Raw genomic sequence first — 144,179 nt, forward strand, 5'->3', positions numbered from 1 at the left:
CGAGAGGCGTTCAATAAGTTTTGCAACTTCAATATAAGACCAAGTCGTAGAATATCTTTTGCCCTTTTATTTTTCAATATAATCTCCATTCACCTCTATACACTTATTCCATTTGTCCCTCAAACTTTTAATACCACTTTTATAGAAATCCGCAGATTGGCCCTCTAACCACGCCTCTGTGACAGCCGTTATGTCCTCGTCATCCTGGAAGCGTCTTCCACCTAAGGCAGATTTCATTTGCCGGGACAGGAAATAGTTACTTGGGGCTAAGTCTGGGCTGTAGGGTGGGTGATTTAACTGTACAGCCCAGACTTAGCCTGATCACCTGATGAATGATGAAGAGTAAGCATATACTCCGAAACGTTGTTTTCCTAATAATAAAGAAGATGGCATCCATCAATTCTCTTCCTTATGTGTATCACTTCTAAATGCCTTTCAAAGACCTCATCTGGAAAGTATATATGTAGATACAGAAAGGTTTTGACAAACAGTGCGAAAGGGCTAAACGTGTTTATTTGAAGGCGCCTCATCGGTAGGTAAAAAACGAAACAAAAATGACATTTTTATTTGACGGTGATGCGGGTATCGCATGCAGCATTCCATGCATCATATCAATGAGTATCTATCAACCAGTTTTAAGTAAGTATTTCTTTTATCAAATCCAATTTCCAAGTGAATACTTTCTTTTGCTCAACAGCTAACGGACGTGCTTGCGTGCGTGCGTGCGTGCGTGCGTGCGTGCGTGCGTGCGTGCGTGCGTCTCCACCCTGGACTCACAGCCAGCTGTCTATTCTTTCCAACTAAATCAACACGGCTGATCACATATTATTTCAATGGATAATCGTTATGACAGCAAATGTTCAAGAGTGAGCGAGTATGGTTTTACGCCGCTTTTAGCAATATCACAGCAATATAACGGCGGGGAACACCAGAAATGGGCTTCACCCATGTACCCATGTCTGGACTCGAACCCGGGTCTTCGGCGTGACGAGCGAACGCTTTAACCACTAGGCTACCCGACCGCCCCCTAAAACACAACTGTGATACCCGTATCAAATACATCACCATCGAATAACCATTTCTTGTTTGTCTCATTCGTAGCCACCGTCAAACATGTGTCTACTTTCTTTTGTCCGGCAGTGTACTTCATATGCATGTAACTTTTATAAATGTATATGCACTTTTGCACATCTCGGTGAGGGGTGCCTTGTTACTATGTATACCAGTAAATTGAATTTAGTTTACTTTGTATGTGTTGTTTATCATTTATTATGTTACGAGGTGAGACTGTCATAACATAACAGGATGCGTTAGCATAAGATTTCAACCATAATGCCAGCTCCTAAATTTAGTACTATCGTTCTAGGTCGTGGGCCAAAGTTTTTCCAAAGGCCGCGATAACCCGGTTTTTTCTATTGTATTTAAGGTGGGCAAATTTAAATGTCTGACACTGTGATAAGCTTATGACATGGTGACATTGGTATCTTTGAAAGTACCATGTAATCTTGATAAACTGATCGGACTGAGAGAGATTTACATTAAGGTCAATCTGATGGATTGTATCAAAACAAAAAGAAACTTCAACCGCGATTCGCTTTCCTGCGAATAACTCAAACTAAAAGATTCCTTCGTTATCTGATATGTGCTGATGCGGCATAAAGCACTATTCAGGTGCTCGTGAAAATGTAATCTATCGGTGGCAGCCTTCACAAACACATGCAAAGGCAAGGCAATTGGTAACCCAAAGAACATGGGTGCATACGGTACAAGCAGCCTTCACAAACACATGCAAAGGCAAGGCAATTGGTAACCCAAAGAACACGGGTACATACGGTACAAGTCAAAATAGGGAATTGTATCAGACATAATTGATGTGTCAAATTTGGAAATGTCCTCCACATGTCTACCATAAATCGTTTAAAAAGCTAAGTCATTGAATATTGTAACCCTGATGAAACACCTTTTAATCGAGTCATTGACGCTCTTTGAAATCTTCGTGTAAAGAGCCTGTACGTCAAAAGTTGTGAAATGGCGACACCAAAGGCTGCTGTAAAATTGCTCGACATAAAGGTAAAGTTGACTATTAGAGAATTATCCTTCTTGTCACCAAGTCTTGTGGATAGTTTTTGTCACGGAGTCTCACTGGTCTCCTTTATTTCTTGTTCGGGTGGGTAATAACTCAGTGGAAGGGAATTGGCTATTTGATGTTCATATATAAAAGCACAGTATAAAGTTCTAACTCTTCGGTACAATATAGTTATAATTAAATAAGTGGAGTAAGATTGAACACAGTTTTAATTGTCTAGCGCTTTCAACTCGTACCACATACGAGTCTCATCAGGCAATAACTGAATAACGGACATGTCCGCTAGCCAATTAAAACTGTGTTCAATCTTACTCCACTAATTTAATTATTACTATATACCAAAATATATTTGATATCAAAAGACACTCGGGTGAGATTTCTCTCTCTCTCTCTCTCACACACACACATGCACACACACGCACACACACACACGCACACGCACGCACACACACACACACACACACACACACACACACACACACACGCACGCACGCACGCACGCACACACACACACACACACACACACACACACACACACACACACGCACGCACACACACACACACACACACACACACACACACACACACACACACACACACATATATCTTCCTGGCCGAAATTGCTTTGTTTTGATTTTGCCAATCCCAATGAATGTCGGAAAGAAAAGTCGTCTACCATGTTACCGAGTTTCCTAATGTTATATATGTTACTGTGACAAGATACCGCTGGCAATTCAGATAAGCGCAATCTACAACCACATGTTTAAAAGCTTGTCAAGGTAAGGCTTTAGGTACATGTTTATAAATAAGGTGTGTTTTTTCCTTGTGAAATATAGCTTGATTCATGGTCACCATGTCAGATTGCTGGTCGTGATTGTGAACGCGTCAGTTTGAGGTGTGGTCTCTCAAACGTGTCACACTATCTAAATCCTTTCAACCAACGCATTGTCAGACATGATTCCGTTTCGTTTGTTTAATAATCTGTCCACTATGTAATAATCTATTGGACTTGCCCCCCCCCCCCCCCCCCAACACGTGTAGCTGCACGTGCCTTTATACCCTACCTGATATACCGTTCCTATATCCATGGGGGCGGTCGGGTAGCCTCGTGGTAAAAGCGTTTGCTAGTCATGCCGAAGACCCGGGTTTGATTCCCGACATGGGTACAATGTGTGAGGCCCATTTCTGGTGTCCCCCGCCGTGATATTGCTGGAATATTGCTAAAAGCGGGGTAAAACCATACTCATTCAGTCAGTCATATATCCATGGATGTACAATGCATTTGTTACAACCGGGATCGGGTGGTCAGACTCATTGACTTGGTTGATGCATGTCATCGTATCCAAATTGCGAAGATCAATGCTCATGCTGTCAATCACCGGATTGTCTGGTCCAGACTCGATCATTTACAGATGGCCGAAAAATGGCTGGAATTTTGCTGAGTGCGTCGTTAAACAACAAACAAACAACTTTTGACGTCAGATGTCCGGATGCCTTTGTTGTTTATAGCGTTGCACTAGAAGTATTTCCATGGAATCAGCGTGGAGACATATACTACTCATTATACATGATAACCTTCATATATCAAAACATACCCACTAATAATCATTCGCCATTCATCAAAACACTCGGTTGACCAACTCACCATAACGTAATGGTCGTTTTTTGAATGTAAATATAATACGTCAGTGCCAGAGAGTAACCAGTCTCAATTATCCACCGAAACAAATTCCACTGAGCGTAAAAGACAAAGTCGTGTGAACATTATATAGTTGATTCCTGAAAATATGTGATAAAGGTAAGGATGCCCTGCCCTGCTGGTACCCCTCGTCACTCAGACAATACATTATTTGCAAAAATATGTACCGTATTTCCTCTATTAGACGCCCGGGCTTCTATTTATTTAGGACAAGCCTTTGACCCGGCGTCAATTAGAGGCCCGGCTTCTATTAATACCCCCATTTCACTATGACCACGAATGTCCCGAATCGTCACGAAATGGAAATATTTTGAGTCCTCATTGTGTAATTTAGGTCCCAAAAAGGGATCATTAATTGTATCAATTGATCGACCCGGCATCTATTAGAGGCACGGCTTCTATTTTTTGCACTGAACAATTGACCCGGCTTCTATTAGAGGCCGGCGTCTATTAGAGGTCCGGCGTCTAATTGAGGAAATACGGTATGTGTATGTTGCCTAAAGCCTAAAGCAGTATAGTACAGAAATAAGAAAAGCACACATGGTACTGAACCTATATTTTATTTCAACTTTCTTTATGAAATACTGAGGCATGAATAATGAAACTGTTGTCCACACCGGAAGTGACGTCACAGGACGCTCAGGCAGTGTTTTGATGTGAGAATGGCACACAGTCTTGATACAGCTGAAACAACATGGCGACAATACACATCCTGCACATTATCTACCAAATGTATTGCGTCCTGGGTTACGCCGACTGTAACAATCTTCCCTGAGTACGCATCCTCTGTATCTCCAGGGTTCGCATTTCGGTAAACCTATACTAACTCCTGGATCCAAATTCTCGCGATCTCAAATTACCTGTCCTTGATTTTCATAAGCCAATCTGATTTGTTACGCTACTCAGTCCAACGGACCAATCAAAATGCGAGTTAGAAAACAGCTGCAATGTTGGGTTGGCGATAGCATCGACATGGCTGCCAGTCCCATTGATTACGAAAGAATTGGCGAGAAATTCAACATTGAAATGCTACTGACTCGCAAAAGAAAGCCCTCGCAATTTTTTTAATGGAAACAGAGACCATATACCGGTATATGGTCTCTGATGGAAAGGACGTCTCCCTGCCCAACTGGCGGTCACTTTGGTTTCTAGGCAATACGAGTTACCTGCCTTGCCCATTTCCTTTTGCCTTGATTGGTCGGTAAAAAGGTAATGGAACTCAAGGGCAGGTAATTTGAGATTGCGAGAACCATGGGATTTGGATCCAAAGCTGTACTGGAGCATCACTTCTGGGGCGTGATTCCCAAAAGATGACAAAGTAGTGAAAATTATATGAATAGATCACCGAAAATCAGTGATGACACTAGGCTCTGGCCAAGGGTTAGGCATACCCTGCCCTACCGGTAGCACCCGCCACTCACGCAGTTAACATAAGAAACTAAGTGTTTTGTTGCCTGACTCCCCACAGCCATACGATCCAGTCTTATTTGGGGATTAAGCAGTCCTTGGAATGAACGCCCATTGATTACATTTAATGATCCAATTTTCTGCATCACAACTTTCTTCCATAAACCGTGAATTATGAGATAATCATGATGTATTTCCTGATTTGCGGGTGTTTTTTTTACCCTTTCTTCGCCAACTGGACTTGACACGCTTATACCCAAGCACGGGTATGGTGGTGACAGACCTAGAAGCGTAATCTTGGCGACCCGGGATTCGAACCCACAAGTATAGATTTCTGGCGTCCCCAAAGGATGCGCAGCAAATTGCGTCGCCTTAGAGGACTGGGCGACCCGTCTCCCAAATTACACTGAAGAATTCAGGCTGTGTGTTGATACTCACGTGAGTCAAATATATAGTGAACTCAACGTCCGACACTTTGCCGTCATCTGGAAAGAAACAACAGGCAAATCACGAATAAGCACCAAACTTAAGTAGAGTGGATACCATGACATAGATAGACCCAGGTAGTAGATGGTAGTAATAAACACACGACAAAGATAACACCTTGATGTAGACGGTAGTCATAGAAACGGAGGATAACACCTTGATGTAGACGGTAGTCATAGAAACGGAGGATAGCACGACATAGATAACATCTTGATGTAGAAGGTAGGGTAGTCATAGAAACGGAGGATAGCACGACATAGATAACACTTTGATGTGAACGGTGGTCATAGAAACGGAGGATAACACCTTGCTGTAGGCAGTAGTCATAGAAACGGAGGATAGCACGACATAGATAACACCTTAAGGTAGACGGTAGTCATAGAAACGGGGGATAACACGTCCTTGATAACACATGGATGAATATGTAGTCATAGAAGTTATATCTACTGGAAGGAGCTATTTTAATTCACTTTTGAAGGACTACCAGCGTCTCCAGTGAACAATATTAATTTTGTGTAAAACCTGACATTAAATATTATTTTCATTTATTTACTGGAAGACTACTCACGGTCCAGGTCCATAATGGCCTGGAGAGGAACGAAGTCAAACAGTCCGAGGAAATCATCGTTCGTTTGGTCCAGATGCTGGAAGATGTAGTCGGCAAAGTCCGGAACGTCACGGTATAACGCGTGCCATTTTGCAACAAACTCTCTCCTTGTGATCATACTGTCCCCTGGGGGTAGAAAGTAAATTCATGAATATATATGGTTCCATGTCATATCCTGTTTGTTAACCAGGACAGGGCGGTCGGGTAGCCTAGTGGTTAAAGCGTTCGCTCGTCACGCCGAAGACCCGGGTTCGAATCCCGACATGGGTACAATGTGTGAAGGCCATTTCTGGTGTCCCCCGCCGTGATATTGCTGTAATATTGCTAAAAAGCGGCGTAAAACCATACTCACTCACTCAACCAGGACAATTGTTTGTTTGTTGTTAATCGCCGCACTAAGCAATATTCCAGCTATATGACGGCGGTCTGGACCGGACAATCCACTGCTTGACACCATGAGCATCGATCCACGCAATTGGGATTCGATGCAAGCATCAACCAAGTCAGCGCGCCTGATCACCCGATCCCGTTAGTCGCCTCTAACGACAAGCATAGTCGCCTCTTACGGATAGCATGGGTTGCTGAAGACCAAATCACGGTGTGTCAACTTGAGGTGTTATGAAAGCCTTGGCCAACTGGGACACACTTGCCCCTCTATTGACTATGGCATTGACTTCAGACGAGTACATATCAGTAAAGATCGGCTGGAAAACAAATAATGATTAGGACATATCATCTTTTATATCTCAAAAAGATACCAGTTTAGTGTTATTATACACTACAGTATCAGTTGCAAAGCCGTTCAGTATCCACAAGCAACAGCAATATAGGTTGTTTTTTGTCTTAATTTCTGTTGAAGAAAGACAAGTTCTATGGATGAACAACTTCTTTATTACAATTAGTGCGACATTTCGGTGTAGATCCTAACACCTTTATCAAGCAAGTGATGTTCATCCATAGAACTTGTCTTTCTTCATCACACCAACTTCTAAATGCCACTGAAAGAACTGTTATCACTGAATGTTGGCGACCACATTTGATACCACAGGAATTCAAAATTCTGATTAAAACAATTGTGTCTTAAACTATCTACACCCTCCTTATGTTTTGTTCAGAGTGGGCTGTGTGATGGTAAAAGGCACACGAGTACAATATTTTAAGCAAAACTTCTGAATCGTGTAGTCAATAAAGATATCCATATATTTACCATTTGTATCAAACTTGCCAATAAACTCAATAATGACCTCAAGGGGTGAGAGTTCATGGTCGCCGTTAATGTCGGCGTCAGCAACGACCTTCTCGATGACGTTGTCAGCTGCCAGACTGTCCACGTTGCTGTGGATGCAGTGTTGTGGCCCCTGACTGTGGAGAGGAGATATGTACAGACATGTAGACCTGGACATACTTCAAAATATGGCATCATGTTGCAATCTCAGTAAGATCAGATCTAAGTTAAAGATCCGCTCAACAAAGATCTGAGGACACCCCATTACGGGTTACGCCAGAACGACCTTCCATCCGGCCAATCAGAGCCTCGCTCACCAGATCATGACAGTGACAGTCGGAATGCGTTTTCTAATCATGCAGCCTCGAAACGGTCAACACGGGGTATTCCGAACTACAGCTACGGGCTTTAACGAATCCGTCAAAATCATCTCTCGCGTTAATGGAATTAATATTTAAACGGAAAGGAGGTACTGCCATACAATCTAGGCCATCTAATGGACATTTCAGAAGGTTCTTTTGTTCAGTTTTCGAATTTCGAATCGAGAACTTTGTCAAAATACTTTTCAAAGCCTTGTCGCCAGTTTGAAACTAGTGTTGTATTAGTTGCTTTCTAATTGGCTAATGTCGATTTCATGTTAGACATTTCATTGGTCGGTTAAAGTTCGCGAATGGTCGTTCTGACGCGATCTGTAATGGGATGTCAAAAGATCTTTGTTTTGCGGTAGTGCATTAAGTGCAGTATATGACATCATGCATGATGCATTATATTAGTAGTGTATGTAGTGCAGTATGTAAAAACATGCATGACGCTTTATATTAGGCTTGGATGTAGGACAGTGTATGAAAGCATGCATGACGCATTATCATATACTGATTCTGCTTATCTTACACTTGTTATATACTTGATTTCATTCATTGTTTGTGTATGGGGCTGTAATTTCCAGGCTCGACCCTAGCGCCACCAGTGGCTGTTACGAGTTATGTCCCTTCAATGTCCCTCCTACTGACCAATCTGATTCCATCTCTCATATCACTTGCATTTACTTTAAACAAAATGGCGGCGCCCAGTCAAGACGATCTGATTTGTTTGTTTGTTGTTTAACGCCGCACAATATTCCAGCTATATGACGGTGGTCTGTAAATAATCGAGTCTGGACCAGACAATCCAGTGATTGACATCATGAGCATTGATCCACGCAATTGGGATCAATAACATGCATCAGCCAAGTCAGCGAGCCTAACCACCCGATCCCGTTAGCTGCCTCTTAGTATAGTCGCCTTTTACGACAAGCATTGCTGCAGACCCATTCTACCCCGGATCTTCACGGGTCCAGGACGATCTGATTGATAATCAAGATCTATATTGTAATAAAACGGGTCTTACCCCGCGAAGTGCACCTTGATTAAAAGCTTGAAAAGTTTGCAAAATACCCGTCGACCGAAATCAGCACGTTGAAATCCATGTCGCTTACGAACCGGATGTGTAGTTCGATTTTGATTGGACTATGCATAGACTGGTTAGTCCAGCCGAAAAGTAACTCCATAATTACAGCCTAGTTCCGCAAAGGTGGAAACTTCCTTGCCTCGGGAAGATGGCAACGCGCGGAGAGCCAGTGGTCTGCTGACATGCTGGAAACTGGCATCAGTCAGCGTGCAGTCGCCAAAAAGTTCAATGTTTCTCAGTCTGTGATTAGTAGACTATAGAACGGGTACCAACAAATCCAAAATGTTGACGATGGACCCCGTTTAGGGCGTCCAAGGTCAACAACAGGAGCACAAGATCGATTGATCCAAAAGCAGGCTGTACGAAATCGAGCTCAATCAACAGCAAATCAAATTGCTGCAAACTTTTATTAGGCTACTGGAGTATGAATTACAGGTCAGACGATTAGACATCGTCTCCATACAGTTCATGTCCATGCTGGACGGCCACGTGTTGTGCCGCCCCCTACAAATCGCCATATTGCCAACACACGGCAATGGTGTACACAACGTCGAAACTTGGGTAATCGTCGCTGGTTCCGATTCAGTCTGCACTTCCTTTGAAGGCGCGGTCGTATCAAGCGACATCGAAGTGAACGTCAAGCCAATATCAACCTGAAGGTGGCCAGGCCCTATAAGAGGAGTGGTAGCGACTCCCTCAAATCGCCATCAAAAGATTTCACTATTTCGCAATTCCTTATGTGAGACTTAGAACGTGCGAATCAACCATTTAACCTACTAATTCACACCTGTCGTTAAATGCTTCATACACACGTCCCCCGTGAGAATTCCGGACAAGAATATTGCAGGCTCGGGGACTTGGTTGAGAGCGTGTCATCGAACCCAAACGGTGTGCGGATCGTTCTTCATAATATCGATCACTTGGGTGTCTGGTTCAGACTCAATTATTTACAGGCCGTCAAATAGCTGGAATATTGCAAACAACAAACACACAAAAAACACATTTACATAATATGCTCATTATAAACCTAATTAACCACTCACCCGTACACGCCAACAGCGAGGAGAAGCGTTATAGCGAGGAACATTGTCAGGGAGTACCGGTACTACACTGCTGAGTTGTCTGTAAATGATGAAGTCAAGAAATCAAAGCACCCGCAGTCACATCTCAAAGCATCTAGAATTACGTTTAAAGGTCTTTATCATATTTACCACACTTTGAGCGAAGACCACAATTGTTCGGATGGTGTAACGGCAGTTTGCAGTGAAGGAATTTACAGCTTTTATAATTATTTATCGCAAAAAAGTACAAAACCTGATCACCAAGCTTGAAAAATGTTCTCAGTGTAGTTGAATATGTGGCACAGATTGTCACGCACATGGTTACTTCCCATGGTCGGATGATTGATCCAGCTGATGTTCTCTTATCGTCCTATCTTCAACCAAGGGACGCAACAACCCTGCCGTGTTGGCCTTGAGACGTGGAGTGAAATACGAGATGGGCCATAAGAAATGGATAATACAGAGACTACTTATTGATATTTTTTGCGTTTAAATAAGTTTATTTGTGTAAATTTAATTGAGCCTTGATTGTTCTGCAATGTATGCATTCCGTGACTGGAAGAGGGACAGACCGCACTTCCAAATTTATATACTATAGTTTACTGACGGAAAATAACTGTGCTTCATAAGTGGTGTGAATATTATGTTATTGAAACTAATATTTGGTTATTCGTCTGATCAATGTTTTATCATATTAATAAATGACATTGACAAAACCCATACATGACACGTCCTAAAACGGGGGTGGTGGAACAACATGCCTACAGGCGAGGCAGTGACTGCAGATTATTGAAAACAGCCTAGGAGATGTTGTTTCAAATGTAAATCAAAGACTGCCCCAACTGAGCTTGTTTTATTCCCCGGATTCTCATCCTGTCGAAGGCCTCCTCCCATCCTATCCTATCCTATCCTATTCTGGGGAAGAGGCCAGGAGACACAGCCGGCCATGGCAGTACAGCAATGTTATGCAAGGGTGGGCGGGTTTCAGGTGCGACAAGCGCGTGATTTACCTACTTGATTATTTCATCGCCCCAAATGAAAAACGACACTTTTGTTCAGAGAGCTATTATCATTCCCTTTACAAGATAAAACTATTATGGTCAGCTAATTATAGCGCATGTTTCATAACCTTGGCTGATTTTGGCACAGACAAACATAAACTTTACATTCAGTCCATTATGTTATTGTGGGAAGTCATTGCTGTGAATTTAAAAGGACGCCTAACCACCACAATATGTTAATTATAAGTTGTCCATCGGCCTCGAGGGGGACATGGGTTGATTAACTCTATGTTAGTTATTGTTAAACCCACGGACAACGATTTTATCTTACCGCACACCTAATTACATTGTAGGTATGTCTTATGCCTTTGAATCGGTAAGAGTACCACAGTTAGGCATTTATCCACTTCTAAACAAACTTGGATTTATTCCCTTAGATCTAGTTCATTCGGAAAATATCATACTTATCCAGAATGCCGTCTAACATATTTAATTCGTGATACAAAATTAAGGTTGTTATGTTGCAAATGTAATGTCAACAGTTCGGCAATTCGAGCGGGGAACATAAAAAATGTAACTTACATGTCAGCTGGGTACACTGAAAATAATAAAATGGGTCTCAGCCAGTCAGAATTCGACATGCATGTGGAATGTAAGATAATAAGCATTACGTCGTCAAATTCACGCACCTGTCAGACGCTCTTGATAAAATCTCTTATTTCCACACAAGAATGCAGATATTCCAGTTATATCACGGCGTGTCAGCTTAATGTGGGAGGAAAGCCCGAAGTGATGCAGGTCTAAGACGTTTACCACTTCGGTGAAACCCACAAGCACGGGTATGGTGCTGAAAAAACCTAGAAACATAATCGGGGCGAACCGGGATTCAAACCCACAATCATAGGTTTCTGGAGTGCCCAAGGGACGCAACTCTGCACAGCGAATCGCGGCGCCTTAGACGACTGGGCCACCCGTGCGCCCTGTGAATAGAGTGGAATGCTGGGAGAGGTTAAAAGACGTAAGCTCTGCAAGAGCCTCCGTGGTCTAAAGGTAGAGCGTACGCCAGGAGAGCGGATGGTCCGGGGTTCGATCCCCGACCGCCTCATACCAAAAGACGTTAAAAGATGGTACTTGTTACCCTGTCTGGCGCACGGCATTGAGGGGCTAAAACAAGGACTGGTCGGTTCGGAGTCAATATACTGTGTCTGAGTGGGGTATTCATGTTAAACTGCGGCATGGTATCTCAGTGGGCTAGCACTATAAATCGGCATCAGTCCGGACTAGTACAAGCAGCCACATACATACATACACGTGCATGCACGTCGCTATATAAGTGCAATAATCTTGGACGCGACGTTAAACCCCATTTCTCCTCACCTCACCTCCCGAGGCAAGGGAGTAACCTGATCATAAAAGTCTGGTGGTTGCGGTGTGGTGACATCATGGTTAAAGTGCGAATTGGGCCAGCTTTGGCCAAAATGATCGACGATCTCATTCCCATGTATTTTGTGACAAGTTCAAATTCTTCTGCAAGAGCATTTGCTTTCTGACTTTTTGTAATTCCCCAGAGTCTCCAATTACAGGTGGCACGGGTGGCCCAGTCGTCTAAGGCGCCGCGATTCGCTGTGCAGAGTTGCGTCCCTTGGGCACTCCAGAAACCTATGATTGTGGGTTCGAATCCCGGTTCGCCCCGATTATGTTTCTAAGTTTGTCAGCACCATACCCGTGGGTTTCACCGAAGTGGTAAACGTCTTAGACCTGCATCACTTCGGGCTTTCCTCCCACATTAAGCTGACACACCGTGATATAACTGGAATAATGTTAAAATCGGCGTTAAACCCAACTCACTCACACTCACCAATTACCGGTAAAGACGATCAAATATTAGTTCCAATGATTGTTTTCACCCTGGACCAGATATTGGTTAATGGTGTTAATCAATTGATATTAAAAACATATCCTCGCCAGCCTATCAACAATACGCTGGAACATGGCTTGTTTTTTAGGAAAGTCAGCTAAATCACATGGTAGTGAAGAGTGACATTGTATGTTTTTGTTCTTACGATGTTGGCCTTTTCACATTTGTCATTCCACCAAGGCGTTGGAGAGAATGTCGATTTCTTTCACAGATTCTATTCCAGTGGTCACTTCCGCAATTTTAATTATTTGAGTTGTGACATTTCCATTTGACATATCAACATCACCGTTTATAAGATCAGATGTGATGTGTTCAGAGCACCATACAAGAAAAAGTGCCCATTTAGCTTTCTTGAACTTCCACCAAGGGGCATTATCACAAGAAACACGAAGGTGTCAGGACCCAAATTTCAGCAAAAAGGGGAAATGGTCACTACTTAACGCATCTTCTTGAAATACATCGCAGTTGTATTTCCTGGCTATTTACGAGGATATCATCGACAGATCTAAAGGTGAAAAGGTCCATTTGCCGAGTTCCATGTAGGTCGTTTTGTCATCATTTTTTTGGGACAAGGCCTATTTCATCCAAAATGTGTTCAACGGTTTGACCATTGTAATCCGTTTTGTTACTTCCTAAAGCACACTGTGGCGGTTAAAATCCCCACATATAAAATAAGGGCCTTCGTTGGGATCAACTTATTTCAGATATTCATCTAGGTTTGGTTTACCTGTATTATGAATATACTCACCGACAAAAGAAACGCAAAAAACCCCACATCTGCTGGTTAATATATGAAGACTAACTCACATTCAAGACATATTAGATTGGTTCGATGCGCAAACGAACATACTGTTACGTTGTGGGAACCGATGATCATGAACGCATCACATGTGACGTCATAGATCCGTGACTCGAGTAGGGTTGCGACGGGTACTCGAGTACCCGATAACGGGTCAGGTAGCTTAGGACTCGAGTCCAATTTTCAGGACTCGAGTTTCCGTTCAGGGAAGATAACTCTAATCGCCTTTCGTAACTAGTAAGTCACTTCAAAATGGACGACAAAGCGGACAAACGTTCAAATGTTTTAGGTAAGCCATGCAGGCATTTAATAAAAAACATAATACCTTAGAACAGATCAATAGATGTTTGATGACCTTTTATTCGCAAAAGCATTACAAACAAGTGGGACAACATTGAACTACGGGTACTCGAGTCCGGTTCGGGTATTGTCTGCCGGGTACTCGAGTTCAGTTTGCGTACCCGGTCGCAACCCTAGACTCGAGATGCACCCTTTGTCTCGTGCAAGATTAGCGTGTAAAGTTTGGAAAGAATAAAGACACTCTGACACACTTGACCGATGGTTAGTTTTGTCATTAATCGGTACTCATCGGAGAAGATCTCTCTTAACGTGCATACTTCTCTATATGTTTCTATGTTCGCGTGTCTTTTGGTGGTGAGTATGTGAACAATAGAAATAGTTTGACTTAAGGAATTTTTACTGCATTAGCCTCACACACTGTTTTTGGTAATTTGTGAACCTTATACGACAGATCAGATTAAATAAATATAGCACACCCGCCTTTTTGGTATTCCGATTGGTTGTTATAATGCCCCCATAGTCAATCCTGTCGAACACCAAGATAATCATTAATTCTGAAATGACTCCCTGGCCAAAGAAAAGTTTCCTGTACACAAATAACATTTTGCCGCTGAAACAAGGCGATTGGACTGATCTTCCTTGGTAGTTGCATTAAGCATCCGGCAATCACCTTCAACAAGATCACTAGAAAGGTTTCAGGGGAAGTACCATGGATGGGACTGGCTACCTATGGAGTGTTGACTTGAGCTGTCACAGGAGGATTTGATTCTGACACTTGTAGCTTACATTTACAAACTCAGGTAGGGCTGGACCAAGATCTAGAGGTGACAAGAACAGGGCGGGATTCAACTGTTGTTTTAGTGGCTTGTAAAGAATTGGATTTTGAATTCTGAGCAGCAGCAGCAGCAGCAGCAGCAGCAACAGCAGCAGCAGCAGTATAGGATAGGGTAGGAGTAGACTTAACCATACGAGTTGCTTCAGCAAAAGAGATTGTATTCTCTACTCGTACCTTTTTCACAGACACTGCCTCCTTGTATTCTTGAATACGCATCACTGTAGTTACCTCCACAATTACAACATCTGGAAATATTTTCCGAAAATAGTTTTCTTTTTTGTCCTCACCACTGCACCTAGGACATTTGATTTTTGTATGCATCGAGTTGCCACATGTCCAATTTCTGGCAGCTGTAACATCTGAAAGCTGGTGGGATGTAGAGGTGAAAGGACCGATGGTACATCCTGACACGGTCAGGCAAGTGTGGGTTGAAAATGTAAGAAGGATTGACGTAGTTATCTCCCTTTCTTTTCCATTCCATGCATAAGTCGTTGAGCATGTTTGACCTTTTGACCCTTCAATTGCTCAACTATCTCATCCACATTCAACATTGTAAAAAACTCCCTGAGATTCACCAAGACTCTTTGAGATCGAACTCTTGACACGAAAGTCACAGATGCATGGATGCTACATTCAGAGCAAGGTTAAGTTGATCCGCCATCTTGCAGTGTGTCACCAAATCTCCCTTTTGCATATTTTCATGTGCTCCTCATCGCCAATGATTTTGAATATCTCGAGCCAAAGCAATTGGACTCGAGTTTGTCAAACGTAATCTCGGGTCAACAGAAGTACATGTGACAACAAAATTGATTGGGAAGGCAAAAGTCACGCCATTCATAACACTGTCATCCTTGTGTTTGGGCTTCCAAAGTTTCAGATATCATAGACTCGTATCTCTCGGCAGATTCAGGATCCTCAAATGAGGTTGAATAAATATAATCATCCCCGCCCCCATCAGCGTCGCTTTCAATACCCAAATATATCTATCAGAGGCCACGTGGTGCAAGAAGTCCGTGCGTAAGAATGAAATACACAAATATGACACAATAAACCAGTATTTGACACAAGTATTCCACAAGCACATATCTTAATGGCAATACAGCCAGTATAAACCAAAATAATTGATATATATACAAGCAGCCGTTCACACGTCATCATATTATTGCAGTACTCGTAAACGCGGACCTGTGAAGATCCGGGGTAGACTAGGTCTTCAGAAATCCATGATTGCCGTAAACGACTATGCTTTTCGTAAGACACGACTAACGGGATCGGGTGGTCAGGCTCGCTGACTTGGTTGATGCATGTGATCGTATCCACATTGCGTAGATCCATACTCATGATGTCAATCACTGGATTGTCCGGTCCAGACTCGGTTAATTACAGACCGCGGTCATATAGCTGGAATATTGCTGATTGCGGCGTTTAACAACAAACAAACAAAACTCTTAAACGCGAAGTTAAACCGCTTCAATCTTAATGTAGATAGACGTATGAGCCAATGTTACTTAAGTTCCTTTGTAACATAACGTGGTAAGGCCTGAAGTGCTTTGCCTGTTATGTTTAAACGTTTTGAGCATGAACGAGAACTGTGCACTGAGTACAGAAAGATGTGACCAGTCTGTGTGACGTAGCGAAATAGCAAAATAAGGAATATTTTGCACTTTCGTGTGCATGTTAGAGTAGAAAGAAACAGAATGTATTGTCTATGTTGATTACAAAATCAAGGAAACCCCTAGCATTTCCGTTGTTCAATATTTAATGAAGAAGGAAGAATGTTTGTCCCATGCTGATTACATAATAAAGTTCAAAAGGTTGATAGATAGACGGATAGATAGATAGGTAGACAGACAGACAGATGGATAGATAGATAGAAAGATAGATAGATAGATAGATAGATAGATAGATAGATAGATAGACAGACATACAGGCAGATAGGTAGATAGACAGACAGGCAGACAGACAGAGAGACAGACATACAGATAGATAGATAGATAAATAGATAGATAGGTAGACAGACAGACAGATGGATAGATAGATAGAAAGATAGGAAGATAGATAGGCAGATAGATCTATATATAGATCTATAGATAGATCTATAGATAGATAGATAGATAGACATACAGGCAGATAGGTAGATAGACAGACAGGCAGACAGACAGAGAGACAGACATACAGATAGATAGATAGATAGATAAATAGATAGATAGATAGATCTATAGATAGATAGATAGATAGATAGATAGATAGATAGACAGACAAATTTACTTGTTAAAAGTCTTTCATTCAGGCCTCCCTCATTCAGTATTTCAAATACACCATGGTGGGTCAGCCCACCTGTCGCTTGATGCATAGCCATTTCCAACAGTGTACTGTACTTTTTACGAAAGATAATTATCATGCAATGATTTTATAAATAATTACAAGGTGTTGAATTCATACTAGTACTTGTAGGGAAAGTGTAAGAAACATGTTGACAAGTTGGTTTGAAACATTTATTTGTCAGAAGGCTACATGACGATCTTCTCAGACGGGAGCCTGGTGGGTCTGGACACACTCGTTGTAAGCCTGGAACAAGACCGGAAGTGAGTGAGTGTGTTAAAACTTAACGTCGCATCGGCATTATGTCAGCCATATGGCGACGAGAACAAATAAATATCTACCCAGTGAGTCATGAATACAAAGTTATATTGGAAACCAAATCTGTCAAACGTATTTGGGCACAAAAATATTATTCATACAGTATAAAATACGGGCTACATGCAAGACCGGAAGTGTTGGGCTTAAGACCCACCGATTTCGGCAGCTGTATATCATCATCGTCGTCGTCGTCGTCCTCGTTTATTATTATTATTATTATTATTATTACGTACGTTTTCCAGGAAAATGGTGAACTCCACGTCAGTGATCTTGCCGTCATCTGTAAAGGGAGACAACTATGTCATTCCTATTAATGCATAACATATTCATGACACCGTGGACCCTTGGACAGTTTGGGGCAGTCAGGTAGCCTCGTGGTTAAAGCCACGAGCACGGGTATTGTGCTGACAAACCTAGAAACATAATTGGGGCGAACCGGGATTCGAACCCACAATCATAGGTTTCTGGCGTGCCCAAGGGACACAACTCTGCACAGCGAATTGCGGCGCCTTAGACGAATGGGCCACCCGTGCCCCCTGTAGCTGAGACACACTGTATGTGGTCCTGGGTTTGGTGTCCATTCTTCGTCTGAAGATAAAATGTCCTTTGTGCACTTAAGGACATGTTTCTACGTATTTTTGTTATTAGGGTATTTGAAGTTTCATATTTTGAAGTACACTCTTTAAAAAAAGAAACTCACAGGTAGTATGTAGTTCACTGAACCTGACTACAAAAACAATCCGGTATATAGATTATATATTATGTTATTGGAAAATGTTGGTAGCCTGATATTCGACAAACGGTGCGTCAAAACGTAGCCATTGTCGATTTGCAATCATGTCTTTCACACTTGTTAAGAAAATGTCATGGAGGAAAACAAAAGCAAAATGCACGTGCCGAGGAGATGCAGAGCCGTGCTGCTGCCCGGGGCGGTCACACGAGATACTGAGTTCAGCGCAACCTTGTGGCTTTATGTGACATGACAATGAACAGTTTTCAATGCCTTTGTACAACGACAACATGTGACTATAGAGCTCCAAAATTTAATATTTGTATCTATGATATTAAATTAAATATATCGACTTTATTAGGTACAATAAATTTACAAAAAATCTACCTGTGTGTTGTTGTTTTTTTTAACAGTGTACATCATGAAACTTTAGGTGGTTTATATGAATTTAAAGGTTCCTAATTATTGCGTAATTTTATTGAATCAAAACACAATGGCGTCCGTGAAGGGGAGATAACTAATGAAAACTGTAAAACTGTACCGTTAAAACTGGGATAAAAAAACTAATTATCAAAGCCCTAATATATCACATCAAAATGCCCAGGACTCACGGTTGATGTCGACCTTGCCCTTCAGTCCCATCACGTCAAACAGGCCAAGGCTGTCGTCGCCGTTGGTGTCGAACTTGGTGAAGATGAAGGCGGCGAAATCGGGAGCGTCGTGGTAGGTGGCGTGCCATTGTGTAACAAACTCAGACTTGGAGATGGACAGACTACCTGTGAGAGAGAATCGGACGACTGTTAGTGAGAGAGTTGAAGGCCACTTTGAAGAGTATGTCGGTTGTATCATGTTTGTTTGTTTTTTTGTTTTTTAACGCCGCAATATTCCAGCTATATGACGGCGGTCTGTAAATAATCGAGTCAGGATCGGACAATCCAGTGATTGACATCATGAGCATCGATCCACGCAATTGGGATACGATGACATGCATCAACCAAGTCAGCGAGCCTGACCAACCGATCCTGTCAGTCGCCTCTTACGACAAGCATAGTCGTCTAACTACTATGTTAACTACTGTGGTGAACTCCACGAGCACTGGTATGGAGTTGACAACTCCATCAACACAGGGATGGTGCTAACACACCCAGGAACACGAGTATGGTGTTGACAAACCCATCAACACGGATATGGTGAAACGTTGAAAAACATGTCATGCGATTAAAATAGGTTCAACAAAGAATTTTCAATGTGTATTGAACATAACCTACCGTCGTGATCGAAGTTTGTAACGAACTCGTTGAGGATTTCCATGTCTTCGACGATGCCGTCATTGTTGGAGTCCATGTCTTTGAGTGCCTGTTGGACGACGACGTCGGCGGTGTGTTTCATGGTGTTGCTGTGGATGCACTTTGGGTTGCTCAGCTGGCTGCAAGAGTTTCATGGTGTTATACTTTAGCTTTACCAAGCCGGCTGGAAGAGTTACATGGTGTTATACTTTGGCTGTATCAAGCTCGCTGGAAGAGTTACACGATGTCATACTTTAGCTTTACCAAGCCGGCTGGAAGAGTTACATGGTGTTATACTTTGGTTGTATCAAGCTGGCTGGAAGAGTTACATGGTGTTATACTTTGGCTGTATCAAGCTCGCTGGAAGAGTTACATGGTGTTATACTTTAGCTTTACCAAGCCGGCTGGAAGAGTTAAATGGTGTTATACTTTGGTTGTATCAAGCTGGCTGGAAGAGTTACATGGTGTTATACTTTGGCTGTATCAAGCTGACTGGAAGAGTTACATGGTGTTATACTTTGGCTGTATCAAGCTGGCTGGAAGAGTTAAATGGTGTTATACTTTGGTTGTATCAAGCTGGCTGGAAGAGTTACAAAATGTTTTCCTTTGCTTGTATTAAGCTGTCTGGATGAATTTCACAATGATTTACTTTGGTTGTATTAAGCTGTCTGGAAGAGTTACATATCGTTTTACTTTAGTTGTATTATGCTGGCCGGAAGAGTTGAAATATGTTTTACTTTAGTTGTATTAAGCTGTCTGGAAGAGTTACACCATGTTTTAGTTTGGTTGTATCAAGCCTGCTGGAAGAGTGACAAAATGTTTTCCTTTGCTTGTAATAAGCTGGCTGGAGGAGTTACATAATGCTTTACTTTGGTTGTATTAATCTGAACGGAAGGTTTTGTTTGTGAGGGGCATAATGTTCAGCCGGTTGGGAGATGGCAGGATGGGCTACACTGCATGCATCAGCTGACTGGAAGAGGGACAGAACGTACCTCAACATACACAGTAATATGATATAAAGTTTCATAACCTACCCATAAGCCGCCGCGGCGAGAAGAAGGACTGCCAGTGATCGCATGATTCTGTAACACAAAAGAGAATACTGTATTTGATTCATATACAAAAGTCAATGATTAATAATGCTTCGTTATATGATATGGTGATGTTTAAAATCTGCCTGTACCATCTGAAAACCAAATAGTTACATTATTTGTACTTGTGCACCTATATCACATTGCTAATATAAAATTGACCTCTTGAAAAATTGAAATAGTACATGATACGTTATATATAGGGTATAGGACATTATGTTTTCGATTGGCATTGAAAAATTGGTAATGACGTTATCAATGACAACTTCTTGTCGTGACGTTACAAGGCCACGTCTTTTGGGCTTAACGTGGGTAGAAGGCCAAGACTGATGCAGATCTGAGACGTTTTCCTCTTATGATTAACATGTTGAGAGACTAAAGATCGTGACCGACCATTTGATAATATGTTGGGGTGGGGACTTTATTCGAAAAAATATATTGTCCCCGAAAACTCTTGAAAAAAACTGTGTTAGATTCAGACCGTTGAAAAAGAAGGAATTTCCTGCCACGAAAATTTAAGTTTTAAATAAGAAACATATCTGTTTTTGGCCCAATGGAAACCTAAAACACATTCTGGAAAATATCAGACATGTTCAAAGGACCCACATCTGGTCCAGCCTAGTTCTCTGGGTATGCTGCGTTGGCGCTAGACTAACCCAGGCAATGGCTGCACAATGGCGGCCTCCACTAGACAAACAAACATGGCGGTCATGTTATGACACATTGTACGGGGGATCCGGGCCACTGCTGTCACAAGTAGGCCATTCTAATCCCACAATGTCCTTGACCTCGCCACAGAAAACACAAACCCATCCCGGTTTTGCTAGACTGCAGATAGCTGGCTTATCAACCGTGTTTAGTGACTTCAATGTCACTAAGTCTTCCAGTGCAGCAAAGCAAGGACGTGATGTGAACAGTAGCAATTTTAGGTGGACATTAGTCTTCTTCTTTCATACACATGCAAATTTGGGGCTTTGACACGATAAAATACATGTTAGCTTTTTGGGGCGAAAGAGGCCGATAATTCATCCTTTTGTTTGGTTCGTTTATTTGAATATTTTTATGATTTTATAATGTACCAATTTCTTTGTAAGTCCCGATGATATATGTGTTATGCAGGCAACTGTGAATCTTATTTTCACATCTATTTTCAATAAATATTATACATCTCATCCATATTTGACTTGTAGCCTGATCATATGTACTTTATTAAACATGTTTAAATTCTAAACATGCTTAAAGGTGATAACAATCTAAATATGTTTATTTCGAATTCTAAACATATTTATACTGAACCTCAAAAGAAACGTCACCATGGATAGATATGTGAGAAACCTTTTTGTCCAAACACTGAAAACATACTTTGAGACATATCTAAAGGATGAAACTTGGCAAAACTGATCATAAAGGTTGAAATTAAAGTGTCAAATGTTCTTAAAGTGAAGCACAACACTAGTCTCTGAGAAAAGGGCATCACATGTCAGTATCTCGTGTGTCTGCCATGTGCATTGATGACTGCCGTGCAACGTCGATACATGGAATGGATGAGGCGGTTGATGAAGGCCATAGGCACTTGAGCCCACACTCTGAGGAACGCCTGACGCAGTTCAGCTGCAGTTGTCGGCCTTGGTCGGACGTTTTTCAGCCGTTTTTGAATCTCGTCCCACAGGTGCTCGCTCAATGGGATTTAAATCGGGACTGAGGGCAGGCCACTGCCTGGTTCTGATGCCATTCTGCTGGAGGAAGTCTCTTGCTGCTCTCGCAGTGTGGGCACGGGCGTTATCATGCTGAAACTCGTGGTTGCGGCGACGTGCCAAATGAGGTATGGCGTGTGGTCTCAAGACTTGATCAATGTACCGAGCTACTGTGAAACCATTTCCTCTCCCTGGGCCGATGTTCTGGAAGACTACAGGGCCTACCCTCTGTGTAAGACCAATTTCACACCACACCATGATGCTCGGACCACCCCACGAGTCCCTCTCAACAACACAAGCATCCGAATTACGTTCCCCAAGGCGTCGCCAGACTCTCTCTCCCTCCTTGCTATCTGCTGTTTAGATACAGTAACGGCTCTCGTCTGAGAAGATATTTACTAATCTTAAGCATCTTCTGGGAATCTGCCAGTCAGGATGGTTAATTCACTGTTTGCTGACCTAATGAAATTTGTAGAATTCACTAAACATTTTTCTGAGGGTGTGGAGAGGTAAGAGGGGTTCTATATATATGTTCAGTTTCTTATTACAATTTACAGGCGAGGAAAACAAGTTTATTGGCCGGATTTAAGTGTATCTTGAGAATATGTAAGTTTATTGTTTACCGACCTGGAGTACAGACACTGAGGTCACAAATACATAATTGAGTGTTTTATTACTGTTACCGACCTGGAGTATAGGTATTGGGGGTCATAAATAAATAATTGAGAGACTTATTAGCGACCTGGCGAACATGCACTGGGGTCGGAAATGCATAATTGAGTGTTTTGTTACTGTTTACCAACCTGGATTATAGCCATTGGGGTTATAAATAAATAATTGAGAGCCTTATTAGCGACCTGGCGAACAGGCACTGGGGTCGGAAATGCATAATTGAGTGTTTTATTACTGTTTACCGACCTGGAGTATAGCCATTGGGGGTAATAAACAAATGTAGGAGTGTCTTATTAGCGACCTGGCGAACAGGCACTGGGGTCGGAAATGCATAATTTAGTGTTTTGTTACAGGTTACCGACCTGGAGTATAGCCATTGGGGTTATAAATACATAATTGAGTGTCTTATTAGCAGCCTGGAGTACAGGCACTGAGGTCGGAAATGCATAACTACTCAAACCTTCCCTGGAACTAAACTTGGCTAAAGCAATCTTCAACAACCACCCAGAACACTAAGCAATCTACCCTAAATTCATGAGAGGGCAGGGGTGACCTAGTTATCTAAGGCGACATAATTTGCATTGCATAGTTGCATCCCTTAGTGGTGTCTGGATCCTATGACCATGTGTTAGAATCTCACAAAATGTTTTAACGTCTGGTATGACTCGGCCGTGTCACCAATGAAATAAACGTTTACGACATGCATCACGTTAGCCCCTCCTACCGTTAACGGACACACCCTTAAAGGATTTAAATATTACCCAAAACTGCGTAAAACTCGCTTCAAATCACGCCGCATGTTTACTAAACTACAGTGCAAAAACAACTTGCGACATTTTAACCTGTCACCTACCTGTTTCTGACAAGGTCTGTCTATCTCACTCTGGCCTGACCCCCAGGTTTATATACGGGGTCCCAGGTGACGCCTCCCACGGGGAAAGGTAGGCCTGAGACTTAACACAAGGCCGAGTTTCATTAATGATATCACCTGGTTCTTGTACAGTGTGATTGGGAATCTATAATTCGTTGATGTCCGACACGTAACGCAGGGTGAAGCAGATAGATATGTTTGATATGACCTGTATTCTAAAAGCGCTCACAACGTATGCTGCAATGTATGTTGTGATAATGTAATATTGCATTGTATACAACTATTGGTATATGTGATTGTTGTACTTTTAATTTAATCGGTTATCGAAATCAGTGGACATCATTTGAAATATGTATGTCAGCCAATCAGTGTTAGTCAGGATATACTAGTATATCATATTGCATTGTTTTCTGTAATGAAAGAAACTGATAAGCGATAATCAATATTTAATACTATTATACTAATTACGGTATTAATTTGCATAATATTACCAGCTGATTACGATCAAAATACACTGTATAAAGAAACTGAGTGAGTGAGTTTAACGCCGCTTTTAAAGTATTCCAGTTATATCACGGCGTGTCAGCTTAATGTGTGAGGAAAGCCCGAAGTGATGCAGGTCTCGGACGTTTACTACTTCGGTGAAACCCACGAGCACGGGTATGGTGCTGACAAACCTAGAAACATAATCGGGGCGAACCAGGATTCGAACCCACAATCATAGGTTTCTGGGGTGTCCAAGGGACGCAACTCTGCACAGCGAATCGCGGTGCCTTAGACGACTGGACCACCCATGCCCCGTATAAAGATAGTAATGAGGGGTCGGTTCTTTTAATCAATCCGTCAGAGAGTATGCATCCTTAACACGTGGATATATACTTCACGTTCAAAATTGGCGAAATGCGTTTTTTTTTAGTTACCGTAGAAATTCAGCGTGTGATCCTTGTAATCTTTTTTTTCTTCCGACTCCGAAATAATTCTCAAACTCTTTTTTTCACACCCATCATATGCATAGCATAAGAAACATTTTGGAGCCAAATAAAAGTGAGTTTTTGAATGATGGAGACGTTAAACTGATAGGAGGGACAATTTAAAAAGTAAACCAAGTGCAGTTCCGTTCAGGAAGAAAACGTGTTTCATGGAATGGAACAAAGAATACAGCTCTTGAAATATCTTCTAACCTTATTTTAGAACCTTATCCTACCTATTTGTTATTTAGTGAAGAATCCATGCCATGGTACATGGCAATCTACCTTACACTGTGACACGCACTTCTATCGTGTGAACCCCACTCAACAGGTGAGAGAGTTAGTATGGTTTTGCGCCACGTTCAGCAATATTCCAGCTAACGGCGGGGGGCATCAGAAATGGGTTTCACACATTGTACCCATGTCGGGAATCGAACCCAGGTCTTCGGCGTGACGAGCAAATGCTTTAACCACGAGGCTACCCGATCTCCCCAGCCATACAGGGGCTGCTTGTGTTGCGACGTCAGTCACGGCATCCAGCAGCATCGGCAACACTTGGCAACACTTTTTAGAAATGGGCGTTATAGATCTCCCCCGCCACCCACCACCGCACCACCGGTTTGATGCTACGCAAAAAAAATAAAACTAAGCGGTCATCTAATTAACACCGGGTGTCCAGAAAGTGCCGTGTACGTTAGTTCAATTCACATGCAACTTTTATAACATACCCGGGTCTCTGTGATTTGATATGAGCACCCGTGGGTATTACGGATAAGAATATATGCTCCATGCTTGTCATAAGAGGGACTAAATGCGTGGGTTGGTCAGGCTCGCTGACTTGATTGAATACATGCCATTGCATCCCATTGTGTGGATCGATGTTCATGTTGTCAATCACTGGTTTGTCTAGACGATATGTTTTATTATAAACAGGCTGCTGTCATACAGCTAGAATATTCCTGGTGTTAAACAACAAACACACTCAACAGCCTATTACAGGGAATGTGTCATTACACTAGAGTCAACGCGACGTAAATGACAACAATGTAATGACAATTAGCCATTAGCGGGACGGACAGCTTTATTCTACGATCGTCTTCCTAGCACTCCATCCGGAAGTGGTTACTCGGGACGGTGGTGCGTGACCTCACACTCGTTGTACGCCTGAAACGGAAGTAGTTGGGTAACCATGGTAACCACATGGGATACTATTTTCCACAAGAACCAATGACCACACAAGACTAGGGACTGTGCAGTCTTAGCATTTCCTTTCAACGAATAACACGAATACGGAATCACGAAATATGTGTTTATTTTGTAAGTCACAACATCATATGATTAGAACTGAACCGGATGTTCTGCCAGATTAGCCGTGCGTCTGCACACACTCGTTGTAGGCCTGCAAATGAAAAGAAAGTGTAGCCATGACAACCTCGCACACTGCCTATCCAACCGAATATGATAAAACATGGCCCCTGAATATATCTAATTAATTCAAAGGGGTGACTATTGCGTGGATCGATGCTCATGATGTCAATCACTGGATTTTCTGAACCAGACTCGATTATTTACAGACGGCCCTTATATAGCCTGAATATTGCTGAGTGCAGCGTTAAACAAGAACCAACCAACCACCCAACCAACCAACCAACCAACCAAACAACCAAACAAACAAACAAACAAACAAACACATATTACGAATATCACAGCCACTGCTATAAACTGCCGGGAACAGAAAATATGCACCCATGTGTGATGGTGTCTAAAATGAAACGAACACGAAATTATTGTTCGATGCTGATGTATTTTATGTGTGTATCATAGTTGTTTTTTGGACCCTAGGTTTGCAGTGTTTCGGAGACTTTTTTCAGCATAGTATTTGTTTGCCAATTTTTCATACTTTTTTTTTCACACCTATTAATAAAGAAGTCTGCCATTTCTTATGCCGAGGGTTGAGAGTTCAGGTTGTGGGATACAGGGCATCGCATATCTCCACGTCTAATCGAGCAACGTGTTACTCGCATGTCAGTATTGCTTCCTTGCATCACTATACTGTCCATTTTCATACTTATAATCAATATATTGCTATCAGGCCGTTACGGGGATCTCTTCCTTGTAGTGTATTGGATCTCTTTATTGTAAATGCAAGGATCTCTATGTTGGAGTGGAGCTGATCTCTACGTTGTGGTTTAGTTTATCTGTACGTAGGGTTGAAGGGATCTCTACGTTGATGCGGAGGGGATCACTATGTTGAAGTTTCGTGGATCTCTACGCTGGAGTTGTGGGGATCTCTACGTTAGAGTTAAGTGGAACTCTACGCTGGAGTTAAGATATCTCTATGCTGGAGTTTCAGGGATCTCTACGTTGGAACGGAGGGGATCTCTACGTTGGAGTTGCGGGGATCTCTACGTTGGCGTTAAGTGGATCTCTACGTTGGGGCTTTGTGGATCTCTACGTTGGAGTTAAGTTGATCTACTTTGGAGTTTAGTGGATCTCTACGTTGGAGTTGTGGGGATCTCTACTTTGGAGTTGCGGGGATCTCTACGTTGGTGTTAAGTGGATCTCAACGTTGGGGCTTTGTGGATCTCTACGTTGGAGTTAAGTTGATCTACTTTGGAGCTTAGTGGATCTCTACGCTGGAGTTGTGGGGATCTCTACGTTTGAATTGTGGGGATCTCTATGTTTGAGTGGAGGAGATCTCTTCGTTGGAGTGGAGTGGATCTCTGTGATTGACAAGGCTCTCTAAGTTTGACAGCCCTGAGAGGGACAGGGATGAAAGTTCGCATAAGGTAACTGCAGCTTACATGTGTCAGGAAGATGGTGAACTCCACATCCGTGATCTTGCCGTCATCTGTAGACAGATAAGTGGATATAATTACCAAACACGTTCAGATTGAGACACAACTAACTAACACGTGCAGATTGAGATTCAACTAACTAACACGTGCAGGTTGAGACACAACTAACAACCACGTGTAGACTGAGATTCAACTTACTAACACGTGTAAATTGAGATACAACTGACAAACACGTGTACATTGACACACATTCAACGAACAAACACGTGTAGATTGAGATACAACTAAATAACATGTGTAAATTGAGACACAACTAACAACCACGTGTACATTGACATTCAACGAACAAACACGTGTAGATTGAGATACAACTAAATAACATGTGTAAATTGAGACACAACTAACAACCACGTGTAGACTGAGATTCAACTAACTAACACGTGTAGATTGAGATATAGCTGACAAACACGTGTAAATTGATATTTAACTAACAAACACCTGTAGATTGAGATACAACTAATAAACACGTGTAGAATGAGATACAACTTACAAACACGTGTAGATTGAGACACAACTAACACCATCTTGAATAGTAATCACTGTTATTTTAATAAAGAACAAACTAAATACGTATAAAATGTAAATCCTAAAGAGAATTTTTCCTGAATTCCCATCCCTGGACACGGCCAACAACACTTACGGTTAGTGTCAACCTTGCTCTTCAGCCCTGATACGTCAAAGAGGCCAAGACTTCCGTCGCCGTTGGTGTCAAACTTGGTGAAGATGAAGGCGGCGAAGTCAGGGCTGTCGTGGTAGGTGGCGCTCCACTGTTTAACAAACTCAGCTCTCGAGATGGACAGACTACCTGTGTCACAGAATCAGACGATTTTAAAGTTCTGTACAGAAAAACGACAACAAATCGTTGATGTTACCCTGGCTGCGGCAAGAAGGTTTGAACCCTTGAATCCTTCAAATAATCGACAGCCTGTGTCCTATAAACAACATTATTCGGGTTGTCTCGGCTTATTCCGTCATCTATATTGTAACTCGGGACGCAGCGAGTAGGGGGATATTGCATAACATCAATGAAGTTCGTGCTAAACAATATAAACATCCACTGTCAATTCAAGGACATAACCAGTCTAGATTATCCACCGAAACAGATTCCATTTGGCGTCAAGGGCAGAACAGCTGTGAACAACTTGGGAACAACCTTAATGTGAAAGTCAAGCCTGACGCCATACTTTTTTGTGAAAATACTTTTTTGTTTGGTTTTACGCCGCTTTTAGCAATATTCCAGCAATATCACGGCGGGGGACACCAGAAATGGGCTTCACACATTGTACCCATGTGTCGGTATTCGAACCCGGATCTTCGGCGTGACGAGCGAACGCTTTACCCACTAGGCTACCCGACCGCCCCTTTCGTGACAGTGATAGTCACACGAACTAGTGAAACTGGTGAACCCAAACATGCAGGCCATGATGACCTAGGGCATTAGGAAAGATGATAAGGATGATGTTATTGGATCTACACACTACACTACAAGCTGTGATGTTATTGGAACTACACACAACACTACAATCAGCTGTGATTGGATTGGATCTACACACTACACTACAAGCTGTGATGTTATTGGATCTACACACTACACTACAAGCTGTGATGTTATTGGAACTACACACTACACTACAAGCTGTGATGTTATTTAAACTACACACTACACTACAAGCTGTGATGTTATTGGAACTGCACACTACACTACAAGCTGTGATGTTATTTAAACTACACACTACACTACAAGCTGTGATGTTATTGAAACTACACACTACACTACAATATGTGATGTTATTGGAACTGCACACTACACTACAAGCTGTGATGTTATTTAAACTACACACTACACTACAAGCTGTGATGTTATTGGATCTACACACTACACTACAAGATGTGATGTTATTGAAACTACACACTACACTACAAGCTGTGATGTTATTGAAACTACACACTACACTACAATATGTGATGTTATTGGAACTACACACTACACTACAAGCTGTGATGTTATTGGAACTGCACACTACACTACAAGCTGTGATGTTATTTAAACTACACACTACACTACAAGCTGTGATGTTATTGGATCTACACACTACACTACCATCAGCTGTGATGTTATTGGAACTACACACTACACTACAATATGTGATGTTAATGGAACTACACTCTAACATACAAGCTGTGATGTTATTGGATCTACACATTACACTACAAGCTGTGGATGATGTATGTGAACGCCGATCTATATAATGCTACAGGAATATCATAGGGTTTTAAAGAATTCACCAGGAAACTGAGGTGGAACGAATACATAGTGTCTGATTTCTAAAATAATCTGGGGCGGTCGGGTAGCCTAGTGGTTAAAGCGTTCGCTCGTCACGCCGAAGACCCGGGTTCGATTCCCGACATGGGTACAATGTGTGAAGCCCATTTCTGGTATCCCCCGCCGTGATATTGCTGGAATATTGCTAAAAGCGGCGGAAACACATAGTCACTCACTCACTCACTCACTCTAAAATAACCTCACCGTCGTGATCGAAATTGGAGACAAACTCGTTGAGGATTTCCATGTCGGTAACAATGCCGTCGCCGTTCTGGTCCATGTCGTTGAGGGCCCTGAGAATGACCATGTCGGCGGTGTGCGACATAGCGTTGGAGTGTATACACTTTTCCTGGCTGAATGACAAGGACAGTGGATATCCCGGTAGCCAGTAAACACAAGGAATAAACAGTGGACACCCGTTTCTCTACCTGGTAGTCAGTAAACACAGGAATGGACAGTGGACACCCGTTTCTCTACCTGGTAGTCAGTATACACAGGAATGGACAGTGGACACCCGTTTCTCTACCTGGTAGTCAGTAAACACAGGAATGGACAGTGGACACCCGTTTCTCTACCTGGTAGACAGTAAACACAAGAATGGACAGTGGACACCCATTTCTCTACCTGGTAGACAGTAAACACAGGAATGGACAGTGGACACCCGTTTCTCTACCTGGTAGACAGTAAACATAAGAATGGACAGTGGACACCCATTTCTCTACCTGGTAGACAGTAAACAAAGGAATGGACAGTGGACACCCGTTTCTCTACCTGGTAGACAGTAAACACAAGAATGGACAGTGGACACCCCTCCACACACACACACGCACGCACGCACGCACGCACGCACGCACGCACGCACGCACGCACGCACGCACGCACACACACACACACACACACCACCACCCTACCCCAACACACCCCACATACTCTATTATAAATGACCCTCCCCTTACCTATGAGCCCAAACGGCAAGGAAAAAGACTTCGACTTACCCATAAGCCACTGCGGCAAGAAGAAGGACTGCGAGTGCTAACATGCTGCTGTCGAAAGCGAAATACAAACGTTGCTTTCAAATCCGAAACATCTTGATTTCACAATAATCATAACACGAATCATTTCAGCACATTGCTCCTCATATATTAATAACAGAATGAAAGGTTCTCGTCCCCTCGCGAATGAATAATATAAATCCTGCACGACGATTTGTCAATTTACAAAAATCTAAAAAAGCTATTTGTTTGTTGTTTAACGCCACACTCAGCTATATTCCCACTATATGACGGCGGACTGTAATTAATCAAGTCTGGACCAGACAATCCAGTGATTGACATCACGAGGATCGATCCACGCAATTGAGATGTGATGACTTGCATCAAACCAAGTCAGCGACCACTCGATCGGATCTCGATAAGAGTAAGCATGAAGGTTACAATTAATAAGTAACCCTGGTGATTTTGACTACCGTTTACTTAAAATATTTTCTTTGTCTGATATAAGTATAATATAAAAGTGTAAGAACCTTCGACACACACAATGGTCAGGCCGCGGGAGCTTCAGTTCAATAAAATAAACGCGTATCGCTATTTTCTCGCGTTGTAAAGCATCATAATAATTACAATAAACTCCAAATTGAGCTTCCCATTAAACAAAAAGTTTTATATAAAGGATATTAAATGATACATGTCACTTTCATGTCTCATTGTGCAAAAAATACCCTTCGATGAAAGTACAGTCTGAGTTTTACTTAATTAGTCAACTCGCGCCGGTGATATGTTCTATGTAAACATATTAAAGATACTAAAGATACCACCTTTCTGGGGACACCTGGTATCATCACTATTTGCTAGTGATTCATAAACACATGCTCATGATATAATCGACTCTACTTTTAGCAGATATTTCTTATAAACCTGAAAAGTGTTTTGTCACTTTTATTTAAAAATTATTACAATTGGTAAAAAATAAAGAGCTTTTAGAAAACTGTATGTAACATTTCCAAAAGAAATAATTATTTTCTTTACAAAAAGTAATAAAAATTAAAACAAAATACTTGAATGAGACCTATTGTTCAGATGATGAAACGAGAGCAGTGATGGCGATCGTAAAATGTATAATACTCAACAGAAGTTAAAAAAACATCATGTCATTATGGGGTGACAGAATAACTGCAGTCACATGAAACATCTTGTAATGGCATGACAGATAAACTGCAGTCACATGAAACATCTTGTAATGGCATGACAGATAAACTGCAGTCACATGAAACATCCTGTAATGGCATGAAAGATTAACTGCAGTCACATGAAACATCTTGTAATGGCATGACAGATTAACTGCCGTCACATGAAACATCTTGTAATGCGTGACAGATAAACTGCAGTCATATGAAACATCTTGTAATGGCATGACAGATAAACTGCAGTCATATGACACATCTTGTAATGGCATGACAGATAAACTGCAGTCACATGAAACATCTTGTAATGGCATGACAGATAAACTGCAGTCACATGAAACATCCTGTGATGGCATGAAAGATTAACTGCAGTCACATGAAACATCTTGTAATGGCATGACAGATTAACTGCCGTCACATGAAACATCTTGTAATGCGTGACAGATAAACTGCAGTCACATGAAACATCTTGTAATGGCATGACAGATAAACTGCAGTCATATGAAACATCTTGTAATGGCATGACAGATAAACTGCAGTCACATGAAACATCTTGTAATGGCATGACAGATAAACTGCAGTCATATGAAACATCTTGTAATGGCATGACAGATAAACTGCAGTCATATGAAACATCTTGTAATGGCATGACAGATAAACTGCGGTCACATGAAACATCTTGTAATGGCATGACAGATAAACTGCAGTCACATGAAACATCTTGTAATGGCATGAAAGATTAACTGCAGTCACATGAAACATCTTGTAATGGCATGAAAGATTAACTGCAGTCACATGAAACATCTTGTAATGGCATGACAGATAAACTGCAGTCACATGAAACATCTTGTAATGGCATGACAGATAAACTGCAGTCACATGAAACATCTTGTAATGGCATGACAGATAAACTGCAGTCATATGAAACATCTTGTAATGCGTGACAGATAAACTGCAGTCACATGAAATATCTTGTAATGGCATGACAGATTAACTGCAGTCATATGAAGCATCTTGTAATGGCATGACAGATTTACTTTAGTCATATGAAATCTTATGTTCTGTAACTTCTTTTGAGTAGTATACTTGGTGAAACCTCTTCATTGAACATATTGTAGTTCTAGCAGACAACTGAGTTCCTTATAAGTCGAATTGATATGTTATACTTTTCTGTACTTAAGCACCAAGAATTGGTTGTGTATGTCACACACAAACGGCAGAGCCACCCATCAACATAGCCGGATGAAAAATATCGATGACAAGTTATGACTACACTAGTGGAAGCATTGGTTTAAGTAATCAAATGCACGAATACAGTTATCTATTAACGTTTAAGTAGTTCCTTCTGAAATACATATGTTTGACATGTGTGTTATCTAAAAATATGAATATCAGACTGTAAACACTGGCTAAAAACATTTGCCGAACCATGTAGATGGCGAAACGATTAGGTTTTGACATTCAGAGACTGAATAAAACAATAAAATTGCATTAGGTTTTACTTTAAAAAGTGTTTGCTGGTTATGCTGCATATTTGAAAAAAGTATGCGACAAAAATGTTTCTAAATAAAACCCCAGACCTCTCTACCCAGAATAATAATTCATTACATCTAAATCCGTTACTACGTCGGCGTTAATTGCCGAAAATGATCCCAGGTTATCGTTTCATTGATGACCCATGGTCGCTGCTGTCTCTGTATCACCTCATCCATGTCGAACCTTGCCAACTGTTGAATCACCCTGTTTGATCTAACAACTGAACTATGTTCTACCTGATAAACACAACGCTGACTTACCTGTGTGTGTGTGTGTGTGCAAGAATGGAGTGTGCATGCTCCGCAGTATTGGCAGGGTGTTTTATAGACTCGATCAGCTGTTTGGTCACACACGCAAGGAGGTATGGGAGCGACTGGGAGACAACAATCTGATGTACACAATCTGACGCGCTTTCACCTATATTTTAAAATTTGAAAGTGATTATTTTACCTGACATGTTAGAAACTGGAATTTTCTCCTCAGAATAACAGTGTGTAATGTTAAAAGGTGTATTGGGTGTTCATGTTTGCATCTGAATTTATTCTGGGCATCTGTTGACCTGAATACATTTTTTATGGACGTTTCAAAAACTACTTCTTGCTCCTTCACCAGCATTCGCCTGATGAAGAAACAAGAAGTAGCTCTGGACCTCGTGACAAGGAATGAAAGAAGTTGCTATCCATAAAATAGTTTTAAAATAATCATGTTCTGAATGCTTATCAAAGACCTCATCTCATGACCTGCTCACCGACTTCTTTTAACAATCAAGGACGCTTCAGCGGGGCCCCTCGGCTGCTCTTGGACAGTTTGCTGAGCATGCGCCCGCGACCCTGTTTTCGTTGGTCAAGTGCAAACCCCTACGGGTACCTAAGAAACTTCAAACTCTAATTCAGTGGTCATATTTTTGATCTTAAAGGCTGCTAAGCAACATTTCTAGCCCTACGTCAGTGGTCATGTGTCAGACCCTTCAGGTTTCCAAAGGATGCTTCAGGTTTCTAAGCAACTTTCCATGCTCTGCTTCACTGGTCATGTTAACAACACAAAAGGTTGCCAGGGGACACCAATAGGTTGCTAAAGACCACTCCGAGATTTGCTTCAATAGGTCATGTCCATGGGTAATGGTTATGAGTACTTTAAGCATCAGAATCGCTGTGCAGAGTTGCGTCCCTTGGGCACGCCCGAAACCTATGATTGTGGGTTCGAATCCCGGTTCGCCCCGATTATGTTTCGAGGTTTGTCAGCACCATACTCGTGCTCGTGGGTTTCACCTGCATCACCTGCATCACTTCGGCTTTCCTCCCACATTAAGCTGACACGCCGTGATATAACTGGAATACTGTTAAAAGCGGCGTTAAACCCAACTCACTCACTCACTCACTCTTTAAGCATCAGCACGAGGTCCAGGTCTGTTACAGACATAATGTTCATATATTCGCTAGAGAATCACCAAGAGGGCCGTTTCAGTGGTAATTTTGAGATATTAGCTAAACATCACCACGAAATTTGTTTTAGCGGTAATGTGTATATATTTGCTAAGCACCACCACGAGGTCTTTTGACAAAGCAAGATTCAAAAACTTCAGCTGGCATTAGATGTGTTACCCTAAGGGTCGCAATGATATAGAATTCTGCTTCTTTGTGAGAAGAAGGACGTGGGTGGACCAATCGCCGCGATGCGCAGAGTTGCGTCCCTTAGCCGCGCCAGAAACCTATGATCTAAACTGGCTTCACTCTTTGTTCGCGCAACAAACGTAGCGCTTTTGTGGTATAACTCTTCTCCATATGCGGCTATAGTTTGGATGCGTAGCGTAGTTTCGTCCAATCGCAGCCTACCAGAAATCGACCAACGCCTGCCCTTCGTTTAGGTTGACGGAGCCCAGTCAATGATCGAATCCTGGTAATACTTCTTCATTTGTCAGTACCATACACTTTGGATGCGCGGGGAGGGGGTGGTGTGATGTGCGTGTCAAGTGTGAGGGCATTGGTTTGTTAGATTCTGACTCAGTATCTTAGTATCATCATCAGAGGTTGAGTGCTGTCGATTTATAATAATTTCTTTGGAGATAATATTCGGAAACATTGTGCCTCTAGTTTGAAAAAAACTTTCTGAGCGATGGAGATGTTAGAAATGTTCTGACGATTATGTGTTGGGCAAAAACTTGTATTTCAATAAACATTGTATGTCTTTAAGAAATGACCGAAAAAACATTCTGTTCCAGTGCTCCTCACCTAAATTTAAGTGACATGAATTATCTTACAGCACACATGCTGTTAGGCGTCAGATTGCTGACCTAATTTAAATATTTTCTCTAAGAGCTAGCACACTTTTGATTATGTGTAAGAGGCCACAGTGTTTGAAGGGTGTTTCTGAACCAAGATATACTATTTGCAAGACAAAAATGTCTCAATCAAATAATGGACCGCCTACGTGACCTAGTGGCAGTGCGTCCGCCCGGAGAGCGGAAAGTCCGGGGTTCGATCCCCCGTCATACCAAAAGACGTTAAAGGATGGTGCTTGTTGTTGGATGGTGGAAATGAAAAACCCCCTGTTTTGCTGGATTTAATAATCGACACAAAGCATTACGTAGATGTAAATACGAAATAACAAAACAACTGGAAAAGTACTAGTCTGGATTTGCTAGTTTTATCTCAGTGCTCAATACAAAATGTACTTTACAGGAGGTAATTTGTAGGCACTTTCAACATTCAAAAATAAACCTAAGTCTAAATTGACATGGCAGAAACAGGCTATAGGCATTATGCAAATTAGCCTGGAAAAAAGGTATCAAAACAACAACAAAAATAACAGCTATGTTTACCTACATAATAATGATGACATGTAAGTTGTTGTTTGAGAAGGGAATATGTTACGTTTACGTTCTGATATTTTGACGATGATTCACTATCCCACAATGCCACTCACAAATCACTAACCACTGACAAATCACATGCACGTGGATTTCAAGCACCTGTTTTCACCTGTCGTCAAGGTGTCATAGGTCATGGACATTCACCTTGATCTAACACCTGGTTATGCTCAGTTTCACAATAGTCTGTTTTGTTCATATTTTTACACACTTTTACCTGTAAAAAGAAATAAAAACATTTGATACGCTGTATTTGTGCAATGCCCAATTAGTACTAATTGAGTTGTTTGAATATTTATATATTTTGTATATTAACTGCATTTATTTAAACTCTGAGATCGAAAAAACATTTTTTTTTTCATTCCCGTGAGTACTTAAATACAAGCAGCCACACACACGTTCATGCTATATAAGTGCAATAATCTTGGACGCGACGTTAAACCCCATTTCACCTCACATCTGTCAAATATTGAGATAAATGTAGAAATGTAGAAAACGTCAACGCCAGAGAAAAATCGGCCTCGATTATCGAAACAGTTTCCATTCAGCGTAAAAGGCAAACTAGCGGTGAAAATCATATGAATGGATCACTGAAAATCAGTGATGACACCAGGTGTTCGCAAAAAAGGGTAAGCACCTACCGGTCGCTCTCGCCACGCAAACAATTTGAATTAAAAGTGAGTGTGTGTTTGTTGTTGACGCCGCACGGCAGTAGTTCTGTCATATAGGACGGCGACCTGGAAACAATCGAGTCTCGACCAGACAATCAAGTGACACGATAGTGCATTACTGACTTTGTTGAAAATATAACGCTATATTAATTTTGAACGTCTAATGCGTACACCTGCAGAAAAGGAATCACTCCACTGAAAAACCAAGGCTCCTCCATATTCTAGTGTCCATTAAACGTGGGTTTAGGAGGATTTTAGTGTTGAATCACCCGAGAATTGCATCTCGCAACTCAAACTTAAAATACATTTTGTTGTTAAAGATTTGTTAGGGAAATATGATATTAGTATTAGTATTTCCCGAACACCTGGTATCATCACCATTTGATAATAGCTCATAAACATATGTTCATGCCATAGTATGAATTGTACAATTGATTCTGTTCACAGTAGAATTTTCTTAGGATTATAAAAATGTATTTTGTCGTTTTCATTTGCATTTTTCAGTAAAATGACTGTTGTGATTCTGCTGTGACTTTAGCTTTATATCGATATTGTTTTGTGAGGAGATGTTCCTCTCCAAAGTTGGTTGTTTTCACAACACGATTACCTTTCTTGAATTCCTCTTCCATTGCGGGATGGTTGGGAAGATTCAAAATCAGTGGCCATGGTTAGCCAAGGGCCTTGTCAATGATCTGAATCCATGTTCAGATGAAGAAGCTGACACAAGACTCTTTTTTGCACATGTCTCCTGCTGCCAGGTATGGGTCATGATAGGATTTTGATTCCTGCAGTAGATACTGATGTCACTGTCCTGTCCATTGCATTGTTTGACAGAATAGATGTGTCTCACGCTTTTTGAACTGGCACACAATTCACATGTCCTTGTCGGATTCCACGGACCAGAGAAACCCTGTCACTTCCAGCTTTACTGGCTGTGGGCAGACATCTTTCTTTGTGGGAAAAGGCTAACATAAAAACAGCTCAGGAACCATCGAATGTGTATGACGAAGCAACCAAGGCTTTGGTGATGTACCAACCAAACAGGATGGGAAGAACATGATGTCAGTCATTCAGCGTTTTGTGTGTGGTATTAATGAATGATTGGGTCAGTATAAAAGTCGATGAGGCACGCAAAGACTTACTTAGTAAGAAAGGTAGAGCAATTGATTCCATCCCTCCCACATCAGCTGCTATGGACCAACGTGTAAAAAAAGCTGCATTTCATGCTGGCCACTGTTGGAGCCGAAGTCTGGAGGCCGAAACAGACCTATTTACACCTACTGAGTGGAGATCAGTAGCACACGGCTATGAGTCTTTGTGGGCTACACTACCACAAGCTTCTAAGTCATGCCAAGAGCTTCTGAATATAGTTGTAAGTGTGAGAGGGGTTGCAGAGCTAGGTGTGACTGTTATGGCACATGTAATTGGTACAATACTTTGCACATGTGGTGGCAACTGTGGTCACATTTAATTGTCCCTAACCAACCAAAATTATTAGCCATTTATGGTATATTTAAAAAAAATACAAATTTATTTTTTTAAATATCATGTTGTTGTCGTAGTATTCACCATATGAGTACACAATATTGATATAGTTAATTAGCCTTCATGAAGTAGGAAATGCATATTTTTATATTTTGTTCACATTTCAGTTAACCTAAATCAAGATAGATTATCAATTATGATAAAATATTTACATTACACATGTCATGGTTGGTAAATACATTCCAAAATATTCATTTTTCTTTATATATATCGACTCACCACCAAAAGAAACCCTAGGAATATATAGAGAAGTAAGTACGGTAAGAGGAGATATTTCCAGTGTGTATCAATTAATGACACAACTAAAAATCTATCAAGCGGAACCACAGAGTGTCTTTATTCTTATCAGGATAAATTATAAGGTTGCACACGATTTCCAAACTTGACGCCCTTATCAGGCACAAGACAAATGATGTGACGAGTCATGGATCTATGACGTCACATTTGATGCTTTCATGCCCGTCGGTTCACATAACATACCAGTATGTTCGTTTGTGCATCAAACCAATCTAATATCTCTTGAATAAACGTAAATCTTCATATATTAACCTCCATATATGGTTTTCGCGTTTCTATTGTCGGAGAGTATATTTAGGTTGTGGGTCATGTTCACAAAGAGCTTCATTCCGCCATTTCGGCCTTATTGGCTTTGACAGTCATATTGGATTTGTTTGGGTGGCCCCATATCTGGAAATGTTTGGAATGTCATTACCTACAACTGTGCCAAGTTTCATGCTTTTATCACAAAGTGATCCTATATCTGTCACGAAACGGCGCCACAATATCGGGATCGGGTGGTCTGGCTCGCTGACTTGGTTGATGCATGTCATCGTATCCCAATTGCGTAGACCGATGCTCATGATGTCAATCACTGGGATGTCTGGTCCAGACATAATTTTGAACAGACCGCCGTCATATAGCTGAAATATTGCTGATTGCGGCGTTAAACAACAAAACCCCCCAAAACAAACAAGCAAATAAACAAACAAACAAACAAAACAGATTCCCAAACGCGTGTATTGTCACCCGATATTACAAAAAAACCAGGTTAGTTAGATTTAGTTAGTTAATGAATGAATGTATGTTTCTTTCAACATGAGTCGAAATTGTGTTATAATCTATGCGATTTATACTGTAATATACATCGCTTCGTTGGTAATGTTATCTAGACACGGCGTTGTTTAAAAATAATTTTATTGTCTTTTCTAACTTCCAGGAACACAATTCTTGTAGATCTGAAACCAGGAACACATATATGAAGATAAATTCTAGGTTAATTAAATATTTTTAATTGTATGTGTGTTTATTTATGGTAAAGTATATGAAGAAATGCGGGAGTCTGTCTATACAGAAAGCCCTACAAACCCAATCTCATTAAAATCAGATCTTAGTTCTCGCTATCGCTAAACAAAGATCTGAGGACATCCCATTAAGGGTCACGTCAGAATGACCTTTCATCCAACCAATCAGAGCCTCGCTTACCAGATCATGAAAGTGACAGTCGGAATGTGTTTTCTAATCATGCAACCACGAAATATTTAACACAGGGTATTCCGAACGACAGTTACGGGTTTTATGATTATACACATACAATCTATAAGTTTCCAGAATGTTCTTCTCATCAGTTTTAATTTTTTGTAATCGAGAATACGTCAAAATATGTTTCGAAGCGTAGTCGCCAGTTTGAAACTAGTGTCGTAAAGCTCGAGGAATCTGCCTTCTGATTGGCTAATGTCGATTTCTTGTCAGTCATTTCATTGGTCGGTCAAAATTCGCGAAAGGTCGTTCTGACGTGACCCGTAATGGGATGTCCTCAGATCTTTGTTTAGCGGTAGCGAGAACTAAGATCTGATTTTAATGAGATTGCCACAAACCAGTCCACATGATAACATCATTTAAGAAGATATTTCTGTTGTTGATGAAGCCGAATATGTCATCAAAAGTAATTTGCTCTGAACCAGACAAACCAGTGATCGATATTGTGAGCGATGTTCATAAACTATTTGTGACTAATCTATGACGTCATTGACGTCCTTATGACGTTATTTTGTACTGAGAGCATGTTGTTACTCACGTCGAGCATAAATGTTTGGAACTCGGCGTTAGACAATTTACCGTCACCTGAAACATAAGGGTGTACTTTGAACTTGGGGTGAGATCGGGTGATCGAGTGGGTGAGGGAGTGTTTGTCGATGGCGCACTCAACAGTAGTCCAGCCATATCACGGCTTTATTAAAAGCTCGTGCTCGTGGGTTTCAAGTTGTAAAGTCTGAGACCTTCATCACTTCGGGTTTTTCCTCCCACGTTAAACACTGGGTGAAAAGCTAGATATATTTTCTTATCGGCGTAAAAAGATTAATATGGATGTTAAGTTACTATTTCATCGCTCAGCATATAATCCGACTTACCTTTCATTGCTAAAAGAATCATGTCGGTTATCACAAGCTTCACTTTTGCCTGCACATCCGAACACGTCATATTCCACTTGATAGTGGTGGCTATACTTACAGACGTAGACAAGAAACCAAGTACGATTCACGTTTGTTTGCTTGTTTAACGTCGCACTCGGCAATACTCCAGCTATATGACGGCCTGTAATTAGTCCAGTTTAGGCAGACAATCCAGTGATCGATATTGTGAGCTACGAACCTCGCCGTCAGGGTATGCTGACACGCAGTCAACCAAGCCACGGAACCTGACAACCCGATCCAATACGTCGGCATCGGTGGCTGATATTCAGTTGTAACCCGGAATCCCCACGGGGTCAGTGCGATTCAACCTGGTGGTGATTTTGTTTGTTTGTTGTTTAACGCCGCACTCAGCAATATTCCAGCTATATGACGGCGATCTGTAAATAATCGAGTGTTGACCTGACAATCCAGTAATTGACATCATGAGCATCTATCAACGCATTGGTGATACGATGACATGTATCAACCAAGTCAGCGAGCCTGACCACCCGATCCCGTTGGTCGCCTCTTACGGCAAGCATGGGTTGCTGAAGACCTATTCTAACCCGGATATTCACGGGTCGTATCTGTGGTGAGGATCTTTGGCTGCAATAGTTTCTAACAGTGGATGAAGTGGCCACAACTCTCACCGTTGCTGTCAATCTCTGCTTGAAGACCGAGGAAGTCGGCAGATGTTAGTTTCAGGTCATCGTTCTTGTCGAAGTGGTGGAAGAGATAGATGGCGAAGTCGCGCCCGTCATGGTACCGCAAGATCCACTGAATCACAAATTCCGCCTCCGAGATCTCACTGTTGTCTGTGAATTTGTGTCATCATTATAGAGATTGCTGCACTAGTACCCGTTAGATACCGTTTATATCACAACCAGTGTGTTTCAAGACGTATCTAACCACCCAAACGTTTTATTTGTCTGTTTTTCGTCACTGATCTGAATCATACAATTATCTTCTCAGTGGCGAGGAGCCAACAGTACGTACATTGTACATGGTGCCACATTGCATTTGCTCCGGGCATCCATTAAACAATAAATAAAAAAATATATTTCAGTACGTTCTGGATCAAATTGTTATTCCAAGATGACCCCATTGGTCTTATCTCAGAAGAAGGTGGGGACACTGAAATTATATTTGTTTGATAGTTGTTCAACTCCGCACGTATGACGGCTGCCTATAAATATTAAAATTTTAAAAGACAAAATGAATAATGCATTTCCCCTGCATCCCCGATCCGCCAGCACGTGCTATACATTCACACACCACATGCTTACACAACAATCACCTCCGGGATGTTACATTGACACTCTAACAAGCACAACAAAGAACTACACAACCATCAACTCAAAGAGATTACATTGCCATTCTAAAATGCACAACAAAGAACTACACAACCATCAACTCAAAGAGATTACATTGCCATTCTAAAATGCACAACAAAGAACTACACAACCATCAACTCAAAGAGATTACATTGCCATTCTAAAATGCACAACAAAGAACAACACAACCATAAACTCAAAGAGATTACATTGCCATTCTAAAATGCACAACAAAGAACTACACAACCATCAACTCAAAGAGATTACAATGCCATTCTAAAATGCACAACAAAGAACATCACAACCATCAACTCAAAGAGATTACATTGCCATTCTAAAATGCACAACGAAGAACTACACAACCATCAACTCAAAGAGATTACATTGCCATTCTAAAATGCACAACAAAGAACAACACAACCATCAACTCAAAGAGATTACATTGCCATTCTAAAATGCACAACAAAGAACTACACAACCATCAACTCAAAGAGATTACATTGCCATTCTAAAATGCACAACAAAGAACTACACAACCATCAACTCAAAGAGATTACATTGCCATTCTAAAATGCACAACAAAGAACAACACAACCATCAACTCAAAGAGATTACATTGCCATTCTAAAATGCACAACAAAGAACAACACAACCATCAACTCAAAGAGATTACATTGCCATTCTAAAATGCACAACAAAGAACTACACAACCATCAACTCAAAGAGATTACATTGCCATTCTAAAATGCACAACAAAGAACAACACAACCATCAACTCAAAGAGATTACATTGCCATTCTAAAATGCACAACAAAGAACTACACAACCATCAACTCGAAGACTTTACGTTGACATTGTGAAGTGCACAACAGGAAACAACACAACCATCAACTCATAGATTTTACGTTGACATTGTGAAGTGCACAACAGGAAACTACACGACCATCAACTCGAAGAGTTTACGTTGCCATCCTAATATGCACAATGCACGTTACATATCAACAAACGTGTTTGCACACTAACATTCTACACAACCGTCAACCCGAAGATTTTACGTTTGCATTCTTAAGTTCACATCACAGAACTACACCACCGTCAACCCGAAGATTTTACGTTTGCATTCTTAAGTTCACATCACAGAACTACACAGCCGTCAACCCGAAGATTTTATGTTTGCATACCTAACTTCACGTAGGAGAAAAACACAATCATCAACTCGAAAATATTTACATTCTCAAATTAAAATCAAAGAACTACATGACTATCAACTCAAAGATTTTACGTTTACTTCTTGAATTCACATCAACGAACTACGCAACCGTCAACCCGAAGATTTTACGTCTACATTAGTAAATCACACCCCAGAACTATGCAACCACTAACCCGAAGATTTTAGGCTTACATTTGCAATGCACAAAATAGCCACTCAACCATCAACACGAAAGCTTTAGGTTTAAATTCTTAAATGTAAACTACACAGATGTTTGCACAGGAAAGATTAACACAACTACCAACTAGCAGATTTACGTTCCCATTAACAAACACATCAATGAACGACACAGCTGTCACATGGAAGATGTTACGTTTACGTTCACACGTGCAGATGGGCATCAGTGTGTAGCATCTTTACGGGTGTTGGGAAGATTGCAGTATGTTATATGTGTTCAGATGATAAACAATGCGTACTGTCACTGTCGTATCTTGTGACGAACTCGGAAACGACTTCACTCTGCTCCAATGTGCCGTCGCCATTTTTGTCCATGTCATTGATGATGTTGCGGACGGCGAGGTAAGGGGAGAAATTAAGGCTGGTTTGGATACAACCCTGCTGGCGGAGATTGTGAGCAAGGCTGGCGAAGAATCATATAAACCTTTTAGACAAAAGACACAGATTTATAATGACGGAATATTGAAGACTTAATCAGAGAGAAATGTCTTTTGTGAAACTGACTCAACATCATCCAATTTCCGAAACACCACCATGTGTCACTCAACCACACAGTGTGACAGATCCGAGTCTCCATCACGTGTCACACAACCATACTGTGCTACAGATCCGAGTCTCCACCACGTGTCACTCAACCACACAGTGCAAGAGATCCGAGTCTCCATCACGTGTCACTCAAACAAACAGTGCTACAGATCCCAGTCTATATCACGTGTAACACAACCATACTGTGCTACAGATCCAAGTCTATATCACGTGTCACACAACCACACAGTACTACAGATCCGAGTCTATATCACGTGTCACACAACCACACAGTACTACAGATCTGAGTCTATATCACGTGTCACACAACCATACTGTGCTACAGATCCGAGTCTTCATCACGTGTCACTTAACCACACAGTGCAAGAGATCCGAGTCTCCATCACGTGTCACTCAAACACACAGTGCTACAGATCCCAGTCTATATCACGTGTCACACAACCATACTGTGCTACAGATCCAAGTCTATATCACGTGTCACACAACCACACAGTACTACAGATCCGAGTCTATATCACGTGTCACACAACCACACAGTACTACAGATCCGAGTCTATATCACGTGTTACACAACCATACTGTGCTACAGATCCGAGTCTTCATCACGTGTCACTTAACCACACAGTGCTACAGATCCGAGTCTTCATGACGTTTCACTTAACCACACAGTGCTACAGATCCGAGTCTATATCACGTGTCACACAACCACACAGTACTACAGATCCGAGTCTATATCACGTGTCACACAACCATACTGTGCTACAGATCCGAGTCTTCATCACGTGTCACTTAACCACACAGTGCTACAGATCCGAGTCTATATCACGTGTCACACAACCATACAGTGCTACAGATCCCAGTCTCCATCACGTGTCTCTCATCTCAACCATACTGTGCTGCAGATCCGAGACTCCATCACGTGTCACTCAACCACACAGTACTACAGATCCGAGTCTATATCACGTGTCACACAACCATACGGTGCTACAGATCCGAGTCTTCATCACGTGTCACTCAACCACACAGTGCTACAGATCCGCGACTCAACCACCTACCACTCAATCTTACAGTGCTTGCCTTTGCATGTGTTTATGACGGATGCCCCCGGTTGAGGGATACGAGATACCGTCCCCATTTTTGCGAACACCTGGTGTCATCCCCAGTTAACAATGATTCATATACACGTGTTCATGATTGACTCACCCATGCACTGCTGCAGATCCGAGAAGTAGAAAGACAAGGCGGAGATCAGGCATTGTTCTGGAGATGATGAAGATATATCAGTTGGAGAAAATTGCTCACAATATTATGTCATGCATTCAGTGAAAAAGTGAAGACCATATGTCATTGCTACTTCATTGTCAGTTACTCGTGTCACTCTATGGTTCTTTTAACAGATAAAACAAACGTCCAAATGCCAGCTGTGATACGTGATGCGTCAACATATAAAACGTCCTAATGTCAGCTGTGATACGTGATGCGTCAACATATAAAACGTCCTAATGCCAGCTGTGATACGTGCTGCGTCAACATATAAAACGTCCTAATGGCAGCTGTGATACGTGATGCGTCAACATACAAAACGTCCAAATGCCAGCTGTGATACGTGCTGCGTCAACATATAAAACGTCCTAATGCCAGCTGTGATACGTGATGCGTCAGTTACTCGTGTCACTCTATGGTTCTTTTAACAGATAAAACGTCCAAATGCCAGCTGTGATACGTGCTGCGTCAACATATAAAACGTCCTAATGCCAGCTGTGATACGTGCTGCGTCAACATATAAAACGTCCTAATGTCAGCTGTGATACGTGCTGCGTAAACATATAAAACGTCCTAATGTCAGCTGTGATACGTGATGCGTCAACATATAAAACGTCCTAATGTCAGCTGTGATACGTGATGCGTCAACATATAAAACGTCCTAATGTCAGCTGTGATACGTGATGCGTCAACATATAAAACGTCCTAATGTCAGCTGTGATACGTGATGCGTCAACATATAAAACGTCCTAATGTCAGCAGTGATACGTGATGCGTCAACATATAAAACGTCCTAATGTCAGCTGTGATACGTGATGCGTCAACATATAAAACGTCCTAATGTCAGCTGTGATACGTGATGCGTCAACATATAAAACGTCCTAATGTCAGCAGTGATACGTGATGCGTCAACAGATGAAACGTCATTATGTCAGCAGTGATACGTGATGCGTCAACAGATGAAACGTCATTATGTCAGCAGTGATACGTGATGCGTCAACAGATAAAACATCATAATGTCAGCTGTAATATGTGTTGCATAAACGGAAAAAAACGTCCTAACGTCAGCAGTAATGCATCAACAGCAAACAAACGTCAGCTGTGATACGTGATGCGTCAGGAGGAAAACGTCATATCGTAAGCTGAAATACGTGATGCGCCAACAGAAAAAAAACCCGTCACCCGTTAGCTGTGATCCGTGATGCGTGAGCAGAAAAACGTCAGCTGTAGGGAAGTAGGGAAGTCTAATTCTGCATAATTCCTATCATAATTACTATGTATACAAAAAAGAGAAGCACGGTTGACGATATTCGGCACAGAATAGGCCCTTGGGGCATCTTGTCGGAATAGATCGCTAGTTTGTCATATTTGTCACAAGAACCCAATCGGAAATCAATATCGCTGACTCGACAGATTGTGTGTATTCGTGCCCCGATTGTGTGGATCATTGCGTGTGCTGTCAGTCACTGGTTTGCCTGGTCCGCCTTCTAGCTCGGACATAACAGATTGCTGCATTTACTCACTCACTCACTCATTCGCACAGGATATACCAAATAACTCCCGGTGTGATTATCTCACAATATGCATATTGCAAAGACGGCAGCCATATTTGTTTTCATTTTTGGAAGATGCCTTGAACACAACAGGTTCAGTTCTAATATGTTATCCTACAACAGTTGTACCAGTTATGGCTCAATCAGTTTACCCGTTTAGGAAATGCCAACGGAATCGAAGTGAAGTCAACAATGCCCCTGCCGACTGATAACGCGCAACACACACACACACACACACACTCACTCACTCACTCACACAAACGCACACACATGCACACGCACACACGCACGCAAACACCCACGCCCGCCCGCACGCACGCATAATCCTGTTTATGAGTATTGGCGGTGTGATAGCCTTGAGAGTAAAGCGTTAGCTCATCACGCCGAAAAACCGGGTTCGATTCCCCACATGGATACAACGCCTGAAGCCCATTTCTGGTGTCCGGCGCCGTGATATTTCAGGAATACTACCAAAAGTGTCGTCAACCTTACTCAGTATAACGGAGAACATGAACCACGTGAGTCATAACGATAAGTTATCTTTGTGAAACAGTTTCAGGTTTTTTATACTAGGTGAGCTAAATATTGTATTTCTCTCAATATACTTTTGATCACAACTTACGAATCTATACACAAGAGCATGGCGAGCTGAGCAATGATAGTGTTACTGTGTGCATTACCTTGTTCACAGAGGACCACACGGCTGACGGCGGTAATCCTTCTAAACAAAATATTACATATATTGCCTGACAAATGTTGTTTCCCATGCATAGACATTTTTAACGGTTTAGATTTAATTGAGCCATTTCAAGCTGATAAACTGCAAGGCATGACTTAAGAAACATAATGAATTTCTTAACATCGGAATAAGAATTTTCTATATAAATAATTTCTGCACAAAATGAAATTACATGACAGTCGAACTGCGACCTGTACTGGTATTTTCTAAAAACACAGATTTACATATACATGTTAATACGACCCACATTTCTCTACATAAATATAAGACCGCCTCCGTGGTCCAGTGGTAGAGTGTGTATGGTCTGGAGAGCGGAAGGTCCGGGTTCGGTCGATAAAAGATGGTACTTGTTGTTACCCAAACATTGGAGGGATAAAACAAAGACTTGTCGGTTGGAGTCAGTATACTGTGTCTAAGTGGGGTATTCATGTTAAACTGCGGCATGATATTTCAGTTCGGCATTAGTCCGGATAAGTACTAGCAGTCAGTCACACTTTTTCTAGGATGCGGTTTTAAACAACAAACACATTTCTCTGTTTTGCACATGTCTACATGACCCTCATTTCTCTATTGGTACATGTCTATGTGGCCCTCATTTCTCTATTTGTACATGTCTATATGGCCCTCATTTCTCTATTTGTACATGTCTATGTGGCCCTCATTTCTCTATTTGTACATGTCTATATGACCCTCATTTCTCTATTTGTACATGTCTATATGGCCCTCATTTCTCTATTTGTACATGTCTATGTGGCCCTCATTTCTCTATTTGTACATGTCTATGTGGCCCTCATTTCTCTATTGGTACATGTCTATGTGGCCCTCATTTCTCTATTGGTACATGTCTATATGGCCCTCATTTCTCCATTTGTACATGTATATGTGGCCCTCATTTCTCTATTTGTACATGTCTATATGGCCCTCATTTCTCCATTTGTACATGTCTATGTGGCCCTCAATTCTCTATTTGTACATGTCTATGTGGCCCTCAATTCTCCATTTGTACATGTCTATGTGGCCCTCATTTCTCTATTTGTACATGTCTATATGGCCCTCATTTCTCTATTTGTACATGTTTATGTGGCCTTCATTTCTCTATTTGTACATGTCTATATGGCCCTCATTTCTCTATTTGTACATGTCTATGTGGCCCTCATTTCTCTATTTGTACATGTCTATGTGGCCCTCATTTCTCCATTTGTACATGTATATGTGGCCCTCATTTCTCTATTTGTACTTGTCTATGTGGCCCTCATTTCTCTATTTGTACATGTCTATATGACCCTCATTTCTCTATTTGTACATGTCTATATGGCCCTCATTTCTCTATTTGTACATGTCTATATGGCCCTCATTTCTCTATTTGTACATGTCTATATGGCCCTCATTTCTCTATTTGTACATGTCTATATGGCCCTCATTTCTCTATTTGTACATGTCTATATGGCCCTCATTTCTCTATTTGTACATGTATATGTGGCCCTCATTTCTCTATTTGTACATGTCTATATGGCCCTCATTTCTCCATTTGTACATGTCTATGTGGCTCTCATTTCTCTATTTGTACATGTCTACATGACCCTCATTTCTCTATTTGTACATGTCTATGTGGCCCTCATTTCTCTATTGGTACATGTCTATATGGCCCTCATTTCTCTATTTGTACATGTCTGTATGGCCCTCATTTCTCTATTTGTACATGTCTATATGGCCCTCATTTCTCCATTTGTACATGTATATGTGGCCCTCATTTCTCCATTTGTACATGTATATGTGGCCCTCATTTCTCTATTTGTACATGTCTATATGGCCCTCATTTCTCTATTTGTACATGTCTATGTGGCCCTCATTTCTCCATTTGTACATGTCTATGTGGCCCTCATTTCTCTATTTGTACATGTCTATGTGGCCCTCATTTCTCTATTTGTACATGTCTATATGGCCCTCATTTCTCCATTTGTACATGTATATGTGGCCCTCATTTCTCCATTTGCTATTGGTACATGTCTATGTGGCCCTCATTTCTCTATTGGTACATGTCTATATGGCCCTCATTTCTCCATTTGTACATGTATATGTGGCCCTCATTTCTCTATTTGTACATGTCTATGTGGCCCTCATTTCTCTATTTGTACATGTCTATATGGCCCTCATTTCTCTATTTGCACATGTCTATATGGCCCTCATTTCTCCATTTGTACATGTCTATATGGCCCTCATTTCTCTATTTGTACATGTCTATATGACCCTCATTTCTCTATTTGTACATGTCTATATGGCCCTCATTTCTCTATTTGTACATGTCTATATGGCCCTCATTTCTCCATTTGTACATGTCTATATGGCCCTCATTTCTCTATTTGTACATGTCTATATGGCCCTCATTTCTCTATTTGTACATGTCTATATGGCCCTTATTTCTCCATTTGTACATGTCTACATGACCCTCATTTCTCTATTTGTACATGTATATGTGGCCCTCATTTCTCCATTTGTACATGTATATGTGGCCCTCATTTCTCTATTGGTACATGTATATGTGGCCCTCATTTCTCTATTTGTACATGTCTATATGGCCCTCATTTCTCCATTTGTACATGTCTATATGGCCCTCATTTCTCTATTTGTACATGTCTATATGGCCCTCATTTCTCTATTTGTACATGTCTATATGGCCCTCATTTCTCTATTTGTACATGTCTATATGGCCCTCATTTCTCCATTTGTACATGTCTATATGGCCCTTATTTCTCCATTTGTACATGTCTACATGACCCTCATTTCTCTATTTGTACATGTATATGTGGCCCTCATTTCTCCATTTGTACATGTATATGTGGCCCTCATTTCTCTATTTGTACATGTATATGTGGCCCTCATTTCTCTATTTGTACATGTATATGTGGCCCTCATTTCTCTATTTGTACATGTATATGTGGCCCTCATTTCTCTATTTGTGCATGTCTATGTGGCCCTCATTTCTCTATTTGTACATGTATATGTGGCCCTCATTTCTCTATTTGTACATGTATATGTGGCCCTCATTTCTCCATTTGTACATGTCTATATGGCCCTCATTTCTCTATTTGTACATGTCTATGTGGCCCTCATTTCTCTATTTGTACATGTCTATATGGCCCTCATTTCTCTATTTGTACATGTATATGTGGCCCTCATTTCTCCATTTGTACATGTATATGTGGCCCTCATTTCTCCATTTGTACATGTATATGTGGCCCTCATTTCTCTATTTGTACATGTATATGTGGCCCTCATTTCTCCATTTGTACATGTCTATATGGCCCTCATTTCTCTATTTGTACATGTCTATATGGCCCTCATTTCTCCATTTGTACATGTATATGTGGCCCTCATTTCTCTATTGGTACATGTCTATATGGCCCTCATTTCTCTATTGGTACATGTATATGTGGCCCTCATTTCTCTATTTGTACATGTCTATGTGGCCCTCATTTCTCCATTTGTACATGTCTATATGCCCCTCATTTCTCTATTTGTACATGTCTATGTGGCCTTCATTTCTCTATTTGTACATGTCTATATGGCCCTCATTTCTCCATTTGTACATGTCTATGTGGCCCAATATCCGCTTCCATAAACCTTTGTGAAAGCTTTGCTGAGGTCTTGAATGTTGAAACAACTTTGAGCAAGATTCGTGTGCCACTTTTTAAAATCTTCGATAAATGATCATACTTGATTGTACCTTGATTGAAACGTAGACATCTAAGGTTGGAGCTGCTGGAATATTATTCAAAATAAAGGTAAAATTGACTATAGTTGAAAGTTGAAATCATTCCTCTTCTCATACATGTCACTTTGAAACTTTAGATCTAAATATGAAACTGATGAGGCGGTTTCAGTAATCTTTTGTACTTTTGGGTAAAAAAGTGGAAGGGATTTGGCTATTTGACCATTGTTGAACAATATCAGACCATTGATAGAACGGTAGAAACTAACACTTTTAGTCCACTAGTCCTCATAATGATAACATATAGCAAAACCCTTAAAACTGGGAAATTTCTTCTCGTCGTTATGATTCCGTAACTATTGGGCAGTTTGGCAAGGACTACAGGACTTTTGCCAATTTCTAATGCTATGATATGCCCGACGCTTAAGTTAAACTTCTTGCTGAATGCCCTTGTTTTGACCTTGACAATCTCAGCAGACATCTCGATTCCAATGCATTAAGAAACACATCAGCAAGAAGGGGGACACGGTTGGTGCGCATGGGGATGCCTACTTCCTGCCTAAATGTCTTACCCCCAAATTATACCTAAAGGAAGAGGAAACACGGCGTGATAGGAAGTGTTTTTATTAAATAGCGGTTCTACCGCCCATGATGAGTAACACAGTTTGTGTAGAGCTGAAATGTGAAATGTGAAACAGTTAGTATATCTCCAAGAAAGGGTGGGAGACACAGACAGTCGCCCACTTTGTCGTCATAAACATCGAAACACTTATTATATATACATATTTCATAGCAATAAAAAAAAATCGATATGTTATTCAATCATTACATCCCCCAACCTCAATGAAGAAATCTATACAATGTCATCATAAATTCCTATCTGTACATTTCCCTCCATATTAATACATCGATACTATGGCGGGATAATGAGGCAGCATCGCTGCTTCCCTTTCTTGACATGAAGAGTACGTTTTGAATCTAAAATAAATAATAGTTCACGTGACTTACGTTGGTCAAATAGGCCTGGAACTCTGAGACTGAGACGTTACCATCACCTGTAAGACATTATCAGGAACCATGTCTAAGATGTATAGAGATATATGATATCCTAATCATCACGGGACTCGCAATATGTCAGTGAGGGAACGTTCACCAGAAATTTCAGGAGGGGAATTGTGACCAATTGCAATGGTCTTAAGACGAAATATCTTAATTTCATGTTAAGAAGGAATGTCAGACTGCCACCCAAATCCAGATTATTAAGCACATACCATCAATGTCAAGGGACAACTCCAGAGCGGCGATGTCACCGTCGGTCAGTTTCAAGTCGTCGTTTATGTCGAAGTGGTGGAAGAGGTAGCTGGCGAAGTCGTGTTCGTCGTGGTAGTGCTGATGCCACTGCTTTACAAACTCATCCTCGGAAATCTCGCCGTTACCTGTAACCATATCAACACCATCGACATACGTTGGACTTATACACTGGCTATAGCTCACCTTCACGAAGTCATTCGTTCGTCCCTCAACCTGATCTGTGAACGTCATTGTCTTTGGCTTTGAGCAAGTAGAATTGCCATTGTGAAGTCTTCATAAAATATGTCAATGAACACATAATCGTATCAGAGTGGGTGAGTGAGTATGGGTTTACGCCACTTCTAGCAATATTCGTGCAGTATCACGGCGGGAGACACCTGAAATGGGCTTCACACATTGTACCCATGTCGGGAATCGAACCTGGGTCTTCGGCGTGACGAGCGAACGCTTTAACCACTAGGCTACCCCACCACCCTTGTTGTATCAGAACGATGGGCGGCATAGGTTTAGGACATATCGAACGCTTACATTTTTATCCACTATAGGTGAGCTTCTGTACCTCTGGTACTATGGGACGTTATATATCACCGCTGCCTGGACGATACAAGAATAACCGACACGACTGTTCATGAATATACAAAACTAACAAAAGCATGTCGATCTGACTTCTATATCGGTCATACAGTGACACCTCATTGGTCTGGACAGGACCGTTCCCAGTGAAGACGCCAGATTAAAGAGTGTCTACATAAATGTAGACGTACCCGCTAGTAAACATCCGGATGACATCACTCGGCCAAATCACACAGTCTATTCCCATTTAGTCAGCTCATAAGACAAGCATGGGATACTTGGATTTAGTTAGAGACCTTTTTCTCTGCTTCTAAGCACACCATTTCAATGTCTGAGAAAGGGGAAGTCGAATAATTTAATTCATTCACAATGCAATTTTTCAGGACATTCCTATTTCGTAAATATGAGGAAGTAATATTGTTTATCAGCATTATCGAAATTGAATAAATATTTTAAAATAAACAAACCCAGCTTCCTCCCAACCCCCTACTCCAACCGCCACCCCCATCCCTCCCCCATTTCGAACATTAAATTGTCTCTCCTTTACCGTCATGGTCGTATTTGGTGACGAATTCAGCCATGACTTCAGCCTGTGTCACAGCGCCGTCGCCATCTTTCTCCATGTCGACGATGACGCTGGCGATCACCTGGTTTGCCGTCATCTGCTGGTGGTTGTTATGGATACAGGAGTGCACGTGACCGTGACCGTGACCATGACCTTGCCTGAAGGTAGACGATGTATGATTGTCTCTGGCAATGACAGATACATATAGAACATATAGATACACGAGTTGATTGATAGCTTCTGAGCCTCACATCGAAAGACTTGACCAAAAGACATTAACATATAGTTTTCAACATACATCCCATTCCACATTGAAACATTTTGCCAACGATATTGGAAGGATTCTATCCCAGCTTCTCTTGGCTGTCCAAAATGTGTTCCACAGCTGATATGACGTCATTGTTCGAGCCGATATTGGTTCTTTATGTTTAGGAACAGATGAAAGTGTGAAGGCGCCATCCCAGGAGAATAGGTAGGCGCTGAAGGGCTGTGGTCATAACAGTAATTGATTTGTGCACTGGTGCATTGTTATGATGGAGGAGCGCACCTATTCTACAGCTTCATATGTCTCTTAGACTTAATTTCCCGTAATTGACTCACAGGTGCAATATCATATGCTCCGTTTATTGTTTGATCGTTTGGAAGATAGCCCACCATGATGGCGCCCTCGGCATCCCAGAAAATGGGGGTCATAACTTTTCCCCCTGATGGGACAGTCATTTCCATGCTTCCAATGGTCTGATTGTTGGTTGGACTTATGCTGAAGGAGGTGAACCAAGGTTTTATAGATTGTCAAAATTGTTGCAAGAACCTTTCTGGATCAGTTTCAAACAGAGATACATTATCTTGAGACACGTTGTGCCTGGTGTGTTTTTAGATCAGCTATAACATCCGACGAGCTGATAATTTCTTCATTGACAAATTATCTGTGATAATGGATTCGACTCTCTCCTGGAAAATGCTATTGAACTAACCGTATGACGCTCATTCATTCGCCAGTCGGCCATCATCATATCGTGGATTCTCGGGATCATTTCTGGGTTTGCTGACGTGACGGGCCTTTCAGGACGGGAAACTCCTACCTCGTTTCGAATGCATATAGAGGGGCTTCCTTCCCTGGTGTTGTACTCATATCTTCATGGGTGTTTTCCAGCAGCTCCAGCCTTTGGTGTTTACATTTCGTAACTTTTGAGATACAATTTAAGTATAATTCTTCTACCAAGATTTCAAAGAGCGTCATACGACACTTGCTCAGAAGTTGCTTGATCAAGGTTACAACATTCAAGGCCTCGGTAAAGCTTTCAGGTTTATGGTAGACATGTGGAGGACATTTCAAACTTTGAAGCATCCGTGACAAAAATGATGTACCATACGTTCCCATGTTCCAAGGAACAGTTGACTTGCCTTTGCATGTGTTGGGTGGCGGGTGCCACCGGTGGGGCAGTATACGCTCACAGTTTCGAGAACACCTGGTATCGTTACTATTTGATAGTAATTCATAACCACATGCTCATGATATAGTCGGAATTGTACAATCGAGTCTGCTTTATGGAGAGATTTCTACTGGATATGGAAAGGGGTTTGTCGCTTTATTTTTAGGTTTGAGCCCTTTTTCTACAACTACTTGATCACTGTACGTTCCTTAAGTTTGTTCATTTTCCAAAGGTCACAGACCCCTGAATACTTTACTAAATATTTATGTGACTTGTCACAGTGAAACAATTTGCTTAGTGGAGATGCTTCTATGACATCCCACAGATGACACCCTTACCTTGTCAGCTTCAGGTTAACCTCTTTGGTCATGTGGACAAGGCGTCCGACCTCTGCTCAGAAGGTCCGTGGTTCCAATCCCATCACGGGACTCGGAAATCTTATGGCCGCTACATTGGTGCCCAACATGGAGCTGAGCGCGTTCACATTAAATTTGAGCAAAATAAGTCTCAGTACCCTACTATGCGGTCCGGGACGTGCCTTCTGTTGACGGGAAAGTATGGAGCAGGGCGTGGTGTCATCCCACAGATGACATCCTTACCTTGTCAGCTTGCTGACGGGGTTAACCTCTTTAGTCATGTGGACAAGGCGTCCGACCGATGCGCAGAAGGTCCGTGGTTCGAATCCAATCACGGGACTCGGAAATTTATGCCCGCTACACCAGATTTCGCAGTTCCTTCTATGTTAGGCGCAGAACTTATCAACGTGAGTGGGCAGCTACTGATCTACTCCACCCTTAGCAACAATCCAGCCATATATCTGGCAGACATGAAAACTGAAATCCGAATCTTCATTTAGACGGGCGGCTGCTTCAACCACTGGGCTATCCCAATGCTCCATCATAATGTTTTATAGTAACTGGCCTAATATTTGATATAATTGCCTCATACAATTTTGAAATGTTGGACATTGTAGTATATATAATTCACCCAAATATCGACACATTGCCGACTACAACAGTTTGGTTTTGCACATTATACCATGGAACACTCACCCATATACTGACGCAGCTCCGAGTAGAAGAAGGAATACTGTCATGGTTGCTGAAACACATGATGGACATCAATCTAAGAATATATGATTTATGTTTTTGTTTATTTGTTGTTTAACGCCACACAAAAGCAATATTCCAGGTATGTGACGGAGGTCTGTAAATAATCTGGAGTCTGGACCAGACAATCCGCTGATTGACATCATAAGCATCGATTCACGCAATTGAGATTCAATGACATGGATCAACCAAGTCAACTAGCCTGATCACTCGATCCCGTTAGTCTCCTCTTACGACAGAGCATGGGCTGCTGAAGACCTATTCTAATCCGGTGTTTATCCCAATGAATTGTGACCCCAGTGAATGTGAGTGTTGTGGTCTAATGTCTGCCGTGATTATGTTCATGGAGTGACACAAAAGGAGCACGTTTTGGTATAATGGACTGAATCAGCGCAGCTAGCAGTATTCTGTTCATAACATGAAACGGTATCGTGCACGTTGCTTCAAGGTTTGAAGATTGCACATGGGACGTGCGCACACAGTAAAATTGGTTGAACTACAAACCCGGTATAAGTCTGAACTGGTACAAGCAGACAGACAGACAGACAGACAGTCAGACAGACAGGACACACACACACACACACACACACACACACACACACACACACACACACACACACACACACACACACGTACGTCGCTATATAAAATGCAATAACAGTTCACGTGGTGTTAGAGAAGGTGACGGGGTTTGGGTATATACAAGAACTAGCAAGTGTTGACAGTACACGTGGTTTTAAAGTGAATAGGTAAATATTGCTTGAAGCCTCATCAACAATATTGCAATGTAACCCTGTGTACAAGATCTAGCACGTGTTGACAGTTAACGTGGCGTTAGAGGAGGAGACGACATCTGGGTATGTACAAGAACAAGAAAAACCTAAATTCACATTGCAATTGGTGGATGTGGTCAAGCGGAGCTAACCTGAAACAGACGTTTGGATCTCTACGTGCACACATTACCTTTTGAAAGAGACAAAAACAATGTAAAAATGGATGTTTCACTGAGACTATTATCTCTTGGCTTGATAAAGGAGTGTTGCATGGAGTACCATAGTTCATAGCTGATTTGATATTCAGGTCACGAGGTCAGGTCATGGACTACAAGATAAGATAGAAGAAAAATGCTGCTGAAACATCTATGTGGTCGGGTAAGAAACATGGTTTTGGAGCAGGGTACGAAGCCTCGATATGCACAAGAAGTATCTAGGCATCAGCTACAATTAAGGCTTAGTATTTGCTTCGGTAAAGGCGGCATGGGCCTATTATAACATAATGCGCCAGACAATATATAAAAGAAGTTGACATGTGTTTCTTTCTTGGATAAATACTTGGCTAAATGGTTGATTATATTAGGGTTGCTGGACGAGTTTATGGTGAGTGGGAAGAATGATAATGTTCTTCGGAAGAATGCTATTTCCTACAGTTTCCTAGAGAGGACAAAGCATACCAAAGTGACTCTATCAATGGAATAATACCAAAAGGGATGTTTCAGTTTTCCGGTGTAATATGATGTATTTATATTCTCTACATGCACGTGTGTATGTGGCCCACAATTCTATACATTAACGTGTGTATGTGGCTCACATTTTTCTTCATGCACGTGTCGATGTGACCCACAATTATATACATTAACATGTGTATGTGGCCCACATTTTTCTTCATGCATGTGTCGATGTGACCCACAATTCTCTACATGCACGTGCCGATGTGACCCACAATTCTATACATGCACGTGCGTATGTGGCCAACATTTGCCTTCATGCACATGTCGATGTGAGTCATAATTCTCCTCATGCACGTGTGTATGTGGCCCACATTTTTCTTCATGCACCTGTCGATGTGACCCACAATTGTCTACATGCATGTGTCGATGTGACCCACAATTCTATACTTTCACGTGTGTATGTGTCCCACATTTTTCTTCATGCACGTGTCGATTGGTCCCACAATTCTTTAACTGCACGTGTTGATGAGGCCCACATCTTTCTTTATGTACGTGTCGATGTGACCCAAAATTCTCTACATATACGTGTCTGTTGCTCATATTTCTCTTCATGCACATGTTGATGTGACAAACAATTCTGGACCTGCACGTGCACGTGTCACCCTGCTACTTTTTATGTACGTGTCTATGTCATCCAGGTGAGCTAGTTCTCGATACAGACACAGACACAAACACGCATGTACGCACGCACGCATGCACGCGCACACGTGTGTTTTCACAGACGCACATACGCAGTCACCGTTGCTAGTATGTACGTTGCTATATGGTGATGGATACATTAACTAAATAAAAAGGAAACATGTTGTGATTGTAAAATAAGTGCTTTAATATCTCTGTTGTCACCCATGAAAGCTGACACAGTTTTTGTAGAGCTGAAATGTAAAGAAATATAATGTGTAAGAAAGCGATATTGTATTTCCAGAAAAGCATATTCGTCACAAGGATAATAACACATATTCCAAAATGAAACATGTCATTAAATTTGCACAAAAGTAATGAAATATGATATTTCATCGCACACGCACATTCAATCATTATATTTTCCTCAATCATAAATGAATAGATCGGTAGTATGGCAGGTTATACCCCACATGAATAAATCGGTAGTATGGCAGGTTATACCCCACATGAATAGATCGGTAATATGGCAGGTTATACCCCACATGAATAGATCTGTAATGTGGCAGGTTATACCCCACATGAATAGATCGGTAATGTGGCAGGTTATACCCAATATGAATAGATCGGTAATGTGGCAGGTTATACCCCACATGGATAGATCGGTAATGTGGCAGGTTATACCCCACATGAATAGATCGGTAATATGGCAGGTTATACCCCACATGAATAGATCGGTAATATGGCAGGTTATACCCCACATGAATAGATCGGTAATGTGGCAGGTTATACCCCACATGGATAGATCGGTAATATGGCAGGTTATACCCAATATGAATAGATCGGTAATGTGGCAGGTTATACCCCACATGAATAGATCGGTAATGTGGCAGGTTATACCCCACATGAATAGATCGGTAATATGGCAGGTTATACCCAATATGAATAGATCGGTAATGTGGCAGGTTATACCCAATATGAATAGATCGGTAATGTGGCAGGTTTGACCGGGTTTCTGTGGCAGCAGGGTTGCTTCCCTTCCCGTACAGCACGTTTTGAATCTACAACCATGTACGATGGATTTACCAGATGTCGCGTGACTTACGTTGGTCATAAAGGTCTGGAACTCTGCGACTGAGACTTTACCATCACCTGCAAGACATTATAAGGAACCATGACGCATCACGCAAAGTGTCATACAGGTGCATACTACTACTACCACAACAACAACAACTACTACTACTACTACTAATACAACTACTACAGCTACTACTACAAAGACTACTACTACTACTACTACTACTACTACTACTACTTCTACTACAACTACTACTACTACTACTACTACTACAACTACTACTACTAATACTACGTCTCGACTACCACTTCTACTACTGCTACTAGTACAACTACTACAACTACTACTACGACGACTACTACTACTAATACTACTACTTCTACTACTACTACTGCTTCTACAACTACTACAACTACTACTACTACTGCTACTGCTACTACAACTACTACTACTACTTTGACTACTACTACTACTACTACTATTGCTACAAGTAGAACTACTACAACTACTACTACGACGACGACTACTACTACTAATACTGCTACTGCTGCTACTACTACTACAACTACTACTACTGCTACTACGACTACTGCTACTACTACTACTACTGCTACTTCTACAACTACAACTACTACTACTACTACTACTACTAATACTGCTACTGCTGCTACTACTACTACAACTACTACTACTGCTACTACGACTACTACAGCTACTACGACTACTACTACTACTGCTTCTACTACTACTACAACTACTACAACTACAACTACTACTACTAGAACTACAACATCAACTTCTACTACTACGACTACTACTACTGCTACTACTACTACTGCTAATACTACTACACAACTACTACTACTAATACTGCTACTTCTACTACAACTACTACTACTACTACAACTACTACTACTACAACTACTACAACTAAAACTACTACTACTACAACTACTACTCTCTTCTACTACTACTATTACAACTACTACTTCTACTACGACTACTACTACGACTTCTACTAATCATAATCATATACTTGATATCAGCATCAACTTTATTTCGAATGGGGAAGAAAGTCAGACTGTTACCCACGACCACATCATATAACACCCACAACCTAAGACTGATTCGCCTCCGTGGTCAAGTCTTAAACTTCCGCCAGGAGATCGGAAAGTAATGGGTTAGATCCCCGGTCGCGTCATACCAAAATACGTACTTGTTGATACCCTCCCTTGGCGCTCGGCAATAAGGGTTAAAACAAGGACTGGTCAGCTCGGAGTCAGTATACTGTGTCTGAATGGGGTATACATGTTTAACTCTGGCTTGGTATCTCAGTGTGTTAAGGCTAGTCCGGACTTGTACAAGCACGCACGCAAGCACGCACGCAAGCACGCAAGCACGCACGCACGCACGCACGACGCACACACGCACGACGCACACACGCACATACACCTTATCACCTTATCACCTATCCTCTAAAACTGCAATCCTTATGTAAATCACAACCAACACACCATCAGTGTCAAGGGACAACTCCAGAGCGGCGACGTCACTAGCGGTCAGATTCAGGTCGTTGTTGACATCGAAGTGGTGGAAGAGGTAGCCGGCGAAGTCGTGTTCGTCGTGATACTGCTGATGCCACTGCTTTACAAACTCATCCTCGGTAATATCACCGTTACCTGTAACCACATCAAAACCATCGATTACCTTTAAATACTTTGTCCTTGCACACTGGCTATAGCTCACCTTCACAATGTGATTTGTCCGTCCCTCCTTTCTTTTCTATACAAAAAACCCTGCAAGCCTCCACGTCCTGGTCTTTGAAGTACACTTACTTACTTACTTACTTACTTACTTACTTACTTACTTACTTACTTACTTACTTACTTACTTACTTACTTACTTACTTACTTACTTACTTACTTACTGTGGAGATTTAACGTGCGCTTTCCGACTGATGCGTATTTTCTCACACAGGCCCGGCCAGGCCATTTGATGTGGTTCCGAAAGGGGCGAAAGTGGTGTGTGCAACCCAAGAGGGGGCTTTAGGGGTTGCTTATATAGAATTTGGGAATTTTGAGATTTGGAATAGATGCCGATGGGGTTGGGGAGGAGAACTAAGGGAGCTGGGTATGGTGGATGTTTGTTTGTTTATGTGATCTTGATTTGATATATTATTTTGTTTATAGATGCGTTTTATTAGTTCCGTTTTGATTAAGAATACGCCTAAGGCCTTGAAGTTTTCTAGTTTATTTTGTGGGTTTAGTATTGCTTCTAGAGTGAGAGCCTTGTTTAGACTGAGGTGGTTTGTAATGCGGTTTAACACTTACTTAACACACTTACCATTGTGAAGTCTTCATTAAATATCTTAACGAACACTTTATCGTATCGATGGGCAGCATAGGTAATTCCAGTAATATCACGGCGGGGGACACCAGAAATTGTCTTCACACATTGAGGCCCATGTGGGTAATCGAACCCGGGTCTTCGGCGTGACGAACGAACGCTTTAACCACTAGGCTACCCCACCGCCCTAATCGTATCAGAACAATGGGCAGCATAGGTTTAGGACAAAACAGCGGCTTGCGCACATACCGAATGCTGAAACCACTAGAATTGTTTGATAGGCATTACTTTGACGGATGACGGATGACAAAGTAGACACAATTTATGGATAACAACTTATTTAATGTAAAGGCGACGTTTCGGTATAGATCCTAATATCGTTGTCAAGCAAGACTGACTGAGGAACATTGTACAGAATATATATAGCGGTGGAGGATTAACAGTAACAATTGCATACATGAGTGGGATAACACGAGCAGGTAAAGTAATGACACCAGGAGGATAATACTGTAACAACATGATGGACAGAGAACACATGGTGGAAGCCAATGGGACATGAAGCCAAAGAAACAGGATAATTTTACATAGGTATCGTGATTATTGCTAAATGAGTTCATAGTAGGTGGATGAAATAGCCTTGATCTCAGTTGATTGATGGCTTGTGGCGGCGAATGTGGACTGCTTCTGTTAGTTTTCTTTTAGTGAAGGTTGTTGGGGAGGATTTGGACATTTTTTCCAGTTGATGTTGTAATAGGGGCAGTTGCTGATATGGTCCGAGATATCTGATTTACTGTCTGATTTGATGGTTGAACAGAGATCAAGGCTATTTCATCCCATCCGGCACTCTGAACCGTGATATATCACTGCTGCCTGAACGACAGACTCTGACAAGTGTGGGTTCGAATCCTGAACGGGGCTCAACCCCCAAAAAGTACAAGAATATGTACTTAACTAAGAAAGTGTTATCCCAAATATAACATTTGTTACATTTGACCACTTTCTAAATGGCATTGTGTATTCATGACAGTTCTAGCAAATATAGAATTAACACAAACTTCATCCCGGTCATACGGTGAAATCGGAGAACCAGACATTTATAAAAGGAGGTTCGGGGTTGGGGGGGGGGGGGGGGGGGGGTGTTAGAGGGAATCAGGGGAGGGTCTTAGAAAATATTCGCGTGTTGTCATGTATGTATGAAACGGCCTATAACCTGAGGTAATTACCTATAACCTGTCCCGAGGTGATGACCTCACACCGTCCCGTGCATTCTCACTGGTGCAAATGTCACCGAGTTGCGGGTGGTCTCAAAATATTGCTGTTATTGTACTTAAATGACATGTGCGTTGGTGGGTTAGCAATTTAGGATATATATTGCATTATATTTGCTTGGAAACATGATGGAATAGTTAAGAGCTATGAAACGGGATGAATATGTGTGTCAGAGGGAATCAGGGAGGGTCGCCACCAATAATACACATACAAAGAGAGGGTTACGAAGAAATAGACATTTTATACGAAAACATAAAGTGCTTTTCATTTTGTATTCTCAGGGAGGTTCATGGCAAAATGTACAAAGCCATGGAGAGGGTCGTCCCAAAAGTATGATAAGCATTAGAGAAGGTCATTATTTTCAGATCATTAGTGGATCAAACACCTCTGTCACCCTGGGTTGTTTTCGAAGGATTTTCCCTCCCGAGAAACTATTGAAATCCGAAGAAAGAATCCAGCCATGAACTGAGATCAGTGCATCTACCTACCCAGCGTGTACTCCCCCGTGTTTTAATAATTCCTTGAACCACATATGGACACCTTGATTGCCTTATTGGTATTGTTGCTATAGTAACACCTTATTATTACACCCAATCACTACACCTTTATTTTACTTCATTGGCTTTTGATCTCATTGGCATTGCATTATATTTTTGTACATTAATCCTAATTTGAGTAAAAATATCCTGTATACGCTTACTTAAGGGGCTCTCACACTTTGCCGAGTTGCGTCCCGAGTATGGACCCGAGGTGACTCGGGGGTACTCGTATGGAGCTCGAAGCGAGATCGTACTAAACTCGGGATACCTCGTACTGATCTGATCTGAGTTTTGGAACTGCTCAAAACACTCGGGCAGCCAGCCAACTCGTAACACACCTGTAACACACTCGTAACACACTCGTCCTACTCGTAGTACCCTCGTAGCGACATCGTGGTGCTCGTACAGAACTCGTATGAGGATCGTCGGCAAAATTCATTGTCGAGTTGACCGAGTCTAATACGAGTCTAATCATGTGACAAATTCCCGCCGAATTGTTTAGCAGCTCGTAGCCACCTTGTACCAATCGACCAAACTCGTACAGCTCGTATCGAGATCGTTGTGCTCGAATGTAACTCTTACTAGACTCCTATTGGACTCCTATGGGACTCATAACACAATCGTAGCGTACTCGTATGATACTCGTATATATGTAGTCTCTTCCCGAGTCCTAACCGAGTTAGGCTTGGGAGAGCTCGACAACCACCTCGGCAAAGTGTGAGAGCTGCTTTGGTATTTAAAAGTCGCTCTGAAACGTATGTATTCCAAGTTAAGTCTTACGAATACCAAAATGTCTCTCCTTTACCGTCGTGGTCGTATCTTGTGACGAATTCAGCAGTCACTTCAGCCTGGTCAATCACGCCGTCGCCATCTTTCTCCATGTCGGCGATGACGAGGGCGATCACCTGGCTTGCTATCAGCTGCTGGTGGTTGTTATGGATACAGGTGTGGGCGTGGGCGTGGCCGTGGCCACTACTTCCTTGTCTGAAGGAAGACGACGACACCAACTGATACACTATTTACTGCCATGATTTATGACGCCAGTGGGAAGCTTTTGATCAACACCACTCTTTAGTCACATTTCAGCCATATGGAGGCCACAATTCGCACATTTGTGGATTGAAACCAGGATGTTCATCCTGGTGAACGTTTCAACCTCTAGGCTATGCCGGTCCTAATGCCCAGCCACTAATAAATAATAGCAACGGTCGTTATCCACATGTAAGTCACCCATATACAGACACATTGAAGACTAGAACTGTTGAGATGTTGCACATTGTACCACACATCACCCACCCATATACAGACACATTGCCTGATAGAACTGTTGAGATGTTGCACATTGTGCCACACATCACTCACCCATATACAGACACATTGCCTGATAGAACTGTTGAGATGTTGCACATTGTACCACACATCACCAACCCATATACAGACACATTGCCTGATAGAACTGTTGAGATGTTGCACATTGTACCACACATCACCCACCCATATACAGACACATTGCCTGATAGAAGTGTTGAGATGTCGCACATTGTACCACACATCACCCACCCATATACAGACACATTGAAGACTAGAACTGTTGAGATGTTGCACATTGTACCACACATCACCCACCCATATACAGACACATTGCCTGATAGAACTGTTGAGATGTCGCACATTGTACCACACATCACCCACCCATATACAGACACATTGCCTGATAGAACTGTTGAGATGTTGCACATTGTAACACACATCACCCACACATATACAGACACTGTGAAGACTAGAACTGTTGAGATGTCGCACATTGTACCACACGTCACCCACCCATATACAGACACATTGAAGACTAGAACTGTTGAGATGTCGCACATTGTAACACACATCACCCACCCATATACAGACACATTGAAGACTAGAACTGTTGAGATGTTGTACATTGTGCCACACATCACCCGACCATATACAGACACATTGAAGACTAGAACTGTTGAGATGTTGTACATTGTACCACACATCACCCACCCATATACAGACACATTGAAGACTAGAACTGTTGAGATGTTGCACATTGTACTACACATCACCCACCCATATACAGACACATTGAAGACTAGAACTGTTGAGATGTTGCACATTGTACTACACATCACCCACCCATATACAGACACATTGCCTGATAGAACTGTTGAGATGTTGCACATTGTAACACACATCAACCACACATATACAGACACATTGAAGACTAGAACTGTTGAGATGTTGCACATTGTACCACACATCACTCAACCATATAGAGACACATTGAAGACTAGAACTGTTGAGATGTTGCACATTGTACCACACATCACCACCCATATACAGACACATTGAAGACTAGAACTGTTTAGATGTCGCACATTGTACCACACATCACCCACCCATATACAGACACATTGAAGACTAGAACTGTTGAGATGTCGCACATTGTACCACACGTCACCCACCCATATACAGACACATTGAAGACTAGAACTGTTGAGATGTTGCACATTGTAACACACATCACCCACCTATATACAGACACATTGAAGACTAGAACTGTTGAGATGTTGCACATTGTAACACACATCACCCACCTATATACAGACACATTGAAGACTAGAACTGTAGAGATGTTGCACATTGTACCACACATCACCCGACCATATACAGACACATTGAAGACTAGAACTGTTGAGATGTTGTACATTGTACCACACATCACCCACCCATATACAGACACATTGAAGACTAGAACTGTTGAGATGTTGCACATTGTAACACACATCACCCACCTATATACAGACACATTGAAGACTAGAACTGTTGAGATGTTGTACATTGTACCACACATCACCCGACCATATACAGACACATTGAAGACTAGAACTGTTGAGATGTTGTACATTGTACCACACATCACCCACCCATATACAGACACATTGAAGACTAGAACTGTTGAGATATTGCACATTGTAACACACATCACCCACCTATATACAGACACATTGAAGACTAGAACTGTTGAGATGTTGTACATTGTACCACACATCACCACCCATATACAGACACATTGAAGACTAGAACTGTTGAGATGTTGCACATTGTACCACACATCACCCACCCATATACAGACACATTGCCTGATAGAAGTGTTGAGATGTTGCACATTGTACCACACATCACCCACCCATATACAGACACATTGCCTGATAGAACTGTTGAGATGTTGCACATTGTACCACACATCACCCACACATATACAGACACATTGAAGACTAGAACTGTTGAGATGTTGCACATTGTACCACACATCACTCAACCATATAGAGACACATTGAAGACTAGAACTGTTGAGATGTTGCACATTGTACCACACATCACCACCCATATACAGACACATTGAAGACTTTAACTGTTGAGATGTTGTCCATTTTATCACACATCACCCGAACATATACAGACATATTAAAGACTAGAACTGTTGAGATGTTGCACATTTTACCACACATCACCCACCCATATACAGACACATTGAAGACTAGAACTGTTGAGATGTTGCACATTTTACCACACATCACTCACCCATATACCGACACATTGCCTGATAGAAGTGTTGAGATGTTGCACATTGTACCACATATCACTCACCCATATAGAGACACATTCCCTGATAGAACTGTTCAGATGTTGCACATTGTACCACACAACACTCACCCATATACAGACACATTGCCTGGTAGAACTATTCAGATGTTGCACATTGTACCACATAACACTCACCCATATAGAGACGCATTGCCTGATAGAACTATTCAGATGTTGCACATTGTACCACACATCACTCAACCATATACAGACGCATTGCCTGATAGAACTATTCAGATGTTGCACATTGTACCACACAACACTCACCCATATACAGACACATTGCCTGATAGAACTATTCAGATGTTGCACATTGTACCACATAACACTCACCCATATACCGACGCAGTTCCGAGTAGAAGAAGGAGGGCTATCATGGTTTCTGAAACAGGCGAGGAACATCAGTCTAACACTCATCTCATTGTACACCCAAAGAAATGTGACCGCCTTGAAAATGAGAGTCATGGTGAAATGACACGGGGTCTGAGTATATACAAGAACTAGCAAGTGTTGACCGTAAACGTGGTGTTAGAAGAGGTTACGAGGTCTGGGTATGTACAAGAACTAGCAAGTGTTAGAGGAGGTGATAGGGTCTGGGCATATACGAGAACCATAAAAAAGTTGCATTAACAGCACACTAGTCGTAGGTATGCAAGCATCGAGTTAACCTGAAAGGGTTATCACTACGTCCATACGTTACCTGTTGAAGTTTCCAAGCGAGATCTTCCACTAGAAGTGTTATCTCTTACATAAAGTGTTGCAAAGGGAGTGGTGCAGATGGAGTACCTTAATTAATTCACAGCAGATTTAACACAGCAGGTTAGGTCAAGGACTCCATGTTTAGATACAAGAAAATGTTGAATCACAAACTATGTCGTGGGTCACGTAGGATGGGTACAAGAAGTATCTTGGGATATATTCTACGCATGTACCCATCGTTATTCCGATATTCCTGTTGTAGAACTATTAGGACCGAGTATCGTCTTGTTGGGGTCTCGTCCCCAGCAACATTGGAGAGGCGACTCAGTGGATCGGGGTGTCAGGCTCGGTCAAATGTTGATACCATGTCATCGTATCATGTCTGCGAGGGACGTTGATCATAATACCAAATACCGATTTGTCTGATCCAGTCTTGGCAATTACAGGCCGTCGTCATATACTTAGAATACTGTCGAGTGCAGCGTAAACCAGAAGTAAAACTGAAAGAAAGAGAACTATATCAACATTGCTAGAAGCGCTCGTCGTATCTCTAAGACGTGGCCATTCGGTGGCTGAGTTCTGTCGGAAATGCTAGAAAACTGCTTTTCTGGCTTCATTTAATAAATACGAGTCAAATGACTATAAAAAGAGCATCTATCAAAATAACTCAAATTGCCCTAATCTATCCTGTCCTTACTGACACTGCAATGACGCTTTAAATGTACTTTTACTGGTAAAATATCACCGTGTTGGGGGTGGTCTCAAAATATTGCTGTTATTGTACTTAATTGACGTGTGTTGATGGGGTAGCAATTTAGGATATATGTTGCATTATATTTGCTTGGAAACATGATAGAATAGTTAAGAGCTATGAAACGGGATGAGTATTGGAAAGTTGCGGTTTTGGAATCCAGAAGTATTTGTTGTTCTACAGATGATTTCTTGAGGTAGCATTTATCTCCGCTGATGACGTATATGAATCTTTACTTTTGAATGTGGTGTTATGTCTTGCCACGAACCCTTTACACTTAGCCAAAATGGGCACAAAAGGGTTGAATTCACAATGTCTGACTGGCGAACGTAACACAACGTAACCGTGTTGTGCCGCCAGCACATATGTCGTGTTCTTATTCCGCCGAATTTTCTGCATGAGTTGAACTTTCGTTTTATATGGTCTGAAGTCGACGATGTCATATATTCCTGTATGGTCGCCTTCAGACTACTCATGGTTAGGGAGACAGTATCTGATTCCCGGACGTTATATTAACTGTCGTTACCCATGACAATGACACTGACGTTGTTTAAAATGGGGAATAGCTGAAATTCCAACCAGTTTATGAACACATCACCTCCTATAATTGCCTCATGAAAATCACCAGTTTTCTTTTTCGCCCGAAAACTAGCACACATCCATCAATAAGCCCCATATCATGGGTTGCAGCGTGCAAAACAATGACACGATTAGCTTTACCTGATGGCACCATGGGTGATTTTTGCCCGTCTGCCGATAGCCACATGGAGTCAGCGGAATGATTCATTAAGGCGCCCTGACTGTGAAAGTTATAAATTGTTCGGAGATAATGTGACCTCATAAACAGGATGGAATATTTTCCCCTGAAAAGTGCTCGGTCATCGCCACGCGCAGTGTATCGAAATCCCATCTCTTGGAGAGCAATAGTTAGTGCAGTTAACATAAATTGTATCTTTAATTCCTCCCTGATTCTACAACAAGTCAGGGTTACCTTCTGCTCATAAAACTTGTACACTATACGCCTAATCACACTGTATCAAAGCTGTCTAATATCCTCTTACGTCCCAGTTTTGATTTTGAGACCACCCCTATGCCTGTTTTGTTTTATTTATCATACCGTAGGCTTGATGGTATAAATTGAAAACTTCATAGCCTGGGCAGTTCGGTAATTCACCCTATCTAAATTAATATGGTTTCCCTCTATCTCTCTAAGTGTAAAGAACTTGTATACATTTCCCAGTACAGATCGTGTACCATGGTTATGGCTATGCAAGTGTTATGTAACATGCTTCATGGGAGCAATGTTAACCAAACAAACGCAACGTCATTTTGTCATTTAAGAAGATGCACATCTACAATTTTCTTAAAATGATTTTTGTGTGTGGATTAGCTGTTTTATGAAGACTACATTGTTATCGTTATAACGGAGTCACGTGCGCATATTACTATAGTCATTTTCAGACTGTCACCATTGGACTTTCTTTCGGATTTGTCTCCTGTAAACTTGTCGACAAGTGAGTGAGTGAGTGAGTTGGGTTTAACGCCGCTTTTAACAGTATTCCAGTTATATCGCGGCGTGTCAGCTTAATGTGGAAGGAAAGCCCGAAGTGATGCAGGTCTCAGACGTTCACCTCTTCGGTGAAACCCACGAGCACGGGTATGGTGCTGACAAACCTAAAAACATAATCGGGGCGAACTGGGATTCGAACCCACAATCATAGGGACGCAACTCTGCACAACAAACGCGGCGCCTTAGACGACTGGGCCACCCGTGCTCCCCCTTGTCGATAGGATTCCTTGTGACTGAAATACTTCAAACCACAGGTAGGGCGATCTGTAGTTACTCGATATTTCAATTACTACTGTACAAAAAGCAGTTTTCTGGCATTTCCGACAGTACTTTGTTGACAGTGCAGGTGGTGTTAGAGGAGATGAAAAGGTTGGTTATGTACAAGAACTAGCAAGTGTTGACAAAACTCGTGGTGTTAGAGGTGGTGAGGAGGGTTGGGTATATACAAGAACTAGCAAGTGTTGACAGAGCAGGTGGTGTTAGAGGAGATGACGGGGTTGGGTATGTACAAGAACTAGCATCTGTTGACAGCACTCGCCTTAGGCATATACCTAATTAAAACAGGACTAATTAGTCGCATTTAAACCCCAAAATAAAATATTAAAACCAAAACTACCTTATCTAACAACCACCCAACACACACAGCTCCCTCAGTTCGTCCTCCACCCACTCTTGGCATTCATTCCAAATCTCAAAATTTCAAAATCACTATATAAGCATCCCCTAAAGCCCCCCTCCTGGGTTGCACAAACTCACTTTTCCCCTTTTCGGAAACACATTAAATGGCCTGGCCGGGACCGTGTGCGACATACGCTTGCAGTCGAAAAGCGCACGTTAAATCTCCAATGTAAGTAAGTAAGTAAGTAAGTAAGACTGGACTCGTGGTGTTAGAGGAGGTGACGAGGTTGGTTATATACAAGAACTAGCAACTGTTGACAGCACACGTGGTCATAGACGGGACGACGAGGTCAGAGCATATACAAGAACAGGAACAAGCAAGTGCTGACGAGGTCTAGGTATATACAGGAACAAGCAAGTGTTGACGAGGTCTGGGTATATACAGGAACTAGCAAGTGTTGACGAGGACTGGGTATATACAGGAACAAGCAAGTGTTGACGAGGTCTGGGTATATACAGGAACAAGCAAGTGTTGACGAGGTCTAGGTATATACAGGAACAAGCAAGTGTTGACGAGGTGTAGGTATATACAGGAACAAGCAAGTGTTGACGACGTCTGGGTATATACAGGAACTAGCAAGTGTTCACGACGTCTGGGTATATACAGGAACAAGCAAGTGTTGACGAGATCTGGGTATATACAGGAACAAGCAAGTGTTGTCGAGGTCTAGGTATATACAGGAACAAGCAAGTGTTGACGACGTCTGGGTATATACAGGAACAAACAAGTGTTGACGAGGTCTAGGTATATACAGGAACTAGCAAGTGTTGACGACGTCTGGGTATATACAGGAACAAGCAAGTGTTGACGAGGTCTGGTTATATTCAGGAACAAGCAAGTGTTGTTGAGGTCTGGGTATATACAGGAACTAGCAAGTGTTGACGAGGTCTGGGTATATTCAGGAACAAGCAAGTGTTGACGAGGTCTAGGTATATACAGGAACAAGCAAGTGTTGACGAGGTCAAGTGTTGACGACGTCTGGGTATATACAGGAACAAACAAATGTTGACGACGTCTGGGTATATTCAGGAACAAACAAGTGTTGACGAGGTCTGGGTATATACAGGAACAAGCAAATGTTGACGAGGTCTGGGTATATTCAGGAACAAGCAAGTGTTGACGAGGTCTGGGTATATACAGGAACAAGCAAGTGTTGACGAGGACTGGGTATATACAGGAACAAGCAAGTGTTGACGAGGTCTGGGTATATACAGGAACAAGCAACTGTTGACAAGGTCTGGGTATATTCAGGAACAAGCAAGTGTTGACGAGGTCTAGGTATATACAGGAACAAGCAAGTGTTGACGAGGTCAAGTGTTGACGACGTCTGGGTATATACAGGAACAAACAAATGTTGACGAGGTCTGAGTATATTCAGGAACAAGCACTTGTTGACGAGGACTGGGTATATACAGGAACAAGCAAGTGTTGACGAGGTCTAGGTATATACAGGAACTAGCTTGTGTTGACGAGGTCTGGGTATATACAGCAACCAGCAAGTGTTGACGAGGTCTAGGTATATACAGGAACAAGCAAGTGTTGACGAGGTCTGGGTATATTCAGGAACAAGCAAGTGTTGACGAGGTCTGGGTATATTCAGGAACAAGCAAGTGTTGTCGAGGTCTGGGTATATACAGGAACAAGCAAGTGTTGACGACGTCTGGGTATATACAGGAACAAACAAGTGTTGACGAGGTCTAGGTATATACAGGAACTAGCAAGTGTTGACGACGTCTGGGTATATACAGGAACAAGCAAGTGTTGACGAGGTCTGGGTATATTCAGGAACAAGCAAGTGTTGACAACGTGTGGGTATATACAGGAACAAACAAGTGTTGACGAGGTCTAGGTATATACAGGAACAAGCAAGTGTTGACGAGGTCTGGGTATATACAGGAACAAGCAAGTGTTGACGAGGTCTGGGTATATACAGGAACAAGCAAGTGTTGACGAGGTCTGGGTATATTCAGGAACAAGCAAGTGTTGACGAGGTCTGGGTATATACAGGAACAAACAAGTGTTGACGAGGTCTGGGTATATACAGGAACAAGCAAGTGTTGACGAGGTCTGGGTATATACAGGAACTAGCAAGTGTTGACGAGGTCTGGGTATATTCAGGAACAAGCAAGTGTTGACGAGGTCTAGGTATATACAGGAACAAGCAAGTGTTGACGAGGTCAAGTGTTGACGACGTCTGGGTATATACAGGAACAAACAAATGTTGACGAGGTCTGGGTATATTCAGGAACAAGCACTTGTTGACGAGGTCTAGGTATATACAGGAACAAGCAAGTGTTGACGAGGTCTGGGTATATTCAGGAACAAGCAAGTGTTGACGAGGTCTGGGTATATACAGGAACAAGCAAGTGTTGACGAGGTCTGGGTATATACAGGAACAAGCACTTGTTGACGAAGTCTGGGTATATACAGGAACAAGCAAGTGTTGACGAGGTCTAGGTATATTCAGGAACAAGCAAGTGTTGACGAGGTCTGGGTATATACAGGAACAAACAAGTGTTGACGAGGTCTGGGTATATACAGGAACAAGCAAGTGTTGATGAGGTCTGGGTATATTTAGGAACAAGCCAGTGTTGACGAGGTCTGGGTATATACAGGAACAAGCAAGTGTTGACGAGGACTGGGTATATACAGGAAGAAGCAAGTGTTGACGAGGTCTGGGTATATACAGGAACAAGCAAGTGTTGACGAGGTCTGGGTATATTCAGGAACAAGCAAGTGTTGACGAGGTCTAGGTATATACAGGAACAAACAAGTGTTGACGAGGTCAAGTGTTGACGAAGTCTAGGTATATACAGGAACAAACAAATGTTGACGACGTCTGGGTATGTTCAGGAACAAGCACGTGTTGACGAGGACTGGGTATATACAGGAACAAACAAGTGTTGACGAGGTCTAGGTATATACAGGAACAAGCAAGTGTTGACGAGGTCTGGGTATATTCAGGAACAAGCAAGTGTTGACGAGGTCTGGGTATATACAGGAACAAGCAAGTGTTGACGAGGTCTGGGTATATACAGGAACTAGCTAGTGTTGACGAGGTCTGGGTATATACAGGAACCAGCAAGTGTTGACGAGGTCTAGGTATATACAGGAACTAGCAAGTGTTGACGAGGTCGGGGTATATACAGGAACTAGCAAGTGTTGACGAGGTCTGGGTATATACAGGAACTAGCTAGTGTTGACGAGGTCGGGGTATATACAGGAACAAGCAAGTGTTGACGAGGTCTGAATGTATACAGGAACTAGCAAGTGTTGACGAGGTCTAGGTATATACAGGAACAAGCAAGTGTTGACGAGGTCTAGGTATATACAGGAACTAGCAAGTGTTGACGAGGTCTGGGTATATTCAGGAACAAGCAAGTGTTGACGAGGTCTAGGTATATACAGGAACAAGCAAGTGTTGACGAGGTCAAGTGTTGACGACGTCTGGGTATATACAGGAACAAACAAGTGTTGACGAGGTCTGGGTATATACAGGAACTAGCTAGTGTTGTCGAGGTCTGGGTATATACAGGAACAAGCAAGTGTTGACGAGGTCTGGGTATATACAGGAACAATACATGTGATGTGTAGAGGAGGAGAACTAGCAAGGTATATAGAAGTATTTGTAGACTTATTTAATGTTGTTATAAATCCAAACCATGCACATGTTTGTTCTGAACAAAGACTAATTCTCATTCATATCAAAATATGTGACAGCTTTCTTAATGATATGTAAATGTTTTCTTAAACTATGCAGAACGCGTGGGCCAAGTAGGGGCCCTACTTCAACGATGCTGATCCCGTGGTCCTTGCGCGTCATCGCGTCATCTTCATTGTCAACCAATACCGTGGGACCCTTACCACCCACTCTGATAAATGAAACACGTTTGGAAGGTCGATCACAAAGTTTTATTTGACAGATGATATCAATTGCCGTGAGATGGAACACAGTTGGTGTAGAGCTGAAACATTCGAAGTGTTAAGTATTTTTCAAACATAGTTATTAATCTGAACATCATTTAGGTACTGGTCATTAATTATAGGGACGGGGTCATAAACAAATGTTCCATGTATTGGTTGTTGGTTGGTTGGTTTGTTGTTTAACGCCGCACTCCCATGTATTGGAGGGGGAGATAAATTGGTCATGATATGAGTGAGTGTGTGTGTCAGCAAAATATGATATAGTCCAAAGACCAATCGGTAGCCTAGTGGTTAAACCGTTCGCTCGTCACGCCGAAGACCCGGGTTCGATTCCGGACATGGGTACAATGTGTGAAGCCGTGATATTGCTGGAAAATTGCTGAAAGCGGCGAAAAACAATGCTCACTCACTCACTCACCCAAAGACCAATCTCACACCACACACCAGTCCCTAAGTTTTCGGGCAACAGAAGTCTTCCAGTCTTAACATTGAAATGCAGTGATTTCTGAATATAATTACATATTCTAACATGAAATTTAGGAACTTTGTTATTCAGTCAGTTGAGAATAGTCATCAACGTCGTATTTGGGTCCAGTGTGTTGAGAAGAATACGTTTTACTGGACACGTTCGGCCATTTTGAGAGATGTGTACGATTTCTTTCTTTGGTCACGGATTTTCAGCCGCCTTTTAGACGCCTGTCCAAAACAACACACTGCATCTTGCAATGATTAGTTTCATAAGTAAATGACATTTTAGTTTCCAAAGTTACCCAGACTACTACAGTAGAACACGGATAGAGCGAACAAACGGATGCAACGAACTGTTACAAAACCCCCCATTTATCGCCTATATATTATCATATTTATCAAATTTACGCTCTTAACAAACTCTCTACAGTGAACTAACGTATAAAGCGAACTGATATCTGCTCCCCGACAAGCGAAAATACCACTAATTAGTGATGTGTTTTGTGAACAGAGAAATCCCATGTTTGTTGAGATGTGGCCCAAGATCGGTCTAGTCGTTCTCACAGGCCTTACTATTTTCCCTTACTCACAACCCTTACTATTTTCCCTTCCTCACAGTCCTTACTAATTTCCCTTCCCCACAGTCCTTACTATTCCCTTCTTCACAACCCTTACTATTTTCCTTTCCGCACATTCCTTATTATTTTCCCTTCCTCACAGTCCTTACTATTTTCCCTTCCTCACAGTCCTTATTATTTTCACTTCCTCACATTCCTTACTATTTTCACTTCCTCACATTCCTTACTATTTTCACTTCCTCACAGTCTTTACTATTTTCCCTTCCTCACATTCCTTACTATTTTCACTACCTCACATTCTTTAGTATTTTCCCTTCCTCGCATTCCTTACTATTTTCACTTCCTCACAGTCCTTACTATTTTCACTTCCTCACATTCCTTACTATTTTCCCTTCCTCACAGTCCTTACTATTTTACCTTCCTCACAGTCCTTACTATTTTCACTTCCTCACAGTCTTTACTATTTTCACTTCCTCACAGTCTTTACTATTTTCACTTCCGCACATTCCTTACTATTTTCCTTTCCTCACAGCCCTTACTATTTTCCCTTCCTCATAGTCCTTACTATTTCCCCTTCCTCACAGTCCTTACTATTTTACCTTCCTAGCATTTCTTACTATTTTCCCTTCCTCACAGTCCTTAGTATTTTCCCTTCCTCACATTCCTTACTATTTTCCCTTCCTCACATTCCTTACTATTTTCCCTTCCTCACATTCCTTACTATTTTCACTTCCTCACTGTCCTTACTATTTCCCCTTCCTCACAGTCCTTACTATTTCCCCTTCCTCACAGTCCTTACTATTTTCCCTTCCTCACAGTCCTTACTATTTCCCCTTCCTCGCAGTTCTAACTATTTTCCCTTCCTAACATTCCTTACTATTTTCCCTTCCTCACAGTCCTTACGATTTCCCCTTCCTCACAGTCCTTACTATTTTCACTTCCTCACAGACCTTACTGTAATGCAAGAGACATAAATCAAGCTACTCTAGATTTTCCACGGGTTCATAATTTCCATCTCACTTTTGTTGTTTTTTGTATCTCACTGGGATTCCTTTTTAAATGTTGTTGCTTGTTTCTATCAACATTATACATTTTCAGAAACAATAAATCAGGTTGCCACAATCCATTATAGAACTTCTATTTTCGGTAAATTTTCGATATCGGTTTCTAATTTTCGATGTTTAGGAAATGCTTTCGGAATTTATTTTGGTTTTGTTTTTACACTATAGCTACCCACGGCTTTTATTTTTTCTGCTTCAAACAATCATGGCGGATAGGTATCTGGCAACTGCATGTGTATCACTGGAAAAGTGTATCGCCACGTGACTTACGTTGGTTAAGTAGGTCTGGAACTCTGCAACCGAGACTCGCCCATCTCCTGCAATACATAAACCGAAGTCAATGGTTAAAGAGAGGGGAGACAACTCATTCCTTCGCACACACCATCCATCTGTCTGTTTCAGAGACTGTCAAGTCCAAAGTGTTCACAGTTTCTGAAACTGGCGACAAAGGAACAACGACAGAACATGTGTGTTCTGTGTGGGTTTTCATTTGTACGAAACGAAATTTCCGAATTGAGGGGGTAAAGATATGGAGCAGAATAGCTTTAGAAAGCTGACATCTGATTGGCTAAGAACCAACAAATCTTTCATTTTGATTGGGCGGTGAAAGTACCCTCAAGGTTCACTTGACGTGACCTGATCTTCACGCAGAGAGGTATCGTATCGGAGAAAAAGATGTGATTTTAATGCGATTGTGTTCTAAGCGTACGATATGTACTTTCCGTTGGGTACATATGTGTAAATCTTATTGTTGTACACTTTTGTAGTCAGTCCCCATTGAATAAATTCATTAATTTTACCGGGAGGTTTACGACAAAAGACAACCACCCCTTCTCTACCCATCCCGTAACCTGAAAGCGTGAATGAATGAATGAATGAATGAATGAATGAATGAATGAATGAACACCAACCGTCGGTATCGAGACCTTTTTCCAAAGCGACGACGTCACTGTCGGTGAGTTTTAGGTCGTCATTGGCATCGAAGTGGTGGAAGAGGTAGCCGGCAAAGTCGTGCTCGTCGTGGTACCGCTGATGCCATTGTTTCACAAACTCATCCTCCGAGACATCGCCGCTCACTGAAACATCATCATCAACAGCCTGTCAAGCGAATATGTTTTCGCAAAACTCGAGGCAAAATGATCTTTTCAAGCATTTTCTGAACAAATTGTTGTTTTTTAAAATAGTACCGCGAATACTGTGCTAAGTCAGTGTAAGATTTCTGTTTGTTTATTTTTCTTTAAAAAAAAATTCATTTCAGAAGGAATTTACATTTTCGCATGTTCAGCATGTATGTTATCGCATACATTGTCAGGATGAATTTGTGACGGAGATGCATTCAGACAATATGCATACAATATATTACACGGCTAAATGTTCGTATTTCTTGACATGTAGCATGAGCAGTATATTGGTCGGGGCATGAATATATATGCGCATATACATGTATACAGTAAACTACGGTTATAACGAACTCAAAGGGACTACTAATTTTAGTTCGTTATAACCGTAGTTCGTTATAAGTACATATACAGCATGACTACAGCAAGTAGTCGGGACCAAAAAGTCAGTTCGTTATATCCGTCAGTTCGTTATTAGCGTGTTCGTTATAACCGTAGTTTACTGTACGTACCAAGCAACTGTTTCTAATTACAGTACAGTAAACTACGGTTATAACGAACACACTTATAACGAACTGAGAGATATAACGAACTCTCTTTTTGGTCCCGACTACTTGCTGTAGTCATGCTGTAAATGTACTTATAACGAACTACGGTTATAACGAACTAAAATTAGTAGTCCCTTTGAGTTCGTTATAACCGAAGTTTACTGTATTTCAAATAGTTGTATTGACCATATTTCTTCAAACGTTGCAATACAGCTGTTCTTTCTGGGTATGAACCACGCCACTTGAACAAGATCTTTTATCATTCTTAGGAATATATTCAAGTTATGTTTATTGTTTTCAATACTACAGATATAAATATTAGATATATCTTTTTGCAGATGAACTTATATTATTCAGGAACTAAATAAGTTGTTTGTTGTTTAACACCGCAATCGGCAATTTTCCAGCATTATGATGACAGTTTGTAAATAATGCAGTCTGGACCGGACAATCCAGTGATTGACATCATGAGCATCGATCTATGTAACTGGAATACGATGACATGCATCAACCAAATCTGGTCTGACCACCCAATCCCGTTTGTACAGTCTTACGACAAGTATGGGTTGCTGAAGATCAATTCTAACCCGGATCTTCAGTTGAGGTAAGAGACTGAGAGTTTGAGAAGGTGACGTCACTTCCGAAACGACGCTACGGTGTCGAATGGTCCCAGGGTATTAACCCTAATCGATATACCATACGCTGAAGAGACGTAATATCGCAACACAACATGATTTATATATTTTAGGACAAGTTTGATTTGTGTAAAACCTGAGGCCAAATTATATTACGTCCAGATTATAAACCTATTCATTGGGATCGCTATTAAGTAAGAGACTTCTTTCTATAGGCATTAAAACCTATTGTGAGGTTTTACTTTCCAGTCGGGTTAAATCTCATAAGCAGGGACGTTGTAATGTCCCTGGGATTTTATATAATATCCCTGGGATTTTATACAATGTCCTGGGTATTCTATTGATATAACTTCCGTGCATATTGTAACATGTAATGAAATGTAAAATGAAATGACACATGTTTCCTTTATATTACCGAGGATCGAACTCGCAAACTTCATATCTGTAGCCCAGTGAGTGTACCGCGAGGCTACAGAGGTGTTGATAAGCTTCACTGGTTTTTAGAATGTCCTTTTCAAGATCCGTACGCCAGCAACAGATATTTTACGCGTTGATAAATGTTGTTTTAATTTCTTTTTTCGGTTTATAAGCATGAAAAAACACTTTCCCTCGGTTTTGGTAGACAGAGCATGCCCTGGGGGTCGGGAAAAACCGCGGGCATACTCTCCCCAGGGCATGCTCTGTCTACCAAAACCTCGTGAGCCTGTTTTCTCCAATACATATAAATTGGTCAGCCGTTTTGGGATGCAATCAACAAGGGCAATGTCCAGTGTAGGGTCCCTGGCCTCTATTTGAGGGTTTATGGCACTGCTTCTCAAAGGACATAGGAGTGAGTGAATGAGTTGGGTTTAACGTCCCTTTAAACAGTATTCCAGTCATATCAAAATAGGTCGATTCAGGTCGCCTAGCGTTAAGGAATGTTATATTTATTTCCTAAGTTTCGTAACAAATGTTTGAAACTAATCAAGTCTGGATCAGGTAAATCAGTAAAAGAAACCCAGCCGAACCAATATATTCATGCTAGTCAACGCCATCTTCCCGAGGCAAGAGAGTTAACTGACTTCAAAAGTCCAGTTTCCACCCTTGCCGAATTAGGCTGGAATTCCTGGGCTCGATCATAGCGCCACCAGTGGCTTTTACGAGTTATATCCCTTCTATGCCTCTCCTATGGACCAATCAGATTCCACCTCTCGTATCACTTGCATTTGCTTCAAACAAAACTGCGGCGACCAGTCAAGACGAACTGATCGATAATCAAGATCTATACTGTGATAAAACGTGTCTTACATCGCAAACGCATCAAAACACGTGAGCACCTTGATCAAAAACATGAACAGATTTAGAAAATATCTGTTGACAACGAGTTAGCGGTGCACATGCTTTGCAAATCCTTCAATCGACCGAAATCTGCATGATAGTTTACGAACCGGATTTCGATTTCTGAGCGCGATTTTGATTGGACTATGCATAGACTCGTTAGTCCAGCCAAAATGTAACTCCATAATACCAGCCTAGTTCGGTCAGGGTGGAAACTGGACTTTTATAGTCAGTTAACTCTCTTGCCTCGGGAAGATGGCCAACATTTACAACAAACATAGGTTACGGATACCAACGCTTATCCGAATCCTCACGCGGGTATATAATAAGTAGCGTCTCTTACTGTCCTTGTCATACTTGGTGAGAAACTCAGTCTTGACCTCGGTCTGCTCAACAATGCCGTCTCCATCTTTCTCCATGTCGGCGATGACGCTGGTGATCACCTGGGTCGCCTTCAGCTGTTGTTGGTTGTTGTGGATGCAGGAGTGGTGGTGGTGGTGGCCATCTGTAGGGTCCTGTCTGAACGCAGAGAAGCCCTTGATGAGCTGGGGCTTCTTTTTTCAGTTTTAAAGAGGACTGGGAGGTAAACCTGACTTTAAACTTGAAACCCTTGAACTGGGGCATGATGTTGACAAACTAACAGTCTTAATCAGTGAATACACAGTGCCATTTAGAAAGTGGTCAAATGTAACTGATGTTATATTTGGGATAACACTTTCCAAGTAAAGTACAGATTCTAGTACTTTTTGGGTTGAGTCCCGTCCGGGATTCGAACCCATACCTGCCAGGATGAGGCACCTAATCCCCAGCACACAAAGTCAGCGATCTAACCCACTCAGCCACCGAGGCTTCCACAAAATGAAAGTCCGACAACTGGTAGTTTACTAAGAAAGTGTTATCCCAAATATAACATCAGTTACATTTGACCACTTTCTAAATGGCATTGTGTATTCATAGCTTTCGGCCATGGGAGCCGTGCTAATTTACACTTGTTAGGGGGTTACTCAAAGTACGTGATCTAGACTACCAGTTGTCGGACGTTCAGGTCAGGGGTTCGATCCCCGGCCGCGTCATACCAAAAGACGTTAAAAGATGGTACTTGTTGTTACACTGTCTGGCGCTCGGCATTAAGGGGCTAAAACAAGGACTGGTCAGCTCGGAGTCAGTATACTCTGTCTGAGTAGGGTATTCATGTTAAACTGCGGCATGGTATCTCAGTGGGCTAGCACTATAAATCGGCATCAGTCCGGACTAGTACAAGCAGCCACACAAACACACACGTACATGCACGTCGCTATATAAGTGCAATAATGTTGGACGCGACGTTAAACTCCATTTCACCTCACCTCACCATCTCATATTACTCACCCACAATCTACACCTTATATACTAGTTTATTCAACTCACCCATACGTTGATTACCTTATACCACTCACCCGTAAACAGCCACGATTCCGATTAAAACAAGGAAAGCTATCATGGTTCTGAAAAACAAATACACAGGTTTCAGTTTGAACAACATTTAGCAGATTCACAGAACCCAGTACGGCTGGAGTTTGATAGCGCCCAGTCGATACAGAGAGTACCATGTCTGGCCAGGGCACCTGGTGTCGGGGGAGTTTGATAGCGCCCAGTCGATACAGAGAGTACCATGTCTTGACAGAGCACCCGGTGTTGGATGAGTTTGACAGCACACAGTACATACAGAGAGTAACAGGGCTGGACAGAGTAACCGGTGTTGGATGAGTTTGACAGCATACAGTACATACAGAGAGTAACAGGTCTGGACAGAGCACCCGGTGTTGGGTGAGTTTGACAGCATACAGTACATACAGAGAGTAACAGGTATGGGCAGAGCACCCGGTGTTGGATGAGTTTGACAGCATACAGTACATACAGAGAGTAACAGGTATGGGCAGAGCACCCGGTGTTGGGTGAATTTGACAGCATACAGTACATACAGAGAGTAACAGGTATGGGCAGAGCACCCGGTGTTGGATGAGTTTGACAGCATACAGTACATACAGAGAGTAACAGGTATGGGCAGAGCACCCGGTGTTGGATGAGTTTGACAGCATACAGTACATACAGAGAGTAACAGGTATGGGCAGAGCACCCGGTGTTGGATGAGTTTGACAACACACAGTACATACAGAGAGTAACAGGTCTGGACAGAGCACCCGGTGTTGGGTACGTTTGACAGCACACAGTACATACAGAGAGTAACAGGTATGGACAGAGCACCCGGTGTTGGGTACGTTTGACAGCATACAGTACATACAGAGAGTAACAGGTATGGACAGAGCACCCGGTGTTGGAGGAGTTTGACAGCATACAGTACATACAGAGAGTAACAGGTATGGACAGAGCACCCGGTGTTGGGTGAATTTGACAGCATACAGTACATACAGAAAGTAACAGGTATGGGCAGAGCACCCGGTGTTGGGTACGTTTGACAGCATACAGTACATACAGAGAGTAACAGGTATGGGCAGAGCACCCGGTGTTGCAGGAGGCTGATTGCACACAGTACATACAGAGAGTAACAGGTCTGGACAGAGCACCCGGTGTTGGATGAGTTTGACAGCACACAGTACATACAGAGAGTAACAGGTCTGGACAGAGCAACCGGTGTTGGGTGAGTTTGACAGCATACAGTACATACAGAGAGTAACAGGTCTGGACAGAGCACCCGGTGTTGGATGAGTTTGACAGCATACAGTACATACAGAGAGTAACAGGTATGGACAGAGCATCTGGTGTTGGATGAGTTTGACGGCATACAGTACATACAGAGAGTAACAGGTATGGGCAGAGCACCCGGTGTTGGGTACGTTTGACAGCATACAGTACATACAGAGAGTAACAGGTCTGGACAGAGCACCCGGTGTTGGATGAGTTTGACAGCACACAGTACATACAGAGAGTAACAGGTATGGACAGAGCACCCGGTGTTGGGTGAATTTGACAGCACACAGTACATACAGAGAGTAACAGGTCTGGACAGAGCACCCGGTGTTGGGTACGTTTGACAGCACACAGTACATACAGAGAGTAACAGGTATGGACAGAGCACCCGGTGTTGGGTACGTTTGACAGCATACAGTACATACAGAGAGTAACAGGTCTGGACAGAGCACCCGGTGTTGGATGAGTTTGACAGCACACAGTACATACAGAGAGTAACAGGTATGGGCAGAGCACCCGGTGTTGGGTGAATTTGACAGCACACAGTACATACAGAGAGTAACAGGTCTGGACAGAGCACCCGGTGTTGGGTGAGTTTGACAGCATACAGTACATACAGAGAGTAACAGGTATGGGCAGAGCACCCGGTGTTGGATGAGTTTGACAACACACAGTACATACAGAGAGTAACAGGTCTGGACAGAGCACCCGGTGTTGGGTGAGTTTGATAGCACACAGTACATACAGAGAGTAATAGATATGGACAGAACACCCGGTGTTGGATGAGTTTGATAGCACACAGTACATACAGAGAGTAACAGATATGGACAGAACACCTAGTTTTGGATGAGTTTGATAGCGCCCGGTGGATACAGAGAGTACCAAGTCTGGACAGAGCATCTGGTGTTGGAGGAGTTTGAAGCCCCCGGTATATACACGGAGTAACAGCACTAGTCAGAGCATCTGGTGCTGGAGGAGTTTGAAGCCCCCGGTATATACACGGAGTAACAGCACTAGTCAGAGCATCTGGTGCTGGAGGAGTTTGAAGCCCCCGGTATATACACGGAGTATCAGCACTGGACAGGGAACCTGTTGGTGGGAGGTTTGTCATTAACGATAGGTACAGTAACAGGCAAGCGTTGATGTTGCACAAAGCCATATTGGCGCTTAGACTACAAAGGGGGCCTGAACAGAAACCCATATTGAAAAAGTTGCCGGCATGGAAACCTTACCTTGACAGGAGTACAGCTAGTGTTCCGCAAGGTTGTCTGGCTGAGAATACGTACAAGCGGACACGATAATTCTTACATAAGGTGTGTACTGGGTGACGTAGATGCCAAGGAGTGTCGTTGTATGAAATGACACTTTTTACACCTGTGTCTTTCACAGGGTTGTCTGTCGAATCGTGGCCGAGGTGAACTCTGTTCTCCACGCGACATAGCTCGATGGCGGGATACAGGCAAAGCTTTTAAAAACTGCGCTCTCTTGCCGACGAGAACTGTTGAGATGTTAGACAGTGTACTAAATATTAACGAGTACCCACATTCCGACACACACCCGATTAGAACTGTTGAGATGTTGGACAGTGTACCACACAGCACAACCCACATACCGACTAAAACTGTTCAAATGTTGGACAGTGTACCATACAGCACCACCCATATACCGACAAAACCCCGACTGTAACTATTGAGATGTTGGACAGTGTACCACACAACACAACCCACATACCGACACACACCCAACTAAAACTGTTGAGATGTTGGACAGTGTACCACACAACACCAGCCATATACAGACCCACACCCAACTAGAACTATTGAGATGTTGGACAGTGTATACCACAACAACACCATATACAGACCCTCAGCCAACTAGAACTATTGAGATGTTGGACAGTGTATACCACAACAACACCCATATACAGACCCACACCCAACTAGAACTATTGAGATGTTGGACAGTGTATACCACAACAACACCCATATGCAGACCCACACCCAACTAGAACTATTGAGATGTTGGACAGTGTACCACAACAACACCCATATACAGACCCACACCCAACTAGAACTATTGAGATGTTGGACAGTGTATACCACAACAACACCCATATACAGACCCACACCCAACTAGAACTATTGAGATGTTGGACAGTGTATACCACAACAACACCACCCATATACAGACCCACACCCAACTAGAACTGTTGAGATGTTGGACAGTGTATACCACAACAACACCCATATACAGACCCACACCCAACTAGAACTATTGAGATGTTGGACAGTGTACCACAACAACACCATATACAGACCCACACCCAACTAGAACTGTTGAGATGTTGGACAGTGTATACCACAACAGCACCCATATACAGACTCACACCCAACTAGAACTGTTGAGATGTTGGACAGTGTATACCACACAACACCACCTATATACCGAAACACACCCAACTAGAACTATTGAGATGTTGGAGATGGTGACGGGTTCTGGGTATATACAAGAGCTGGCAAGTGTTCATAGTACAGGTTTTGTAAGAGGTGGTGACGAGGTCTGGGTATATACAAGGACTAGCAAGTGTTAACAGTACACGTGGTGTTAGAGGTGGTGACGAGGTCTGGGTATATACAAGAACTAGCAAGTGTTGACAGTACACGTGGTGTTAGAGGTGGTGACGAGGTCTGGGTATATACAAGAACTAGCAAGTGTTGACAGTACACGTGAGATTATAGGAGGTGACGAGGTCTGGGTATATACGAGAACTAGCAAGTATTGACAGTACACGTGGTGTTAGAGGTGGTGACGAGGGTTGGGTATATACAAGAACTAGCAAGTGTTGACAGTACACGTGGTGTAAGAGGTGGTGACGAGGGTTGGGTATATACAAGAACTAGCAAGTGTTGAAAGTACACGTGAGATTAGAGGTGGTGACGAGGGCTGGGTATATACAAGAACTAGCAAGTGTTGAAAGTACACGTGAGATTAGAGGTGGTGACGAGGTCTGGGTATATACAAGAACTAGCAAGCGTTGACAGTACACGTGGTGTTAGAGGTGGTGACGAGGGTTGGGTATATACAAGAACTAGCAAGTGTTGACAGTACACGTGGTGTAAGAGGTGGTGACGAGGGTTGGGTATATACAAGAACTAACAAGTGTTGACAGTACACGTGGTATTAGAGGTGGTGACGAGGTCTGGGTATATACAAGAACTAGCAAGTGTTGAAAGTACACGTGAGATTAGAGGTGGTGACGAGATCTGGGTATATACAAGAACTAGCAAGTGTTGAAAGTACACGTGAGATTAGAGGAGGTGACGAGGTCTGGGTATATACAAGGACTAGCAAGTGTTAACAGGACAGGTTGTTAGAGGTGGTGACGAGGGCTGGGTATATTGTTGACAGTACACATGGTGTTAGAGGAGGTGACGAGGTCTAGGTATATACAAGAACTAGCAGGTGTTGAAAGCACACGTGGTGCTGGAGGCAGTCACGAGTGCTCGGCATGTACTTGACGTGAAAAGGTTACATTAGATGTTCCACTGGAAGTATTATCTCTTATGAAATGTGTTGGAAAGGAGTGCTGCGTGGCCTACTCTAGTTCACAGCTGTTTGATTGCCTCACACACTGTCGCGAGCAGAGGTCATGGACTACATGTTTAGATAAAAACAAATGTTGAAACACCATCTTTGTAGTGTGGGATACGAAACGTGGTTTTGGAGGATGATGCGAAGCTTCTGTATATACAAGACGTGCCGCATGTACACATCGTTATTCCGATACACTGAGTGAGTGAGTGAGTGAGTTGGGTTTAACGCCGCTTTTAACTGTATTCCAGTTATATCACGGCGTGCCAGCTTAATGTAGGAGGAAAGCCCGAAGTGATGCAGGTCTCAGACGTTTACCACTTCGGTGAAACCGACGAGCATGGGTATGGTGCTGACAAACCTAGAAATATAATCAAGGCGAACCGGGATTCGAACCCACAATCATAGGTTTTTGGCGTGCCCAAGGGACGCAAATCTGCACAGCGAATCGCGGCGCATTAGACGACTGGGCCACCTGTGTCCCCTGATACACTGAGTGAGATTTCTCAGTTCGCTATACACGTCACTAATTAGTGATAGATGGGCTTTTCGATCATCAGATATCAGTTCGCTGTATCCGTTAGTTCGCTGTAGAAAGTTCGTTACATACGTAAATTTTATATGATATTATATAGGAGATAAATCGGGGATTTTGTAACAGTTCGTTGTATCCGTTTGTTCGCTATATCCGTTTGTTCGCTATATCCGTGTTCTAATGTATTCCTACTGCATCACTATAAGGCCTGAGTATTATAGGCCTAGTTATCGTCCGGTTGGGATTTCGTCCCACGCAACATTGGAGAGGCGACAGAATGTATCGGGGTGTCAGGCTCGGTGATTTGGTTGATACCATGTCATCGTATCCTGTCTGCGAGGACGTTGATCATAATATCAAATACCGATGCTCATGATGTCAATCACTGGCTTGTCTGGTCCAGATTCGACCATTACAGGCCCCCTTCATATACTTAGAGTGTTGACGAGTGCGGCGCTAAACAGCCAAACAAACAAACAAACAAACAAACTAAAACAAAGAGAACTAAATCAACATTGCTAGAAGCGCTCGTTATATCTCTAAGACGTGTCTGTGTAGTGTTGGCTGCAGATGTAGTTGGTGTCATGATGAGGTTGTGTTGTGGATGCAGGTCATCCTCAATAATCCAGGGTACTATATCTCCGTCCTTTGTGATATATACCCTGGACCCATTCACCATCAACGTTTCGTTTCGGAAGTGACGTCACCATCTCAATCTCTCGTATCACAAATCAGCACATCATTTTTCTCTCTTATGAGAGTAATTTGATTGGAGAGATATTTTTAGTGTCATTGTAGGATATATCCAGCTAGATGGAGATATAATACACGCTTTAATTAGCTTATATTAAACATAATCGTTGTACTCAGGGAAGAATGTGTACTCGATAAATATACTGAACCGCAAAGGAAACGTCACCATGGATAGATATATGAGAAACCTCATTTGTCCAAACACTGTAAACATACTTTGAGACATATTTAAAAGATGAAACTTGACAAAACTGATCATCAAGGTTGAAATTAATGTCTCAAATGTCCTTAAAGTGAAACACAACACTAGTCTCTGAGAAAATGGTATCACAAGTCAGTATCTCGTGTGTCCGCCATGTGTATTGATGATTGCCGTGCAACGTCGATACATGGAATGGTTGTGGCGGTTGATGAAGGCCATAGGCACTTGAGCCCACACACTGAGGAACGCCTGACGCAGTTCAGCTGCAGTTGTCGGCCTTGGTCGGACGTCATTCAGCTGTCTTTGAAGCTCGTCCCACAGGTGCTCAATGGGATTTAAGTCGGGACTGAGGGCAGACCACTGCATGGTTTTGATGTCATTCTGCTGGAGAAAGTCTCGTGTTACTCTCGCAGTGTGGGCACGGGCGTTGTTATGCTGAAACTCGTGGTTGCGGCGACGTGCGAAATGAGGTATGGCGTGTGGTCTCAAGACTTGATCAATGTACCGAGCTGCTGTGACACCATTGCCTCTCCCTGGACCGATGTTCTGGAAGACCACAGGGCCGACCTTCTGTGCAAGACCAATTCCACTCCACACCATGATGCTCTGACCACCCCACGAGCCTCTCTCAACAACACAGCGTCGCCAGACTCCCTCTCTGCCATCTGCTGTTGAGATACAGTAACGACTGTCGTCTGAGAAGAGGACTCTTCTCCATTGCTGGTGGCGCCAATGCTGGTGCTGTGTTGCCCACTGAAGACGGTCCCGGCGATGACGTGGTGTCAGAATGGGTCCTCGGTGTGACCTGTGACAGTGGAGGTGTCTGCTCGTCAATCGTCGACGCACGGTGTCCGCAATAATGTGTCGCTGGTGTGTCCCCATGGTCTGTCGAGCAGTTTCCGCAGCAGTAACAAAGAGATCTTAAAGATGCTGTCGTACAATCTGACGATCCTGACGTCGGGCGGTGACCCTTGGTCTTCCACTACGTGGTCGGTCATCTGTTGTGTTGGTGGTCTGGTACCGTTGCTGGAGCCTGTATATGGTCCTTACGTGGACTTGAAATGTATTGGCTACTTGCAATCGTCCAATGTCTTGGTGTCCCTGATTTCTTGTCAATCTTGGCATGTCGTAGCAATTCAATAAGGAAAGAATGTTATCCGATCTGGCTGGATTTTTATTGGGCAAGTAATGGGGGAACTCATGTGTATTTCAATTTGCACGGAACTCACGTACCATGACCGTTGCCGTGATGCGTTTGGGCGATCGGTTTTATTGTCATCTGCTTTGTATTTTTATCATCAATTTCATTTTTCCGGACAAGGTAATGTTAATTTTTTTTAAATAAAAAAAATACCCAGATATTTAAATGACAACTTTTCATGCAATGTTACTTGGGGTGACGTTTCTTTTGCGGTTCAGTATATTAATGTTAAATATTCGTCAAAATGATATATAATCAATATTTACGGACCCTGCACTGTCATCAGTGTTATAAACAAAACTCAGATGTGTGTACGTCTCTGGCTATCTCTATGTTACCAGAAACTAATCATCATGCAGTCTTTTGTCAAAACTTGATCCTGGACCAGGCAACAGGAATTAACGGAGTGTCACTTTCTCACATGGAACTATCTCTGTGTGTTACTAGTTACTTCAACCAAAGCCATTTATGTACAATAGGCCGTGACCATGATAACTGTGTAATGGGTCATAAAAGCTTCACTTAGAACGTGGTCACAGTCTGTACTGCCGGGTCGAACTATCGCATCCCCTCCTGGAGCGTTCTATGAAGAAACCATGAGCTTGTGAGTATGTGCGAGTGTGAGGGTGTGTGTGAGTGTGTGTGTGAGTGTGAGTGTGAGTGTGTGTTTGAGTGTGTGTGTGTATGTGTGTGCGTGCGTGCGCACGCGTGTATGTGTGAGTGTGTGTATGTGTGTTTGTTAGTTAATGTGAGTGTGTGTGTATGTGATAGTGTGTATGAGTGCATGAGTGTGTGAGAATGTGGGAGTGTGTGTGTATGTGTGTGTGCGTGCGTGTGCACGCGTGTATGTGTGTGTGAGTGTGTATGTGTGAGTGTGAGTGTGTGTGTGCGTGCGTGCGCACGCGTGTATTTGTGAGTGTGTGTATATGTGTTTGTTAGTTAGTTAGTGTGTGTGTATGTGTGTGTATGCGCGTGAGTGTATGTATGAGTGTGTGTGTGTGAGAGTGTGTGCGTGCGTATGTGTGAGTGAGTGTTTGTTAGTTAATGTGTGTGTGTGTGTGTTAACGTGAGTGTATTAATGTATGTGTGTGAGAGTGTGTTATTGTTAATTTGTGAGTGTGTGCGTGAATGTGTGTATGTTAGTGTGTGTGTGTGTGTGTGTGTGTGTACGGCGTGTGTGAGTGTATGTGTGATTGAGTGTGTACGTGACGTGTGTGTGAGTGTGTCTGAGTGGGTGTGTGTTAGTTTAGAGTGTGTGTTTACGGCGTGTGAGTGCAAGCGTAATTTAGTATGTCTGTGTGTTAGTGTGTGTGTGAGTGAGTGATTCTGTGTGTGTTAGTGTTAGTAAGTGTGTTGGTGTGTTTGTTATTGATACGCATCCTGAAAACCTCTACACTTTGTAGGCTGTGTTGTCAAAAATCCAAAACATGGAAATATTGTAATTCTGATTCATAAAAGTATTGTAGTATGTAAACGTTTTCTCATGTCCTATCTACGCTGATCCAGTGGTCCAAATACAGGGCCCTCACAACAGCGGACCTTCGCACGTCATCACCTCATCTTCATTGTCGACCAACACAGTGGGACCCCTCCTACCCACTCTGACAAACAAAACACATTTGGAATGTCGATCACGATGTTTTATTTCACAGCGGACATCAGTTGCCGTGAGCTGTAACACAGTTGGTGTAGAGCTGAAACATACGAAGTGTTAACACGTCTCATAGTGACATAGTGAGTGGTTCACGCCTCTCCCAGACATATGGAGAAAGTGGGGGGTCGGCATGAAAAAATAATAGTTTTTTTCAAATAATGTGGGTACTGGTCATTAATTATAGGACGGGGGCATAAACAAATGTTACATTTGGGAAGAGGGTGGGGTTGGGGGTGTGGTAGTGTGTGTGTGCGGGGAGGGGGGGGGGGGGGGGGGGGGGGGTGACACCGAATGGAGAAGTCAGTAGAATATGATACTAGAGGATGCGCCCGTCATGGTTTATTCTCCCTGCAGTGTTTTATTGTACGATAACCAACTCCCACTCGTCGTATATTTCTTAAATACGTTTAAATAAAACATATTACATATTCCTAAATGAAAATCGTTGTACTTTGTTATTCAATCTGTTGTGAAGTAATCATGAACGATGTATCTGGATCCAATGTGCTGAAAAGAATCCTTTTACCGGACACCTTCGCGATTTTGTCAGAGATGTATACGAGATTTGTCCTTGACCCGTGAAGATCCGGGGTCAAATAAGTCTTCAGCAACCCATGCTTGCCGTAAAAGGCGATTATGCTTGTCGTGAAAGGCGACTAACGGGATCGGGTGGGTGGTCAGGCTCGCTGACGTGGTTGATACATGTCATCGATCGAGGATCGATGCTCATGATATTAATCACTGGATTGTCTGGTCCAGATTCGGACATTTACAGACCGCCGTCATATAGCTGGAATATTGCTGAGTGCGGCGTTAAAAAACAAACAAACATGCCAGCAGGGCAGAACAGCAGAATAAAAAGTAATGCATGACCATATATTGTCGTTCAGTTTATTTATTTTTGCTGGGTGCGACGTTAAACAACAAACCAACCAACCAACTTGGTGACGGAATTTCAGTTGCCATGTAAATGACGTTTTGGTTACCAAAGTGACCAAAATGACTACCTGTTTGTTGAGGTGTGGCCTCCTTGGATGTCATTTATCAGATTGTTGCACACCATTATGGAATTTCTATTTTCAGGTCATTTTCGACATTAGGTTTTAATTGTCGATGTTTATGCTTGTCTTTTGGTATTTATTTTGGATTTGTTATTACATTAAACCTAGTTACACGCAGAGTTGACTTATCGGCTTCAAATAAACTTGGCAGACAGGTGATGATTGATCATTAAAATGTTTTAAAGGTGTTCGGGCAACTAGGCCCATTTACACCTTGCCCATAATAAAGGTTTGCTAAGTACCTATATCTTTTATAAAGTATCAAAACCGCCACACGCTTTAATATAAACGAGAATGACATTCTGAACGTCATGGTGAACAATATTCCTAGAACATAAAAATCCAGCCAATGAGAAGTCAGTATTAAGAACTCTTAGAGACTCCACCATTACCTTACGATGATTAATATACTTTTGGCAATGCAATAAAAAATGAGCTACATTATCAAGCTGATTACACACTGTACAATGTGCAGAAATGTCTTAATCAATAGCATTTAGATATGCACCAAGACCACAATGCCCAAGACGAAGTCTGGTTAAGAGAACATCCTCTCTCTGATTATTTCTAGTTATGTGTAATTTAGTGATAAAAGGATCGATGCCAAAGAGAATACGTCCTTTTAAGGAAGATGCCCATCTCGGCTGCCATTTTGTTTTAGCATGGGTCATACTGACGGTGCCTAACTCTTCAGGAGAAGGTAAAATTGTTGGCAGACAATTCCGTTCCTCGCCCCTTTCCTGTAACATAAAAGAGACATCATGAATGAACACCCACCGTCAGTGTCGAGACTTTTTGACAAAGCGACGAGGTCACTGTCGGTCAGACTCATGTCGTTGTTCACGTCGAAATTGTGGAAGAGGTAGCCAACAAAGTTGCGAACGTCGAGGTAATGCCGATGCCATTGTGTTACGAACTCATCCTCTGTGATACTTCCGTTTTCTGGAACAACATAATATTTTCGTAAAACCTAAGGCATAATTATCTTTCAAATATTTTCTGCACCAATATTTTTCACTCATGAGTTGGTGAGTAAGGAAGCTACGGTGTCGAATGGGGCCAGGGTATTTATCATTATACATGTACATATATCATACACTTGAATTTTTGTCAGAGACAGAATACTGCTTCAAGGCACACAATGACTGTCCTTTTACAACATACTATCAAGCATTTCCAGCAAACAGGTTTGTTTTGTGTAAAATTATATTATATTACCCATACGGGTCGAAGGATCGTGTGTAAACGCCTTCCGATAATTGCACATGTGCATTCAGCGATTCTCAATGTCGGGTATTCATTTGAAGCCATAATACGTTACAACGCTTTTCTGTTGAGTAAAAGCCGATATAACGTCATCCATTGTTCATCACGACACACATTGATTACATCACGTCATCTGAACAATAGGCATCCTTCAGTGAAGTGTACCTGCGATAAAGTACACTTTTTGAATTACGTCATAATGGACTGACGTCATGGCGCTGTTCAAGTTCCATCCTTGGAAACACCGTTCTTTCATTATTGTCAAGCAAGATGGCGCATCCACGTCAATTTTCGGTTAAGGAGTTTCTTTAAACTTGCATAAATATATATAGTCAAATTATTAACTTTACATTTTTTAAACTAATCCCATATATGATGTATAACGGACAAATGTATCAGAGAAGGTAATTTTTAATAATTAATGTCCAAAGAAGGATTTTAATTAACGGTGGTAACCATCGTTTGTTCCAAGCACCTACGGTATTCGGTAATAACATTAACAGTTTAAATCATAAGTCCGAAACTCGAGAATCTGATGGCACACAAGTTCAGTAGCGTGTATGGCCACCATTTGCGTTGACAACTGCCACACAACGCCTCCGCATGGACCTTGTGATGCTTGTGAACACATGATTGGGAAGACGACGCCATTGTTGCTACAAATACGTGGCCATTACTGTTTAAATACACAATAAGGGCCCACAATGATAACTGGTCAAAATGTTAAAATTTTAGGATTGTGAGTGAGTGAGTGAGTTTGATTTTACGCCGCTTTTAGCAATATTCCAGCAATATCACGGCAGGGGACACCAGAAATGGGCTTCACACATTGTACCCTTGTCGGGAATCGAACCCGGGTCTTCAGAGTGACGAGCGAACGCTTTAACCACCAAGCTACCCGACCGCCCCTTAGGATTGTGAAGTTTTTAATTTGGTTCAGTATATTTGAATAATATTACGTGGGAAGTAATATGGCAAGATGATGTCAGTCATATATCATGCCGCAGGCATCTCCCACACATACATACACCGCTGTGGCCGTGCCAAAGCAATCTGAAACTGTCCGAGGCGGGCGTTGGTGCTCTAGGAATTATGTCTGTCTCTGGGTAAGGGAATGAGCATCTTCACGAGGCAAGAGAATTAACTGACTATAAAAGTCCAGTTTCCACCCTTGCCGAACTGGGCTGCAGATGTGGAGTTATATTTTGGCTAGACTAACGTGCCTATGCATAGTCCAATCAAAATCGCGCACCGAAATCGAAAACCGGTTCGTAAACTGTCATGCAGATTTCGGTCGATTGCAGGATTTGCACAGTATGTGCACCGCCAACTCATTGTCGACAGATATTTTCCAAATCTTTTCAAGTTTTCAGTCAAGGTCCTCACGTGATTCGATGAACTTCGCGATGTAAGACTCGTTTTCTCACAATATAGATCTGGATTGTCGATCATATCCTCTTGACTGGGCGCCGCTATATTGTTTGAAGCAAACGCAAGTGATACGAGAGGAGGAATCTGATTGGTCCATAGGAGAGGCATAGAAGGGACTTAACTCATAATAGCCACTGGTGACGCTACGATCGTGCCCAGGAATTCCATCCTGATTCGGCAAGGGTTTTAACTGGACTTTTAAAGTTAGTTAACTCTCTTGCCTCGGGAAGATGCGGAATGAGCAATGCTTGATAGGTTTCATAAACACCTGTTAGTAAGCATACGGCATTTAGCAATATACTAAAGTCAAGCAAAACGACCGCTGTTTGAGTCACGTGATTAAATTGAAGCAAATTAATATGAAAACTTAAATTTAAAAATTCCACTTATTGTTGTATAAGATTATGGGTAAACAAACAATGTAATATGACCTATTCAAATAATAAAACTTCCCATTTTAGTGGTGTATTATTATGTCTCAAACGTAAAATATGCCTCTTAACGTGAGGGTGCAGGCATTTAGGTGGAAGAGCCCGACAATGAGACCTGTTCGAGGATTTTAAGTTTACGTAACTGGTCATTACATATTTGATTTTAAACCCAGCTTCAATATAACATGAGGTTAGTCTTAAAGTCGTCCTCTTTGAAAAGTAATAAATTTTGCTCTACCCCCACGTGTTGTGTAATAAAGTATCGTTTTGCCCTGAACTATCATGACGTCAAAGCTCACTGACGCAAGCAGCAAAACTATACTTTATACACTACACATGGGGTAGAGCAGTCTTTATTCTTAATTATATTTCTATAATCTACTCAAGACTCGGAATTATCTGTTTCTCGTAGCTCGTTGATTATTCTCTAAATATCCAGACTATCAAATGGCCAGTCCCTTCTTGAGATGCGATTAACATTGGCAAAATACAGTCTGGGGTCCCTTGCCGTTATTTGAGGGTTTACGTTACTGCCCCTACTAGGAAATAGGATGTCAAATTGACTGATTGATGACGATTTAGGTAAGACATGGTTGATGGAAACTATATTTGTTACCAATATGCCAGCTGTATCAAAATGGCCTGAAAATAATCGAGGGTCAGGTATGGAATCCAAGAAGGGACATTGTCGCATTGTCGCCCTCAGAGAAACAAGCGAAAAGTGTCAAAATTAACCAAAGTGCAACAATGCGACAATGCGACAACGCGACATTTTGGCCATTTGTTGCATTGTTGCGCTTTGAATGATATTTTATATATTACCAAAGGGCGATTACGTCCCTTTAAGGATTTCATATTCACGCAAACCAATGACAGAAAGCTTGAGCAACGACGCGAAATTGGCCATGGCACCGAGCTTAACCACGCGATCAACTTCAATCGGTAAGAGGCGACTATCGGAATCGGGTGGTCAGGCTTGCTGACTTGGTTGATGCAGGTCATCCAAATTGTGTGGATCGATGCTCATGATATCAATCACTGGATTGTCTGGTCCAGACTCGATTATTTACAGACCGCCGTCATATAGCAGGAAAACTGCCGAGTGCGACGTAAAACAACAAATCAACCGACACTTCAGACGACTCTTGCAACAAGCATAGGTTACAGGGCACAGATTCTTATCATAATGATTATCCTACTGTCAACGTCATATCTGGCGACGAACTCCGCCTGGACCTCGGTTGGCTCCACAATGCCGTCGCCATCTTTGTCAATGTCGGCGATGACGTTGCTGACCACCTGGCTCGGGAGCAGCTGGTCATGGTTGGTGTGGATGCAGGAGTAGTGTTTTCTGCAGGCAGAGAAGCCCCCGATGAGTTGGGGCTTCTTTCAAAATTATTCCAATTTCTAAGGTGGGCTGGGGGAAATGTGAATGCAAACGTGTCCCAGACGTTTCCCACGAACGGGTTATGGTGCGGACAACCAACTGCATCTGATCTGATATACTAGTTTATACCACCCACCCATAAACTGCACCTGATCTGATAAATAATTAAGACAATGTACCCATAAACTGCATCTGATCTGATATACTAGTTTATACCATCCACCCATAAACTGCACCTGATCTGATAAATGATTTAGACAATGTACCCATAAACTGCACCTGATCTGATACATTAGTTTATACCATCCACACATAAACTGCACCTGATCTGATAAATGATTTAGACAATGTACCCATAAACTGCACCTGATCTGATATACTAGTTTATCATCTAAAACTGGCTCCCACAGGAGATATCTCTTGGATGAGATCAAGCGATATCTACACTTTAGATATCGCTGCAATGAAATTACATCACAATGCTTTGCAGACCATTGTGACATCACTGGTTACCATGACGTCACAATCAAATGACATCACTAATGGCTCTGCTACTGAAGCTGTTTGCAGTACTTTTTATACCGAAGACACTGCTAATTACTGTCTACAAACTGAAAAAGTTGAAAGAATGATGTTGGATGATAAATAAAATCTCACCCTCGTGTCTTTTGATATCAAATGTATCAACACTCGTTGATAAAAGTGGCAAATATCCTCGGCAAGCCTCAGAATTTTTCCACTTTTATCAACTCGTGTTGATATATTTGATATCAAAAGACACTCGGGTGAGATTCTCTATTTATACCACTTACATATAAACTGCACCTGCTCTGATATACTAGTTCAGACAATGTACCCATAAACTGCACCTGATCTGATATACCAGTTTATACCACCCATAAACTGCATCTGACCAGATAATCCAGCATATACCACGCACCTACAAGCGGCATCTGATGCTAGCTTATACCAGTCATCTATAAACTACATCTCATATGATATATAGCTTATACCACACGCAGATAAACTGCATCTGATCTGATATCCTATAGCTTATACCACTCACCCATAAACTGCTACAGATCCAATTAGAACAAGGAAAGCTATCATGATTCTGAAAATTAATAAAATGGAGTTTTAGTTTGAACATTATTTATAGTAAATGGAACAGATTCATAGCACCCAGTACACCTGGTGTTGGGGGAGTTCCATAGCGCCCAGTAGATACAGAAGGTAACAGGTCTGGACAGCGCACCTTGTGTTGGTGAGTTTGATAGCGCCCAGTAGATACAGTGAGTGAGTGAGTGAGTTGGGTTAAACGCCGCTTTTAACAGTATTCCAGTTATATGACGGCGTGTCAGCTTCATGTGGGAGGAAAGCCCGAAGTGATGCACGTCTAAGACGTTTACCACTTCGGTGAAACCCACGAGCACGGGTATGGTGCTGACAAACCTAGAAACATAATCGGGGCCCAGGAGGTACAGAATAAACAGGCCTGGACAGCGTACCTGGTGTTGGGGGAGTTTGATAGCGCCTGGTAGATACAGAAGGTAACAGGTCTGGACAGCGCACCTGGTGTTGGGGAGTTTGATAGCGCCTAGTAGATACAGAAGGTAACAGGTCTGGACAGCGCACCTGGTGTTGGGGAGTTGGATAGCACCCAGTAGATACAGAAGGTAACAGGTCTTGATAGAGCACCTGGTAATGGGGAGTTTGATAGCGCCCAGTAGATACAGAAGGTAACAGGTCTGGACAGCGAATCTGGTGTTGGGGAGTTTGATAGCACCCAGTAGATACAGAAGGTAACAGGTCTGGACAGCGCACCTGGTGTTGGGGTGTTTGAAAGCGCCCAGTAGATACAGAAGGTAACAGGTCTTGATAGAGCATCTGGTGTTGGGGAGTTTGATCGCGCCCAGTAGATACAGAAGGTAACAGGTCTTGATAGAGCACCTGGTGTTGGGGAGTTTGATAGCGCCCAGTAGATACAGAAGGTAACAGGTCTTGATAGAGCACCTGATGTTGGGGGGTTTGATAGCGCCTAGTAGATTCTGCCCTTTATGTGATGATGTGAGAGAGATATTTAGAGATTCGTTAGATAAAACTATCCTACCTTTAAGTTACCAACTGACCCATGAAGATCCGGGGAAAATAGATCTTCAGCAACCCATGCTTGCCGTAAAAGACGACTAACGGGATCGGGTGGTCAGGATCGCTGACTTGGTTGATGCATGTCATCGATCCCAATTGTGTGGATCGATGCTCATGATGTCAATTACTTAATTGTCTGGTCCAGACTCGATCATTTACAGACCGCCGTCATATAGAAGGAATATTGCAGAATGCGGCGTTAAACAAGAAACAAACAAACAAACAAACAAAAGATCACCTGCTGGAGAGGTTTGTCATTAACTATAGGTACAGTAACAGGCAAGCGTTTGTGTTGCACAAAGCAATATTGGCGCTTAGACAGGGCAAGTGGGCCGGAACAGAACACCTGGGCCCACTTGCACAAAGCGATCTTAGCACAAAGATGATCGTAACTCCCATACTTTAGCTTACAATAGTCTTAACGCTAAGATCGCTTTGTGCAAGTGGGCCCTGGTCTCCCTTTGGGGATTCCGGGTTAAATAGGTCTCCATCAACCTATGCTTCTCTTCTCATGGGCATTCCGGGTTATAATATGTCCCCAGCAACCCATGCTGGGCCCACTTGCACAAAGCCACAAAAGCGCTAAGATGATCGTAACTCCCATACTTTAGCATAGGCTTACAATAGTCTTAACGCTAAGATCGCTTTGTGCAAGTGGGCCCAGGATGAGGTATTGACCAAAAAAAAGTTAAGATTCGCCACATAGCGGCATGGAAACATTAGCAACTATACCTGGAGGAGGAGAAGTACAGCTAGTGTTCCACAAGGCTGTCTGGCTGATACTACCGACAAGCGGGCGCGTTACTTCTCATTTAAAGTGTGAAGATGCGAAGGAGTGTCGTTTTAAAAAGTAAACATTTGTGCAGACTTTATACACTTGTGTCTTTCACAGAGTTGTCAGTTTAATTTGGATCGTGTTGAAGTCTAAAATATGCGTGTGATAGAGGCAAGGTCACGACAACTATGCAGTGTCCCTATTTAAGACAGATCTTCTGTTATTGGGTTCTCCATATATGGAAACATACTCTAAATTTTAGAAACAGTTTTTGCCCTGGGATCTCCACTGATGTTTGTCGGATGGAGCGTCGGCCCGGAGAGCGGAAGGTCGTTGATTCAATTCCTAGCACGTCATACCAAAAGATGTTAAACGATGGTACTTGTTGTTATTCTGTCTGGCGCTCGGCATTAAGGGGCTAAGGCAAGGACGTCAGTGTACTGTGTCTGAGTAGGGTATTCATGTTAAACTGCGGCATGGTATCTCAGTGGGCTAGCGCTGTAAATCGGCATTAGTCCGGACGAGTACAACCAGCCACACATACTCAACGCACGCACGCACGTGAGTGTGTGAATGCACGTGGCTATATAAGTGCAATAATCTTGAACGCCATGTCATACCCATTTCACCTCACTTCAACCTTTCCCGCTGAATCAGGTAACAGAACACCTCGGGTCTCTTCCAAGACACATGTAGAAGGGAATGGATGACATTCCCATAGCGTCTAAGCTTCAGTATATAAGTGGCGGACATTTCTAAATTTGACCCATCAGTGACAAACATTTGGTCCGATGCAAGTACCTTTTTTGACTTGTACCATGTGTTCCCGGGTGAAATAATTGACTAGCCTTTGCATGTGTTTGTGATGGATGCCACTGCTCTACCACTAGGCCACGGAGGCGGTCCTTTAAACAATAAAACTCTTAGGTAAAATGTTTTGTATAACAAATCTAACCATCAGTTTTTATTGCACATTTGGGTGTACCTACATATAATAGCAAACAATTAAAAACATACAAACCAATAGTTGATAAAACTGTAAATTGTTAGAAAAAATAAATAATCACATACCACCTTATAACGGTTATCAAATCAAATAGTTGAATTAAAAGTTGTATGTATATAATACATGTACACAGGTATTCACACTAATGGTCTGTCATGCAAGCAAGTTATTTTGGCTGTCTGACCTCGACCTTTGGTATCCGAGGGGACCTCTGGGTATTGGCGTCCTTGACCGGATTGGGGTTGATTGACTGCGCGTTTCCGGTTGACCTGTTGATGCGCCTCATCACCATGTGCTTCAGTTCCTCGTGGCTCAGAGGGCGGAGGTCGGAAGATCCGGGTTAGAATAGGTCTTCAGCAACCCATTTTTGCTCTAAAAGGCGACTATGCTTGTCGTAAGAGGCGACTAACGGGATCGGGTGGCCAGGCTCGCTGACATGGTTGATACATGTCATCGATCCTAGGTGCGTGGATCGATGCTCATGGTATTGATCACTGGATTGTCTGGTCCAGATTCCATTATTTACAGACCGCCGTCATATAGCTGGAATATTGCTGAGAGCGGCGTTAAACAACAAACAAACAAACAAACAAACAAACAAACAAACAGACATGCCAGCATGACAGAAAAGCAGAATGTAAAATAATGCATGACCACAAGTTGTCGTTCAATTTATTTATTTATTTTACATCTTTGAAACTGTGTACGGAACTGAAGATGAGTCCCTATCTCTCCCAAAGTGCTTGGTAGTTTTGAAAGAATTGGGTATGCGGCAAAGAATACATCATGTCTATACAAAGAAGGGTCATTGCAAACAAAGGTTCAAATAAAATTGGTGGGTTTTTAGGCCGCTAAAAAAGACCGTGGGAAAGTACCTCTCTAAATCCTTCAGACTGTGTTTGTGACGGGGAGGGACCTACCTTCCCAAGAACTGGAGAAGGTGTTTTGACGGTGTTATTGGAGGGATTACTTACCCAAGACCTGGAGACACATTGCCTGATAGAACTGTTTAGATGTTGCACATTGTACCACACATCACTCACCCATATACAGACACATTGCCTGATAGAACTGTTTAGATGTTGCACATTGTACCACACATCACTCAACCATATACCAACACATTGAAGACCAGAACTGTTTAGATGTTGCACATTGTACCACACATCACTCACCCATATACAGACACATTTCCTGATAGAACTGTTGAGATGTTGCACATTGTACCACACATCACCCGACCATATACAGACACATTCCCTGATAGAACTGTTTAGATGTTGCACATTGTACCACACATCACTCAACCATATACAGACACATTGCCTGATAGAACTGTTCAGATGTTGCACAATGTACCACACATCACCCGACCATATACATACACATTGCCTGATAGAACTATTCAGATGTTGCACATTGTACCACACATCACCCGACCATATACCGACACATTGCCTGATAGAACTATTCAGATGTTGCACATTGTACCACACATCGCTCAACCATATACCGACACATTGCCTGATAGAACTGTTTAGATGTTGCACATTGTACCACACATCACCCGACCATATACATACACATTCCCTGATAGAACTGTTTAGATGTTGCACATTGTACCACACATCACCCACCCATATACAGACACATTGCCTGATAGAACTGTTGAGATGTTGCACATTGTACCACACATCACTCACCCATATACAGACACATTGCCTGATAGAACTGTTTAGATGTTGCACATTGTACCACACATCACTCACCCATATACAAACACATTGCCTGATAGAACCTTTGAGATGTTGCACATTGTACCACATAACACTCACCCATATACCGACGCAGTTCCGAGTAGAAGAAGGAGGGCTATCATGGTTGCTGAAACAGGTGAGGGACATCAGTCTATCACTCTTCTCATTGTACACCCACAGAACTATGACCGCCGTGAACAAGAGTGTCATGGTAAAATGTCTGCAGTGGTTTATATGCAAGTGTGGTACAAAAGGGGATGACAGGGTCTGGGTATACACAAGAACTAGCAAGTGTTGACCGTAAACGTGGTGTTAGAAGAGGTGGCGGGGTCTGGGTATGTACAAGAACTAGCAAGTGTTGACCGTAAACGTGGTGTTAGAAGAGGTGGCGGGGTCTGGGTATGTACAAGAACTAGCAAGTGTTGACCGTAAACGTGGTGTTAGAAGAGGTGGCGGGGTCTGGGTATACACAAGAACTAGCAAGTGTTGACCGTAAACGTGGTGTTAGAAGAGGTGGCGGGGTCTGGGTATACACAAGAACTAGCAAGTGTTGACCGTAAACGTGGTGTTAGAAGAGGTGGCGGGGTCTGGGTATGTACAAGAACTAGCAAGTGTTGACCGTAAACGTGGTGTTAGAAGAGGTTACGCGGTCTGGGTATGTACAAGAATTAGCAAGTGTTAGGGAGGTGACAGGGTCTGGGTATATACGAGAAGCAGAAAAAGGTTGTATTAACAGTACAATAGTTGTAGGTATGCAAGCATCGAGTTAACCTGAATACGTTACCTGTTGAAGTGTTCAAGCGGGATTTTCCACTAGAATTGTTATCTCTTATATAAAGTGTTGCAAAGGGAGTAGTGCAGATGGAGTGCCTAAATTAATTCACAGCAGATTTAACACAGCAGGTTAGGTAAGGACTCCATGTTTAGATACAAGAAAATGTTGAATCACAAACTATGTCGTGGGTCACGTAGGATGGGTACAAGAAGTATCTGGGGATTTATTCTACGCATGTACCCATCGTTATTCCGACATTGATATTGTAGAACTATTAGGACCGAGTATCGTCTTGTTGGGGTTTCGTCCCCAGCAACATTGGAGAGGCGACTCAGTGGATCGTGGTGTCAGGCTCGGTCAAATGTTGATACCATGTCATCGTATCATGTCTGCGAGGGACGTTGATCATAATACCAAATGCCGATTTGTCTGGTCCAGCCTCGGCAATTACAGGCCGTCGTCATATACTTAGAATATTGTCGAGTGCAGCGTAAACCAGAAAAAAAACTAAAAGAAAGAGTACTAAATCAACATTGCTAGAAGCGCTCGTCGTATCTCTAAGACGTGGCCATTCGGTGGCTGAGTTCTGTTGGAAATGCTAGAAAACTGCTTTTCTGGCTTCATTTAATAAATACGAGTCAAATGACTATAAAAATAGCATATATCAAAATAACTCAAATTGCCCTAATCTATCCTGTCCTTACTGACACTGCAATGACGCTTAAAATGTACTTTTACTGGTAAAATATCACCGTGTTGGGGGTGGTCTCAAAATATTGCTGTTATTGTACTTAATTGACGTGTGTTGATGGGGTAGCAATTTAGGATATATGTTGCATTATATTTGCTTGGAAACATGATAGAATAGTTAAGAGCTATGAAACGGGATGAGTATTGGAAAGTTGCGGTTTTGGAATCCAGAAGTATTTGTTGTTCTACAGATGATTTCTTGAGGTAGCATTTATCTCCGCTGATGACGTATATGAATCTTTACTTTTGAATGTGGTGTTATGTCTTGCCACGAACCCTTTACACTTAGCCAAAATGGGCACAACAGGGTTGAATTCACAATGTCTGACTGGCAAACGTAACACAACGTAACCGTGTTGTGCCGCCAGCACATATGTCGTGTTCTTATTCCGCCGAATTTTCTACATGAGTTGAACTTTCGTTTTATATGGTCTGAAGTCGACGATGTCATATATTCCTGTATGGTCGCCTTCAGACTACTCATGGTTAGGGAGACAGTATATGATTCCCGGACGTTATATTAACTGTCGTTACCCATGACAATGACACTGACGTTGTTTAAAATGGGGAATAGCTGAAATTCCAACCAGTCTATGAACACATCACCTCCTATAATTGCCTCATGAAAATCACCAGTTTTCTTTTTCGCCCCGATAACTAGCACACATCCATCAATAAGCCCCATATCATGGGTTGCAGCGTGCAAAACAATGACACGATTAGCTTACCTGATGGTACCATGGGTGATTTTTGCCCGTCTGCCGATAGCCACATGGAGTCAGCGGAATGATTCATTAAGGACGCCCTGACTGTGAAAGTTATAAATGGTTCGGAGATAATGTGACCTCATAAACAGGATGGAATATTTTCCCCTGAAAAGTGCTCGGTCATCGCCACGCGCAGTGTATCGAAATCCCATCTCTTGGAGAGCAATAGTTAGTGCAGTTAACATAAATTGTATCTTTAATTCCTCCCTGATTCTACAACAAGTCAGGGTTACCTTCTGCTCATAAAACTTGTACACTATACGCCTAATCACACTGTATCAAAGCTGTCTAATATCCTCTTACGTCCCAGTTTGATTTTGAGACCACCCCTATGCCTGTTTTGTTTTATTTATCATACCGTAGGCTTGATGGTATAAATTGAAAACCCCATAGCCTGGGCAGTTCGGTAATTCACCCTATCTGAATTAATAATGGTTTCCCTCTATCTCTCTAAGTGTAAAGAACTTGTATACATTTCCCAGTACAGATCGTGTACCATGGTTATGGCTATGCAAGTGTTATGTAACATGCTTCATGGGAGCAATGTTAACCAAACAAACGCAACGTCATTTTGTCATTTAAGAAGATGCACATCTACAATTTTCTTAAAATGATTTTTGTGTGTGGATTAGCTGTTTTATGAAGACTACATTGTTATCGTTATAACGGAGTCACGTGCGCATATTACTATAGTCATTTTCAGACTGTCACCATTGGACTTTCTTTCGGATTTGTCTCCTGTAAACTTGTCGACAAGTGAGTAAGTGAGTGAGTTGGGTTTAACGCCGCTTTTAACAGTATTCCAGTTATATCGCGGCGTGTCAGCTTAATGTGGAAGGAAAGCCCGAAGTGATGCAGATCTCAGACGTTCACCTCTTCGGTGAAACCCACGAGCACGGGTATGGTGCTGACAAACCTAAAAACATAATCGGGGCGAACTGGGATTCGAACCCACAATCATAGGGACGCAACTCTGCACAACAAACGCGGCGCCTTAGACGACTGGGCCACCCGTGCTCCCCCTTGTCGATAGGATTCCTTGTGACTGAAATACTTCAAACCACAGGTAGGGCGATCTGTAGTTACTCGATATTTCAATTACTACTGTACAAAAAGCAGTTTTCAGGCATTTCCGACAGTACTTTGTTGACAGTGCAGGTGGTGTTAGAGGAGATGAAAAGGTTGGTTATGTACAAGAACTAGCAAGTGTTGACAACACTCGTGGTGTTAGAGGTGGTGAGGAGGGTTGGGTATATACAAGAACTAGCAAGTGTTGACAGAGCAGGTGGTGTTAGAGGAGATGACGGGGTTGGGTATGTACAAGAACTAGCATCTGTTGACAGCACTCGCCTTAGGCATATACCTAATTAAAACAGGACTAATTAGTCGCATTTAAACCCCAAAATAAAATATTAAAACCAAAACTACCTTATCTAACAACCACCCAACACACACAGCTCCCTCAGTTCGTCCTCCACCCACTCTTGGCATTCATTCCAAATCTCAAAATTTCAAAATCACTATATAAGCATCCCCTAAAGCCCCCCTCCTGGGTTGCACAAACTCACTTTTCCCCTTTTCGGAAACACATTAAATGGCCTGGCCGGGACCGTGTGCGACATACGCTTGCAGTCGAAAAGCGCACGTTAAATCTCCAATGTAAGTAAGAAATAAGTAAGACTGGACTCGTGGTGTTAGAGGAGGTGACGAGGTTGGTTATATACAAGAACTAGCAACTGTTGACAGCACACGTGGTCATAGACGGGACGACGAGGTCAGAGCATATACAAGAACAGGAACAAGCAAGTGCTGACGAGGTCTAGGTATATACAGGAACAAGCAAGTGTTGACGAGGTCTGGGTATATACAGGAACTAGCAAGTGTTGACGAGGACTGGGTATATACAGGAACAAGCAAGTGTTGACGAGGTCTGGGTATATACAGGAACAAGCAAGTGTTGACGAGGTCTAGGTATATACAGGAACAAGCAAGTGTTGACGAGGTGTAGGTATATACAGGAACAAGCAAGTGTTGACGAGGTCTGGGTATATACAGGAACTAGCAAGTGTTGACGACGTCTGGGTATATACAGGAACAAGCAAGTGTTGACGAGGTCTGGGTATATACAGGAACAAGCAAGTGTTGTCGAGGTCTAGGTATATACAGGAACAAACAAGTGTTGACGACTTCTGGGTATATACAGGAACAAACAAGTGTTGACGAGGTCTAGGTATATACAGGAACTAGCAAGTGTTGACGACGTCTGGGTATATACAGGAACAAGCAAGTGTTGACGAGGTCTGGGTATATTCAGGAACAAGCAAGTGTTGTTGAGGTCTAGGTATATACAGGAACAAGCAAGTGTTGACGACGTCTGGGTATATACAGGAACAAACAAGTGTTGACGAGGTCTAGGTATATACAGGAACAAGCAAGTGTTGACGAGGTCTGGGTATATACAGGAACAAGCAAGTGTTGACGAGGTCTGGGTATATACAGGAACAAGCAAGTGTTGACAAGGTCTGGGTATATTCAGGAACAAGCAAGTGTTGATGAGGTTTGGGTATATACAGGAACAAACAAGTGTTGACGAGGTCTGGGTATATACAGGAACAAGCAAGTGTTGACGAGGTCTGGGTATATACAGGAACTAGCAAGTGTTGACGAGGTCTGGGTATATTCAGGAACAAGCAAGTGTTGACGAGGTCTAGGTATATACAGGAACAAGCAAGTGTTGACGAGGTCAAGTGTTGACGACGTCTGGGTATATACAGGAACAAACAAATGTTGACGACGTCTGGGTATATTCAGGAACAAACAAGTGTTGACGAGGTCTGGGTATATACAGGAACAAGCAAGTGTTGACAAGGTCTGGGTATATTCAAGAACAAGCAAGTGTTGACGAGGTCTGGGTATATACAGGAACAAGCAAGTGTTGACGAGGACTGGGTATATACAGGAACAAGCAAGTGTTGACGAGGTCTGGGTATATACAGGAACAAGCAAGTGTTGACAAGGTCTGGGTATATTCAGGAACAAGCAAGTGTTGACGAGGTCTAGGTATATACAGGAACAAGCAAGTGTTGACGAGGTCAAGTGTTGACGACGTCTGGGTATATACAGGAACAAACAAATGTTGACGAGGTCTGGGTATATTCAGGAAGAAGCACTTGTTGTCGAGGTCTGGGTATATACAGGAACAAGCAAGTGTTGACGAGGTCTAGGTATATACAGGAACTAGCTAGTGTTGACGAGGTCTGGGTATATACAGCAACCAGCAAGTGTTGACGAGGTCTAGGTATATACAGGAACAAGCAAGTGTTGACGAGGTCTGGGTATATACAGGAACAAGCAAGTGTTGACGAGGTCTGGGTATATTCAGGAACAAGCAAGTGTTGTCGAGGTCTAGGTATATACAGGAACAAGCAAGTGTTGACGACGTCTGGGTATATACAGGAACAAACAAGTGTTGACGAGGTCTAGGTATATACAGGAACTAGCAAGTGTTGACGATGTCTGGGTATATACAGGAACAAGCAAGTGTTGACGAGGTCTGGGTATATTCAGGAACAAGCAAGTGTTGTCGAGGTCTAGGTATATACAGGAACAAGCAAGTGTTGACAACGTGTGGGTATATACAGGAACAAACAAGTGTTGACGAGGTCTAGGTATATACAGGAACAAGCAAGTGTTGACGAGGTCTGGGTATATACAGGAACAAGCAAGTGTTGACGAATTCTGGGTATATACAGGAACAAGCAAGTGTTGACGAGGTCTGGGTATATTCAGGAACAAGCAAGTGTTGACGAGGTCTGGGTATATACAGGAACAAACAAATGTTGATGAGGTCTGGGTATATACAGGAACAAGCAAGTGTTGACGAGGTGTGGGTATATACAGGAACTAGCAAGTGTTGACGAGGTCTGGGTATATTCAGGAACAAGCAAGTGTTGACGAGGTCTAGGTATATACAGGAACAAGCAAGTGTTGACGAGGTCAAGTGTTGACGACGTCTGGGTATATACAGGAACAAACAAATGTTGACGAGGTCTGGGTATATTCAGGAACAAGCACTTGTTGACGAGGTCTAGGTATATACAGGAACAAGCAAGTGTTGACAAGGTCTGGGTATATTCAGGAACAAGCAAGTGTTGACGAGGTGTAGGTATATACAGGAACAAGCAAGTGTTGATGAGGTCTGGGTATATACAGGAACAAGCAAGTGTTGACGAAGTCTGGGTATATACAGGAACAAGCAAGTGTTGACGAGGTCTAGGTATATACAGGAACAAGCAAGTGTTGACGAGGTCTGGGTATATACAGGAACAAACAAGTGTTGACGAGGTCTGGGTATATACAGGAACAAGCAAGTGTTGATGAGGTCTGGGTATATTCAGGAACAAGCAAGTGTTGACGAGGTCTGGGTATATACAGGAACAAGCAAGTGTTGACGAGGACTGGGTATATACAGGAACAAGCAAGTGTTGACGAGGTCTGGGTATATACAGGAACAAGCAAGTGTTGACGAGGTCTGGGTATATTCAGGAACAAGCAAGTGTTGACGAGGTCTAGGTATATACAGGAACAAACAAGTGTTGACGAGGTCAAGTGTTGACGAAGTCTAGGTATATACAGGAACAAACAAATGTTGACGACGTCTGGGTATATTCAGGAACAAGCACGTGTTGACGAGGTCTGGGTATATTCAGGAACAAGCAAGTGTTGACGAGGTCTGGGTATATACAGGAACAAGCAAGTGTTGACGAGGTCTGGGTATATACAGGAACTAGCTAGTGTTGACGAGGTCTGGGTATATACAGGAACCAGCAAGTGTTGACGAGGTCTAGGTATATACAGGAACTAGCAAGTGTTGACGAGGTCGGGGTATATACAGGAACTAGCAAGTGTTGACGAGGTCTGGGTATATACAGGAACTAGCTAGTGTTGACGAGGTCTGGGTATATTCAGGAACAAGCAAGTGTTGACGAGGTGTGGGTACATACAGGAACTAGCAAGTGTTGACGAGGTCTGGTTATATTCAGGAACAAGCAAGTGTTGACGAGGACTGGGTATAGACAGGAATAAGCAAGTGTTGACGAGGTCAAGTGTTGACGACGTCTGGGTATATACAGGAACAAACAAGTGTTGACGAGGTCTGGGTATATACAGGAACAAGCAAGTGTTGACGAGGTCTGGGTATATTCAGGAACAAGCAAGTGTTGACGAGGACTGGGTATATACAGCAACAAACAAGTGTTGACGAGGTCTGGGTATATACAGGAAGTAGCAAGTGTTGACGAGGTCTGGGTATATACAGGAACTAGCAAGTGTTGACGAGGTCTGAGTATACACAGGAACAAGCAAGTGTTGACGAGGTCGGGGTATATACAGGAAGTAGCTAGTGTTGACGAGGTCTGGGTATATACAGGAACAAGCAAGTGTTGACGAGGTCTGAGTGTATACAGGAACTAGCTAGTGTTGTTGAGGTCTGGGTATATACAGGAACTAGCTAGTGTTGTCGAGGTCTGGGTATATACAGGAACAAGCAAGTGGTGGTGAGGTCTGGGTATTTACAGGAACAAGCAAGTGTTGACGAGGTCTGGGTATATACAGGAACAAGCAAGAGTTGACGAGGTCTGGGTATATACAGGAACAAGCAAGTGTTGACGAGGTCTGGGTATATACAGGAACAATACATGTGATGTGTAGAGGAGGAGAACTAGCAAGGTATATAGAAGTATTTGTAGACTTATTTAATGTTGTTATAAATCCAAACCATGCACATGTTTGTTCTGAACAAAGACTAATTCTCATTCATATCAAAATATGTGACAGCTTTCTTAATGATATGTAAATGTTTTCTTAAACTATGCAGAACGCGTGGGCCAAGTAGGGGCCCTACTTCAACGATGCTGATCCCGTGGTCCTTGCGCGTCATCGCGTCATCTTCATTGTCAACCAATACCGTGGGACCCTTACCACCCACTCTGATAAATGAAACACGTATGGAAGGTCGATCACAAAGTTTTATTTGACAGATGATATCAATTGCCGTGAGATGGAACACAGTTGGTGTAGAGCTGAAACATTCGAAGTGTTAAGTATTTTTCAAACATAGTTATTAATCTGAACATCATTTAGGTACTGGTCATTAATTATAGGGACGGGGTCATAAACAAATGTTCCATGTATTGGTTGTTGGTTGGTTGGTTTGTTGTTTAACGCCGCACTCCCATGTATTGGAGGGGGAGATAAATTGGTCATGATATGAGTGAGTGTGTGTGTCAGCAAAATATGATATTGTCCAAAGACCAATCGGTAGCCTAGTGGTTAAACCGTTCGCTCGTCACGCCGAAGACCCGGGTTCGATTCCGGACATGGGTACAATGTGTGAAGCTGTGATATTGCTGGAAAATTGCTGAAAGCGGCGAAAAACAATGCTCACTCACTCACTCACCCAAAGACCAATCTCACCCCACACACCAGTCCCTAAGTTTTCGGGCAACAGAAGTCTTCCAGTCTTAACATTGAAATGCAGTGATTTCTGAATATAATTACATATTCTAACATGAAATTTAGGAACTTTGTTATTCAGTTGAGAATAGTCATCAACGTCGTATTTGGGTCCAGTGTGTTGAGAAGAATACGTTTTACTGGACACGTTCGGCCATTTTGAGAGATGTGTACGATTTCTTTCTTTGGTCACGGATTTTCAGCCGCCTTTTAGACGCCTGTCCAAAACAACACACTGCATCTTGCAATGATTAGTTTCATAAGTAAATGACATTTTAGTTTCCAAAGTTACCCAGACTACTACAGTAGAACACGGATAGAGCGAACAAACGGATGCAACGAACTGTTACAAAACCCCCCATTTATCGCCTATATATTATCATATTTATCAAATTTACGCTCTTAACAAACTCTCTACAGTGAACTAACGTATAAAGCGAACTGATATCTGCTCCCCGACAAGCGAAAATACCACTAATTAGTGATGTGTTTTGTGAACAGAGAAATCCCATGTTTGTTGAGATGTGGCCCAAGATCGGTCTAGTCGTTCTCACAGGCCTTACTATTTTCCCTTACTCACAACCCTTACTATTTTCCCTTCCTCACAGTCCTTACTAATTTCCCTTCCCCACAGTCCTTACTATTCCCTTCTTCACAACCCTTACTATTTTCCTTTCCGCACATTCCTTATTATTTTCCCTTCCTCACAGTCCTTACTATTTTCCCTTCCTCACAGTCCTTATTATTTTCACTTCCTCACATTCCTTACTATTTTCACTTCCTCACATTCCTTACTATTTTCACTTCCTCACAGTCTTTACTATTTTCCCTTCCTCACATTCCTTACTATTTTCACTACCTCACATTCTTTAGTATTTTCCCTTCCTCGCATTCCTTACTATTTTCACTTCCTCACAGTCCTTACTATTTTCACTTCCTCACATTCCTTACTATTTTCACTTCCTCACAGTCCTTACTATTTTCCCTTCCTCACAGTCCTTACTATTTTCACTTCCTCACAGTCTTTACTATTTTCACTTCCTCACAGTCTTTACTATTTTCACTTCCGCACATTCCTTACTATTTTCCTTTCCTCACAGCCCTTACTATTTTCCCTTCCTCACAGTCCTTACTATTTCCCCTTCCTCACAGTCCTTACTATTTTACCTTCCTAGCATTTCTTACTATTTTCCCTTCCTCACAGTCCTTACTATTTTCCCTTCCTCACATTCCTTACTATTTTCCCTTCCTCACATTCCTTACTATTTTCCCTTCCTCACATTCCTTACTATTTTCACTTCCTCACAGTCCTTACTATTTCCCCTTCCTCACAGTCCTTACTATTTCCCCTTCCTCACAGTCCTTACTATTTTCCCTTCCTCACAGTCCTTACTATTTCCCCTTCCTCGCAGTTCTAACTATTTTCCCTTCCTAACATTCCTTACTATTTTCCCTTCCTCACAGTCCTTACGATTTCCCCTTCCTCACAGTCCTTACTATTTTCACTTCCTCACAGACCTTACTGTAATGCAAGAGACATAAATCAAGCTACTCTAGATTTTCCACGGGTTCATAATTTCCATCTCACTTTTGTTGTTTTTTGTATCTCACTGGGATTCCTTTTTAAATGTTGTTGCTTGTTTCTATCAACATTATACATTTTCAGAAACAATAAATCAGGTTGCCACAATCCATTATAGAACTTCTATTTTCGGTAAATTTTCGATATCGGTTTCTAATTTTCGATGTTTAGGAAATGCTTTCGGAATTTATTTTGGTTTTGTTTTTACACTATAGCTACCCACGGCTTTTATTTTTTCTGCTTCAAACAATCATGGCGGATAGGTATCTGGCAACTGCATGTGTATCACTGGAAAAGTGTATCGCCACGTGACTTACGTTGGTTAAGTAGGTCTGGAACTCTGCAACCGAGACTCGCCCATCTCCTGCAATACATAAACCGAAGTCAATGGTTAAAGAGAGGGGAGACAACTCATTCCTTCGCACACACCATCCATCTGTCTGTTTCAGAGACTGTCAAGTCCAAAGTGTTCACAGTTTCTGAAACTGGCGACAAAGGAACAACGACAGAACATGTGTGTTCTGTGTGGGTTTTCATTTGTACGAAACGAAATTTCCGAATTGAGGGGGTAAAGATATGGAGCAGAATAGCTTTAGAAAGCTGACATCTGATTGGCTAAGAACCAACAAATCTTTCATTTTGATTGGGCGGTGAAAGTACCCTCAAGGTTCACTTGACGTGACCTGATCTTCACGCAGAGAGGTATCGTATCGGAGAAAAAGATGTGATTTTAATGCGATTGTGTTCTAAGCGTACGATATGTACTTTCCGTTGGGTACATATGTGTAAATCTTATTGTTGTACACTTTTGTAATCAGTCCCCATTGAATAAATTCATTAATTTTACCGGGAGGTTTACGACAAAAGACAACCACCCCTTCTCTACCCATCCCGTAACCTGAAAGCGTGAATGAATGAATGAATGAATGAATGAATGAATGAATGAATGAACACCAACCGTCGGTATCGAGACCTTTTTCCAAAGCGACGACGTCACTGTCGGTGAGTTTTAGGTCGTCGTTGGCATCGAAGTGGTGGAAGAGGTAGCCGGCAAAGTCGTGCTCGTCGTGGTACCGCTGATGCCATTGTTTCACAAACTCATCCTCCGAGACATCTCCGCTCACTGAAACATCATCATCAACAGCCTGTCAAGCGAATATGTTTTCGCAAAACTCGAGGCAAAATGATCTTTTCAAGCATTTTCTGAACAAATTGTTGTTTTTTAAAATAGTACCGCGAATACTGTGCTAAGTCAGTGTAAGATTTCTGTTTGTTTATTTTTCTTTAAAAAAAAATTCATTTCAGAAGGAATTTACATTTTCGCATGTTCAGCATGTATGTTATCGCATCCATTGTCAGGATGAATTTGTGACGGAGATGCATTCAGACAATATGCATACAATATATTACACGGCTAAATGTTCGTATTTCTTGACATGTAGCATGAGCAGTATATTGGTCGGGGCATGAATATATATGCGCATATACATGTATACAGTAAACTTAGTTCGTTATAACCGTAGTTCGTTATAAGTACATATACAGCATGACTACAGCAAGTAGTCGGGACCAAAAAGTCAGTTCGTTATATCCGTCAGTTCGTTATTAGCGTGTTCGTTATAACCGTAGTTTACTGTACGTACCAAGCAACTGTTTCTAATTACAGTACAGTAAACTACGGTTATAACGAACACGCTTATAACGAACTGACGGATATAACGAACTCTCTTTTTGGTCTTTTTTTTTCACTTCACGCTTTGACCACTGGGCTACCCGACCGCCCTTTCCAGTCATATCACGGCGTGTGGGTTTAATGTCGTGGGAAAGCCCGAAGGGATTCGTGACTTGGACGGTTGCCACTTCGGTGAAATCCACGAGCACGGTTAAGGTTCTGAAAAACCCAGAAACATAATCGGGGCAAATCGGAATCCGAACCCACGACCATAGATTTCTGGCGTGCCCAAGGGACCCCACTCTGCTCAGTGAATTAAGCGACTGGGCCACCCCTGCCCCCTGAGAATAGGATGTCAAAATAGATCGATTCAGGTCGCCTAGCGTTAAGGGATGTTATATTTATTTCCTAACCTATTTGAAACTAACCAAGTCTGGATCAGGTAAATCAGTAAAAGAAACCCAGCCGAACCAATATATTCATGCTAGTCAACGCCATCTTCCCGAGGCAAGAGAGTTAACTGACTTCAAAAGTCCAGTTTCCACCCTTGCCGAATTAGGCTGGAATTCCTGGGCTCGATCGTAGAGCCACCAGTGGCTTTTACGAGTTATATCCCTTCTATGCCTCTCCTATGGGCCAATCAGATTCCACCTCTCGTATCACTTGCATTTGCTTCAAACAAAACTGCGGCGACCAGTCAAGACGAACTGATCGATAATCAAGATCTATACTGTGATAAAACGTGTCTTACATCGCAAACGCATCAAAACACGTGAGCACCTTGATCAAAAACATGAAAAGATTTAGAAAATATCTGTTGACAACGAGTTAGCGGTGCACATGCTTCGCAAATCCTTCAATCGACCGAAATCTGCATGACAGTTTACGAACCGGATTTCGATTTCTGAGCGCGATTTTGATTGGACTATGCATAGACTTGTTAGTCCAGCCAAAATGTAACTCCATAATACCAGCCTAGTTCGGTCAGGGTGGAACATTTACAACAAACATTGGTTACGGATACCAAAGCTTATCCGAATCCTCACGCGGGTATATAATAAGTAGCGTCTCTTACTGTCCTTGTCATACTTGGTGAGAAACTCAGTCTTGACCTCGGTCTGCTCAACAATGCCGTCTCCATCTTTCTCCATGTCGGCGATGACGCTGGTGATCACCTGGGTCGCCTTCAGCTGTTGTTGGTTGTTGTGGATGCAGGAGTGGTGGTGGTGGTGGCCATCTGTAAGGTCCTGTCTGAACGCAGAGAAGCCCTTGATGAGCTGGGGCTTCTTTTTTCAGTTTTAAAGAGGACTGGGAGGTAAACCTGACTTTAAACTTGAAACCCTTGAACTGGGGCATGATGTTGACAAACTAACAATCTTAATCAGTGAATACACAGTGCCATTTAGAAAGTGGTCAAATGTAACTGATGTTATATTTGGGATAACACTTTCTTAGTAAAGTACAGATTCTAGTACTTTTTGGGTTGAGTCCCGTCCGGGATTCGAACCCATACCTGCCAGGATGAGGCACCTAATCCCCAGCACACAAAGTCAGCGATCTAACCCACTCAGCCACCGAGGCTTCCACAAAATGAAAGTCCGACAACTGGTAGTTTACTAAGAAAGTGTTATCCCAAATATAACATCAGTTACATTTGACCACTTTCTAAATGGCATTGTGTATTCATAGCTTTCGGCCATGGGAGCCGTGCTAATTTACACTTGTTAGGGGGTTACTCAAAGTACGTGATCTAGACTACCAGTTGTCGGACTTTCAGGTCAGGGGTTCGATCCCCGGCCGCGTCATACCAAAAGACGTTAAAAGATGGTACTTGTTGTTACACTGTCTGGCGCTCGGCATTAAGGGGCTAAAACAAGGACTGGTCAGCTCGGAGTCAGTATACTGTGTCTGAGTAGGGTATTCATGTTAAACTGCGGCATGGTATCTCAGTGGGCTAGCACTATAAATCGGCATCAGTCCGGACTAGTACAAGCAGCCACACAAACACACAAGTACACGCACGTCGCTATATAAGTGCAATAATGTTGGACGCGACGTTAAACTCCATTTCACCTCACCTCACCATCTCATATTACTCACCCACAATCTACACCTTATATACTAGTTTATTCAACTCACCCATACGTTGATTACCTTATACCACTCACCCGTAAACAGCCACTATTCCGATTAAAACAAGGAAAGCTATCATGGTTCTGAAAAACAAATACACAGGTTTCAGTTTGAACAACATTTAGCAGATTCACAGAACCCAGTACGGCTGGAGTTTGATAGCGCCCAGTCGATACAGAGAGTACCATGTCTGGACAGAGCACCCGGTGTTGGGTGAATTTGACAGCACACAGTACATACAGAGAGTAACAGGTATGGGCAGAGCAACCGGTGTTGGGTGAATTTGACAGCACACAGTACATACAGAGAGTAACAGGTATGGGCAGAGCACCCGGTGTTAGGTACGTTTGACAGCACACAGTACATACAGAGAGTAACAGGTCTGGACAGAGCACCCGGTGTTGCAGGAGGCTGATTGCACACAGTACATACAGAGAGTAACAGGTCTGGACAGAGCACCCGGTGTTGCAGGAGGCTGATTGCACACAGTACATACAGAGAGTAACAGGTCTGGACAGAGCACCCGGTGTTGCAGGAGGCTGATTGCACACAGTACATACAGAGAGTAACAGGTATGGGCAGAGCACCCGGTGTTAGGTACGTTTGACAGCACACAGTACATACAGAGAGTAACAGGTCTGGACAGAGCACCCGGTGTTGCAGGAGGCTGATTGCACACAGTACATACAGAGAGTAACAGGTCTGGACAGAGCACCCGGTGTTGCAGGAGGCTGATTGCACACAGTACATACAGAGAGTAACAGGTCTGGACAGAGCACCCGGTGTTGCAGGAGGCTGATTGCACACAGTACATACAGATAGTAACAGGTCTGGACAGAGCACCCGGTGTTGGGTGAGTTTGATAGCACACAGTACATACAGAGAGTAACAGATATGGACAGAACACCTAGTTTTGGATGAGTTTGATAGCGCCCGGTGGATACAGAGAGTACCAAGTCTGGACAGAGCATCTGGTGTTGGAGGAGTTTGAAGCCCCCGGTATATACACGGAGTAACAGCACTAGTCAGAGCATCTGGTGTTGGAGGAGTTTGAAGCCCCCGGTATATACACGGAGTAACAGCACTAGTCAGAGCATCTGGTGCTGGAGGAGTTTGAAGCCCCCGGTATATACACGGAGTATCAGCACTGGACAGGGAACCTGTTGGGGGAGGTTTGTCATTAACGATAGGTACAGTAACAGGCAAGCGTTGATGTTGCACAAAGCGATATTGGCGCTTAGACTACAAAGGGGGCCTGAACAGAAACCCATATTGAAAAAGTTGCCGGCATGGAAACCTTACCTTGACAGGAGTACAGCTAGTGTTCCGCAAGGTTGTCTGGCTGAGAATACGTACAAGCGGACACGATAATTCTAACATAAGGTGTGTACTGGGTGACGTAGATGCCAAGGAGTGTCGTTGTATGAAATGACACTTTTTACACCTGTGTCTTTCACAGGGTTGTCTGTCGAATCGTGGCCGAGGTGAACTCTGTTCTCCACGCGACATAGCTCGATGGCGGGATACAGGCAAAGCTTTTAAAAACTGCGCTCTCTTGCCGACGAGAACTGTTGAGATGTTAGACAGTGTACTAAATATTAACGAGTACCCACATTCCGACACACACCCAACTAGAACTATTGAGATGTTGGACAGTGTACCACAACAACACCATATACAGACCCACACCCAACTAGAACTGTTGAGATGTTGGACAGTGTATACCACAACAACACCCATATACAGACCCACACCCAACTAGAACTATTGAGATGTTGGACAGTGTACCACAACAACACCATATACAGACCCACACCCAACTAGAACTGTTGAGATGTTGGACAGTGTATACCACAACAACACCCATATACAGACCCACACCCAACTAGAACTATTGAGATGTTGGACAGTGTACCACAACAACACCATATACAGACCCACACCCAACTAGAACTATTGAGATGTTGGACAGTGTATACCACAACACCACCCATATACAGACCCACACCCAACTAGAACTATTGAGATGTTGGACAGTGTATACCACAACACCACCATATACAGACCCACACCCAACTAGAACTATTGAGATGTTGGACAGTGTACCACAACAACACCATATACAGACCCACACCCAACTAGAACTGTTGAGATGTTGGACAGTGTATACCACACAACACCACCCATATACCGAAACACACCCAACTAGAACTATTGAAATGTTGGAGATGGTGACGGGTTCTGGGTATATACAAGAGCTGGCAAGTGTTCATAGTACAGGTTTTGTAAGAGGTGGTGACGAGGGCTGAGTATAAACAAGAACTAGCAAGTGTTGACAGTACACGTGGTGTTAGAGGTGGTGACGAGGTCTGGGTATATACAAGAACTAGCAAGTGTTGACAGTACACGTGGTGTTAGAGGTGGTAACGAGGGCTGAGTATATACAAGAACTAGCAAGTGTTGACAGTACACGTGGTATTAGAGGAGGTAACGAGGGCTGAGTATATACAAGAACTAGCAAGTGTTGACAGTACACGTGGTGTTAGAGGTGGTGACGAGGTCTGGGTATATACAAGAACTAGCAAGTGTTGACAGTACACGTGGTGTTAGAGGTGGTAACGAGGGCTGAGTATATACAAGAACTAGCAAGTGTTGACAGTACACGTGGTGTTAGAGGTGGTGACGAGGTCTGGGTATATACAAGAACTAACAAGTGTTGACAGTACACGTGGTGTTAGGGGTGGTAACGAGGGCTGAGTATATACAAGAACTAGCAAGTGTTGACAGTACACGTGGTGTTAGAGGTGGTGACGAGGTCTGGGTATATACAAGAACTAGCAAGTGTTGACAGTACACGTGAGATTATAGGAGGTGACGAGGTCTGGGAATATACGAGAACTAGCAAGTATTGACAGTACACGTGGTGTTTGAGGTGGTGACGAGGGTTGGGTATATACAAGGACTAGCAAGTGTTAACAGGACAGGTGGTGTTAGAGGAGGTGACGAGGTCTGGGTATATACAAGAACTAGCAAGTGTTAACAGGACAGGTTGTTAGAGGTGGTGACGAGGGCTGGGTATATTGTTGACAGTACACATGGTGTTAGAGGAGGTGACGAGGTCTGGGTATATACAAGAACTAGCAAGCGTTGACAGTACAGGTGGTGTCAGAGGAGGTGACGAGGTCTGGGTATATACAAGAACTAGCAAGTGTTGACAGTGCACGTGGTATTAGAGGAGGTGACGAGGTCTAGGTATATACAAGAACTAGCAGGTGTTGAAAGCACACGTGGTGCTGGAGGCAGTCACGAGTGCTCGGCATGTACTTGACGTGAAAAGGTTACATTAGATGTTCCACTGGAAGTATTATCTCTTATGAAATGTGTTGGAAAGGAGTGCTGCGTGGCCTACTCTAGTTCACAGCTGTTTGATAGCCTCACACACTGTCGCGAGCAGAGGTCATGGACTACATGTTTAGATAAAAACAAATGTTGAAACACCATCTTTGTAGTGTGGGATACGAAACGTGGTTTTGGAGGATGATGCAAAGCTTCTGTATATACAAGACGTGCCGCATGTACACATCGTTATTCCGATACACTGAGTGAGTGAGTGAGTGAGTTGGGTTTAACGCCGCTTTTAACTGTATTCCAGTTATATCACGGCGTGCCAGCTTAAGGTGGGAGGAAAGCCCGAAGTGATGCAGGTCTCAGACGTTTACCACTTCGGTGAAACCGACGAGCATGGGTATGGTGCTGACAAACCTAGAAACATAATCAAGGCGAACCGGGATTCGAACCCACAATCATAGGTTTTTGGCGTGCCCAAGGGACGCAAATCTGCACAGCGAATCGCGGCGCATTAGACGACTGGGCCACCTGTGTCCCCTGATACACTGAGTGAGATTTCTCAGTTCGCTATACACGTCACTAATTAGTGATAGATGGGCTTTTCGATCATCAGATATCAGTTTGCTGTATCCGTTAGTTCGCTGTAGAAAGTTCGTTACATACGTAAATTTTATATGATATTATATAGGAGATAAATCGGGGATTTTGTAACAGTTCGTTGTATCCGTTTGTTCGCTATATCCGTTTGTTCGCTATATCCGTGTTCTAATGTATTCCTGCTGCATCACTATAAGGCCTGAGTATTATAGCCCTAGTTATCGTCCCGTTGGGATTTCGTCCCACGCAACATTGGAGAGGCGACAGAATGTATCGGGGTGTCAGGCTCGGTGATTTGGTTGATACCATGTCATCGTATCCTGTCTGCGAGGACGTTGATCATAATATCAAATACCGATGCTCATGATGTCAATCACTGGCTTGTCTGGTCCAGATTCGACCATTACAGGCCCCCTTCATATACTTAGAGTGTTGACGAGTGCGGCGCTAAACAGCCAAACAAACAAACAAACAAACAAACAAACTAAAACAAAGAGAACTAAATCAACATTGCTAGAAGCTCTCGTTATATCTCTAAGACGTGTCTGTGTAGTGTTGGCTGCAGATGTAGTTGGTGTCATGATGAGGTTGTGTTGTGGATGCAGGTCATCCTCAATAATCCAGGGTACTATATCTCCGTCCTTTGTGATATATACCCTGGACCCATTCACCATCAACGTTTCGTTTCGGAAGTGACGTCACCATCTCAATCTCTCGTATCACAATTCAGCACATCATTTTTCTCTCTTATGAGAGTAATTTGATTGGAGAGATATTTTTAGTGTCATTGTAGGATATATCCAACTAGATGGAGATATAATACACGCTTTAATTAGCTTATATTAAACATAATCGTTGTACTCAGGGAAGAATGTGTACTCGATAAATATACTGAACCGCAAAGGAAACGTCACCATGGATAGATATATGAGAAACCTCATTTGTCCAAACACTGTAAACATACTTTGAGACATATTTAAAAGATGAAACTTGACAAAACTGATCATCAAGGTTGAAATTAATGTCTCAAATGTCCTTAAAGTGAAACACAACACTAGTCTCTGAGAAAATGGTATCACAAGTCAGTATCTCGTGTGTCCGCCATGTGCATTGATGATTGCCGTGCAACGTCGATACATGGAATGGTTGTGGCGGTTGATGAAGGCCATAGGCACTTGAGCCCACACACTGAGGAACGCCTGACGCAGTTCAGCTGCAGTTGTCGGCCTTGGTCGGACGTCATTCAGCTGTCTTTGAAGCTCGTCCCACAGGTGCTCAATGGGATTTAAGTCGGGACTGAGGGCAGACCACTGCATGGTTTTGATGTCATTCTGCTGGAGAAAGTCTCGTGTTACTCTCGCAGTGTGGGCACGGGCGTTGTTATGCTGAAACTCGTGGTTGCGGCGACGTGCGAAATGAGGTATGGCGTGTGGTCTCAAGACTTGATCAATGTACCGAGCTGCTGTGACACCATTGCCTCTCCCTGGACCGATGTTCTGGAAGACCACAGGGCCGACCTTCTGTGCAAGACCAATTCCACTCCACACCATGATGCTCTGACCACCCCACGAGCCTCTCTCAACAACACAGCGTCGCCAGACTCCCTCTCTGCCATCTGCTGTTGAGATACAGTAACGACTGTCGTCTGAGAAGAGGACTCTTCCCCATTGCTGGTGGCGCCAATGCTGGTGCTGTGTTGCCCACTGAAGACGGTCCCGGCGATGACGTGGTGTCAGAATGGGTCCTCGGTGTGACCTGTGACAGTGGAGGTGTCTGCTCGTCAATCGTCGACGCACGGTGTCCGCAATAATGTGTCGCTGGTGTGTCCCCATGGTCTGTCGAGCAGTTTCCGCAGCAGTAACAAAGAGATCTTAAAGATGCTGTCGTACAATCTGACGATCCCGACGTCGGGTTGTGACCCTTGGTCTTCCACTACGTGTTCGGTCATCTGTTGTGTTGGTGGTCTGGTACCGTTGCTGGAGCCTGTATATGGTCCTTACGTGGACTTGAAATAGATTGGCTACTTGCAATCGTCCAATGTCTTGGTGTCCCTGATTTCTTGTCAATCTTGGCATGTCGTAGCAATTCAATAAGGAAAGAATGTTATCCGATCTGGCTGGATTTTTATTGGGCAAGTAATGGGGGAACGCATGTGTATTTCAATTTGCACGGAACTCACGTTACCATGACCGTTGCCGTGATGCGTTTGGGCGATCGGTTTTATTGTCATCTGCTTTGTATTTTTATCATCAATTTCATTTTTCCGGACAAGGTAATGTTAATTTTTTTTAAATAAAAAAAATACCCAGATATTTAAATGACAACTTTTCATGCAATGTTACTTGGGGTGACGTTTCTTTTGCGGTTCAGTATATTAATGTTAAATATTCGTCAAAATGATATATAATCAATATTTACGGACCCTGCACTGTCATCAGTGTTATAAACAAAACTCAGATGTGTGTACGTCTCTGGCTATCTCTATGTTACCAGAAACTAATCATCATGCAGTCTTTTGTCAAAACTTGATCCTGGACCAGGCAACAGGAATTAACGGAGTGTCACTTTCTCACACGGAACTATCTCTGTGTGTTACTAGTTACTTCAACCAAAGTCATTTATGTACAATAGGCCGTGACCATGATAACTGTGTAATGGGTCATAAAAGCTTCACTTAGAAAGTGGTCACAGTCTGTACTGCCGGGTCGAACTATCGCATCCCCTCCTGGAGCGTTCTGTGAAGAAACCATGAGCTTGTGAGTGTGTGCGAGTGTGAGGGTGAGTGTGAGTGTGAGTGTGAGTGTGAGTGTGAGTGTGTGTTTGAGTGTGTGTGTGTATGTGTGTGCGTGCGTGCGCACGCGTGTATGTGTGAGTGTGTGTATGTGTGTTTGTTAGTTAATGTGAGTGTGTGTGTATGTGATAGTGTGTATGAGTGCATGAGTGTGTGAGAATGTGGGAGTGTGTGTGTATGTGTGTGTGCGTGCGTGCGCACGCGTGTATGTGTGTGTGAGTGTGTATGTGTGAGTGTGAGTGTGTGTGTGTGCGTGCGTGCGCACGCGTGTATTTGTGAGTGTGTGTATATGTGTTTGTTAGTTAGTTAGTGTGTGTGTATGTGTGTGTATGCGCGTGAGTGTATGTATGAGTGTGTGTGTGTGAGAGTGTGTGCGTGCGTATGTGTGAGTGAGTGTTTGTTAGTTAATGTGTGTGTGTGTGTGTTAACGTGAGTGTATTAATGTATGTGTGTGAGAGTGTGTTATTGTTAATTTGTGAGTGTGTGCGTGAATGTGTGTATGTTAGTGTGTGTACGGCGTGTGTGAGTGTATGTGTGATTGAGTGTGTACGTGACGTGTGTGTGAGTGTGTCTGAGTGGGTGTGTGTTAGTGTAGAGTGTGTGTGTACGGCGTGTGAGTGCAAGCGTAATTTAGTATGTCTGTGTGTTAGTGTGTGTGTGAGTGAGTGAGTCTGTGTGTGTTAGTGTTATTAAGTGTGTTGGTGTGTTTGATATTGATACGCATCCTGAAAACCTCCACACTTTGTAGACTGTGTTGTCATAAATCTTAAACATGGAAGTATTGTAAAGACAAAGTCTAATTCTGATTCATAAAAAACACATTTCGTGGTTTTCATTGTGGTATGTAAATGTTTTCTCATATCCTATCTACGCTGATCCAGTGGTCCAAATATAGGGCCCTCACAACAGCGGACCTTCGCACGTCATCACCTCATCTTCATTGTCGACCAACACAGTGGGACCCCTCCTACCCACTCTGACAAACAAAACACATTTGGAATGTCGATCACGATGTTTTATTTCACAGCGGACATCAGTTGCCGTGAGCTGTAACACAGTTGGTGTAGAGCTGAAACATACGAAGTGTTAACACGTCTCATAGTGACATAGTGAGTGGTTCACGCCTCTCCCAGACATATGGGTGGGGGAAGAGAGGGGGAGGGGGTTACTGGGGTTCATGGAAAAGTTACACGGAGAAAGTGGGGGGTCGGCATGAAAAAATAATAGTTTTTTTCAAATAATGTGGGTACTGGTCATTAATTATAGGACGGGGTCATGAACAAATGTTACATTTGGGAAGGGGGTGGGGTTTGGGTGTGGTAGTGTGTGTGTGTGCGGGGAGGGGGGGGGGGGGGGGGGGGGGGTGACACCGAATGGGGAAGTCAGTAGAATATGATACTAGAGGATGCGCCCGTCATGGTTTATTCTCCCTGCAGTGTTTTATTGTACGATAACCAACTCCCACTCGTCGTATATTTCTTAAATACGATTTAATAAAACATATTACATATTCCTAAATGAAAATCGTTGTACTTTGTTATTCAATCTGTTGTGAAGTAATCATGAACGATGTATCTGGATCCAATGTGCTGAAAAGAATCCTTTTACCGGACACCTTCGCGATTTTGTCAGAGATGTATACGAGATTTTTTCTTGACCCGTGAAGATCCCGGTCGAATAAGTCTTCAGCAACCCATGCTTGCCGTAAAAGGCGATTATGCTTGTCGTGAAAGGCGACTAACGGGATCGGGTGGTCAGGCTCGCTGACGTGGTTGATACATGTCATCGATCGAGGATCGATGCTCATGATATTAATCACTGGATTGTCTGGTCCAGATTCGGACATTTACAGACCGCCGTCATATAGCTGGAATATTGCTGAGTGCGGCGTTAAAAAACAAACAAACATGCCAGCAGGGCAGAACAGCAGAATAAAAAGTAATGCATGACCATATATTGTCGTTCAGTTTATTTATTTTTGCTGGGTGCGACGTTAAACAACAAACCAACCAACCAACTTGGTGACGGAATTTCAGTTGCCATGTAAATGACGTTTTGGTTACCAAAGTGACCAAAATGACTACCTGTTTGTTGAGGTGTGGCCTCCTTGGATGTAATTTATCAGATTGTTGCACACCATTATGGAATTTCTATTTTCAGGTCATTTTCGACATTAGGTTTTAATTGTCGATGTTTATGCTTGTCTTTTGGTATTTATTTTGGATTTGTTATTACATTAAACCTAGTTACACGCAGAGTTGACTTATCGGCTTCAAATAAACTTGGCAGACAGGTGATGATTGATCATTAAAATGTTTTAAAGGTGTTCGGGCAACTAGGCCCATTTACACCTTGCCCATAATAAAGGTTTGCTAAGTACCTATATCTTTTATAAAGTATCAAAACCGCCACACGCTTTAATATGAACGAGAATGACATTCTGAACGTCATGGTGAACAATATTCCTAGAACATAAAAATCCAGCCAATGAGAAGTCAGTATTAAGAACTGTTAGAGACTCCACCATTACCTTACGATGATTAATATACTTTTGGCAATGCAATAAAAAATGAGCTACATTATCAAGCTGATTACACACTGTACAATGTGCAGAAATGTCTTAATCAATAGCATTTACATATGCACCAACACCACAATGCCCAAGACGAAGTCTGGTTAAGAGAACATCCTCTCTCTGATTATTTCTAGTTATGTGTAATTTAGTGATAAAAGGATCGATGCCAAAGAGAATACGTCCTTTTAAGGAAGATGCCCATCTCGGCTGCCATTTTGTTTTAGCATTGGTCATACTGACGGTGCCTAACTCTTCAGGAGAAGGTAAAATTGTTGGAAGACAGGTACCAGGACATCACTCAAAAATGTATTGTTACGTGACTTACGTTCATCATGTAGGTCCTGAACTCTGCAATCGAAATTTCCCCATTTCCTGCAATACATAAACCGTTGTCAAGGGTTACAGAGAGGGGAGACAACTAATATGTTCAGCCATTCCATCTGTTTTAGAGACTGTCAAGGCCAAAGTTTTCACATTTTCTGAAACTGGCGACAAAGTGAGAAACAATGAAGGACTATTTGTGTCCTGTGTTTTCATTTGAACAAATCGAAATTTCCGAATTAGGGGGTAAAGACACGAAGCCAAATTTCTTTAGAAAGGTGGAATCTGACTGGATCAAGAACCTACAAATATTTCACTTAGATTGGGCGTTAGTACCTCAAGATTCATGTAATGTGACCTGTTACCTACTCGCAGAGAGGTTTTGTCAGCCCCCCCGTTCCTCGCCCCTTTCCTGTAACATAAAAGAGACATCATGAATGAACACCCACCGTCAGTGTCGAGATTTTTTGACAAAGCGACGAGGTCACTGTCGGTCAGACTCATGTCGTTGTTCACGTCGAAATTGTGGAAGAGGTAGCCAACAAAGTTGCGAACGTCGAGGTAATGCCGATGCCATTGTGTTACAAACTCATCCTCTGTGATACTTCCGTTTTCTGGAACAACATAATATTTTCGTAAAACCTAAGAGAGAGAGAGAGAGAGAGAGAGAGAGAGAGAGAGAGAGAGAGAGAGAGAGAGAGAGAGAGAGAGAGAGAGAGAGAGAGTTGGTGAGTAAGGAAGCTACGGTGTCGAATGGGGCCAGGGTATTTATCATTATACATGTACAAATATCATACACTTGAATTCTTGTCAGAGACAGAATACTGCTTCAAGGCACACAATGTCCTTTTACAACATACTATCAAGCATTTCCAGCAAACAGGTTTGTTTTGTGTAAAATTATATTATATTACCCATACGGGTCGAAGGATCGTGTGTAAACGCCTTCCGATAATTGCACATGTGCATTCAGCGATTCTCAATGTCGGGTGTTCATTTGAAGCCATAATACGTCACAACGCTTTTCTGTTGAGTAAAAGCCGATATAACGTCATCCATTGTTCATCGCGACACACATTGATTACATCACGTCATCTGAACAATAGGCATCCTTCAGTGAAGTGTACCTGCGATAAAGTACACTTTTTGAATTACGTCATAATGGACTGACGTCATGGCGCTGTTCAAGTTCCATCCTTGGAAACACCGTTCTTTCATTATTGTCAAGCAAGATGGCGCATCCACGTCAATTTTCGGTTAAGGAGTTTCTTTAAACTTGCATAAATATATATAGTCAAATTATTAACTTTACATTTTTTAAACTAATCCCATATATGATGTATAACGGACAAATGTATCAGAGAAGGTAATTTTTAATAATTAATGTCCAAAGAAGGATTTTAATTAACGGTGGTAACCATCGTTTGTTCCAAGCACCTACGGTATTCGGTAATAACATCAACAGTTTAAATCATAAGTCCGAAACTCGAGAATCTGATGGCACACAAGTTCAGTAGCTTGTATGGCCACCATTTGCGTTGACAACTGCCACACAACGCCTCCGCATGGACCTTGTGATGCTTGTGAACACATGATTGGGAAGACGACGCCATTGTTGCTGCAAAATGGTGCCAAGATCTTGCAAATTCTGTGGTTGGTTCTGGAGAGTGCGCAGACTTCTGCCAAGACCATCCCAGACGTGTTCGATGGGATTGAGGTCGAGAGACCTTGACGGCCAGTCCATGACGTTGACTCCCGCATTCTGAAGGAAATTCCTTGTCAAAATTGCTGTGTGGGGTATGGCATTGTCGTGTTGGAAGATCAAACCTGGTCCATGTGCTGCCATAAAAGGCAGAAGTTCTGGTGCCAGTACCTGGTCGCGGTAAGCAGCAGCGTTGAGGTTGCCACGGATGACAAGAAGCCTGGAACGTGCACTGCCACAGAAAGCACCCCACACCATGACACTTCCGCCTCGAAATCTGTCAACTTCCTGTACACAACACTGAGCGTAACGTTCATGACGGCGCCTCCACACCCTCGCCCTACCATCAGTAAATTGAAGATTAAATCGGGATTCATCACTGAAGACGACTTGAGTCCATCGTAAGTGCCTCTGTGCCCACAATTGACGTTGGCGTCTGTATAATTGAGTCAAAATCGGCCCGCAGTATGGCCATAGTGCTTGAAGGTGAGCAGTTCTCAGACGGTTTTGAACAGTTTGCGCACTCTGTCTACCCCTAAACTATTCATTTCTGGTTGATGTAGCCGTCAAAAATCGGTTACGGAGGTGACGTAAGACAATCTGACGATCCTCTGCATGTGACGTCACACGTGGTCGACCTGGCCGAGGGCGATCAGCGGTGGTACCCGTTTGCTGTAGACGCGTCTGTAAATCATGAACAGTTCGTCGACTACAACCCATCGTCCTTGCGACTTCAACTACGGACGTTCCCGCTTGCAACATGCCGATGGCACGTTCACGTTGCACATTTGAAAGGCGTGGCATGACAAATGGCCGTAAAGACTTTTGTTTTCTTGTGTTTTTCTTTTTTTGTTAATGACTGCTAACAAGTATGGCTGAAAACAAGTGCGGTATTATGGCCACGTGATCAGTTGCACGTGAAAAACCACTTTTGCCATGATGATTTTGATCGATTCACCTGCACCTGTGTTATCTGAAGACAATACGTGGCCATTACTGTTTAAATACACAATAAGGGCCCACAATGATAACTGGTCAAAATGTTAAAATTTTAGGATTGTGAGTGAGTGAGTGAGTTTTATTTTACGCCGCTTTTAGCAATATTCCAGAAATATCACGGCAGGGGACACCAGAAATGGGCTTCACACATTGTACCCATGTCGGGAATCGAACCCGGGTCTTCAGCGTGACGAGCGAACGCTTTAACCACCAGGCTACCCGACCGCCCCTTAGGATTGTGAAGTTTTTAATTTGGTTCAGTATATTTGAATAATATTACGTGGGAAGTAAGATGATGTCAGTCATATATCATGCCGCAGGCATCTCCCACACATACATACACCACTGTGCCCGTGCCAAAGCAATCTGAAACTGTCCGAGGCGGGCGTTGGTGCTCTAGGAGTTCTGTCTGTCTCTGGGTTAGGGAATGAGCATCTTCACGAGGCAAGAGAATTAACTGACTATATAAGTCCAGTTTCCATCCTTGCCGAACTGGGCTGCAGATGTGGAGTTTTGGCTGGACTAACGAGCCTATGCATAGTCCAATCAAAATCGCGCACCGAAATCGAAAACCGGTTCGTAAACTGTCATGCAGATTTTGGTCGATTGCAGGATTTGCACAGTATGTGCACCGCCAACTCATTGTCGACAGATATTTTCCAAATCTTTTCAAGTTTTCAATCAAGGTCCTCACGTGATTCGATGAACTTCGCGATGTAAGACTCGTTTTCTCACAATATAGATCTGGATTGTCGATTATATCCTCTTGACTGGGCGCCGCCATTTTGTTTGAAGCAAACGCAAGTGATACGAGAGGTGGAATCTGATTGGTCCATAGGAGAGGAATAGAAGGGACTTAACTCGTAACAGCCACTGGTGACGCTACGATCGTGCCCAGGAATTCCATCCTGATTCGGCAAGGGTTTTAACTGGACTTTTAAAGTCAGTTAACTCTCTTGCCTCGGGAAGATGCGGAATGAGCAATCCTTGATAGGTTTCATAACCACCTGTTAGTAAGCATACGGCATTTGCCGCTGTTTGAGTCACGTGATTAAATTGAAGCAAATTAATATGAAAACTTAAATTTAAAAATTCCACTTATTGTTGTATAAGATTATGGGTAAACAAACAATGTAATATGACCTATTCAAATAATAAAACTTCCCATTTTAGTGGTGTATTATTATGTCTCAAACGTAAAATATGCCTCTTAACGTGAGGGTGCAGGCAATTAGGTGGAAGAGCCCGACAATGAGACCTGTTCGAGGATTTTAAGTTTACGTAACTGGTCATTACAGATTTGATTTTAAACCCAGCTTCAATATAACATGAGGTTAGTCTTAAAGTCGTCCTCTTTGACAAGTAATAAAGTTTGCTCTACCCCCACGTGTTGTGTAATAAAGTATCGTTTTGCCCTGAACTATCATGACGTCAAAGCTCACTGACGCAAGCAGCAAAACTATACTTTATACACTACACATGGGGTAGAGCAGTCTTTATTCTTAATTATATTTCTATAATCTACTCAAGACTCGGAATTATCTGTTTCTCGTAGCCTGTTGATTATTCTCTAAATATCCAGACTATCAAACGGCCAGTCCCTTCTTGAGATGCGATCAACATTGGCAAAATACAGTCTGGGGTCCCTTGCCGTTATTTGAGGGTTTACGGTACTGCCCCTACTAGGAGATAGGATGTCAAATTGACTGATTGATGACGATTTAGGTAAGACATGGTTGATGGAAACTATATTTGTTACCAATATGCCAGCTGTATCAAAATGACCTGAAAATAATCGAGGGTCAGGTATGGAATCCAAGAAGGGACATTGTCGCCCTCAGGGAAACAAGCGAAAAGTGTCAAAATTAACCAAAGCGCAACAATGCGACAATGCGACAACGCGACATTTTGGCCATTTGTTGCATTGTCGCGCTTTGAATGATATTTTTTATATTACCAAAGGGCGATTACGTCCCTTTAAGGATTTCATATTCAAGCAAACCAATGACAGAAAGCTTGAGCAACGACGCGAAATTGGCCATGGCACCGAGCTTAACCACGCGATCAACTTCAATCGGTAAGAGGCGACTATCGGAATCGGGTGGTCAGGCTTGCTGACTTGGTTGATGCAGGTCATCCAAATTGTGTGGATCGATGCTCATGATATCAATCACTGGATTGTCTGGTCCAGACTCGATTATTTACAGACCGCCGTCATATAGCAGGAAAACTGCCGAGTGCGACGTAAAACAACAAATCAACCGACACTTCAGACGACTCTTGCAACAAGCATAGGTTACAGGGCACAGATTCTTATCATAATGATTATCCTACTGTCAACGTCATATCTGGCGACGAACTCCGCCTGGACCTCGGTTGGCTCCACAATGCCGTCGCCATCTTTGTCAATGTCGGCGATGACGTTGCTGACCACCTGGCTCGGGAGCAGCTGGTCATGGTTGGTGTGGATGCAGGAGTAGTGTTTTCTGCAGGCAGAGACGCCCCCGATGAGTTGGGGCTTCTTTCAAAATTATTCCAATTTCTAAGGTGGGCTGGGGGAAATGTGAATGCAAACGTGTCCCAGACGTTTCCCACGAACGGGTTATGGTGCGGACAACCAACTGCATCTGATCTGATATACTAGTTTATACCACCCACCCATAAACTGCACCTGATCTGATAAATAATTAAGACAATGTACCCACAAACTGCATCTGATCTGATATACTAGTTTATACCATCCACCCATAAACTGCACCTGATCTGATAAATGATTTAGACAATGTACCCATAAACTGCACCTGATCTGATATACTAGTTTATACCATCCACACATAAACTGCAACTGATCTGATAAATGATTTAGACAATGTACCCATAAACTGCACCTGATCTGATATACTAGTTTATCATCTAAAACTGGCTGCCACAGGAGATATCTCTTGGATGAGATCAAGCGATATCTACACTTTAGATATCGCTGCAATGAAATTACATCACAATGCTTTGCAGACCATTGTGACATCACTGGTTACCATGACGTCACAATCAAATGACATCACTAATGGCTCTGCTACTGAAGCTGTTTGCAGTACTTTTTATACCGAAGACACTGCTAATTACTGTCTACAAATTGAAAAAGTTGAAAGAATGATGTTGGATGATAAATAAAATCTCACCCTCGTGTCTTTTGATATCAAATGTATCAACACTCGTTGATAAAAGTGGCAAATATCCTCGGCAAGCCTCAGAATTTTTCCACTTTTATCAACTCGTGTTGATATATTTGATATCAAAAGACACTCGGGTGAGATTCTCTATTTATACCACTTACATATAAACTGCACCTGCTCTGATATACTAGTTCAGACAATGTACCCATAAACTGCACCTGATCTGATATACCAGTTTATACCACCCATAAACTGCATCTGACCAGATAATCCAGCATATACCACGCACCTACAAGCGGCATCTGATGCTAGCTTATACCAGTCATCTATAAACTACATCTCATATGATATATAGCTTATACCACACGCAGATAAACTGCATCTGATCTGATATCCTATAGCTTATACCACTCACCCATAAACTGCTACAGATCCGATTAGAACAAGGAAAGCTATCATGATTCTGAAAATTAATAAAATGGAGTTTTAGTTTGAACATTATTTATAGTAAATTGAACAGATTCATAGCACCCAGTACACCTGGTGTTGGGGGAGTTCCATAGCGCCCAGTAGATACAGAAGGTAACAGGTCTGGACAGCGCACCTGGTGTTGGGGGAGTTCCATAGCGCCCAGTAGATACAGAAGGTAACAGGTCTGGACAGCGCACCTTGTGTTGGGGAGTTTGATAGCGCCCAGTAGATACAGTGAGTGAGTGAGTGAGTTGGGTTAAACGCCGCTTTTAACAGTATTCCAGTTATATGACGGCGTGTCAGCTTCATGTGGGAGGAAAGCCCGAAGTGATGCACGTCTAAGACGTTTACCACTTCGGTGAAACCCACGAGCACGGGTATGGTGCTGACAAACCTAGAAACATAATCGGGGCCCAGGAGGTACAGAATAAACAGGCCTGGACAGCGTACCTGGTGTTGGGGGAGTTTGATAGCGCCTGGTAGATACAGAAGGTAACAGGTCTGGACAGCGCACCTGGTGTTGGGGAGTTTGATAGCGCCTAGTAGATACAGAAGGTAACAGGTCTGGACAGCGCACCTGGTGTTGGGGAGTTGGATAGCACCCAGTAGATACAGAAGGTAACAGGTCTTGATAGAGCACCTGGTAATGGGGAGTTTGATAGCGCCCAGTAGATACAGAAGGTAACAGGTCTGGACAGCGAATCTGGTGTTGGGGAGTTTGATAGCACCCAGTAGATACAGAAGGTAACAGGTCTGGACAGCGCACCTGGTGTTGGGGTGTTTGAAAGCGCCCAGTAGATACAGAAGGTAACAGGTCTTGATAGAACATCTGGTGTTGGGGAGTTTGATCGCGCCCAGTAGATACAGAAGGTAACAGGTCTTGATAGAGCACCTTGTGTTGGGGAGTTTGATCGCGCCCAGTAGATACAGAAGGTAACAGGTCTTGATAGAGCACCTGATGTTGGGGGGTTTGATAGCGCCTAGTAGATTCTGCCCTTTATGTGATGATGTGAGAGAGATATTTAGAGATTCGTTAGATAAAACTATCCTACCTTTAAGTTACCAACTGACCCATGAAGATCCGGGGAAAATAGATCTTCAGCAACCCATGCTTGCCGTAAAAGACGACTAACGGGATCGGGTGGTCAGGATCGCTGACTTGGTTGATGCATGTCATCGATCCCAATTGTGTGGATCGATGCTCATGATGTCAATTACTTAATTGTCTGGTCCAGACTCGATCATTTACAGACCGCCGTCATATAGAAGGAATATTGCAGAATGCGGCGTTAAACAAGAAACAAAGAAACAAACAAACAAAAGATCACCTGCTGGAGAGGTTTGTCATTAACTATAGGTACAGTAACAGGCAAGCGTTGGTGTTGCACAAAGCAATATTGGCGCTTAGACAGGGCAAGTGGGCCGGAACAGAACACCTGGGCCCACTTGCACAAAGCGATCTTAGCACAAAGATGATCGTAACTCCCATACTTTAGCTTACAATAGTCTTAACGCTAAGATCGCTTTGTGCAAGTGGGCCCTGGTCTCCCTTTGGGGATTCCGGGTTAAATAGGTCTCCATCAACCTATGCTTCTCTTCTCATGGGCATTCCGGGTTATAATATGTCCCCAGCAACCCATGCTGGGCCCACTTGCACAAAGCCACAAAAGCGCTAAGATGATCGTAACTCCCATACTTTAGCATAGGCTTACAATAGTCTTAACGCTAAGATCGCTTTGTGCAAGTGGGCCCAGGATGAGGTATTGACCAAAAAAAAGTTAAGATTCGCCACATAGCGGCATGGAAACATTAGCAACTATACCTGGAGGAGGAGAAGTACAGCTAGTGTTCCACAAGGCTGTCTGGCTGATACTACCGACAAGCGGGCGCGTTACTTCTCATTTAAAGTGTGAAGATGCGAAGGAGTGTCGTTTTAAAAAGTAAACATTTGTGCAGACTTTATACACTTGTGTCTTTCACAGAGTTGTCAGTTTAATTTGGATCGTGTTGAAGTCTAAAATATGCGTGTGATAGAGGCAAGGTCACGACAACTATGCAGTGTCCCTATTTAAGACAGATCTTCTGTTATTGGGTTCTCCATATATGGAAACATACTCTAAATTTTAGAAACAGTTTTTCCCCTGGGATCTCCACTGATGTTTATCGGATGGAGCGTCGGCCCGGAGAGCGGAAGGTCGTTGATTCAATTCCTAGCACGTCATACCAAAAGATGTTAAACGATGGTACTTGTTGTTATTCTGTCTGGCGCTCGGCATTAAGGGGCTAAGGCAAGGACGTCAGTGTACTGTGTCTGAGTAGGGTATTCATGTTAAACTGCGGCATGGTATCTCAGTGGGCTAGCACTGTAAATCGGCATTAGTCCGGACGAGTACAACCAGCCACACATACTCAACGCACGCACGCACGTGAGTGTGTGAATGCACGTGGCTATATAAGAGCAATAATCTTGAACGCCATGTCATACCCATTTCACCTCACTTCAACCTTTCCCGCTGAATCAGGTAACAGAACACCTCGGGTCTCTTCCAAGACACATGTAGGAGGGAATGGATGACATTCCCACAGCGTCTAAGCTTCAGTATATAAGTGGCGGACATTTCTAAATTTGACCCATCAGTGACAAACATTTGGTCCGATGCAAGTACCTATTTTGACTTGTACCATGTGTTCCCGGGTGAAATAATTGACTAGCCTTTGCATGTGTTTGTGATGGATGCCACTGCTCTACCACTAGGCCACGGAGGCGGTCCTTTAAACAATAAAACTCTTAGGTAAAATGTTTTGTATAACAAATCTAACCATCAGTTTTTATTGCACATTTGGGTGTACCTACATATAATAGCAAACAATTAAAAACATACAAACCAATAGTTGATAAAACTGTAAATTGTTAGAAAAAATAAATAATCACATACCACCTTATAACGGTTATCAAATCAAATAGTTGAATTAAAAGATGTATGTATATAATACATGTACACAGGTATTCACACTAATGGTCTGTCATGCAAGCAAGTTATTTTGGCTGTCTGACCTCGACCTTTGGTATCCGAGGGGACCTCTGGGTATTGGCGTCCTTGACCGGATTGGGGTTGATTGACTGCGCGTTTCCGGTTGACCTGTTGATGCGCCTCATCACCATGTGCTTCAGTTCCTCGTGGCTCAGAGGGCGGAGGTCGGAAGATCCGGGATAGAATAGGTCTTCAGCAACCCATTTTTGCTCTAAAAGGCGACTATGCTTGTCGTAAGAGGCGACTAACGGGATCGGGTGGCCAGGCTCGCTGACATGGTTGATACATGTCATCGATCCTAGGTGCGTGGATCGATGCTGATGGTATTGATCACTGGATTGTCTGGTCCAGATTCCATTATTTACAGACCGCCGTCATATAGCTGGAATATTGCTTAGAGCGGCGTTAAACAACAAACAAACAAACAAACAAACAAACAAACAAACAAACAAACAAACAGACATGCCAGCATGACAGAAAAGCAGAATGTAAAATAATGCATGACCACAAGTTGTCGTTCAATTTATTTATTAATTTACATCTTTGAAACTGTGTACGGAACTGAAGATGAGTCCCTATCTCTCCCAAAGTGCTTGGTAGTTTTGAAAGAATTGGGTATGCGGCAAAGAATACATCATGTCTATACAAAGAAGGGTCATTGCAAACAAAGGTTCAAATAAAATTGGTGGGTTTTTAGGCCGCTAAAAAAGACCGTGGGAAAGTACCTCTCTAAATCCTTCAGACTGTGTTTGTGACGGGGAGGGACCTACCTTCCCAAGAACTGGAGAAGGTGTTTTGACGGTGTTATTGGAGGGATTACTTACCCAAGACCTGGAGACACATTGCCTGATAGAACTGTTGAGATGTTGCACATTGTACCACACATCACTCAACCATATACAGACACATTGCCTTATAGAACTGTTTAGATGTTGCACATTGTACCACACATCACTCAACCATATACAGACCCATTGCCTGATAGAACTATTCAGATGTTGCACATTGTACCACACATCACTCAACCATATATAGGCACATTGCCTGATAGAACTATTCAGATGTTGCACATTGTACCACACATCACCAACCCATATACAGACACATTGCCTGATAGAACTAGTCAGATGTTGCACATTGTACCACACATCACTCAACCATATACAGACACATTAAAGACTAGAACTGTTTAGATGTTGCACATTGTACCACACATCACTCAACCATATACCGACACATTGAAGACCAGAACTGTTTAGATGTTGCACATTGTACCACACATCACTCACCCATATACAGACACATTTCCTGATAGAACTGTTGAGATGTTGCACATTGTACCACACATCACCCGACCATATACAGACACATTCCCTGATAGAACTGTTTAGATGTTGCACATTGTACCACACATCACTCAACCATATACAGACACATTGCCTGATAGAACTTTTGAGATGTTGCACAATGTACCACACATCACCCGACCATATACATACACATTGCCTGATAGAACTATTCAGATGTTGCACATTGTACCACACATCACCCGACCATATACCGACACATTGCCTGATATAACTATTCAGATGTTGCACATTGTACCACACATCGCTCAACCATATACCGACACATTGCCTGATAGAACTGTTTAGATGTTGCACATTGTACCACACATCACCCGACCATATACATACACATTCCCTGATAGAACTGTCTAGATGTTGCACATTGTACCACACATCACCCACCCATATACAGACACATTGCCTGATAGAACTGTTGAGATGTTGCACATTGTACCACACATCACCCACCCATATACAGACACATTGCCTGATAGAACTGTTGAGATGTTGCACATTGTACCACATAACACTCACTCATATACAGACACATTGCCTGATAGAACTGTTGAGATGTTGCACATTGTACCACATAACACTCACTCATATACAGACACATTGCCTGATAGAACTGTTGAGATGTTGCACATTGTACCACACATCACCCACCCATATACAGACACATTGCCTGATAGAACTGTTGAGATGTTGCACATTGTACCACATAACACTCACTCATATACAGACACATTGTCTGATAGAACTGTTGAGATGTTGCACATTGTACCACACATCACTCACCCATATATAGGCACATTGCCTGATAGAACTGTTGAGATGTTGCACATTGTACCACACATCACCCACCCATATACAGACACATTGCCTGATAGAACTGTTGAGATGTTGCACATTGTACCACATAACACTCACTCATATACAGACACATTGCCTGATAGAACTGTTTAGATGTTGCACATTGTACCACACATCACCCACCCATATACAGACACATTGCCTGATAGAACTGTTTAGATGTTGCACATTGTACCACACATCACTCACCCATATACAAACACATTGCCTGATAGAACTTTTGAGATGTTGCACATTGTACCACATAACACTCACCCATATACCGACGCAGTTCCGAGTAGAAGAAGGAGGGCTATCATGGTTGCTGAAACAGGTGAGGGACATCAGTCTATCACTCTTCTCATTGTACACCCACAGAACTATGACCGCCGTGAACAAGAGTGTCATGGTAAAATGTCTGCAGTGGTTTATATGCAAGTGTGGTACAAAAGGGGATGACAGGGTCTGGGTATACACAAGAACTAACAAGTGTTGACCGTAAACGTGGTGTTAGAAGAGGTGGCGGGGTTTGGGTATGTACAAGAACTAGCAAGTGTTGACCGTAAACGTGGTGTTAGAAGAGGTGGCGGGGTCTGGGTATGTACAAGAACTAGCAAGTGTTGACCGTAAACGTGGTGTTAGAAGAGGTGGCGGGGTCTGGGTATACACAAGAACTAGCAAGTGTTGACCGTAAACGTGGTGTTAGAAGAGGTGGCGGGGTCTGGGTATACACAAGAACTAGCAAGTGTTGACCGTAAACGTGGTGTTAGAAGAGGTGGCGGGGTCTGGGTATGTACAAGAACTAGCAAGTGTTGATGGTAAACGTGGTGTTAGAAGAGGTTACGCGGTCTGGGTATGTACCAGAATTAGCAAGTGTTAGGGAGGTGACAGGGTCTGGGTATATACGAGAAGCAGAAAAAGGTTGTATTAACAGTACAATAGTTGTAGGTATGCAAGCATCGAGTTAACCTGAATACGTTACCTGTTGAAGTGTTCAAGCGGGATTTTCCACCAGAAGTGTTATCTCTTATATAAAGTGTTGCAAAGGGAGTAGTGCAGATGGAGTGCCTAAATTAATTCACAGCAGATTTAACACAGCAGGTTAGGTAAGGACTCCATGTTTAGATACAAGAAAATGTTGAATCACAAACTATGTCGTGGGTCACGTAGGATGGGTACAAGAAGTATCTGGGGATTTATTCTACGCATGTACCCATCGTTATTCCGACATTGATATTGTAGAACTATTAGGACCGAGTATCGTCTTGTTGGGGTTTCGTCCCCAGCAACATTGGAGAGGCGACTCAGTGGATCGTGGTGTCAGGCTCGGTCAAATGTTGATACCATGTCATCGTATCATGTCTGCGAGGGACGTTGATCATAATACCAAATACCGATTTGTCTGGTCCAGCCTCGGCAATTACAGGCCGTCGTCATATACTTAGAATATTGTCGAGTGCAGCGTAAACCAGAAAAAAAACTAAAAGAAAGAGTACTAAATCAACATTGCTAGAAGCGCTCGTCGTATCTCTAAGACGTGGCCATTCGGTGGCTGAGTTCTGTTGGAAATGCTAGAAAACTGCTTTTCTGGCTTCATTTAATAAATACGAGTCAAATGACTATAAAAATAGCATATATCAAAATAACTCAAATTGCCCTAATCTATCCTGTCCTTAATGACACTGCAATGACGCTTAAAATGTACTTTTACTGGTAAAATATCACCGTGTTGGGGGTGGTCTCAAAATATTGCTGTTATTGTACTTAATTGACGTGTGTTGATGGGGTAGCAATTTAGGATATATGTTGCATTATATTTGCTTGGAAACATGATAGAATAGTTAAGAGCTATGAAACGGGATGAGTATTGGAAAGTTGCGGTTTTGGAATCCAGAAGTATTTGTTGTTCTACAGATGATTTCTTGAGGTAGCATTTATCTCCGCTGATGACGTATATGAATCTTTACTTTTGAATGTGGTGTTATGTCTTGCCACGAACCCTTTACACTTAGCCAAAATGGGCACAACAGGGTTGAATTCACAATGTCTGACTGGCGAACGTAACCCAACGTAACCGTGTTGTGCCGCCAGCACATATGTCGTGTTCTTATTCCGCCGAATTTTCTACATGAGTTGAACTTTCGTTTTATATGGTCTGAAGTCGACGATGTCATATATTCCTGTATGGTCGCCTTCAGACTACTCATGGTTAGGGAGACAGTATCTGATTCCCGGACGTTATATTAACTGTCGTTACCCATGACAATGACACTGACGTTGTTTAGAATGGGGAATAGCTGAAATTCCAACCAGTCTATGAACACATCACCTCCTATAATTGCCTCATGAAAATCATTAGTTTTCTTTTTCGCCCCGATAACTAGCACACATCCATCAATAAGCCCCATATCATGGGTTGCAGCGTGCAAAACAATGACACGATTAGCTTTACCTGATGGCACCATGGGTGATTTTTGCCCATCTGCCGATAGCCACATGGAGTCAGCGGAATGATTCATTAAGGACGCCCTGACTGTGAAAGTTATAAACGGTTCGGAGATAATGTGACCTCATAAACAGGATGGAATATTTTCCCCTGAAAAGTGCTCGGTCATCGCCACGCTCAGTGTATCGAAATCCCATCTCTTGGAGAGCAATAGTTAGTGCAGTTAACATAAATTGTATCTTTAATTCCTCCCTGATTCTACAACAAGTCAGGGTTACCTTCTGCTCATAAAACTTGTACACTATACGCCTAATCACACTGTATCAAAGCTGTCTAATATCCTCTTACGTCCCAGTTTGATTTTGAGACCACCCCTATGCCTGTTTTGTTTTATTTATCATACCGTAGGCTTGATGGTATAAATTGAAAACCCCATAGCCTGGGCAGTTCGGTAATTCACCCTATCTAAATTAATAATGGTTTCCCTCTATCTCTCTAAGTGTAAAGAACTTGTATACATTTCCCAGTACAGATCGTGTACCATGGTTATGGCTATGCAAGTGTTATGTAACATGCTTCATGGGAGCAATGTTAACCAAACAAACGCAACGTCATTTTGTCATTTAAGAAGATGCACATCTACAATTTTCTTAAAATGATTTTTGTGTGTGGATTAGCTGTTTTATGAAGACTACATTGTTATCGTTATAACGGAGTCACGTGCGCATATTACTATAGTCATTTTCAGACTGTCACCATTGGACTTTCTTTCGGATTTGTCTCCTGTAAACTTGTCGACAAGTGAGTGAGTGAGTGAGTTGGGTTTAACGCCGCTTTTAACAGTATTCCAGTTATATCGCGGCGTGTCAGCTTAATGTGGAAGGAAAGCCCGAAGTGATGCAGGTCTCAGACGTTCACCTCTTCGGTGAAACCCACGAGCACGGGTATGGTGCTGACAAACCTAAAAACATAATCGGGGCGAACTGGGATTCGAACCCACAATCATAGGGACGCAACTCTGCACAACAAACGCGGCGCCTTAGACGACTGGGCCACCCGTGCTCCCCCTTGTCGATAGGATTCCTTGTGACTGAAATACTTCAAACCACAGGTAGGGCGATCTGTAGTTACTCGATATTTCAATTACTACTGTACAAAAAGCAGTTTTCTGGCATTTCCGACAGTACTTTGTTGACAGTGCAGGTGGTGTTAGAGGAGATGAAAAGGTTGGTTATGTACAAGAACTAGCAAGTGTTGACAACACTCGTGGTGTTAGAGGTGGTGAGGAGGGTTGGGTATATACAAGAACTAGCAAGTGTTGACAGAGCAGGTGGTGTTAGAGGAGATGACGGGGTTGGGTATGTACAAGAACTAGCATCTGTTGACAGCACTCGCCTTAGGCATATACCTAATTAAAACAGGACTAATTAGTCGCATTTAAACCCCAAAATAAAATATTAAAACCAAAACTACCTTATCTAACAACCACCCAACACACACAGCTCCCTCAGTTCGTCCTCCACCCACTCTTGGCATTCATTCCAAATCTCAAAATTTCAAAATCACTATATAAGCATCCCCTAAAGCCCCCCTCCTGGGTTGCACAAACTCACTTTTCCCCTTTTCGGAAACACATTAAATGGCCTGGCCGGGACCGTGTGCGACATACGCTTGCAGTCGAAAAGCGCACGTTAAATCTCCAATGTAAGTAAGTAAGTAAGTAAGACTGGACTCGTGGTGTTAGAGGAGGTGACGAGGTTGGTTATATACAAGAACTAGCAAATTGTTGACAGCACACGTGGTCATAGACGGGACGACGAGGTCAGAGCATATACAAGAACAGGAACAAGCAAGTGCTGACGAGGTCTAGGTATATACAGGAACAAGCAAGTGTTGACGAGGTCTGGGTATATACAGGAACTAGCAAGTGTTGACGAGGACTGGGTATATACAGGAACAAGCAAGTGTTGACGAGGTCTGGGTATATACAGGAACAAGCAAGTGTTGACGAGGTCTAGGTATATACAGGAACAAGCAAGTGTTGACGAGGTGTAGGTATATACAGGAACAAGCAAGTGTTGACGAGGTCTGGGTATATACAGGAACTAGCAAGTGTTGACGACGTCTGGGTATATACAGGAACAAGCAAGTGTTGACGAGGTCTGGGTATATACAGGAACAAGCAAGTGTTGTCGAGGTCTGGGTATATACAGGAACAAGCAAGTGTTGACGACGTCTGGGTATATACAGGAACAAACAAGTGTTGACGAGGTCTAGGTATATACAGGAACTAGCAAGTGTTGACGACGTCTGGGTATATACAGGAACAAGCAAGTGTTGACGAGGTCTGGGTATATTCAGGAACAAGCAAGTGTTGTTGAGGTCTAGGTATATACAGGAACAAGCAAGTGTTGACGAGGTCAAGTGTTGACGACGTCTGGGTATATACAGGAACAAACAAATGTTGACGAGGTCTGGGTATATTCAGGAACAAGCACTTGTTGACGAGGACTGGGTATATACAGGAACAAGCAAGTGTTGACGAGGTCTAGGTATATACAGGAACTAGCCAGTGTTGACGAGGTCTGGGTATATACAGCAACCAGCAAGTGTTGACGAGGTCTAGGTATATACAGGAACAAGCAAGTGTTGACGAGGTCTGGGTATATTCAGGAACAAGCAAGTGTTGACGAGGTCTGGGTATATTCAGGAACAAGCAAGTGTTGTCGAGGTCTAGGTATATACAGGAACAAGCAAGTGTTGACGACGTCTGGGTATATACAGGAACAAACAAGTGTTGACGAGGTCTAGGTATATACAGGAACTAACAAGTGTTGACGACGTCTGGGTATATACAGGAACAAGCAAGTGTTGACGAGGTCTGGGTATATTCAGGAACAAGCAAGTGTTGTTGAGGTCTAGGTATATACAGGAACAAGCAAGTGTTGACAACGTGTGGGTATATACAGGAACAAACAAGTGTTGACGAGGTCTGGGTATATACAGGAACAAGCAAGTGTTGACGAGGTCTGGGTATATACAGGAACAAGCAAGTGTTGACGAGGTCTGGGTATATACAGGAACAAGCAAGTGTTGACGAGGTCTGGGTATATTCAGGAACAAGCAAGTGTTGACGAGGTCTGGGTATATACAGGAACAAACAAGTGTTGACGAGGTCTGGGTATATACAGGAACAAGCAAGTGTTGACGAGGTCTGGGTATATACAGGAACTAGCAAGTGT

At 42.5% G+C, this 144,179-nt stretch overlaps 10 protein-coding genes across 13 annotated transcripts; all 10 read right to left on the reverse strand.

The window, feature by feature from the left end:
* Window positions 1–4,329: 4,329 nt before the first annotated feature.
* LOC139455900 (uncharacterized) lies at window positions 4,330–10,264 on the reverse strand. The gene is made up of 6 exons (XM_071237447.1): window positions 10,168–10,264; window positions 10,000–10,078; window positions 7,493–7,647; window positions 6,247–6,411; window positions 5,631–5,677; window positions 4,330–4,469 (listed from the first exon to the last, which is right to left on the reverse strand). Exons 2-6 carry the CDS (start codon window positions 10,041–10,043, stop codon window positions 4,425–4,427), a joined length of 456 nt encoding a protein of 151 aa, XP_071093548.1. The 5' UTR covers window positions 10,044–10,078; window positions 10,168–10,264; the 3' UTR covers window positions 4,330–4,424.
* Window positions 10,265–17,351: 7,087 nt separating this feature from the next.
* On the reverse strand, window positions 17,352–23,881 carry LOC139455901 (uncharacterized). 3 transcript variants are annotated; one of them, XM_071237450.1, is made up of 6 exons: window positions 23,837–23,881; window positions 20,561–20,608; window positions 19,505–19,666; window positions 18,852–19,012; window positions 17,744–17,790; window positions 17,352–17,438 (listed from the first exon to the last, which is right to left on the reverse strand). In XM_071237450.1, exons 2-6 carry the CDS (start codon window positions 20,602–20,604, stop codon window positions 17,397–17,399), a joined length of 456 nt encoding a protein of 151 aa, XP_071093551.1. In that variant the 5' UTR covers window positions 20,605–20,608; window positions 23,837–23,881; the 3' UTR covers window positions 17,352–17,396. The 3 variants fall into 3 exon arrangements, with proteins under 3 accessions (XP_071093551.1, XP_071093550.1, XP_071093549.1); XM_071237449.1 differs by lacking the exon at window positions 23,837–23,881 and adding an exon at window positions 23,745–23,821; XM_071237448.1 differs by lacking the exon at window positions 23,837–23,881 and adding an exon at window positions 21,274–21,343.
* A 2,236-nt stretch (window positions 23,882–26,117) lies between these two features.
* On the reverse strand, window positions 26,118–34,068 carry LOC139456567 (uncharacterized). The gene is made up of 6 exons (XM_071238353.1): window positions 33,979–34,068; window positions 30,999–31,046; window positions 30,208–30,356; window positions 28,321–28,485; window positions 27,627–27,673; window positions 26,118–26,221 (listed from the first exon to the last, which is right to left on the reverse strand). Exons 2-6 carry the CDS (start codon window positions 31,040–31,042, stop codon window positions 26,189–26,191), a joined length of 438 nt encoding a protein of 145 aa, XP_071094454.1. The 5' UTR covers window positions 31,043–31,046; window positions 33,979–34,068; the 3' UTR covers window positions 26,118–26,188.
* Window positions 34,069–39,809: 5,741 nt separating this feature from the next.
* On the reverse strand, window positions 39,810–48,395 carry LOC139455902 (calmodulin-like). Its single transcript, XM_071237451.1, has 7 exons — window positions 48,380–48,395; window positions 48,074–48,114; window positions 45,781–45,837; window positions 44,271–44,434; window positions 41,901–42,065; window positions 40,875–40,921; window positions 39,810–40,035 (listed from the first exon to the last, which is right to left on the reverse strand). The coding sequence occupies exons 3-7, from the start codon at window positions 45,831–45,833 to the stop codon at window positions 40,006–40,008; spliced, it is 459 nt and encodes a 152-aa protein (XP_071093552.1). The 5' UTR covers window positions 45,834–45,837; window positions 48,074–48,114; window positions 48,380–48,395; the 3' UTR covers window positions 39,810–40,005.
* Window positions 48,396–52,480: 4,085 nt separating this feature from the next.
* LOC139455145 (calmodulin-beta-like) lies at window positions 52,481–56,360 on the reverse strand. Its single transcript, XM_071236699.1, has 5 exons — window positions 56,323–56,360; window positions 54,273–54,475; window positions 53,113–53,277; window positions 52,850–52,896; window positions 52,481–52,516 (listed from the first exon to the last, which is right to left on the reverse strand). The coding sequence occupies exons 1-5, from the start codon at window positions 56,358–56,360 to the stop codon at window positions 52,481–52,483; spliced, it is 489 nt and encodes a 162-aa protein (XP_071092800.1).
* A 2,781-nt stretch (window positions 56,361–59,141) lies between these two features.
* On the reverse strand, window positions 59,142–70,069 carry LOC139455903 (uncharacterized). Of its 2 annotated transcripts, none has more exons than XM_071237452.1 (6): window positions 70,026–70,069; window positions 68,189–68,237; window positions 64,995–65,173; window positions 61,550–61,714; window positions 60,063–60,109; window positions 59,142–59,211 (listed from the first exon to the last, which is right to left on the reverse strand). In XM_071237452.1, the coding sequence occupies exons 1-6, from the start codon at window positions 70,036–70,038 to the stop codon at window positions 59,179–59,181; spliced, it is 486 nt and encodes a 161-aa protein (XP_071093553.1). In that variant the 5' UTR covers window positions 70,039–70,069; the 3' UTR covers window positions 59,142–59,178. The 2 variants fall into 2 exon arrangements, with proteins under 2 accessions (XP_071093553.1, XP_071093554.1); XM_071237453.1 differs by lacking the exon at window positions 70,026–70,069 and adding an exon at window positions 68,556–68,653.
* A 5,374-nt stretch (window positions 70,070–75,443) lies between these two features.
* LOC139455905 (calmodulin-like) lies at window positions 75,444–85,203 on the reverse strand. Its single transcript, XM_071237454.1, has 6 exons — window positions 85,124–85,203; window positions 82,640–82,687; window positions 81,547–81,722; window positions 78,497–78,661; window positions 77,856–77,902; window positions 75,444–75,519 (listed from the first exon to the last, which is right to left on the reverse strand). Exons 2-6 carry the CDS (start codon window positions 82,681–82,683, stop codon window positions 75,484–75,486), a joined length of 468 nt encoding a protein of 155 aa, XP_071093555.1. The 5' UTR covers window positions 82,684–82,687; window positions 85,124–85,203; the 3' UTR covers window positions 75,444–75,483.
* Window positions 85,204–89,104: 3,901 nt separating this feature from the next.
* On the reverse strand, window positions 89,105–100,363 carry LOC139455146 (uncharacterized). Its single transcript, XM_071236701.1, has 6 exons — window positions 100,284–100,363; window positions 98,470–98,517; window positions 97,216–97,367; window positions 93,666–93,830; window positions 89,920–90,005; window positions 89,105–89,353 (listed from the first exon to the last, which is right to left on the reverse strand). The coding sequence occupies exons 2-6, from the start codon at window positions 98,511–98,513 to the stop codon at window positions 89,105–89,107; spliced, it is 696 nt and encodes a 231-aa protein (XP_071092802.1). The 5' UTR covers window positions 98,514–98,517; window positions 100,284–100,363.
* Window positions 100,364–111,389: 11,026 nt separating this feature from the next.
* On the reverse strand, window positions 111,390–118,672 carry LOC139455906 (calmodulin-like). The gene is made up of 6 exons (XM_071237455.1): window positions 118,584–118,672; window positions 117,317–117,364; window positions 116,224–116,399; window positions 114,435–114,599; window positions 113,794–113,840; window positions 111,390–111,461 (listed from the first exon to the last, which is right to left on the reverse strand). The coding sequence occupies exons 2-6, from the start codon at window positions 117,358–117,360 to the stop codon at window positions 111,426–111,428; spliced, it is 468 nt and encodes a 155-aa protein (XP_071093556.1). The 5' UTR covers window positions 117,361–117,364; window positions 118,584–118,672; the 3' UTR covers window positions 111,390–111,425.
* Window positions 118,673–125,050: 6,378 nt separating this feature from the next.
* Window positions 125,051–135,165, reverse strand: LOC139455147 (uncharacterized). Its single transcript, XM_071236702.1, has 6 exons — window positions 135,081–135,165; window positions 133,203–133,250; window positions 131,949–132,100; window positions 127,363–127,527; window positions 126,918–126,964; window positions 125,051–125,086 (listed from the first exon to the last, which is right to left on the reverse strand). The coding sequence occupies exons 2-6, from the start codon at window positions 133,244–133,246 to the stop codon at window positions 125,051–125,053; spliced, it is 444 nt and encodes a 147-aa protein (XP_071092803.1). The 5' UTR covers window positions 133,247–133,250; window positions 135,081–135,165.
* Between the last annotated feature and the right edge of the window lie 9,014 nt (window positions 135,166–144,179).

Source organism: Haliotis cracherodii, unplaced genomic scaffold (genome assembly GCF_022045235.1).
Source record: "Haliotis cracherodii isolate W230 unplaced genomic scaffold, xgHalCrac1.p SCAF_11, whole genome shotgun sequence".
NCBI classification, from domain to species: domain Eukaryota; kingdom Metazoa; phylum Mollusca; class Gastropoda; order Lepetellida; family Haliotidae; genus Haliotis; species Haliotis cracherodii.

Bases quoted from the DNA above. Each gene is read 5' to 3' on its own strand.
- LOC139455906 (XM_071237455.1), bottom strand. From the start codon at position 117,360: ATGATAGCTTTCCTTGTTTTAATCGGAATAGTGGCTGTTTACGG. The intron at 114,600-116,223 runs GTAAGAGACGCT...ATGATGTTTCAG, and splicing joins CACCAAGTATGACAAGGACA to TGAGCGGAGATGTCTCGGAG. The intron at 113,841-114,434 runs GTTGGTGTTCAT...TATGTATTGCAG, and splicing joins AAAAGGTCTCGATACCGACG to GAGATGGGCGAGTCTCGGTT.
- LOC139455900 (XM_071237447.1), bottom strand. From the start codon at position 10,043: ATGTTCCTCGCTATAACGCTTCTCCTCGCTGTTGGCGTGTACGG. The intron at 6,412-7,492 runs GTAAATATATGG...TTCTACCCCCAG, and splicing joins TGGCAAGTTTGATACAAATG to GGGACAGTATGATCACAAGG. The intron at 4,470-5,630 runs GTGAGTATCAAC...ATGTTGTTTCAG, and splicing joins TCACTATATATTTGACTCAC to CTGTATCAAGACTGTGTGCC.
- LOC139455145 (XM_071236699.1), bottom strand. From the start codon at position 56,360: ATGACTAAAGAGGTTAACCCCGTCAGCAAGCTGACAAG. The intron at 54,476-56,322 runs GTAAGGATGTCA...TGTCATTGCCAG, and splicing joins CCCGTCAGCAAGCTGACAAG to AGACAATCATACATCGTCTA. The intron at 53,278-54,272 runs GTAAAGGAGAGA...ATATGGTTACAG, and splicing joins CACCAAATACGACCATGACG to GTAACGGCGAGATTTCCGAG.
- LOC139455146 (XM_071236701.1), bottom strand. From the start codon at position 98,513: ATGATAGCTTTCCTTGTTCTAATTGGATCTGTAGCAGTTTATGG. The intron at 97,368-98,469 runs GTGAGTGGTATA...CTCTGCCTGCAG, and splicing joins GGATCTGTAGCAGTTTATGG to AAAACACTACTCCTGCATCC. The intron at 93,831-97,215 runs GTAGGATAATCA...ATGTTGTTCCAG, and splicing joins CGCCAGATATGACGTTGACA to AAAACGGAAGTATCACAGAG.
- LOC139455903 (XM_071237452.1), bottom strand. The intron at 65,174-68,188 runs GTGAGTGTTATG...GTCTTCCTTCAG, and splicing joins GGAACTGCGTCGGTATATGG to ACAAGGAAGTAGTGGCCACG. The intron at 59,212-60,062 runs GTAAGTCACGCG...TTTACATTTCAG, and splicing joins TCCAGACCTTTATGACCAAC to CTCTACAAAAACTGTGTCAG.
- LOC139455902 (XM_071237451.1), bottom strand. From the start codon at position 45,833: ATGCCTGATCTCCGCCTTGTCTTTCTACTTCTCGGATCTGCAGCAGTG. The intron at 42,066-44,270 runs GTACGCATTGTT...ACAAATTCACAG, and splicing joins CACAAGATACGACAGTGACA to ACAACAGTGAGATCTCGGAG. The intron at 40,922-41,900 runs GTGAGAGTTGTG...CTTATGTTTCAG, and splicing joins AGCAGAGATTGACAGCAACG to GTGACGGTAAATTGTCTAAC.
- LOC139455147 (XM_071236702.1), bottom strand. From the start codon at position 133,246: ATGATAGCTTTCCTTGTTCTAATCGGATCTGTAGCAGTTTATGG. The intron at 126,965-127,362 runs GTGGGTGTTCAT...TATGTATTGCAG, and splicing joins AAAAAATCTCGACACTGACG to GAAATGGGGAAATTTCGATT. The intron at 125,087-126,917 runs GTAAGTCACGTA...CGTATGTTTCAG, and splicing joins TCAGGACCTACATGATGAAC to CTCTACACCAACTGTGTTAC.
- LOC139455901 (XM_071237448.1), bottom strand. From the start codon at position 21,341: ATGTGTCATAACATGACCGCCATGTTTGTTTGTCTAGTGGAGGCCGCC. The intron at 20,609-21,273 runs GTTAGTCTAGCG...TTTGTGTTACAG, and splicing joins ATTGTGCAGCCATTGCCTGG to AATCATGCGATCACTGGCAG. The intron at 17,791-18,851 runs GTGAGTCCTGGG...CTCCCTTTACAG, and splicing joins GGGCAAGGTCGACATCAACC to ATGACGGCAAGATCACTGAC.
- LOC139456567 (XM_071238353.1), bottom strand. From the start codon at position 31,042: ATGTTAGCACTCGCAGTCCTTCTTCTTGCCGCAGTGGCTTATGG. The intron at 30,357-30,998 runs GTAAGTCGAAGT...CTTGTCATTCAG, and splicing joins CTTGCCGCAGTGGCTTATGG to CCAGGAAAAGTGTATACACT. The intron at 28,486-30,207 runs GTGAGGTTATTT...TCTGTGACACAG, and splicing joins CTCCAATTTCGATCACGACG to GTAGTCTGTCCATCTCGAGA.
- LOC139455905 (XM_071237454.1), bottom strand. From the start codon at position 82,683: ATGATAGCTTTCCTTGTTTTAATCGGAATCGTGGCTGTTTACGG. The intron at 78,662-81,546 runs GTAAGAGACGCT...ATGATGTTTCAG, and splicing joins CACCAAGTATGACAAGGACA to TGAGCGGCGATGTCTCGGAG. The intron at 75,520-77,855 runs GTAAGTCACGTG...CGAATGTTTCAG, and splicing joins TCCAGACCTACTTAACCAAC to CTCTACACCAACTGTGTTCC.